The sequence below is a fragment of the Scleropages formosus genome, chromosome 1 (genome assembly GCF_900964775.1).
Source record: "Scleropages formosus chromosome 1, fSclFor1.1, whole genome shotgun sequence".
NCBI lineage: Eukaryota > Metazoa > Chordata > Actinopteri > Osteoglossiformes > Osteoglossidae > Scleropages > Scleropages formosus.
The window spans coordinates 51,181,706-51,325,884 of NC_041806.1; the positions used below are offsets into that span (position 1 = coordinate 51,181,706).

Sequence of the window (144,179 nt, forward strand, 5' to 3'; positions counted from 1 at the left end):
AAGGATTTGACCTTAATACTAATCACCATGAATACTCATTGTTTTTTCAAATTAGTCTTATTCAGTAATTGCGCAAAAAACTGCTGACCACCCACCTGCATTAATGTCCAACGAGTTACTCTATGCAGACAAGCACAAGTCATGCATAGAACTACATTTACCTTTATTCGTTTAGCTAAGCCAGATATGATATAGCATGGCTCTGCAAATGAATATTCTTCTGAGATCAGCTGTGCACAAAAGCAGCACAGATGTTTCTGATGAACACCACAAATCGACAGCCAAAACTACAGCCAAGCTAAGCTAAAACTAAGCTAAGGTAGCCAACTTAACCCAAACCATCCCATTATGACCCACACCTAACCCACCACCAGAAAATGTAATGTGCTGTCCTATCAATTGTAGCTTAACAGACCATGACTGCTCTAACTGTAAGCGTTTAGAAGGGACCGGAGGGCATTAATATTTGCAGTCTTTTTATTGCAACTTTTTTCTGCAGATCACAGACCTTCTTGGTTTGGGTTTAAGAGAAAACCAGAGACCAAGATTCAGTACCGGGTCCAACTTTCACTGCCAATTGCTAAAGCTCAGACGTCTGCTTTGCTCACCTTAAATTCTTGGTAACGCAGCCTGAATGGCACAACAGGTATGGGCAGAACAGCCAATTCTTAAGCAGAAAACAGACCCTAAATTGTTCATGTTTTGTGTGTAAACACTGAGTGAGGGACCCCATTTTCAGATATATCTCACCAAAATGGGATTTTGTTGTACAGTCATTCTGCCCAGTTTATATGCTTAATAGTGGAGGTGATCAGGCCAGAGCTTCTTGAGCAAACATTTCATGGAATGTCACAGTGGTATTGGCACCAACCCCACCCTACCCACCCTGAACTGCCCAGAGGAATTAAGAAAGATCACAGACGGTGGTCTCTAGGGATCAAAGAGGTCCCACTGACCCTGCTGTTCCAGTTGCTGGTTGAAGCTCTCTATTTCCTTGTTGGCCCTCTCCACATACTGGTCAATGAAGCGTTCCATCACTGCAGGAGCTCCATGTAAGGAAGAACCTCGGGGTCACTCCAGCATGGGATTACCTGCTCATGTACCTTATTCTGGTGGGTTCTCTGGGGATGGCACAGGTTGGTTTTAGCACTTAAGAAAAGGATACATGGGTGAAAGCTCATTTTTTCTCCAAAGTTCATAAACTGGTTGCCATTGTAGAAGTAGCCAGTTGACAGAGGATCCAGATGGTGCTCGACCTCAGACAGTACAGCAGAAGGGCCCAGTTAAGTCAACTATTTAACAACATATCAAGATACACTTCCCTGGTTTCTCTCCTTAATTTACAAAAGTATTTGTTTAGTCTTTTTCAAGGCTGCCTTTGCCATCACTCACATGGATCATTCTGATCTCTTGCAGGGTCAATGTCTTCTTTGTTTTCAATGCTTTCTTTGCAGGTTTCTGGGAACAATGAAGATTAAATATGACACGTTTGAAGAAGTAAAAATGAATAAGAATGATAAGGGATGTGAAAAACATCAAAGTTTAAACTGAATTTTGCTCCTTTGCATAACTGAAATCTGTGCTGACCATAGTTTACCATTTGTTCTTAGATGAAAGTTCTCTTAACCAATCTGCTTATCTGTAGCCCTTCAAGTGAAATATTACAGAACTGGATTCAGGAATGGATATAAAAATTAACTGTGGATACTAGGTCGCAAACCAACAAAAATGGACTTTGGTATCATACCCGCTGGGTGCACTGGCGCAGCCAGTCCTTAAGGCCCTCCTGGGTGAGGTCCACACCCTCAAACTGCAGAAAGCAGCTTTGGGTGGGATGCCTGGACACCTCCAATGCTGGGACCAAGCTCAACGTACCACTGAGTGTGCTGAAGTTCACCTCCATTGGCGTATCCAAATCTATAGGAGAGCAGTAGTTACCTGCAGCACCACCATGTTTTCCTGTCTAGATCCAGTAGATAGCGATGAGCAGAGCACCAACAGCAGTGTGTTACTGTTTAAAATGTTTTTTTTTTTGGACAGACTTGGATAAATTTCGTTACACCGATTTTTTTCTTTTTCATCAATCAAAAACTGGGAATCGAAAGCCAAGAGCCGTCATGCAGAAATTCTGGATAAATAGAGTTTGTAAACTGAGGGTTGCCTATATACATGTTACGTGTACATATAAAATTAGATGCGTATGAATGGAAATGCAATTTTAACAATAAAAATGTTTCATTAATAATAAAATTTCTATAATAGGGAACTGTCCTTACCCAACAGTCAGTTTAAATTCGGGGCATTAGGTACCTTAGTGGTTAGAGTGGCAGCTTTTGAATCCAAAGGTCACAGGTTCATACCCTACCTACCTACTTACCTACTGATTTAGTGCCCTTGAGCAAGGCACTTATCCTAAATTACTGCAGTAAAAATAGCTCAGCTGTATAAATTGTTGAATAATTTTAAGTTGTTTAAGAGAGAAGTATCAGCTAAACAAATACGTGTAAATTATTTAAAAAAAAGATTTATTACAGATACTCCGGTTTTCATGCATATTCATATGAAATCCCAAATTTCTCGTCACCACTACAGAACCTGGTCACTATATTAGGAACATTAGGAAACATCAGCAAATAGTAAATGCTCTCAAGGAACAGGCAATGTGTTTACCAGAAAATCTGACAGTTCCGAAGATGTAGTAGATATTTCCACTGAAAGGGTTAGGTTTCAAAGACGACTTTAGTTCTATGGAATAAGAGAGTAAGGTACACAAGTGCAACAAGAACGAACATTGTCACACTGCGGTGAAGAAACCCAGTAAACTGGGGACATGTGATGTGTAACAGAACGTCAGTGCCAGGGTCCTACCTTTGCATTTGGCTGCAAAGCAAAGTCGGTCCAGAGGTCGGTTGAAGGTCACACACTGATGGCTCATGATGGGAGACATGATGCCAGAGCAGAACTTACCCTCATTCCTGGCACGCACACACACACACACACACCAGTGAGCACAAACACTAGACTAGAGATCCTCAGTCACACATTAGACTTCTAAGAAGTTTCACTGAATCTGATGAACATGTTGTTAGAACAGCATAGTCTAAGTCAACATGAGTCAACCAAATTAGGTATGAAAATTTCTTGTAGCTTTCCATGTGTTGCAAGCCTGAAACTTTGGCCCCAGATACTTAATGACTCTTAGGTCGCTCATCTGAGTGCAAGAAAACGGTCGCAAGGCAACGCGACGGAATCACTAAACTCAGCGTTATTTCTCAGATGGATCGGAAAGCGGAGTTAAAGCAAGGCCAAGAAGATCATCTTTACAAGCGGAGTGGAGCAGATGTCTCCAATAAAGAAATCTTCTATGAGGCATCGAAGCAGTCGTAAAGGTAAGAAACAGGTAAACATAGAATTCATTTCTTAATCTCTTACTAGAAGTATCTTATGACTTTTGGCGTGAAGATACATACAATCCAGGGTACAGAAGGTAACGGACTCTCAGCATCTCGGGCTCAGAAAAACTGCTCTCGGACAGAATCCGCTCGATATCTTCGTTCCTACAGAAAGCGATGATTAACTTCGGCGTTTAAGAGAGGCAAGCGAATCACTTTTCTTCGGCTCGTTCAGGCTCAGCCGACGATGTGGAAACGGCTCACCTTGTGACGGCGCCCTTTTCGGCCAGAATGAAGGTGGCACCGGGGTTGGCAGCTCGTACCAGCTGCTGGAGCTGCACTAGGAGACGGTGTCTTGGCTCCTGGGTCAATCCTGTGAACACTACAGTGCTGACCAAGCCTGGGATACACAGAAGGGACCCGGGTTCACACGCAAACAACCAAAAGCTGTCCCACGAAGGCTCGTGTCCAGACAGGAAGAACCAAAACTGTACATGTCCCACATAAAACCTTCATAAATGTCATTTCGTCACACAAATAAGAGTTCAGCATGCAGACACACAGCAAATGGAAATGAGAAGAACTAAACAGCAGAGGCTCATAAACTGCATTAGATCACAGATCCATCCATCCGTGCAATAAGCACTTGCTCAATGCATGGTTGCAGGGGTTCAGAGCCCATTGAGGAGCTATGGTGTGACATACCCTGGACGGGACGCCACACACACACACACACACACACACACACACACACACACTATTGGGAAATTTAGAGTGACCGATTCAAGTAAAACACATGTCTGGATTGTGGGAGGAAACCAGAGTGCTCTAAAAAAAATCTACTCACACATCGGGGCAAGAGACAAACTCCACACAGACTGAGTTTGATTCAACCCCACATGCAGAGTCCAGCGTAACTTTCATTTGTTAAATGATTGTTGATTCCTGTGCTGCATTAATGTCTTGTTCGGTGCAAAACATTCCTGATCCGACTGCTGTTGGCTGATTGTTGTCGTGTGAACTGTAAGAATGTTTTGCCTTTTACAGACCCTATCCCTGATAGGATATACTGTAATATTAGTTCAACAAAGATGTCAGCTAAATAAATAATAATAATACTACTAATGCTTGTAATAATAGTTCAAAGTTTATCCTGACTTCCTTTGCTTCCAAGGATAGGCTCTGGACCACCGCAACCCTGAATCGGACAAGTTCTTCCTGATCGTAGATGGATATTTCACAATACCAGCAACATTTGGCCCACTAGACAGCATTGTTAAAGGATCTACTGGTAAAATAAGGGACAAAAGAGATAAAGTTTACCGTGGCTGCACTGCTCCAAGAGCTTGGGAAACAGGTATCTGCAGAGAAAGAAGCACCAACACATGTTCTCATTGGACTGGGAAGGTGTTTGAGGAGAGGTTCATGAGCTCCTCTTGCTAGGGGAATGAGGTTTACCGGATGCTACGGATCAGACATCACCTGATGGAGCGCGTAGAAAGCAGACCGACTACATCCAAGGCAGCAATAGATGGAAGAGTTCAGTTTTAATAGCAAAGACGTTGCCTGGAGCAAATGGTGCAACTGACCATGAACCATGAACTGCCCTCTGGAAGCCCCAAGTCAAACAGAAAAGGAAAAGTACTATCCAGTATTATCCAGCTTCCAAAACACTAACTGGAAAATACGGCTGATGTTTTGAGGGAGTACGGTAAATCCGCGATTTAACGGATTTCGGATTTAAGAGAGAAAATTCTACGAGTTCGTATGTCAGTACTTCAGCGTTACTTTCCGGCTGATATGTCGGTACTCGATTTGTTTCAGCCGCAACAGTCTGGTTGTGCTGTGAACGTAACACGTAACTAGCACACGGATTTGTTAGTATTCATTATTTTCTAACGCATGACATCATATATGTAGCGATACATAATGCACACTATAATAATCACGATAGATATAATGCATGATATGAAATACAGGCAGTCTCCGAATTACGAACGAGTTCCGTGTCCTCGGTTCATCTTGAAGTTGGATTTTAACGTAAATCGGAACGGTTCGGTATGGTGGGTATCTGACGTCAGTTTGTCAAATGCTTGTCTTAGTATATAGTATATCGCGTACCTTTCGGCAGTGTGAAATGACGAGTACACACATGAGTGGGGAAACACGGTAGGGTTTCAGCAGTTTCTCTGCATGACCCCAATGAAATAATTTCACCGATAAAGCGAGTGAGAAAAGAGCTCTCGGCTCGGCTCCTGACCTGTGCTCCATGTATGAGCTGAGGGGGTCGATGCAGGCTGTGACGGCTCCCACGCCGAAAGCTTCACGGGTCTCCGGGTCTGGATGGGTAAGAAGAGCCTGAACCACGTCTACCACGTCTGTGTACCTGAGCCAAAGCAGAAGATCAGTCTGAAACCGAACCAATGGGGGAAGCAGAGTTACACCTACACAAGAAAGTGTTCAGGTATGTTCCCTAACAGGGTTCCGTAAACCTGTTGTCCTACAGTCACAGTACTTGACCCAAGACAGACCATGATACAGTGCAATGGATCCTTGACTTACAAATATGATCAAACCTCTAAAGTCACTTTTTCCACTAATTCACAATCAATTAAAGCTCGATAATACTGACATCCCTCCATTTATTCACACTAAAGTGTTGAATGGTTGATGGTGTTAGTCTTATTTATATGATACCACATTTTGAAGTTTCTGGAAGCTAGTCATAATTTCCCCAAAAAATTTATGGCAATTTAGAATCCATCCATCCATCCATCCATCCACTTATAAATACAGGCCTATGAATTTGAGACCCCTTCTATCCACGAGAAAACTGGAGCACACAGTAGCACCCATTTAGATGTACAGTATTTGGTGAGGTATTGATGACCATCAGAGCCTGTTCAGAAATGCGTTTTGGGCTCAATAACCCCTCCTTGGTGGTGCTCCCTTACCCCGGAGTGATCACCAGTAACCGGGACACACAGTGCGACACAGTGGACTGGCGCACCCTGTTTCCCATCTGACTCTGCAAAACGGATGTTAGGTAGCGCTGAAAGTGCACATGGCAGAAGGACTCGCCACTCTCCAGGGTAGGGTGGTAAACCGCCCACCTGTGGATCACAGCAACACAACACTGACTAACACACTTCATGACAAAAAACTAAACACCATCACACTGGCACAGCTCAGGCCACATAGTCCTTAAACAAGTGTCATAACAAGAGCAAGAAAAAAATCCAAAGAAGAAGACTGCAGGTCCAAGCTCTTCTTCTGTAGGACTTCTTACCTTCTGTAGGACTTATTCTCGTTCTCAAGGAAGCTGCAGAGACCGTCCTTGGAGCTCCCAGGTATCCCAGTCAAAATGGTCATCACAATCTGTACATAACCACAGGGCAGATGACAGCATGGTGATTAAGAACACAGACTTGTTATGGGAAAGTTACTTCTAGGATACACACTTACAGGTATACAAATTGCTCCAGTGAAAGAATGAGGCATATGATTGCGTGAAATTGAAGGTCACTTTGGGTCCAGTCACATGATAAAATATTGCAAATTTACATATAAACATACAAGGGCTGACTGCAAAGTTTTGAGTGACTGATGCCATGTGTAGTTCGGGTTCTCAGTGGTTGGGGGAGTCAATGTCAAGGCCTTTTGCCCGTACACCAGTACTGGAACTGGTTTCTGTTGAGTCCCTCAGCTGTCGTACCCAATGATGTAGCTCCTATTTTGGGTTGGCGGTCGTGAGTGATGAACACTGAGCATATGGGACAGACACAATGAGCAGGGCAGCAGAATTGAGATGGTTGAAGCAGCATTTAGAAGGGTGTCATACAAGAGTGAGTGATGTCATTTGATGTTGGATACCAAGCATTGCTGTTAATGACCTGAGGAGGAGGTTAAAATAGCTATGGCCACTGCCTTGAAGTGATGTCAAAAAATTCACTGCTGCACATCTTTAAGATGTTTTTGGAGAGGTGTAAGACGTACAGGGTGGGAGCGAAGGTACAGTCATGTGCCGCTTAACAATGTTTCGGACAACAGCTGACTGCATATATGATGGTGGTCCCATAAGGTTATAATGGAGCTGAAAAATTCTTATTGACTAGTGATGCCGTAGAGCAACGTGTTACTTGTTCCTGGTGGTGCTGCTGCTGTAAACAAACCTACTGCGCTGAGAAGTCAGATAAAAGTACAGCACATACAATTATGTACAGTATGTAATACTTGATAATGATAATAAACACCTGTGGTACTGCTTTATGTATTTACTATACTGTACCTTTTATCATTATTTATTCTACGTGTAAAAGAAAGTTTACTGTAAAACAGTATGCCATGTTAAGTTGGCAGCAGCGTCATAAATATCGTGTTCACCACGTCTCTTGACTGCATTGAGGCTATACCATCTAGGTTCGTATAAGGACACTCTATGATCGAGGCTATACCACCTAGGGGTGTATAAGTACACTCTGCGATCAAGGCTATACCACTTAGGTGTGTATAAGTACACTCTATGATCAAGGCTATATCATCTATGTCTATAAGTACACTCTATGATCGAGGCTATACCATCTAGGTGTGTATAAGTACATTCTATGATGTTCGCACAACAACAAAATCGCCTAATGATGCATTTCTCAGAATGCATCCCTGTCGTTAAGCGACGCATGTCTGTACTTTGAAAAGCAAAGGGTCCCCGACCCCAAGGAATGTTCAGATGCAGAATGACAGGTATAGTCTCGTAACTTTTCAGCAGACCCTTGACGTTCCCACCTTCACTGATTCGAATTGTAACCCGGGCCAACCTGCTGCACAGCAAAACATACACACCTTATCTGCTTGGCTGTTATGAGGGCGGGCTGGCTCTTTCTGACCGAACAGAGCTTCCAGGTGTTTGCTCTGCACTGGCTTCTGGCCCATGCTGCTGAGGGCAAAGTGCTGTAGAAACCTGAGGGACGCAAACACGAGGAAGGAGTGAGCACAGGGTTGCAGCATGAAGTGAGTTTAGTAGCTGAGGCTATAACAGGAATGAACAAAGACCATGTGTGCAAAAACAAATCAACTACATCTATTACAGATACCTACTGAAGTGACAATGAGTGTGAAGGTGGTCCCCGATTTACAACGGTTCGACTTGCGATTTTTTCGATTTTACAATGGTGAGCTGCCGATAGACATGCAGTAGAAACCATACCTCAAATTTTGAATTTTGATTTTTTTCCGGAAAAGCGATATGTAGAGCGAAACTCTTTCGCGATGCTGGGCAACGACAGCGATCCGCATCTCCCATTCTGTCACGCAGAGGTGTGTATTAGGTGTATTAAATGCATTTTCGACTTACGATATTCTTGACTTATGATGGGTTTCGGGGAACGTAACCCCATCGTAAATCAGGGACCACCTGTATATACAGGCACCCTTCGATTTGTGAAATTAATCCATTCCTGAAAATGGTGCAAATACTGAAATTGCAGATACCAAAAACTTATTTCACATTCTCTGAAGTGGGGAAAAAATAATAATGCATTCCGGGCCCATCCAAAACCCCCAAATTTTCCAAAAATCACTAGAACACTGTACAATACCTATATAAGTATCAATTCACAATTTAAGTACAATATAAAACACTCAGAATTGCACACTTACCACTCCAGGGTAACACCCACTTTTCTTTTTAATTGATCAGTTCCCCACAGGATGAGCAATAAACCACGTAGGGATCCACTGAGGACGTCACGTTTATTGTGAACAACTTTGTATAACTGCACACTGGTGCTAAAATATGGATATATACCCAAAAACCATCAGACGAAGTTATTATTAATTGTTAATTGCTCTGGTGTCTCCACAGTCATTCGATCAAATAACACACCCAACATAGAGAAGTGACACACCAGTGGAATTTCACACACATTTACATTTATTCATTTAGCAGATGCTTTTGTCCAAAGCGATGTACATCTCAGCAAAAAAAACACACTTCCTATAATGCCCTGCTCTGATAAAGCGACCCTCTCACATTCCTAAATTGGGTATGAAAAGTCAAGATTCATTATGCTTAAATTTTTCGAGAAAGAGTTTGCAAATTGAAGGGTGCCTATACACAGCAGGCTGTGATTCAGGATGGTTGCTGCATAATGCACTTAAGCACTTAAGCTATTTTCGAAGGTTTCTTGCAAAGCAAAGAAACACAAAAATAAGGAAATGCATACAACCCACAAAACTGGATATTCACAGGGATATGTGAATTAGTGAGCGTGACAGTGCAGAGGAGGAAAGGCATTCCTCGCTGCCAGGGTGGGGTGTCTGTGATGGCTCTACACAAGGGAGCTACATACGTGTCAAGCTCAGGGACCACCGTTCTGATAGCCTTCAGGGGACCAGAATGCTCTGAGTCCAGGAGGGTGCGGCTCTCGCACAACCGGTTGAGCTGTGAGAGCCTGCGGCACAATAACACACCGTGACCACTATGTCCAGACACAATGCACCCCTTCAAAGCAATGTGCACATGCAAGACAAGATTAGCCTAAAGTTCCTTAAGCGCCGTGCGTCACTCACATGGTCTTCTCCTCTGGGGAGAGTTGCTCCTTGCCAACTGTCTGTAGAACGAGTCCAGATTCAAGGGTCTGCTGCTGCCATACCATCACCACCTGGAATACGGTCAGGGTCATTACACGCGTGTATAGACACACATACATACATACATACAACATGTAGACACAAATAGCGTCACTGTGGTCAATACATGCATCACTGGTCATTGAAACCAGTGACAAGGCACAGCCAGGGTCTGAAGGTACAAAGATACTGAAATGATGGTTCTAAACAAATAAAGACATCAGAAACATATCTATCTGATTGCTGCTGCTTACAGTAGTTACCCAGCTAGTCAAAGTCCCATTATAAGTATGACAGCAATGTAAAGAGCACTGGGATTGTTTCAGTATTGGTCCCCGTTGCAATTTTCTCTATTTTTGGCAACTTTTGGGCATTAAATTTGATCAGGTCTTTTTGTAAGTTCTGGTAACGTATGACTGGAGCGTGAGAGGAAAAATGAGACCAACATTGATTTTATATCATAAGATAATGAAATGTTATTTGCCGTCATCTTCAATCACTGGCCGAGTCACCTTTAGCAGCAACGACTGCAACTACACACTTCCTGTAGCTGCTGAGCAGGGTCTCGCGATATACTGATGACATTTAACATGACTGTGATTTTAGAAAAAAAAGTATCGAGAGAAACGGTCTCATGTTGTTCTGTAGCATCCCTACCTGTGAGCGGAAGGATCGGGGGGCCTTGGTCTTTGTCTGCAGGGCAAAAGCTAGAGTGGAGGAGGTGCTACGGAGCTGAAGCGGCAGGTGGGGAAGCAAGGAGCTCTTGTAATCCAGGAACAGAGTCGACACCGTATGAGAGGAGTCCTGTCGCAAACGCAAGGAACAGGACCGAAGCAGGCAGAAAAAAACGCCCTTTTGTATCACATTTATTAAAACTATGCCAGAAATAATTGCCAGAAACCAGCAGATTTCTGGAAATCACAATAAACTGCAACTGCCAAGAAGGCGCAGCGCTGTTCCCTAACTTAAACCAATAATACGCAATCTAAAAACAATATTAATCATAAATATGTCTTAAGGCTTTTTCTTAATCTTGGTCGTACCCACATCCCACCGTAGAAGAAAAGGCCATAAAACCGTTCGCACCCCTGCAATGGACTGTTTACTCCACTAACATCCGGTAGATGGTAGTGCGGCACACGGTCCAACGTGGCACGGCGCATAAACTGCGCGTTTCCTCGAGCCATCGCAATATTGAACAGTAAATCACAGTAAATCACTACTCAGAGAAAACATGAACTAACAGCATTACAGAAATAATTTACTTTGCTCGCATTTGCCACTTCTACTCAGATCACACGACACTCACATTTATTTATATTGCGTACATCTACTAACCACTATATCTGCACTCGGTGCCAAGGACCTCACATGATCTTATTTACCGCTAACTCAAACATCGGTGGCCGCTGCTCTCTTGTTCCCTTATGCGTTACCTATTTATTTCGATTTGTACTGTATATTTGTAGTACATGTCAGTGTTCGTATGCGTGAACTGTTTGCTGTGCGGCAATCGATCGATTTTTGTTGACTTATGCGCACTTGAACCCGCACAAGCCATATTTCATCCCATTGTACATCTGTGCATAGCGAAATGAGAGTAAAAAGAACTTGATCTACTGCGTGCTGCCACTAAGAATTTTAGGGAAGAAAAGTGATGCTGCAGCAAAAACAGGCCCTCGAAGCTTCGGATAAGAAAGCGCTCGAGGTCTCAAGGGAGGAGCTGTGGTTTGGCGCCCAAAGGTGCGACGCTGCCCTGAGAGGCCATGGGAGAGGGGCGGGAGCGCTATTGGTATTCACCGCGTTATTCCGCAGGCCTCTAGGGCCGCTGGCTCCTCAAAACAAGCTTTGTTGTTCGGCCCTTCGCTCCACAGAAAAGAGGCATGCAAAACAGCAGCTCGTTCCAGCCGCTCGGGAGGACACGGGAATCCCTGTCGCTCGGCGCAGGGGCCCAGAAGGAGCGTGAGCATCTGAGGGCTCGGAGGATCGCTCGTGTTTAAAGCACGCGCTCCAGATCTCGGACTGCAGCACTGCGACTAATCGTACGAAGCCTTCCACAGCCAGCAAACACTCCTGCCTTACACGCATTAATCCGGCAGCATCCCTACGGGGACAGCCGGTGGCGTCGTGGTTCGAGCCGCTGCCTTCGGACCCAAAAGTTGCACGTTCAATCCCCACCTCTAGCTGTAGCGCCCTTGAGCAAGGTACTTACCCTCAATTGTTCCAGTAACATTACCCAGGTGTATAAACGAGTAAATAATTGTAAATATCTTAACACTGGGGAAAAGCATCTGCTGAACAAATAAATGTGATCTCTGCCAGTGCAGAGGGTTTGTATAAATAGTTGCTGTGACACAGGGGTTTAATATAATCTCTATATTAATATATAATTTCTTATGGGGAAAAAGAGAAAAAAATGTCACCAGAAGTTGATCGGAATATATCAATAATTACATATAAATCATATAATATTTCTGAACTGCTTGTCCCATACGGGGTCGCGGGGAACCGGAGCCTAACCCGGCAACACAGGGGGGGACACACCCAGGACGGGACGCCGGTCCGTCGCAATGCACCCCAAGCGGGACTCGAACCCCAGACCCACTGGAGAGCAAGACCCGGTCCAACCCACCGCGCCACTGCGCCCCCATATTATAATATTTCTAACAAAAATGGTTGTTTCTACCTTGTTTTTGGAGTAGTTTTAGATTTTAATTAATTAATTTGTTCCAACAACCGCGTGTCCGATACAGGGTGGCAAATTTTTAATATAAAAGAATAATGTTCACAACGTCGGTACATTCTGCAAAGCACGCGGACACTATGTCATTAGACGCACACTGCTGCTCCCACAGTGGGGGGCGCAGCTGTTAAAGTTCTTGCTTTTGGACTCACAGGTTGTAGGGTCAAATCTCCCCGAGCTGTATGAACGGGTGGACGGTCAAAAGTAGCTGAACACTAGGAGCTGCTTTCGAGAAAAGTAAACGCACACACACACATTTTCAGAACCGCTCGTCCCATACGGGGTCGTGGGGAACCGGAGCCTACCCGGCAACACAGGGCGTAAGGCCGGAGGGGGAGGGGACACACCCAGGACGGGACACCAGTCCCTCGCAAGGCACCCCAAGCGGGACTCGAACCCCAGACCCACCGGAGAGCAGGACCCAGTCCAACCCACTGCGCCACCGCGCCCCCCCTAGAAAATTAAACGTTTCACACTAAATGATCTTCATTTGGGGGGTGCGGTGGCGCAGTGGGTTGGACCGCAGTCCTGCTCTCCGGTGGGTCTGGGGTTCGAGTCCCGCTTGGGGTGCCTTGCGAGGGACTGGTGTCCCGTCCTGGGTGTGTCCCCTCCCCCTCCGGCCTTACGCCCTGTGTTGCCGGGTAGGCTCCGGTTCCCCCGTGACCCCGTATGGGACAAGCGGTTCTGCAAATGTGTGTGCGTGTGTGTGTGATCTTCATTTGATGGCAGCATTGATGAAGATATTAATTGTCACTAAGAATATATTACATATTAATAATATGTATACATATTAATCTGCTTGATAATTCCAATGAATTCTGGAATATCTCGACATCCTTCTGGAAGTTATTAGGGATTTTGCGGTTTATGTGGTTTAAAGAGTTGAGTTAATATTACGCGGATATAGTTTATGTCCAAGATGTAGTTTTAAAGTAGACCGCAGGTTAGCAGCCCAGCTGCTGCTGCAGTACCCTGGACCATGGTACTTACTCTAAAGTGGGAGGTAGGTAGCCTGTTATGGACGAAGTGCGACTGCAGGAAAACGGCCAGAGTGACGCCACTGGGAGGGAAAAGCTTTGTGGCGCTGAGACTCCAAGTGTGTATCTCCAGCCCAGAATGTCCGATATGAGACATCGTACGGAATAAAGTGTCCATTTGGGTGTGAAGAGATCAGTTAATGGGAAATTTATTCCATGAGCAATTTATTTCACGAGTTTTTATTTTCACAACCATTGTAGTGTTTTTTGTTTCATGCTGTAGTGTGTGTGTGTGTGTGTGTGTGTGTGTGTGTGTGGTGCAAGAGGATATGGGTTCAATCACTGCTCAGTCAGTGTGCAGTTTGCAAGTTTCCCCTGTGTCTGCATGGGTTTCCTCTGGGTGCTCTGGTTTCTTCCCACAGTCCAAAGACATGCTGTTCAGGTTCCCCCATAGTGTGTGAGTGACAGAGAGAGTGTGTGTGTTTCACTGATGTATGGATGAGTGACCCAGTGTAAGTAGTGTATCTAGTAGTGTAAATTACCCTGGTGAATAAGGTGTGTGGGCTCATAACACTACAAAGAGTTCATCGGAAGTCGTTTTGGACAAAAGCGTCTGACAAAACAAATAAATGTAAATGTTGTATGTTTGTTTGTTCTCATATGGGACCCTCTTACAGTATATGAGGCCCGGGTGTATACAATAAGAGCGCCATCGTTTCTTCTGACTGCTCTGCGCCATAGACTGGAATGGTTGGCCTGTTCAAGGTTATTCTAAGATTACACGAGATAAAGACTAATAATTGAGGGCATAATAAAATGAAATCATCCAAATAAAACTGTGGAATAAGGAAGGGCCGGAAGAGCGAGACTCACCCCTTCGAAGTATCGCAGAGCTCTGATGTGGCGCCTCGGCAAAGTGACGCTGCCGCAGTGCGGATGGACGAAAAGAACGCCTTCGGAGAAGAAGCTGATTTTTCCTGGAATTAAGGATTAAAAATACGCTCTAAGTGAAATTAAATCATAATGGAAACATTTGAACAGGCCAAGTCCATGGAATGATGTCAGTACAGCGTCTTCTTACCTTTACATTTACTCATTGACGGTACATTTATTCATTTAGCCGGTGTTGGTCTCTGAAGACACATGTAAGTTAAGCTGTTTACAATGATTTACACATTTGTACTATTTTAGTTTTCCTTTAGAGTTTAACACTGATCCCTGGTAGAGATGTGAAGAACCTCACAATGAGTGTTCCAAAGGGCATATTTTTCCATTGTGCCAAAGGGGGGGGTGTGATTATGAGCGGAATGTGGGCGGAGCCTGGGCATCACCTTCCATGGCAGTAGAGAGGGGACCGCAGGACAAGACCAGCGTGGACTCGTCGGACAGCAGGGCCGTCCCTAGGAATGTGTCCACTTCCCCCTGCACGCACACACATACACACAATATTAGACTAATGTTGAAAATATTACTCAAAATAATAAGTGACATTTAATTTGCATGACAATTCCAATGAAATCTGGAATATCTGGACATCCTTCTGGAAGTTGTTAGAAAGTGTTGCATGATCACGCCTGTGATGTATCGTAACCTCTTGACCCTGAACCCTCACTCTACGTATGCGGACATATATGCTTGTTCTTGCTGTCCTGTCTCTATCTGTGTGCTGTTCTGACCGCTGTGCTGTTTATAAAACCAATAAAAACATTTTAAAAAAGATCAGTTACCGTTGCTTCCGCTCATCATAACAAAAGAATTTAAAATAGGGGAGCTGATGGCACAGGCCAAAGTCAAAGAGCAGCATTCGTACATGTATTCATTTAGCGGACACCAATCATTTAGACATTCATACAGGGTAAGTACTTCGCTCCAGGGTCTTACAGCAAGAGGTGAGACTCAAACCTGTGACCTTTGGGTGCAAAAAGCAGCAGCTCTAACTTCTAGACCACCAGCCACCCCGTAACTGTCACCTCAAAAAAGTGGCTCTCACCTTCAGCAACTGCTGAACCTCCTCAGAGAGTTTCACATCTGACTCCTCTGCCTGCAAAGGACACACACACACACACACACACACACACACACACACACACACACACACAAACATTACACTCCATAAAAAAGCTTCAAAAACTTGAAGGGGCATCATATTCTAAAGAACAATGAAATTCCCATATCAGAATGCTTAAGGTATCCCATAAATCAATGCAGTTAAATCATCATCATCATCATCGTCTCCTAAACCTTGATACACATGATCAATAGATGATGGTATCTACTGATGCACATAAATTACACCTGAAAACATATTGTCTGATGGAAAATATATATAAAAAAAAGCTACAAAGGCAACATGAGAAGAGTGAAATAATTTTGTATTTATTTAAGAGACACTTTTCTCCAAAGCGACTTCCAATGAACTCTATGTAGTGTTATCAGCCCACACACCTTATTCACCACGGTGATTTACACTGCTAGATGCACTACTTACACTGGATCACTCATCCATACATCAGTGGAACACACTCTCTCTCTGTCACTCACACACTATGGGGAAACCTGAACAGCATGTCTTTGGAGTGTGGGAGGAAACCAGAGCACCCGGAGGAAACACAAACAGACACGGGGAGAACATGTAAACTCCACAGAGACTGAGTGGAGATCGAACCCACGTTCTCTCGCACCACCCAGGCGCCGTGAGACAACAGCGCTACTCGCTGTTCCACCCCGATGATTTTTATCAAACTGGCTCATTTCAGTAAAATACGCTGTACACCATTTGACGAAAAAATGAGTAGTGAGCTTTACTGACTTTCTTATGCTTATTCATTTAGCCAAAACGTTCACAACCTTAAGATATTCATACAGCTGAGTGATTTTACTGGTGCAATTTAGGATAAAGACCTTGCTCCCGGGTACTAAGAGCTGGAGGTGGGATTCGAACCCGGGGCCTTTGGAGCCAAAGGCAGTGCCTCTAACTGCTAGAGCGCCTGCTGTCCCAGTTCCCTTTAGCCGAGACATTTCAAGGCGAATTATAACGTCAAGCTACTCGCACTATTGATACAGCTGGGTGGTTCGTGGTTTTTCTATTGCTGCACTTTTCAGGTAAGTCCATTGCTCAAGGCTTTATTTGAACCCGAGACTTTCGGACACCTTGGCGAGCTCTATGCTCCCTCTATGGGGGAGAAACAAAAAGGCACTGCTCCGTCCTGCCCCCCCCCGACCCCGCCTCTAAACATCAGTGAGCCGAAGTCAGTACAGTACCTACCAGCCAGGAGACGTAACGCGGGACAGTGGCGGTGAGGACGGTGAAACAGCTGTCGCAGGAAACGCCGTTGCCTGTAAGAGCGGAGGATGGAAACGGTCAGATGATGCGCTTGCAGGAGATGAAGACTTTACTGAGCGGTTGGAGTCAGCCACACCGTAGAGACGCATGAAGGAAATTACAAGCAATAACTTCATGTTTCAATCTAGTGAAATCACAGGCATCCCTCCATTTATGAACTCTTTCTTATAAATTTTCACATAACTGCTCTCCATATGCAATTTTTCAATTTTCATCCATCCATCGTCAACAACCGCTTGTCCCGAGCGGGATCACGGTGAGCCGGAACCTAACCCGGCAACACGGGGTGCAAGGGCGAAGAGGGGGAGGGGACACACCCAGGACGGGACACCAGTCCATCGCGGGGCACCCCAAGCAGGGTTCAAACCCCAGACTCCCCACCCAGGGGGTACCAGCTGAACCCACCGCACCACCATGATTTTTTTGATTTCCACCCAAAAATTAATTTTAATTTTTTAAAACCTTTTATTAACTCCAATTAAAAATAGAAAGACTATATAAAGACGGAATTTAACATCTGCAAATAAAACAACCACAACACCAACACTCAACTCAATATCCTCAAAAAGCAAGACCGTACTAACAAAGTTCAATGAATAATCAACAAAATAAACATTAAACACCAGTTAAAACATCAGACACCGATCATGAGAACTGTGCTTCGATGCATCGCAACCATCGTCCTACAGCGAAAAATTCCATAACTCAAACATTCAAAAACACAATTGCACAGTGCAGTAAATTCAGTACAAACCAGTTCACACCCTTTCCGCTGATGTGCCGATGCGGCGCGTTAACTGTTTCACTATTCGTCCTGTTATTGAACGAAAAATACACTTCTGTTACGCATTCTAATATGCATATCTCCCTTTTCTATTCTTTTTATTCTTTTACTTGTTCATTTGGCTGTTCTGTATCACCGGGGCAGCAGTTTCCTTTGGACTTGAAAGACCTGAAATTTGCCAGCTAAACGACACTGTAGAAAGTTCCAGAAACTTCAGAACAAAGCAGCCTTGTTCCACTGGCGAATGCTGGCTATATTTGATGATGATCTTTGAGGAATAAGACTGATGTGTTGGGGAGTGTCCACCTGAATTGTGCTGCTTTTCAAGTAGTTTGTGTGCAGAAGAGAACTGGATGGCTGCCTAGTAGGCAGTGGGGTCACTAGGGGGGTGCGGGGGGTGCGGGGGGTGCGGACTGCACCGGGTGACGCCATCATAGGGGGTGACACCAAAATGAGTGTCTATAAAATTTGTGTGCAGTGTTTCAGCAAAAATGTATTATTTTTTATAAAAATATCCCTGTAGCTATAAGAACAAAAATATAATGTTTCGTAATAAAGCCCAGTTTACATGTATCGATATTCCTACAAGGATAAAACTCTGAGCTCATTTACTTTTTGAACCTTCCAATGTGCTCCGCTCACAGCTCTCATTATTACCCAATTACAATTAAAATTGCAATTACGCTTCGAATCACGCGGTTTCATCTCCACGCGCTACAAACGGGCGCTCTTGTTTTCATCGCCGCTGCTGTTTTTATAGTCGCCGATTTTGTCACATTTTCTGGTGTTTCGGCTACAATATTGTGGTAATTAGTGTTTGTGAACCTTTATCAATAACATGAAAATAATCATAATTTTGATGTAGTTCTTAAACGTTTTTACTTTTCGAATTCTATTGTTTTCTTACCGAATTTTCACTTTAACCACATGTAAATGTAAAATACATGTAGGCTGTGTGTATGATACTGTAATTTTAATTTTGCTACTTCTTTATGTCACTGCTATTGCCATTACATTCAGTGATACAGGGGAATTACGATTTACGAGTAACATTAGTAGAAAAAGCATTACTAAGGATTCTGTACGTTCTGGTTTGGGAGGAGGTCCATGGGGGGAGGTGACACCATGAGTGACACCACTGCTAGTAGGCAACATCTAGGGAGGGTCTTTGGCGAACCAAATACCTTAAAGCTGTATTGTGCCTCATAATGGAGCCTCGAAAGAATGAGAAATAATGCAGAATGCAGAATAAAGGTCCCAAGTTCAAGAGGCTGTTCGGGCAGCATTCGGGTCTTGCCTTGTTTCTGCACATACAGTCTGGATTCCAGAAAGGACTCTGAGAACACCAAGGAACCCAACGGTTCTTCTCCACCCTGAGGGTCTGGAATGTCACAGACTTCCATGGAAGCCTGAGAGAAGAAAGGCGAAGAGGTGAAAAGATTACGAAGAACTGCTAACGCAACTCAAGTCAACTTTGACTCAACATCTCAATGCTCAACCGAACAAATCGACTGAAGGGGAACGGCAAGTGAATAACTGATCTACCATCGCCTCAGCCTTGTCTAACATCTACATCTAACCAGAACCCACACAAAATAAGAAAAATTAAAGTAGCTGATGTAACTGCCTTCAACCGTTGAGCTAGAAAATATTACTCTACACACAGATCTTTTGATAAATGTAATTTTTATGACATGCAATTATGTTTAAAATGTATCTCAGGTGAAATCGGAAAGTAGCTAGTGTACCAACACTTTAAACGTAATGTGCACAGAAGAAAAATCATGTACCGTAGGCCAACAAGAGTCACTTACAGTTTTCACCGAGAACCTGCTCTCCACACTTTCCACAGGGATTATTCTGCAAATATTGAAAATAGTAAGAGGTGAAAACAGACACAGCAGAGCTAAAATGAGCAGTTATGTCTTTACCTATAAGCGAAGGTAAAGAAGACACGTACACCTACAGCTCGGCCAACAAATACGCTCAGGATAATGGCAATAATTGCAAAAAAAACACTAAAGTAGTACTAACCGTCCTTCATTATTCACGGCTTGAATGTTGAAATTTGTTTTCGACCTGTGAACGAACACTCTGTACGTCAACATAAATCTTTAATGCATTATGAAACTGCAGAAACTCTTTGTACTTTCATGCAAAAATCTGTTTCTTGGAACTCGAGCTGCAGTGACCAGGAGCCAAACCTGGGAATCACAGGACAAGCTCTAAAACAGGTGACCTGAATGTCGATTAAATTTGAACCCAGACCCTGAAAACACTGAGGGTCCAATTCTACCCACCAAACTAACAAGGCAGCTGCTATGAAACGTAGGACTGACTTTAGTTTTGCAAAATAATCTATATAAATCTATAGAAATCAATATATCAGAGAATAATAATAATAATAATAATAATAATAATAATAATGGTTTCGATAAATGAACCATCCCCCCACTTTAATAAAATATTAGGCAAAATAGAGAAATACAAATACGTGGACATACTTGCATTATCTCAGTTATACATCTCGGTGCACTCTCTGTACCCGTATGTTGGTGTGACCCTGTGCTGTTCATAAATCCAATTTAAAAAATGTATTAGTAAACCAGAACATCCCGCTATTCAAATACACCCGTCCCGAATTACCCCAGCGAGAATCAAATTGGCGTTATTTTGTAACCGCAACCGGTGACGAGCGGTGTCAGGGTAAGTGGGCCTGTAATAATTTGCGTTTCTCCTTCTTTTAAACACCCCGGCACATTTTCGCCCGAGGGTCGATGGTTAAATGACTCGTGTTGCTCAATTAATTCAAGCATGATTGGAAACAGTGGAGAAAAGCAGCGACTCACAGAAGAGCGTTTTGGACCCGGTTCAGACACTGTGTGTCCAGGGAGAACCGAAAGGCCCGTTCTGCCGCATCCGTTGCCTGCACAACCAGCAAGACACGTTTATCAATCACTGCGACCCCCCCAGACCTGGAACAATTAGTCTCTTAATTAACTGATTAGCACTATCAATATGTATAAAAGCGATGGAGCCTCTAGCTGTGCCCTGCAGGCGTCTCTGCAGTACAGTACCATGGTACACATGAAGGCTGCGGTACTGCTGTGTCACCTTGGAGACGCTGGATGTGGAGCAGAAGCATTTTATTCCAGCAAGAACTGCTTGGACCGCAGCTTCATACACCTGAGTCAGGAACCTGCGGAACAAGGCGATCCCACTTAGATGCGTGCCGAGCCGTCGAACGCGAAGCGAAAGGGTGGGAGCCGCATAAATATTCGCAACGCATTTAAGAAGAATAAATAATGAATAAACCCTCTGAAACTGCAGCAATGTGCTTAAGCTGTGCTTCACACTCGTAGAAAATTCCAGAAAAGACGCAGCACTTACGTTACTTCTTTCTTGTGGGGTTTGCTGCCTGTTCCTGTGAGGTTCACGCAATGTGGGTAGAAATATGCAAATTAGAAGAAAGAAAGAGGTTTTTACTCTCGACCTTCCATCCACCCGTCACTCTCTTACGTTGTTTGTGGGTGTTGCGGGCCAGCGGGTGGTGTGGCGGCTAGACCGACACATCTCTCCATTCTTACCCTAAAAACTGTGTAGAAATAAAGTTGCCCAGATGTGTAAATGGGTAAATCATGGTACAGACAGGTTATAGACGAGGCATCGTACCTGCGCATGGAACGTGGGCGGTCCCAAAAAAGTAGGTCCGAGCACATGCCAGCGGGCCCTTTGGTGACACGCACTGTACCACCTGGGAGCAAGGAGGTGCAGTTATCAAAACACCTGACAGCATGGAAAAACACAGTAAAAGCACCAGGGTACAATACTCAGTCATCAATGTGCTGCATAATACACCTGCATATAAACAGAGTAAATCAAAGCATGCAAACCTGGTAAGAGAACATAGTAAAGAACGTCACGGTGTCACCTAAGCAAGGGCTGTCGGTGAATGTCACACAAAAATACGACAAGGACACAATAAAACTGATCTCCAACATCCATTGCGTTTACCGTGTTTCAGAGTATTTTACCATGTGTTTAGCTGTGGTCCCCAGGGGCCCGGTGTTCCGGACCTGGTGGTCCTCCGACGGGAAGGTGAAGCAGTAGCTGTTCAGGTCCTCCTTAGTGGAGTGGTTTCCAAATAGCACAAAGGGCTGCCGGCATTTACTATGGTAAGAACAGAAGGAAGTACAAACAATAATTAACACGGGCATTTTGTTCACCTGTTATCGCCAACATCAGAACACGGTAAACACCTTGATTGGGAACTTTTGACATTCCACCATACCCTCTGTTGTTGATTTGGCTGGAAATGAGTCCGTGGGAGAAATATGTACGGAATGGCTGCGAATATGAAAAGAAAAATTCCATAAATGAGCTGATTGACGAAACTGAGCGACATTCACGGTGGTCTAGCTATTAACTACTGGACTACTGGACTAGTGGACTTTTCAGAGTTTATCGGTGACATAAAAGAGCATCATATGGCTGTTTGGAAGCCTACAGAAATTTCCGGCAGTCCAGGTGCCATCAAAGTGCCCTAAACTGTGTTCCGAGGCCCAACGAAACTCAGATTAGTCTCCAATCATCTCTCTGCTCTTTTTATTAGCTGGAGCATAAAATTGTATAATTATTATCATCAATAATAATAATAATAATAATACTAATAATGATAGCGTGTTTAAGGTGCTCCGTCAGAGCAGTGTCTCCGTGCCAAACGGAGTTTACCTCTCCAGCCTGAGCTTCGGAAAGTTCCAGAATGGAGGCGTAGCTCTCGGTGTCAAAGTTGGAGAAGAAGCTGCTCCACTGTTTCTCAAAGGTCACCAGGTCCTGAAACAGAGCGGAGGGCTGAGAACGTGTCCTTACCGCGGTAGGCTTCCGGTCAAGAGGAAATTTTTTTATGTGACATAAAGTTTACGGTTCTTTTACTGACACTTTTCAGCAGGGTCATTTTTACCCAGTTTAGGGTTAGTACCTGGATCAAGGGTATTACAGCAGAAGCTGGCATTTAAATCTGTGCATTTCAAATGTAAGGTGGCAGCTTTAACCAGTGCGCCACCTGCTGCCCCAGGGTGACATTCATGTAATGTTCACATATCACAAAACCCCTCCGGTGGAATTTAAGGGGGGTATTTATTTGTTTTTTGTAACGTGGGACTGAAAATGTAGGTTTCCGCTAAAAGAGTTACTGCTTTACCGCGGTCAGCAGCATCTCCAGAGAAACGGGATCCACTGCGCCGTAGATCTGCCAGAGCTTCTCGCTCACGTCCGTCAGCTGAAGGAGAGAGAGGAGAGGAGGGGGAGCTGCATGTTCACGGGAACCACGGGTGGTACATCAAGTCTCCAGGCGGACTGAACTGCACACGCGCGTTCCGTGTCGCCGCGGGGGTGGGGGGGTCAAGGTCGGGGCGGCCGAGGCCTCGTGTCCGCGGACCGGCAGCGGGACCTTCACCCGTCGAGTCCTTCCATTGGAATTGGGCCACCGGGGATGTTCGAGAAAGACGTGCAACTTCTGCATCATCCTCTTACGATATTTCTGACAGAAGTTATTATTCCCAGCTTGTCTCATTACATTAATATTGTTGCATTAACTTGTTAGTGTAACAAGACAATATAACTTATCGCTATATAATTAAATGTATTGTTATGTTTTCATTCGTTCATTTATAACTGCATGCCCAACACGGGGTCGCTGGTGTGGTTCGTCAGTCAGACACACGTGGTGAAACGGAGTACGTAAAGTGTCCGAAATTTACACGACGACAAGAGCGCTAAAACTTTTGCGTTTTTCAAGATTCTCCCCATCATCCGTGGCAAAATCCACATTTCTCCGGCATTAATTAACAGGTTATTTAGCACTAACACCGCAGTACATTTGTGATCGGTTGCAGGGCAGTGATTTGTGGTAAGAGGGAGGTGTGGACATGTACCATGTAGGTGTTACATAACAGGTGGTACCTTGTGCTTCATGGTGAAAAAGCCTCCACCCCCAATGCCCTCCAGGGCAAAAGCCTGTATTATGGGCCACTTCTCCACCGCAAACATGTCAAATTTCTGAGCGTAACCTGAATCCCACAGAAATGCAGATTAGTGCATCGTAATGAAATAAAAACATCTCCAGACAAAAATATTTACAATCATCACTGTGTATAACAAATGACTTCATACTGAAGCTGTAATACGCTGGGTCTGATAATAAAATTATTTGTTACGACTTTTCAAAGAACATCTCCAATTTATTTATTCTAATTGCGTTTTCTTCATTATATTAGTTTGTAAAATTTCTGTTGCAGAGCAAGAGCCAGCTGCTCTTCCACGTCCAGCCGTTCGATGGCAGTAAAAGGCACTCAGGCAGAACGGAAAGGGACCTGTGGGACCACCTCCGTCTAACTTGCGGCCACAGCGTTTGCAGCTTCTCTGCTGTTCCTTAGCGTTCGAGATCAATAACAAATGAGGAATTTTGTGGGATGAATCCAAAATCGTCATTCAACAGAGATTTTTAGGGTCTGTATTTTTATTTTCAGTCGTTTTAGGTCCATTTTAATATGAAGTGCAGAATTTTTTTTTTAAATTATTACAGCTTTGTCTGAGATTATTATAGGACCTGCCCTATTAAGAGAGATTAAGTGTATTATTCATCTGTCCAATTTCAATTTTTCTCCCGAGTAGGGTCACGTTAATCCGGAGCCTATCCCCGAGTTATTGTGCACAAGGCTGGGGGGGGTGCACAATTCAACTTTTGTGAATTATGAATTCCTGTTAAAAGCGACTGAAGTTACGAACGAATCCAGTTATGAATTTCCTCTCCCGAACTGTGCAAGTTGAGCATCCAGTGAATTTAATGATGACATGTTTAATTATGTATGTAACTGAGTATGAAGCTCAGGAGAAATTATTATGTATGTTCGTCCGCACAGAACACGAGGTACACGTACCCTGGGGACTGTACGGGACCCCGATGTGGCTGCAGCCCTGCACCATGTTCACGAAGCTTGAGATCTTGAACTCTTCGGCAGCCTCCTCATCCTCATACTGCCGAAGTCACGAGAAAGTGAGTTTCACCATGGTAATTCCACACATGTAGCCATTACAGCGTACCACCTCACCAGCGTAAAGTAACATTTTACGTGTATTCATTTATCAGATGATTTTTTCCAAAGTGACGTACATCTCATAGAAAATACAACGTGTTCATTACATGAGCAGAAAGAGACACTTAGATGCAGACGTGTGATTCTTAAGTGCAGTTAGTTTGTTTCTTTCCACCACATGAACCGATGTTCATCACGCGAGTAGCTGCATAAAGCTTTATCACAATATTGATGATTCCTGATCACCTTCATAGTAATTTTTTTTTTGGTGGTACATATAAACATTATACATTATACCATAATTACATTATAGGAGCAGCTGTAAAGGTTTATCCGGCATCATCTTAAGGTTATGTTGCATGAACATTTACACCTTACATGAACTTAAGAGATGATGGGTGAAGTGAGTCTGGAACAGATGAGTTTTAAGACCCTTTTTAAATGTGGGTAGAGATTCAGCAGTTCTGAGTGAGAGGGGGAGGTCGTTCCACCACATTTTGCATGACTGCCATTGGAATGAGCACATTCCACATTTCCCTGCTGAACACTGATATACATTTTAAAAAATAACATTTCCTTGCACAGCAGCTTTATGACACCTGACACATTAGAACTATTTCTGTCCCTACTCGGTTGCTATGGTTACCTCCGCCTCGGTCAAGCAGTGGACATGCAGGTTCCTCCAGTGCGAGACGAAAGGCAGGACGCAGGTGTAATTGATGGGGTTACAGTAAAGGTGCACGCTGTCCGCTTTGATCAACAGAATCACATCTGCGAGAGACACATGTTACAGAACAGCTCTTACGAAACACACCACCGTTACAATTAGCAGGGTATCGGATGGAGTCATTCGCACCCAAGGCGACCTGGAGCACACACGCTTCACCACGACACGCTTCAAAACTGTGCCTTAAATAGTGGACTATTTTTACACCCACTGCTCACACAACATGGTTAATCTGTTCGACAATTTGAGTCCAGGCTCCGAATTAATATTATTTCTAAGGGAAAAAATGTTTGCACACAAAAAAAATTCAACCTAAAATCCCACAATAAAAGGTATTTTTACAGATGATGACAGTAACGCAATCTGAACGAGACATTTTCACGATTTGGATATTTATGATATAATTTCTTTATATTGTAAATATTCTTTGGGTTGGGCCGCAGTCCTGCTCTCCGGTGGGTCTGGGGTTCGAGTCCCGCTTGGGGTGCCTTGTGGCGGACTGGCGTCCCGTCCTGGGTGTGTCCCCTCCCCCTTCGGCCTTCCGCCCTGTGTTACCGGGTAGGCTCCGGTTCCCCGTGACCCCGTATGGGACAAGCGGTTCTGAAAATGTGTATTCTTTATACCAGATTGCATTTCTTATGAGGTAAGTGACCATGAAAGACCACATTTTCATTTGCATTAACCACTTGTCCTTGTCAGGGTCACAGGGGTCCGGAGCCAATCTTGGAAACACTGGGAAGTAGGATAGGAGGGGAACATGCTGGACAGGACCCGAGTCCACCAAAAAGTAGCCACACACACACACACACACACACACATGGGGGGGGGGCAATTTAGAGACACCAGTTAACCTGAAACACACGCTTGGACTGTGGGAGAAAACCTGAGCATCTGGAGGAAACCCTTGTGAACATGTTGAGAACATGCAAAGCATTTCACCGAACCACATTCTGTGCAATAGATAAAATATTAATAAATCAGCATGAAAATCAGTATCTGTGCACAAGGGGGGGACTCTTGCGGGACACCCGGTAACCGTTTTCACGTAACGGAAAGAAGCGCGTACCGTCGAGCAGCTCTTCCGGGAATTGAAAGTCTCGGTCCAGATGGTTCCGCGTGAAGAGGCCGAAGAACAGGTAGCCGGCCAGTTCGCAACAGCCCTGGTTGTACCGGCTGTCGATACCTGCAGACGGGAGGAACACGAAACGGAGTAAAACACGGGCCACGGTCAACACACCCACAACTCCTCTCCAGCCTCCCCAGGTCTCTCTCTTTATACTCAGACTTATAGCTCCCGCTGGCCACACCTGGTACTTGTTTTTTAAAAGAGCCACACCGTGGTGGGGGTGTCAGTCTGGGGAAGGGGATGGGCGTGGCTAAACTCCAACCCGCCACATTCATATTCAAGCGGGGTACAGCTGAACCGTTAAAGAACGACGAGAACCACATTTTACGGCAATTCTCAGAATGTATAACATTCAAATTATTATATAAAATCACGTTACGTTCGTGTAACATTATTTTATATGGAATTATGTAACATTTCAATTATTACTATATATATAATATATATATATGCAAAATTTGAATTATCAGCTGGACTCCACTTGCTTGTTTTCCAGCCGCTGTAAAGAAATAAAAGGGATTCAGTGATTTGGTCCGAGCGACATCTATATTTTTGGACACATTTCGGCAGCCGCGCCGAGCGCAGAGCGGCAGCAGCCGGGACTTGGCGCAGACCGACACGGCGGTTCCTCACACGGCGGGACATGGGTTCGCGGCTCACCGAGGGGGCAGAGGACCGCATCTGGAGAAGCAGCCGTGCCGCCGTCCCTCAGCAGGGCCTGGACGTGACGCAAGCGTGAAGAGCTGCAGAGGAATGGGAGCAGTGGGCGCACAAGTTACGAACACACTCTCCTTATGTGCGCGCGTAAGCGTGTGCGTATTACCATCTGCATCAATGCACGATTTGTTAAAACGGGCAGAACAAGCCTTTGTGTCGGAGACACTGGGACCTTTTGTCGGAGCGGAAACTCGACTTCTTCCCGAAACGCTCCGACGTCTCCGTATTTTCCGTCCCCGAATTACGGTGCGTCCCCATTATTGGGGCCTGAAGTTTTCCATTTGCACTTGATATGCGTACAGCTATGTCGACAGAGGCCCTTCGCTCCAGGTCCTGGTCTTTCCTGCTCGTTTCTCAGACTAATTTAATTTCTCCCAATGCAGTGAACAGAGGGAAGTGAACAAAACACTCATTTGATTCATACGGGAGCAGGAGGAAAAAGATTAGACGTTAAAATATGCCTTACAAAGGCAAGCGAATAAGAACTGCACACACAATGTGTTTAAAAATAGCCACATGATGTCAGCGCACGGGGGGCGTGGGGGTCTCAAGACCTCCAGGGCTCGTCTGCCGTTTTTCTGCCCCGGAGCTCCTCGGCGAGCCAAGAAGGTCTCCTATTACCAAGGCGCTGTGTGTGGAGTAAACAGCTGGGCAAGTGAGTGAGAGTGTGTGTGTGTGTGTGTTTCCACTGCCTTCCGGCAGGCTGCCTTGGGGGAAGACAAAAAAAAAAAAAAGTCCCAGAAGAAGCTCCAGCTCTCTAAGCGTGTTTTCACAAGAACTCTCAGAAAAACCAAACAAAATTATCACGACAAACTGCCCCGAAACATCCGCTCAGGAACTGCTCTTATACCCTAAATGTTCCGGAAAGTGCCGTGTAGGTTTACTGGTGATTATCTGCCCACTGATTCTCTTTATTGTTCACAGCTGGATCACTTGGTTTCTATGACATCAATAAGAAGAGAGAGAATGAATATTTCGCTTTTAATCTTGTCTTGCTTGCAAAATTTCATATTTGTAAGAATAAATCTGGTAGCAAGAGGAACTGACATTTAAGCTCAGCCAACAAGAACTCAGGTAGAATTATTTACCCTTTTATACAGGTGCCCAACTTTCCTTGAGCAATTTAAGGTAAGCACATTACTCAAGGGTAGTACAGCTGGAGCTGAGATTTGATGCCATGACCTTCAGATTCTAAGGTAGCAGTTTCAGCCACTACACCACCAGCTGCCCCAACTGCCTCCCTCTTTTCATAATGATGTAAAGCAGTATATCAGTGTCATCCTCACCTCTGGTAACTGAGAACTCGGAGAAAATGTGGAGCTATTTACACACACACACACACACACACACACACACACACTGTCTGAAACCACTCGTCCCAAGCGGGGTCGCAGCGAGCCGGAGCCTAACCCGGCAACACGGGGCGCAAGGCTGGAGGGGGAGGGGACACAACTTGGACGAGACACCAGCCTGCCGCAAGGCACCCCAAGCGGGACTTGAACCCAGACCTGCCTGGAGCTATGTAGTTTTTAATTTTATTTTTTACTCCCCTGGCATTTATATTATTTGTTTGTTTTGCATTGTGTTTCTCTTTGCCCTGTTTTTCTACTACTTGTTATAGTTAAGGACCTATTTTTTAGAGCCCCAGTCCTGTGTCTCCATGCAGCCCACGTGGCTCCACCCGCCCACAGGTCCACTGTTGTCCCTCCATCAGCAGCATCCTTCTACGCTCAACGGGGTTTAATCCAGACAGACCAGCTCAGATAATGACTTAATAAGTGCATATCACGTTGGGCTCCAAGTTCTAACATTTTCCAAAATGTCACTATTGAACTTAATTCTTTGAATCAGTTTCACAGTTTGGCACAGTAAAATAATAGTAATTTCATATGTCACATGATGATGACAGACAGAAATACCTGCACAGCAACAACTGTACATATTATACATCCGACAATGATATTTATGGAGTATAGTAGACACGTACACACACACACTGTCCAAAACCGCTCGTCCCAAGCAGGGTCGCGGCGAGCCACAGCCTAGCCCAGCAACACAAGGCGCAAGGCTGAAGGGGGAGGGAAAACACCCAGGACGGGATGCCAGTCGATCGCTAGGCACCCCAGGCAGGACTCGAACCCGAGACCCACCAGAGAGCAAGGCCTGGCCAAACGCACTGCACCACCACACCCCCCTACTCCTAAATAAATAAATGTAAATGTAAAACCAGGGAGTTTATATAGATGGTGTTCCTATAGTACTTACATAGTACATGATGAATGGCAGATGTTTGTACAGGATAGGTTATATAGTATACTTTTCATATATCAGACTTTAAGAAGTCTGGATACTATGAGTATGGATCATATACATGTGTAATAGGATATAAAAATATAATAAAACCCCACCAGGAGGCAGAGCTTCCCCCCGAGAAAGCTGCGGTCAAGCCGCAAACGGTCCAATGTTAGGTTCCTCATAAATCCCCGGTGCATCACTCTGATCAGAACCAAAGCCCGAGCAGGGATGGTAGTCAGCAGTAAAACAGTGTATTATACTGCGCGTGTGGGCTCACAAATGTGTTTGGAGACCAGGTGCTGAGCACAGAATCATTGCTCTAATGTGGACTCGTGTTTAAACATGATGAACTGAACGCACAGCAGCTCTCGGTAGAGAATAATTATAATAATATGACCAGTAATTTTTAAATTTTTTAAAAGAGAACTGGCGGCGGCACCCCGGCCGGACAAGCCGCGCGCGCTGTACTGCGTTAAACTTCCGTTCGCAACATCCATGATCCGTGCGAACGGCAGCAACTCGAAACGTCTCAGCGAGATCCTCGACGTTTTCTGGAGGGAAGAACAGAAGATGGGAGCGTGATCGCGCGGAAAAACCGCGTCAAAAAGCGCATTTTTCCGAGACAGCGGCGCCGGGCGGCGCGCCGCAGACACTCAGTCGGTATTCCTCTGGAAGCGGTACAGGGGAAATTTAATTACCTGCGCTGCCTGCTGCGGTAATATACATAAGCCTGGGGTAAATCGGTGTAAAAGAGAAGCTGAACGACCTCGGCTGAACGAATAGCGAAAACGAAATGAATGCCATCCATCCATGTCCACGATGATGATGTCGACGGAAAAGCAAGCCGAAGCCGGGCGAGTCGAGAGACGCGGACTCGGTTCCGACTCGCACCGGTCCGGACCGACCGGTACAGATTTACCTCACCGCGGGGCTCGCGCTCCTGTACTCGCCCTCCGTCCCCCGTATTCCTGCCATCTTTGTTGGTCAAAAATGGGAAAAAAAATTAACGTTTTGCACTTCGGGAGAGCGATGACAGGGGGCGGGGCCGCGGCGTCACCATGGCAACGGGCGACACCATCGGCCGCCTGCGGGGCGAGTCCTTAGTCTCGTGCGCGACATCCCCCTTCGTTTTAGCGCCGTCTCTCCTTTTAGGGGCCACGCTTTGAGCGCAGGACTCGTATTTACCTTCCCTCTCCATGCTTTAAATTCTCTGAGGAGTGAAGCGATGGTGTTTGAACCCCTGATGAACACTTACACCCCTAAAGTCCTCCGAGTCCGTGGTCCAGTTCAAGGCGGTTGAAGCAACCAGCTGCAATCCTGATGTGGCTGTAATCCAGATGTGTGACGAATTCTCACTCGGACCTGCCAGAGAATTCCCACGTATCTCCACTGCTGCTCTCCCTCCTTTTGGCTGCCTGTTGCTGCTCATGTCAGGTTCAACACTCTGCTTATGGCCTTCGAGACGGTCAAGGCATCTGCTCCCGGACCATCTACGGGATCTGATTGCTTGGCTTCTTGATGATCCCACTGAAAATGGGTCCAAAAGTCTGCTAGTTCTCAGTTTTGCCTCCAGTGTGGTCCCTCAGAGTTGCTGAATCCCCTTCAACATCTGAAAGGGCACTGAAACCCATCTCGCCCATTTCTCACCTGATTTCCTGACAGCTCAGTGATCATGTTACTGGTAATCATATCATCACTGAAGTTTTGTCGTCAGAGCAGGAGCTACAAAGTGATGTGCAGTTCCCAATGGTCTGATCTTCCACATATTTTGTCAAAATTCCAGGGGACTCCAAACTAAAATGTAAGTACACAAAACATTTCCACAATCCACAACTGGGGTGTAATACTATTAAATACTGAAAAATGATTGATTTGCCTGTGGAAATGTTTGTGAGCTATCTCATGATGCTGACTGTCACACACACACACACACATTTTCAGAACCGCTTGTCCCATACAGGGTCGCGGGGAACCAGAGCCTACCTGGTAACACAGGGCGTAAGGCCGGAGGGGGAGGGGACACACCCAGGACAGGATGCCAGTCCGTCGCAAGGCACCCCAAGTGGGACTTGAACCCCAGACCCACCGGAGAGCAGGACTGTGGCCCAACCCACTGCACCACCGCACCCCTTCTGACTGTCAACATCTCTTTTATACATGATACAGTACAATAACTATTGTTCAGCTTCTGCAGCAGACTTTTAGAATATTTGCTTTGTAGTTGGGGGCGCGGGGGTGCGGTGGCGCAGTGGGTTGGACCAGGTCCTCCTGTCTGGTGGGTCTGGGGTTCGAGTCCTGCTTGGGGTGCCTTGTGGCGGATTGGCGTCCTGTCCTGGGTGTGTCCTCTCCGGCCTTACGCCCTGAGTTGCTGGGTAGGCTCCAGTTCCCTGTGACCCCGTTTGGAACAAGTGGTTAGGAAAATGTGTGTGTGTGTGTGCGCGCGCGCGCTTTGCAGTTGCTTCAAAATTTAAGTCCTTTTCCATTACATACTTCTTAAATTTTGTCCACTCACTCTGTATTACTGGTTATAAAAACCTAGTTCTGCTTTGTAAGTTAGCACTGCAAAACAGGAAAAACAGCATCTCCTAGTATATAAACCTGGTTTGCAATATAAGCCATATTCTAAATAATAGCATGTACGGAATTATCTCACTGGGGAAAAAAAACACTTGAGTTCCATAAAAAATTTCAGGATTGTTAAAACACACTTTGTGGGAACAAAATCTAGAAGCCATAAGCAAGCTAGGTTTGCCTCTGAGTGTAGTAAAAAACAGTTATTTAAAAAATATATATATATATATTATATTTAAGAACTTCAACAGCGATGTGGGTTGTTTTGTGGTTTTCTGATCAGATAAAACTAAGACAGAGATTTTTTTAGCCAAAATTCGAAGTGCATTGTGTAGCACAAACTGTCATCCCAACAGTAAAATATGGTGGTGACAGCATCATGGTTTGGGGCTGCTTTTCATCAGCCGGGACTGGGTGTCTTGGTAAGCAAAATGAAGAACACACACACACACACACACACACACATTTTCTGAACCGCTAGTCCCATATGGGGTCACGGGGAACCGGAGCCTACCCGGTAACACAGGGCGTAAGGCCGGAGGGGGAGGGGACACACCCAGGACGGGACGCCAGGCCGTCGCAAGGCACCCCAAGCGGGACTCGAACCCCAGACCCACCAGAGAGGAGGACTGTGGTCCAACCCACTGCGCCACCGCACCCCCCAAAATGAAGAACAAATGAAGCTAAATACAATAGTAAATGTTGTAAGAGACCTTACTTCATTCTGCTAAAAAACTAAAGCTTGGGATAGAGTCCATTGGTTCCCCTTTCAGCAGAACAATGATACGAAGGCCAAAGCAACACTGGAATAGCTCAAGAGCACTACGGTGACTGTCCCGGAGTGATTCAATGCAAGACTTGATCTCGGTCCGATCGAGAATCTGTGGCAGAATTTGAAAACTGTGATTAGCAAACAACCTGAACAACCTAGAGCAAATCTGCCTATAGAAGAACGTTCAAATTCAATCCAAAGCAGTGTGCAATGCTAGTGTACATTTACACTAACTGACGAAGCAGTTATTGTAGCAAAAGGTGTCTGTTCAAAGCATTAAAGTGAACAATTTGAATACAAACAGCACATTTTGGGTTCTCATGTTTTTCTTTAAAAAATAATATTACCTTAAAACAAGACATTTAGAATTCCATTGTTTTGAAATAAAACACCACAGAGCATTAAATTTCAGTATTCCATTTGTTGTATAGAAAAATGAATTGGAGAATTGGTGTGCAAACTTTTGCAAGACACTGCATGTTTACCGTATAATCAAATATTCATATAGCTCACGAATTAAAAACAAATTTGAAGAAATCAAACTAGGATAATCTACCATTTCACTGGTGATCATTTATTTATCGTTTTACTTGTATTCACTTCTGCAGACACCACTCGACTCACATATAATAGACCGTTCATCAACCGATACATCAACCCCTCTATACAACTTGTGTACAGCGGAACGAAATGTCGTTTCTTCGGAGACCATGGTGCGACACAGAACATAGCAGAAGACAATAAATAAATACACAGGACAGGACGTGGACGCGGGTATGGCTGCGAGCTGTAGGCAGTAGTGTAGTGCTGAGATAAGTGTTCGACGGAGCCAGGTGAGCATTGGGAGGCAGCTGGGTGTCAAGTAGTCTGACTGCCTCAGGGAAGAAAGTGTTGCGGAGTCTGCTGGTGGTGGCGCGGATGCTCCGGTACCCCCTGCCAGATGGCAGCAGGGTGAAGAACGAAAGTAACAGATGTCAGATTCCCCCTCCTCCCCCACCATTCAACATCATGTGCTCCTCTATACATTCAGCATCCTTCACCATCGTATTTATAGTCGATACAGCTAAACCTGGTTCCCGCGCTATAGACCATAATCTTTGTCCACCTTCATACTTTCTTATTATTTTCAGTTTCATCTCCAAATCGATTGCTGAATGCTTGCGAGACGCTTCTCGCTTTCCTTAAAGCCCACGTTTACCACCAGGCATTGGGAATAATAAAAAAGGGTAAAAAATATGGGAAAAAAAGAACTACACTAATGCGAGGAGATGTGTTCACGGCTCAAAGCACGCGGGAACTGGGAAGATGCAGCTTCCTGCCCTGTCTGGCTACGTCGACTTGGGCTTATCGTATTCCAGATGTTTTGCGTACGCGCTATCCGTAAATAATGTGTATGCCAGGAATTTTTTCAGTAAATCCGGATTTACCTAAGTCAAATGTACGTAAGTATAGGGGTGTCTGTATGTTCAAAAATTTGCTAGAGGAAACATGACCTGCACTTCCAAGTGCAGCCATTAGTTGGCAGTAAAGAGCACACAAAGAGAGCGGCAGTGTTGGGCCTCACACTGTGTTTACACCCGTTTGGTGTTTGTAAGTGCTGGTGAGCAATGAAGAGACAGAAATGTACATATTTAGGTGATGAATCAGTGAACAATCAGCATTAAACAGGAATTTCTGGAGGCAACTTTCACATTTTCAAACATTTCAATTTTTTTTTCAATGTTTATTTTAGCTATATCCAAGACTTTTCCAGGACCTACCAGGAAAAAAATCAAGGTACATCTTCAGTATTATGCACTTATCATCTTTCTAATGAAGCAAAATAAAGTGAAAAGGCGACATGGTGACCAATACTGTACATGTTGGGGTACAGCTGGTAGCACAGTGGTTAGAGGCGCTAACTTTAAACCCAGAAGTCGCAAGTTCGGAGCTGTATAAATGGATAAATAATTATAAGTAGACTTTGGAGAAAAGAATCAGCTAAATGAACAAATGTGAATGCTGTTTCAGGTCAATAAAAATTCTGGATGGACCTGTGTGTGCTGTGTCCATTGCTACAGAGGTGATCGATTGGTAAAAACTGAGTGAAAAAAACTCTTAATTCGTTATATCTGAGGTTTTTGGACTCTATCCTGTGAATGAAGTCATCATGACATGGAGGGAGGTGTGCGATACTACGCTTTCATTGACCGTGACGTTCCAGCTGGATTTATGAACAAAACGAGTTACGAACACGCTGCCAACGCCATTGTGTTCGTACGTGGAGGAGGCAGCGCGCGAGACAAAGAGAACGAAAACCTGACCGCAGTCCTATTCCACACCGATCGCGAACCGCCCCTCACTCTCCCATCCCTTCCTTTCCCACGGCCCCGTATTTATATTTCAACGTCATTTCCGGGAGGGGACGGCGTGTTTGTAGCACGCTGCGTATACGTGCGCGTGCGCGCGCCTTCCGGGCTGATCGCTGATCGCTGAGCGTGGAGGCTTTGCCATGACTGCAAGGTGGCGAGCGCTGCGGACGCGTTCCCGTTTCACCAGCTGAGTCGTGGGCGAGCAGCGAAGGCGAAAACGGCCCAGTTGGTCGCCGAGAGCGGTTGGACGGAGCCGTTTGTGCTTCCCGCGGACCGGGTCACCGCACGGAAGAGGCTGCTACAGAGCGGCGCCCGCTTTTCCCTCACTGACTCTGCGCCCCGGAGCAAATAAAGCCAAGCGAAGCGGCGAGCTAGCGAGCCCATTCCCGCAGTCATGGACGGAGAGAGGCGGCGGGCCTGCGGGCGCCCCCGGAGCCACGGTGTTTCCCGCAGAGGGCTTGCCGTCGCCCCGTGGCTGTTGGCGGCCGCGCTCCTCGCCGGGCTCCCCTCCTGCCAGGCCAAGGAGTGCGACAAGCCGTGCCTGAACGGGCAGTGCAGTCCCTCCAGCGGCGCCTGCGTCTGCGAGGCCGGCTGGGTCGGGGACCAGTGCCAGCACTGCGGGGGCCGCTTCAGGTGGGGACTCGCCGGCGTGGGCGGAGGAGAGCGAGCGAGCGGGGTGGGTGGGAAGCGAGCGGGGTGGACGTGGCGGGGAATGATCGTGATGTGGCTTCCAGCAGCTGCCCCGGTCGGTGGGACGGAGAAAGGAGAAAGAGGCTCCGTCCGGCGTCGCTTCCGCAGAGACAGAGCGAGCGGCTGTCCGGCGCCCCGCCGCCTCGGGCCGCTGTCGCTCGGACCGGCTGCAGTCAGACGAGCCGCCGCCGCCACCGCCGCCGGCGGAGCGGCACAGACACCGCGGCGCGGTACCGACATGATACAGACAGATTCATATAGAGATGTGATTGTTGTTGGCGAGACTGACAGATCAACAGATATTGAGATATGATGATGGTTGTACAGTCAGTGAGTGAGTGAGTGTGTTGTTTGTAAGAACAGGTGAAGCTCCGTCTCCGCCGCCCCTCGGGCTCTCGAGTCGTGGCGTTTTTTCGCTGAATATATGAATCATATTTCGCGTTCATGTAACGGCCTTTTTTTCTCCCCTCCAGACGCGGACATGTTTGATCACGCTGCGTTTTTCCCTTCATTGCGCCGAGCTGTTTTGTATTGACGGAGCGGCGCGAGCCCGCGGTAAACAAGTAAACACACGTCGCGTGTCGCTCCGCTTCGTGGAGACTCGGGGAGAAGAAGCGGAATAGCGGCCGTGCGACTTTGAACTGTTACAAGTTGACGACTTTGAAGTGTTACAAGTTCACCCCGGACGCCGCGCGGTGAGGGAGTAGAAATTGTAATTTTGTTTTAAAACATGTCATGTCTGGGGAAAAATGTAACCATTTGCCAATTTGCAATGTCCGGCCCGCATTTTTTTTTTTTAATACACCTTTTGGAGTAAAAATGCATGGGCTCAGTTGGTGGAAATGAACGAAGTGCGTTCTGCAGGTTATGTCCTTCGCTTCGGTCGCAGTAATGAGGTAAAAGGTACTCTATTACGGTGTATTTGGCTCCAGTGTGTCGGATTTTTCCCGAGACTCTTCGTGTAACGGAAGAGTTATGAAGTTGAAATGGGAAAAAAAAAATCACAATGATGATGTGGCATCTGCTTCTCTAAGCCCAGGAAAACCACGACTTTTTTTAGATTGAATAAACTAATATTAATACTTGTTTGCAAATGGCATGAGTAGCTTTTAATGTTGAAATAACAAATAATGTGCTGCTAGGTTTTGGTTTTCAATCTGTTAATTTTTAAGGTTTGTAGGTAAAAAAGTGCCTATGCTGGATAATCATTCGACTGCTGTTCTACCTGCAGTCCGTTTTCGTTAGTGTTCAGTTAAACACCAGGTGGCATAGTGGTTAGTGGTACCGCCTTGACCTTAGGGCTTAAGTTTCAAATCCCACCTCCTGCTGCAGAACCTTTTATCCAAATATCCTGTACTGGTACTGTAAGAGTTACACAGCTGTATAAATCGGTAAATTGCTCTAAGTAGCTTAACATTATTATTTGCTTAAGGTATAAACATCAGATAAATGTGCATGTAGTGACCGTGTTTCCGCAGGTTAGCTGAGGTGCCGCTCCAGAAACACTCCTGTACCGATGTTTTTATGGTGTTACTGCGGCTCTTACTAGCAAGGTGTGCTCGCTGCACCTGAACGATGTTTGAGGGCGGCAGTCTGATCGCACACTCAGTGTGTCGGGAGTCAATCTGATGACATTTCTCCCACATTTGTGAAATATCTCCATTCGTCCTGTCCTCCAGGGTAACCTTCTCAGTGTTGTTCACCAATGATTTACTTATTTCCAAGCACAGAATCCTTTTGATTCCAAAATAGGTCTCGACAGTAGCAGCAAACCAGTGAGTTTAGATCTTTTCCTGCTGCTGTGTTCTTCTTACTGCGCTTTCTAGTAAATGTGGTGTAAATCTGAGCACTTTGACGTGAATCAAAAGTTCTGGTTTATGTTTTGCGGATTGAACGAATGTTGTTTTGGGCTGTGATCTTTCACCTTCTGGGTGTGTGAGGAGTGTGCCCTGTAGGGTTAGGGTGTGTAACTAAGGGAGCGCTGTTTCCAAAAGGCTGTGGTGGGGGGTCTATCCAGCTGTACTATAATATTAGCGCAATATGTAAAAGTCACTCTTAGTTTTGGATTACAGTAAATTGCAAATAACAGAACTGGTACATTAGGTAACATTTCGATAGCATATTGACATATTTTTCAACATATCAATTTACATTAATAAGCAAATTTTTTGATGTTCACTTGCAGGTCTGTTAGCGGTTAAAGCAGTTCAGAACAATAGGTTATGTGTTTAAAAGACTTTCTGTAATCATGACTTACTGTTAAAAAAATTAATAAATGGAGGAAACCTGGAGTCTTCTTCCTTTGCCTTAACCATCACTACTTTTTTTTTTAGTGACCCATATTTATTGTGTTTACATGAGTTGTGTGTGGTGTTGAGCGCAGCTGCGGGGTTTAATCATTGTACCACTCTTGCCACCTTTGCCCGAGAGGCCGCCGCCGCTCCGGCTCCGATTGGTTGGACGTGGATCGCATGACCAACGCGGCCTCCGCGCGGCTCCGTGTTTGCATCCCACCCGCTCTTCGGGCGAGGTTCTGGGATGCATCTGGTGCCGTCACGCATGTTCGCCGCACTCGGTGAGAGTGCAGATCTGCAGGCCGCTAACATGCAGGGCTTAGCGTGGGAAGGCAGCTTATCTCCAGGTCATGTGAGGGCGCAGCTCGCTGGCCCGTGATCCTTCACCCTCTCGGCAGTGTGCATGTGTGCTGGAGTGTGTTAGAGAGTGCGTGTGTGTGTGTGTCAGTGAGAGACCTTACTGCATGCATCACTGTGAACTTGTCTTTTCTGAGACGCATTTGTGTCAATCCGTGACTCTACAATCAGATCGCTTGTAAGAACTGCATGTCATGTTACGGTGCAGTAAATGTTACCGTGCTAATTAATAATTGGGTGAAGATGAAACTCAAGGTGATTTAGAGCTTTGAGGCAAGAAAGCAAACTTCTATTTTTTTAAAAAGAAGAATTAAATGTTCAGTCTCACTGGGAAGACTTTTTTTTTTTTAAGGATGATCTGTGCATATAGAGCGACAGCAGATGGCGCAGCAGTTAGAGCTGCTCCATTTGGACTGAGTGGGCTATGGTTCGAACCCCACCTTCTGCTGTATTACCCTTGATCAAGGTACTTTCCCTGAACTGATACTGTAGAATTAACCCTGCTCTCTAAATGGGTAGATCAGTGTAAGTAACCGAACATTGTAAGGTGCTTTGGAGAAAAGCTTCAGAAAAAAAGATGTAAAACATAAATGTGTGTCCAGCGTTCATAGTCCTACCGAAGCTTTTGATGGCTCTGTTTGTACTTCCCCGAAAAAGGAAGTAATAGTACTGAGAACAGTTAACTTTTGACATGTATTGATGTACAGTTGTTCTTAAGAGTAAAAGTATTAGTGTGTGTCCTTTTGTTTGTAATATTACAGTCAGGCATTAACACATTTTGGAGCCTTTTACATTTTCTCATTTAGCTGACGCTGATGGTGACAGATGGTGTGATGTGAGTTTTTGGAGCAGTTAGGAGATCAGGAGAAAAGAGGCTCTTAAAGAGATGGGTTTGAGACTCTTCATGAATGATGGAAGGGATTCAGCAGCTCTGAGGGACAGAGGGAGCTCATTGCACTACACTGTAGGTTCTCAGTTTTGGCCTCAACCCTTGGATTCTGGACCCGACTGGGTGGGACCACCAGGTGGACAGAGGTGGAGGAGCTCAGCGCTCTGCCTGATAGGCAGAGGACAGCGACACATCCTGGGAATACCTTTAAACGCACTAAGAAGCTACTCTACCAGTGGCGTGTCCAGCTACTCTACTCATGTCATGTACCCTGGTAAAACGGTGATGTCCGAAAAGTGACGCACATTTGTGTTAAAATTTAAGACCAAATCGCTTTGAAATGAAGTTTCTTCAGTAAACATTAGTTACTGTAACACGTTAAGGCTGTTCCCCTGCATTAATTACTCTAATACGGGACGTCTCTCCACCTGTGCTCGTCCAGCTCTTCTCTATGCCTGTGTGTGTGTGTCACACTGCTCTGTGGATGTGTGAGAGAGCCTATCTGGGAGTGTGACTGTAAAAGGACTGTAAAACTTGATAGGCTTTTGTTTCGATCGACCTTCTTGCCAACGACTGTACTCTAGTTTTTTTACACCTTTACTGTAAGTGGGATTAAGGGTAAAAATAGTTCCGTGTTACAGCCGCAGTGCAGCGCCGGGTTCAAGGTGCACAGGCCTGGTCAGCCGTGGGGGGGGGGGTTCCTTTGACTGCCCTCCCCACCCCCCACAGCTTTTTCCAGCCGCCCAGCAAGGAGAGCAGAGTTCCTTTGCAGGAAACCTGTTGCTATGGCGACAGGAGCCAAAGCAGGGGTACGAGCGGTTGCCGCAGAGGAAGCAGGCATGCGTCCTGGAGCTGCCGAGGAGCAGAAAGACTTCCGCTGAGCGCAAACAAAGTGGACGCCCGTCCAGAGCGAGAGCTCAATCTCCCGTCGTTTACTCGGCGCATGGATGCTGATGGGAGCACGGTGGCGCGGCGGGAGGAATGTGGGTTCAATCCCTGCTTAGTGTGTGGAGTTCACGTGTTCTCTTATCTGCTTGGGTTTTGTACAGTTACACACGGTTCAGGTGGACCCCAAAATCACCCATTGTGCACACGCGCGCGAGAAGAGAGACCTTGCACCGGCAGCCTGTCTGCGCCGAGGAGCCGCAGTCGTCTTCCTCTTATTCATTCTTCTTTTAGGTACATCCTGTTCCTGTGGCCGCTGAGCTCCCAGCCCCAGCGCTGTGCCGTCCCACACTGTTGTTCATCCTCAGTTTACATTTATTCCCTTTCCTCCAAAGCTGCTTACACTGATTTACCTGTTTGTACACTGGCTGATTTCTCGTGTCACTTCTATGCAAGTACCTTGACTAAGGGAACTGCAGCAGGAGGCAGGATCCAAACCTGGAGCCTTCAGATCCAAAGGCGACAACTCTAACCGCTACGCCCCCTGCTGGCAGGTCTGTGAGCTTTGCACGTCTACACATGGCATCTTTCTCAGCGCCAACGTACTGCCGCTCTGCTGCTGGACAACATCCTTGCAGAGTGCTTTTCGCATCTGGGTCCGGACCCTGGATCTTCGCAGCGCTGACCTTGTTTCCAAGGCGTCCCCTTGCAGTTTTGGGTCCATGTCCCGCAGCACTCGTCTTTGCCCTAAATGCATGTGTCCTCCTGGCCCGAAACAGACTCTCTGGCAGGATTTCTGCTGTGTGGCTCGGTCTCTTGTAGGGGAGTGAGGGGGGACTGTTCGCCCCTTTCCAGCTTTTGACCATAATTTTTTTTTTTTTTTTTTTTTTTTTTCCCCCCCTTTTCCCTAATTTTTGGGGGGGAAAAAAGATTTGAGCTGCATCACTGAGACAATGAACACTGAGAAGTTGCACTTACGTAGTAGGGCAGTAGGGGGCGTAGTGGTTGGAGGGACTGCATCTGGACTCAAAGGAAGGACCCAGTTCCGAACCCTTCCTCCTGCTGGAGTCCCTACCCTGGATCAGTACAGTAGAAAATGACACAGCTGTGTAAAAAAAAGGTAAATCATAAGTACACTAACATTGTGATAGTGCTGCTTTGGAGAAAGATGAGATGAATTAATAAATGTAGTTTAAATGTAAAACGGGCTGAAGGTCAAGTGTTCACACTATTTCACAGGTGTGATGATATAAAATAAGCTCCAGAATGTTTCTGAGCTGCTGCAGAACTCCTCTGAATGATCCACACCTCAAGTGTCCTCTAAACATGAGGATGAGCGAAGTGTTTAATCCCCCCCGCCCCCCAAAAAAGAGAAGCAGTAAGCGCAATCAGATGTTTTTTGTCATGGGTTTGAGACCGCTGCCGTGACCAAAGCCGCTCACTGGCGCCCCCTGAGGCCGGACCGTGGAGGTTCCCCTCATGCCATGTCTCCCTCACCGCGGTACAAGTTCTGCTTTCGGTTCTTCCAGTTGCTTATTTGACACCACGTGCAATATTATTGTCTCGGTGCAGCCCAACCCGTCCGTCTGGTTATTCTTCTCTTATCGTGGCGGTTAAAGTCTCAGGGTCACGTCTCGGCATTACACCTCAGGAGGCGTGGTTCCCGTGTGGGCCACGCTGGCGAAACTCTGCAGGAAGTGTAACGCTCAAGCCTGCCGTGTTGTATTTAAGTGCCAGCAGGGGGCGTAGTAGTTACAGCTGCCACCTTGAGAGCTGAAGGTTGCTGGTTTGAATCCCCCTTCTTGCTGTAGTACCGTTATCAAGGTACTTACCCTGGTCTGATACAGTAAAATTATACTGCTGTATAAATGGATCAATCAGTGTAAGTAGTTGAATATTGTGGGTCACTCAGTAGAAAGGTGTCTTTAATGAATGTATGTAAAGGTCAATTTTTATTTCTTTTCACTTTTCCAGTGGCCTCATGATATTAATGTAATATATTCCAATGTGTTTTGTCTTTGCTTTGTTGTATATCTGCTGCTGTAGCCTCATTCAGTTTTTTTTTTGGTCTTAATAAAGTTTTCGTAGTATTCTTTTACAGATTGAGTATGGCTGTGAAAACATTACTAAATAACTGAAATTGATTTGTCGTCAGTTTACTGAAAATGTCTTCTTTCGACCGAATAGCATTCTGTGCAGTGTTACTTGTTACACATTATTAGTGTACTGGGGGTGAGAGTTGTGACAAATGTTGAATAATACACCCCCCCCCCCCCCCCCCCCCCCCCCCCCACTCACGAGCAGGTGATGTACTGTAAAATGCAAAACAGAGCTATAATAATAAAATAAAAAAGCTCAAACCCTTCTGTCGGTGCCTTAGCCTGTCCAGTGTAAGGCTGGGCTCTCCGGCAGAGTCCCAAAGCTAAGGCTCTAGTAAATTACAATGCACCACTTTTTCTGCTTTTTTACTAACTTAGAACTACATTACAATTAAGTTTATTACTGAAAATAATGCCTGATCTCCTTTACCTCCCATTTCAAGTCACTTATGAACACGTTTGTCAGCCTCGGGCCACTTTCAGCTTTCTCTTTTATCTACACGGTGAATAAAGGGTTAGCGGAACAACGTCCCTCCATTTATTTGTGGTCAAGATCCTGTAGAAATCTTGGGTTTAACTCTTGTGGAAGAAGGTTAGATGTCATGAAGCCTCAGCAAGCAGTTTTTTTTTTTTTTATTTGCGCCGCAGCTACGGGGAGGTCAGTGGCACCCCGGAGTTTTCCGGAACTCCGCTGTGCTCTTACATGGTGTGAAATAAACAAAGAATGAGGATATTTCTTAACCACTTGTGCAGGATGAACAAGAGTTTTTACTTTTTTCCTTTCACAATGGCACTGGAACCTTGCTTTGTGAACAATGGACAAAAATGCATATCAATAAGTTCAGTTCCAACCCTGTAGTCTGTTAGTGTCTCTTCATCAGTTAAAGCTTACCGTGCTTTTTTTGGCACTGTGTGAATCCTATATCGATGGTCTTTATACTTGTATAAAATATTAAAATAAACTTATAAATTGGATAAATGACTGATTTACGGGGGCATGGTGGCGCTGCAGTTTTGACCGGGGCCTGCTCTCCAGCAGGTCTGGGGTTCGAGTCCCGCTTGGGGTGCCTTGTGACGCACTGGCACCCCGTCCTGGGTGCGTCCCCTCCCCCTCCAGCTTTAAGCTCTGTGATGCCAGGTTAGGCTCCGGCTTGCTGCGACCCCCCGTGGGACGAGCGGTTTCGGTCAATTTCTGTGTGTGACTATGATTTACACCCCTGACTCTACTTACCTACTTGGTTTAACCAGTGTAAGTTGGTTTCGCATTTTTGCACTTGCACTACTTGTGTGTTTCTACTACACACACGATTTCCTCCATAGTAATATATGGAATTGATCATTACACACCTGTTATGTCACATTATGACTGCATCTCATTAAATAACTGTTTTGTGGTAAAACTAAGGGACACAAGGGTTCACATACTTTCGAGCAGCACTGTGTATGGACATGGATTGTTGGGGAAATGCAGGAGCTCATTAATGCACTGCTGAGGGCTTCAAGAACATTCTACCCACCAATGAATTTACATACTTTATAACGGGACTCTTTTATATCTCAAGGTTTCCCATCAGAGTGACCGACCCCTGAACTCTGCCTAAGGACCGCAGCACCTTTTGATGACGATCTTCTTGCGGTCATGCGAGAGGAACCTAAACCTTAAGTTGAACGACGTTCAGCAGAACCCGTTCCCCGAATGGCCCCTTGTCCGAACACACGCAAAGCAGCGCGTTCTTCAAATAGCCCTCAGTCTAAGCGTGTTCAAGTCAGGACGTCCCCAGGTGTGCCCAGAGCGGTGAACACGGTGACAACTGCTGTATGTTGGCAGGCAGAAAAATACAGCTGTACTTTTCCACACTATAAAGTGCTGTGAGGATTTTCCTTATATTATTTTTATTAACTCTGGGCCGCGTGGATTTCCTTGCAGGCGTTAATAAAGTACTCGTCCTATTAAAATGAAAGCTGAAATAAGTGATAGTAGAAATACATGCTCTCCGCAGACCGCAGTACAGTGCACTTGGTGTACTTTGGCCCTCTTGGTTTGCAGAGGCGATGAAAGAAACATGCCGTGTTTATGGTGTGATGCGAAGCCTCCGGCTTTGCGCTCAGGGACCTGCGTCCGAATGCTGAAGCGCGTCGCATACGGGGATCCAGAGACCCCGCAACGTGTGTGTGCTCATCCTGGCGTCTAATAGTGCCTATGTCTGTCTGGTATCTCATATTTTTCTAGATATGTTACGTTTATCTCGTATCTGTCTAGCTGTCATACATTGAATTAGATATGGGGTAATTGTGTAGTCGTCATATATCTGTGTGTATCGCTACCTGTATGTCTAGGTATACATTCAGCTGTATATCTATCTAGCCATCATATTTCTAGTTGTATATCTGTCTAGCAATGATATATCTAGGTATTTAGTGATCTCTGTTTAGCTGTATATCTTTCCTTTGTGACCATCCCATTCTTTGGGGTTGAAAGGAGGCAGTTTTACACCAGTTGAGTCCAGCGTAAAACTGGTGTGTGCAGCTCTGTACCAGTGAGAAAATGCAGCACACACAGCTTTCATTTGTCATGTGACAGTTATTGTGTGTGTGAAGTTATACATGCGGTGTGTGTGTGTGTGTGTGTGTGTGTGTGTGTGTGTGTGTGTGTATTGTGATTCCCACTCATTTTCAGCAAGCTCCTGTTCTCTCGATCTTCCCTTCAGGTTGACGGGTCCATCGGGCTTCCTGACGGACGGACCGGGCAACTACAAGTACAAGACCAAGTGCACTTGGCTCATCGAAGGAGAGTAAGTGTGCCGCTCTGCACCGATGTGGTCGGGCCGCTCCCGGACTCGCAGAGACGGTTAAGGAACGGCGGGCGGTGCGTGAGCTTTGCCCGTGTGCTCGCCGTCCATCTGTGTAAGATCAGACGAACTGGATGTGGCCCATAGCCTGACGTACTGAGATCGGCTTGTTTCTGCACTTGGAGATTTGATTTTAGTATCTGACATTAATTAAAAAATCATGATGATGATGATGATGATGATAATCAATAGTAAAAGGGAATGATAAGCAGGCTGCAAAGGAGCAGGATGGCCAGAGGGCACCCTGGATAGTGGTGGCTTCTCTGATGTCCTCACACACTTAAAATGACACAAATAAGTTCCTTGAGATTTCATTTAAAAAAAAAATATATATATATATATTTCAGAGCATGAGTGGAGGAGAAAGCAGTTTCATTTCAAAATGTTTTTCATTGCTGAAACCAGATCTTAGCCCCAGAATGCAGAAACAAATTGGAGAAGAAACACACACACACACATTTTCAGAACCGCTTGTCCCATATGGAGTCACGGGGAACCGGAGCCTAACCCGGCAACACAGGGCGTAGGGCCGGAGGGGGAGGGGACACACCCAGGACGGGACGCCAGTCCGTCGCAAAACACCCCAAGCGGGACTCGAACCCCAGACCCACCGAAGAGCAGGACTGTGGTCTAACCCACTGCGCCACCGTACCCCCTCCGGAGAAGAAACAAAAAGTCAGATTATTTTCAATGCGCTCGTCATTTACAGCATTTTTTGTCCTTTTTTTTTTCTTTTTCCTGTTGACCACATTGTCGTTGGCATCACCTTAGGCATAGTCTCAGTGAACTGACTTGTGACCATGGGTCGAAATAAGTGTAGCGGCTATAAAATATTATTACCGTCTAACTGTGACCTATTACTGTTTTATTGTGTTAACGTCGAGAACACTCGGACCGTTTCAGCGGAGCGGAAGCATGACTTCTAATCTAATTGTCGAGCCGAGAAGAAGTCTGATTGTTCGCGCAATGTTGGCCTTAGAAGTTTCTGCCGATTTTGTTTTTTTATTTTTTAAAAAAAAAAAAAAAAACAAAAAAGCATAGCAGATAATGGAATAAAAAGTCACTGCCTTTCAATTATAATGTCTGACTTTTGCGGTCCTCCGTGGGTCCGAGGCACCCAGCCCCGGTGGGTGGGTGGGTGGGTGGGGGGGGGGGTCGTTGACTTCTGGGCGTGATGGGGTAAAACCTGGTGTCCGTCTCCTCCAGGCCCAACACCATCCTGAGGCTCCGCTTCAACCACTTTGCCACCGAGTGCAGCTGGGATCACCTGTACGTCTACGATGGAGACTCCATCTACGCCCCCTTGCTGGCCGCATTCAGGTATTTTACCACAAATAACCCGTTTGGGGGCGGGGTTATGAGCAAAATGAGCGTGTCTCATAAAGAATTGCATTTATTCATTCATTTTTCTTTTCTCCTTCGTTTCTTTGTCTGTTAATCAATAAAATAGTTTGTTTACGAGAGGACAGAGCCGCATGGGGTCACAGCCCCAGAGACAGGAAGATACGTGGAGAGACTGCAGATACACACACGTCATAGACGAGAAGGGTGAAAGAGCGCTAAGAATATTCCAGAATTAATTTGAATGATCATCCAGGTCCGGTGCTGAGTCTTATTTACATTTATTCATTTAGCTGACACTTTTCTCCAAAGCAACTTGCAATGTTAAGTTCACAATCATTACATGCTTACAATCATTTCCTCATTTATACAGCTGGATATTTTTTTTTTTTTTTTTTTTTTTACTGGAGCAGTTTAGGGTAAGTAACTTGCTCAAGGGTACTACAGCCAGAGGTGGGGATTGAACCTGTGACCTTTGGCTCCAAAGGCAGTAGCTCCAACCACTACGCTACCAGCTGTCCACCGTATACTTTACTGAAGGAGCCCGGTTGTGGGCGTAAAGTAGCAAAGTAAAATATCAATATATACCTCCTTGTCAAGTACGCAAGAGGAATCAGCTGATGTTCCATAAACCGATGAGACTTTTGACTTAAAAATAGTGTTGGTTGGGCGGTGGATGTGAAAGACTCCCCCACCCCCCAGCTCAATGAACACTGTTCCTTAATGGCTTTTTAATACCTGTTGTGCAACTTGTGTGTATATATGTGTCTGTGTCTCTTGTAGTTTGTGTTCTTTTTTCTTTTTTTTTTTTTTGTATGGCTACGTTGTTGGTACTGTGCGTGCGTGCGTGCGTGCGCGCGTACACAAGTCGGCTCACGTGTTCTTTGTAGTGACCTTTGGTGTGACTGCGATTGGCCATCAGGAGAACTGGCAACATAAACAGAAATTTCACTTTTCATACAAAAAGGTCTCAAAACACGGGGACGATTCAGTGCTTTTGCTTTTTTTTTTTTTTTTTTTTTTTTTTTTAACAAACTTAATTTCATTTCAGTATTTGGAGTGATTTTTGTGCATAAAACTCAGAAAATATTTTGATAGAATTATATCGGAATCTGTTCATTCCAAGTTTATTATGACTGGGAGTTTGCTCTATAGCTGTGTGTATTTTGTGCCTTTTTCATTACGTGACATCATGCTTTTGCTGCGTTTATTTCTTGTTTCACATGCACAGTTATTAATTTAGCAGAAACTTTTCTCCAAAGCGACGTACATCTCTGGGAACGGCACAAAAAGTGCATCACATCAACAGACGGAGAGGTTTGGGTTCGGACACGCGATTCTAGAGTACGGTCAATTTGTCACATACCACGGTATAAACCAGCGTACATCACACGAGTAGCTTCAGAAAGGTTTACGCATTATTAAAGAAATTATAAAAAATAATTGAACATGAACACTTAAATGTTTCTGATGCGCTTTGGAGATGAGCATGAGGGCTGTGCGCTTCTGGATCCGCTGGATTGTAATTACATTTTGCGGAAGACATATAAACAACATTTTTGGGGAGAAATAAATGGAGCTCTTTTCCTCGGGCCGTTTCTCGAGGAGAGCGGTGTGTGTCAATGAGCCTTTTGTGGCACCCTGCACCGCACACACACACACACACACACACACACTGTATACACTCTGTACACGCTTCGTGTTCATGCTCACCACATACCGCGGTAATTCAACGTGTGCACGTTTCCTTCTCCTTCACAAACATCAGGCACTTAGCATTTTCACCTGAAATAATGCGCAGAATGTTTTCCTTTCATAGTCAGAGACCACTGTGTGGGTGGGTGTGTGGGGGAGGAGGGGTCTAATTGACTCTGAGGACCAAACAGTGAGTAAAAATGAAGCTCCGAACTTTCACTTCCACAACTCGGAGTGGTCATCTGCATGTGGCCGGATGACCGACACACATCGGAGATTTACACTCCTCTCCCAGTGTGTTATATATGGAAATTCATGTGTGTCATTTATACATCATATTATATATATGTATATCTATATTTCTATATCTCGTATATCTATGTATATCTATATCAGTTCAGTTTTGATTTGGCTAGTGGACCAACCACTGGAGGACGATGACTAATGGTCACGATGCTGTGTGACGACACACCGTTTACATCACTTCCTTACCAAATCTGCGCCGAAAATAAATACTTTTTCTTGACTCCAAGTTTTGAAGCTATATTAATATTGTGATGCACAAGATTGCATTTCCAACGAGATTCTTTTGTTACTTTTTTGTTATCCTTTGACTTGTATGCTTGAAAAATTACATTAAATATTTAAATGATCCGGTAAATAGTTTTTTTTTCTTGGTTTTCATTTTACCAATTAGCCGGCCACTGTCGGGTAATTAATTGTGGTCATGATGCTGTTTTGGAAGGTGGTCTTTTCAGTATCGGCTCACCTGAGCGGCAGTCGCTCAGCGATTCAACTGCGTTGCTATTAGGTATTACACAATGTAACAAAAATGTTGTGTTTTTTTTTTTTTTTTGCATTTTCCTCTTACTTTTGACAGATTAATCATACTTTTGGCATTATATACTATATGTACTATATGTCAGTCTTTAGAAAAATATTCCAAATTCTTGGAATTGGCAAATTTTTGCGAATGGTTTTCGGAAACTGGAATTATGGGTACGTTTCCATGCTTCCGGAAGGCGCGGTGTTTCTAAAGAGCTTTTCTCGTGTTGCCCTGCAGCGGACTGATCGTGCCAGAGCGCTTCGCGAACGAAACGGTCCCCGAGGTGGTGTCCAGGTCTGGTTACGCCTTGCTGCACTTCTTCAGCGATGCGGCCTACAACCTCACTGGCTTCAACATATCCTACAGGTAAAGTCCCCTGACTCCCCGAAGACGTGCACCGCGTTGCTTATTTGAAATTGTTGGTATTTCGAGACTTTCTTGGCGCTAGATGTAAATACACGTGGTTTTCGAGTTACGATGGCCGTCCCGTCGACCTTCGAATGTTTGAATCACGACGTTGGTGTCTGAAGGCGACTGCTCCTTCTGCTGCACGATAACATTGATTTGCTGCATTTTTTTTTTTTTATTGGTTGGGTCTCATTCGTGAAAATGCAAAAAAAAGGTGTTCTGGTGATGTTGAAAAAGAGTGAAAAAAAATCTGCAGATGAAAGTAAAACTGTACCGCATTTATATGATTCTGTATTGGTGTTTTAACTCAAATAATGTGTGAAATTAGTTAAAAATGAACAAAGCCCATTGTACAAAGTAGCATGGGGATATTTGGAAGGGAACGCCGTCACAAGCCGAGAATCATCCGTACACTCAGCTCTTTAACTTGACCTTTCAGCACAGTCGAAGCGTGAACCGTTCATGTGGGTTCGGTGAGTGAACCGCACTGAAGTTCAACCAGCTTCTGCTTTTTTGGGCTGTTTAACCATTGACCTTCCAGCCGTCTGACGTCCACAGACAGCAGCTGTTCTGTCAGCGAAGGAGTTTTCATGTCACTGAGATCAGGTCCGGCGGTCGATGTTAACGATACTTTAAGATGAACTGAGAGCGCATGAATAACCGCGGTTGTGGGGATCGTACTGGATGTGCTCTGCCAGATGGTCACAGCAGATTGAGAGCTCATATGGTTGTTTACAGGACAGATTCTGAACCTGTCCAGTTTTGGAGCAGATGAGACAAAAATGAGATTTTACATTTAAAATATCTGCAAAAACTGTTCACAAAGCGAGGCACTCGGTATTGTGAAAGGAGGCGTATTTACAAAAATCCTGGAGCATAAAGAAATCACCCAAAGTGACAAATTATTAGGGCTGTTGCAGCTCATTTTACCAAACTTTGGGTGCTGTAAGAGACGAGGCAGGAGACAGGAGATGCAGTCGCCCGTTGCTGTGGGCTTTTATTTGCCCTTAGACAGGGGAGAAGGAAGGAGATGGGAAAGGGGGACCAGGGAACAGGTAGGGCGAGGCTACGTGCTGGTCAGGGGGGCTGGGAGAGTCGGGTCGGTCGGGACGCGGGCGTCGTCTCGGGGATCGGGTTCGGGTTCGCCTCGTTCTTCTCCTCGGTCTCTTCCCCCTACTGCTGGGCACCGGGGAAGAAATAGGGAGTGAAATCAGCCCCGGCTGTGGCTGCTTTGCCCCCGTCTCCGCCCCCTCCCCGGGCAGCCTCGGCGTGCTACGCGTACATTTTAGTCAGAACATATTTTTGAAATGAACATGCAGATGATGCGATGAGTGATCTCACATGGTTTCTTTAACGTGTCGACTGTCATCGTTTTAATTAATTCTCCGCTTGCATCAGAACGACTCCACCTGTCCTATTAGGAAAATTTTGACAAATGACCTGTTCCAGAGAGTCGCAAACACGGTAATGTGGACTGCTGAGGTTGAACGGTGCCAAACGGGTCACTTGGTGGACTTGAGCATGCTTCTAGGGCTGCGCCGCAGCGCTGATTCTGACCCGAAGCACGCTGGCCTCCGGAGGCACGTGCCCCTTTCTGTGACCATGAATTCGAGTTTGACGTTCTTAAACGAGGCCAGTGCGCACGGCAGAGTAACGGCGAAGGTTCTGCCTCGGGCTGGGAACACATTAAGTCAATGGACCCGTTAACTGGATATTCCAGACCTGTTCCCAAATGTGTTTCGGAATCCTAACCGTGAATCTGCAAATGAAGTACATTAGTTAGCAAGTTGTAAGTAAACAGAAAGTCTCTGGATAGTTAAATTTCGACTTGAGTGTGAAAAGTTTCTTTGTTGGCCATTTCAGTATGTTTGTACCTGTAAAAGGTATTCCTTCGGGTGCCAGATTTTTAAATTAGATTTTTTTACTAGAGCATTTGAGCTGCCAAACTTTCAGGTCTCTTTTGTTATCATAATTAACCACAGGATGTTGAGAACAACACCTTAGTAAGTACAAACAGTTGCCTGGGTAGATTTGTATAGCATATGTCCACCTTATTGGCAGATTTGCTCAGACTTTGTCAGGTTGCCTGGGGACTACACATAAAATGCTTTTTGCAATATTATAGAAATACAGGAAATAAGTATAGTGTTTTGATGCAAAATGTTGATTGAACATTGGAACAAAGAACGACATAGACTCTTCCTTTATTGAAGTCAATACGTGGTGCATAGTACTCTCTGAACATCTGTGCTTATGTCCAAGGCAGCAAGTTTCCTGGCAGTTTCCCCATAGCATGATGCTGCCCCCACCATACATGACATCTAGGACTGATGTTACCAAAGTCATGGGCTGTTAGGTTTGGCAAACATTATGTTTTGCTTTTAGGCTAAGGAGTTCAACTTTAGTCTCATCTGACCTCAGACTATTTCCAGAAGGGTTTATGTTCTGTCATATAGAAAAGGCTTAGTTTAGCCTTTCTCAGAAATGGCTTCCATCCAGCTACTTGTTCAGAGAGACCCAATCTGTGAAATACCAGACAAGTTCTTCAGTTGTGTTTCCCCTTTCAGAGAATCAACTCCAGCTCTACTGGTGTTATAGATCCCTTCTTCTTGGCTTTTTCACTGGCAGCTGACTATCTCAAAGGGTTTGCTACTTTTAGTAGGATGACCTGAACTGGAATCTTTCTGGAACTTTCTTTTGCTTATTTTTTCACTTGGGAATGTTCAAAGCTTTGAGAATTGTTTTAGAACCCTTTCCAGCTGCTTACCTTTTTAAAACATTATTTTGAATTGAACTGAACTGAACTGAATGAAACGTTATTAATCCCAGAGGGAAACTGTGTTTGGTTGCAGAAGCACCCAGTATCCTACATACATACAGACAAACATCGATGACTCTGTGATAAATAAATAGCTAGGTTATGTAAATGAATAACTTTGCTGGATAAACCCCCTCATCCCTTTAGTGTGATCATGTGACTGACCGCTCATTCTAGTGTGTCGTCGATGTCATTTTGAACAAATCATTTTCACGTGATGATGATGATGAGCTGCACTTTGCTGGAGCCCCAAGTAGCCCCAACAGTGAAGTAACCAGAAGAGCTTGGTTCTCTGGACCAGTGCCAGTCCTCCATTGTTCGGTGGGACCCCTCGGGGTGGATCTGAGGGGTGGGAGCCGTCACAAAGCCGTCCACTGTCAGTCGCAGCCCCTTAACCGCTTCGCAGCTTTGTTCGTGGGGTGTGCCCTGCTCAACTGTTGACTCCGAGCAGGGACCTTCCGCATGTCCCACCCTGCTGCCACGACTTTGAGCGGTCGAGTTGTTAACAGTTGGGTCTTTGTTCGCTCGGTGTTGGCCAGTAGCAGGAGAACTGAAGTCCTCAGCTTTCATCGCCCGGTGTCCTCTAGGGGCGTCTTTGTCCACCGATGAGTGACGCGTCTCTCACCTGTCACTGTCACTCTGTGGGGACGGCTTACCTCATACCTTCCGCTCGGAAAAAACATTGTGTTTGCTCTCCAATCATAATGTTACATGGTCTTTTTAGTGGGATGGCACTCTTTGTATTGCACCCGCTTTGCGCTGCAGTTCATGGTCATGTGACCAGACGGGGGGATGCAGTCATGCGATTGACTCCTCATTCCAATGTATCATGTATATGATGTTTTCAAAAATCATTTTTACATAATAGTAATCTTGTTGCACGTAAGCATATTTAAATTGACTAACAGTTTGTTTCCTTTTGCTGGTTATATATGCAAAAGAGAAATTTAATATACCATTATTATTATTACAAGAATTATTATTTTTATTACAGTTTATCCTTGCATGATCCGACAGATAGGAAGAGGGTCAGGTGACTTGCTAATTCCAATATTTTATATTTAATTAAAATGTTTAAACATTGGAGATCACGTTCAATATTTTAAGATTTTTCTAACTTTCTGGATTTCATTTTGCCAATTAATCACTGACTCAAAAAGCATTGCTAATGATCCAGATGTCATGTTGTGTTAATATGGTACGATGCTGAAGAATACTTTGTCACGTGCATTTATAATAAAATATTCACAAAAAGTTTCTTGAAAGCAGCTCACTTAAAATATTGAATAATTAAAACAAATGTGTTTCACTTTTGCTATTCATGTTTTATATTCTGGAAAATGTAAAAAAAAAAAAAAAAAAATAATAATAATAATTCAATTTAATAATATTATTTGTTGGACTGTCCAGTCATTCCGCGGTGGGGTCACCTGCGTATGAGCTGTAGATGTAGGAGTCTCTCCTGCACCGTCTGCCGTGTCTGAGAAACGTGTTGTGGACGTGTGGAGTGTGCGTCGTGCTGCAGGAGCACGTTCACTCCGAGTTGAGTAGCCCTTGTGTCTGCAGTCTCCGCCCTTCCTCAGAACTTCCTGCTCACCCCCTTTGCAGGATCAACACGTGCCCCAACAACTGCTCGAACCGCGGGGAGTGCCGCCCGGCGACCGCGAACGGGGGCGTGTACTGCGAGTGTGCCGAGGAGTGGACGGGCGAGGCGTGCGACATCCCCTACTGCCCGGGCCAGTGCGGCGCCCCCGAGCGCGGAGAGTGTCGGGACAACGGCACGTGGGGGTGTGTCTGCCACGCAAGCTGGCAAGGTGGGTGGGCGCTTCTAACGCCATCTCTGTGGATCATGGTGGTGTGCAGTGTGGGTGGAAACCAGAGCACATGGCAGAAACCCTCACCAGCACAGGGAGAACACGCACACTCCACGCGGTCTGGACCGGGTTCAGATCCATTTCCGCATGGACGGCCCGGGTGCCGTGAGGCACCAGTGCTACCCGCTGAGCTGCCGCGCCGCCCTTAGTTACTCCTTGCGGGCAGGTGTGGTTTTACGGTGAGATAAGACGTTTACCACAGTCCCACAGATTTTTACAAAGGACAATAAGTGTTTTCTGTGAATGTTGTTCTGAGGTCAAATTCCAAACATTGTTTACCAGGACTCGCACACACACTCACAGTAGCAGTGAGCTGTAGTATATTATTCAGAGCACAGATTCATGTTAATGTCTGTTAAAGAGACGGGCAGCAGGGGGCGTAATGGTTAGATCCAGTTTCTTTGCCCTCAAAGGAGCCATGTTTGAATCCCACCCCCTTACCCTGCTCTTACCCTGAACCGATACAGTAAAAATTACTCTGCTGTATAAATAGGTAAATCGGTGCAAGTATCTGAAGTGTCGGTCACCTCGGAGGAACGTGTCGGATAAATAAATAGAGCAGCCTTCAAAAGTTTGGAATCACCCAGAATTGTGTGTGTTTTTCAAGGAATTGGCGCTTTTTTAATCAATGTACCATTAAATTAGTTTAAAAATACAGCCAAGAAATCATTACTGATGGCTGTTACTGCTGGAAATGACTCAATTACCATTTATTACTCACAGATGAGTGCAAAGGCCCATTTCCAGCAGCACCGGTGTCCTCACGGTAAACTGGAATGGTCCTGACGGCGGAGAAACGTTTGTGACTGCGTACTGGGCTTCCTGAAGTTCATTTCTGAATGTGCTCCAGTGTTCAGCTTCCCGAATCGCTGCCTGTCAGCTCGGTAATTAACCTGCTGTCCGTGAGCTACGGCTTAGGGCAGCGGCTCAGCCTCGTGTCACATCCTGTCTTTTCTTCCAGGCCTCCGCGGCCGTTGGTCATGCAGCTTGCTCCGAACGGCCCTCGGTGTCTAAACGCCCCTCGTCTGTTCACTCCCGTAAATAGATCAGCACAACAGTAACGTTTAAACACAGGATGCCTTTTTCCTCTCGCACCCGTGTCCTTGGCCACATGCATAATGGCTGTGTCGGGGCACTCCGGGGCACTGGGGCCGGATCGGGTTGAACATTTATCCTTGACTTGTTCATAATGCCTGGAACGGGGGGGTTCACCTCACACTGGCCTTCCTGTGCAGCCCATTGTTTAGTGCCCATGTAGAGGAAGGGCTGAGAGTGAGTGCGCACACTAATGGTCTCTTTACTTTTGCTTTACTGTGTTTTATTTACATTTCTTTAAAATAACTCCCATGTATTTGTCCAAAGTGAGTTACTCTTGAACTTGCACTGATTTTCACTGTTATGCAGTTGAGTCATTTTTACTGAATTAGTTGAGAGTAAGAACCTTGGTCAGGGGTTCTGCAGTAGGAGGTGGGATTCGAACCTGGGCCCTTTTAGATGGTAAGTGGCAGCAGTTGCACTGTATTAAGGGTTTGTGGGATGGGGGACTTGCTGTTGACTCTGGATTACGGTGTCAACGCTGTGTAAAGTAGGTTGGAATTCCACCTCCTGCTGTAGTGCCCTTGATCCAGGTTCTCATCTTCAGTCGATACATTAGTTACCCACCTGTAGTGGGTAAATCATGGTTTGTGTTGGGTGGCACAGTGAGTAGCGCTGCTGTCTCACAGCTCCTGAGTGGTGTGAGAGGACATGGGTTCGATCCCCACTCAGTCTGTGTGGAGTTTGCATGTTTTCCCTGTGTCTGCGTGAGTTTCCTCCCACACTCCAAAGACATGCTGTTCAGGTTCCCCCATAGTGTGTGAGTGACAGAGAGTGTGTGTGTTCCACTGATGTATGGATGAGTGACCCAGTGTAAGTAGTGTATATAGCAGTGTAAGTTACCCTGGTGAATAATGTGTGTGGGCTGATAACACTGCATAGAGTTCATTGGAAGTTGCTTTGGAGAAAAGGGTCTGCTAAATAAATAAGTGTAAATGTAAAATGTAAATGAAAAAAGCATGAACTAAAAGGATGAATGTAAATGTTAAGCGTGCATTGTGTGTGCAGTGAAGATATGGAGTGAGTGTGGTGTGGTGTCTGTCCTTCTCCAGGACTCGACTGCTCCATCCCTGTTCCAGCCAATCGCTCCTACTGGAGCCATGAGGAGTACAGTGAGAGCAGCCTGGCACGTGCGTCCCACAAGGCTGTGGTCGACCAGGACATCATGTGGGTCATCGGTGGATATGTGTTCAACTACTCGGACTACGAGATGGTCAAAGCGTAAGTGAAGGCCTCCCGCTTGTTCTGCCCCACGACTTTGGATGTTTCACTCTGATGTCATGCTGTTTCCCGGAGATGAGTGTCATGTTGATGAAAACGCATGAAGTTTCACTCGCGGTCCATCTTGGAATGAACGGGCAGTACATCATATAAGATCCTTTATTTAAATGTAATTTCCAATTCTCAGAAAAAAAATCTGGGAAAAAATGGAACATAAATTGTTAAAAATCTGTTCATTTCAGTATTTCAAGTGATTTTTAATCATGTTACTCAAAATTTTTTGGAAATGCAGAATTGGAAGGAATTCTTTGCAGCATCCTCCTTCCTCTGAGTAACTTCTTGAGTAATTTTCTCTCTACTGGTAGAATATTGAGAGAAATTATTATTATTATTATTATTTGAAAAAAGAAAAACTTAATTTCAGTATCTCAAATGTTTGGCAAGCACACAACTTCAAGCACACAACAGACATTTTTAATAAATGCAGAATAGGTAAGGCACTGCTGAATATTCTGCACAAGGTGCTTTATGTGGTGGCACTCAATAGTACATAATTTTTCTGAGAGCACCCAATGATGTGTGATACACTTACAGTTACACCCTGTTCGGCCAGTCTTAGTAGGGTTAGTTAACGCTCCAGTGGTAGTAGTTGATAGGTGCAGTATAACCCCTGGCCACTGGGGGCGCTGTAGACACAGTTTAAAAAAAAAAAAAGAAAAAAAGGGACATTTATGATTTTCAGATGCTTCTTCCAAGCCACGCAGAGCCTTGCTCACTAACGGCTCCTAAGAGCCACAGATCTTTTCTTTGTGGTTGTAGCAGGTGAGCAGCATCACCCGCTTACCTCTTGGATCGACCGCTGAACTCAGTATGTCTGAACTCATAAATGTGTGCACTTACTCTGCTTTTGCCCTGCTGTACCCGCGCAGGCCGCTCTTCTCAGGTGAACGTAACCCGATGTTGTCACTTCCGCCTTCTTTCCCTCACAGATACAACGTGACCTCTAAGCTGTGGCTGCCGCTCAACCGCTCGGTGAACTCGGTCACTGCACGCTACGGTCATTCCCTGGCTCTGCATGAGGTGAGGCTCCCGTCCCGTTTGTGAACAACGTTTAGCACAGCGCCCCGCCTCGCCCTTATTATCCAAATTATTAAATCCTGTACTCTGATTTGTACGGTAGAGTGAATAGTTTTTGCACTCATTTTACAATAACTTTTGACTCGTACACCTCATTACGAGACAGTTTCGCCATTAACGTTATGAAAGCTGTTTATGCTAACTTTTCAATAGAGTTGATATTTGCAGGTTTATACAGTTTCTAGAAGTTTGTATTGTATCTGCTGTTTTAGATGTTAGATTTGCCAGTATCAGTGTTCTGATTGGTTGAGGCTGTCCATGTGGCAGGAAGTAGTTTTGTTATGGAATAAGCGAAGCTTAGGCATGCTTTGCAGAGGGAAACGTTCAGTAGGCAGTGAAAAACTTACCAGCTGTGTGTAAGTTCACTGCGTCACTGTTGCAGGAAACTTTTCATATATGTATTTTCATAAGGCATAGCAGTTTTTGTTGGAAAGGATCCCCATTATGTGTATTGTATTGGTTTTTCTCATGCTGTTCGTGATTTTCTCTGCTGAAGAAAGAAAACCTGTTGAGGTGTCACTTCTTTGTGTTTGCGGTCCTTGTGGAACTCCAGCACTCGATGGACCGTTAGCCTTTGTTTGCCGTTTGCTGCTGCTTCGGTTTTGTGCTGGCAGGCAGTCGCCCTCCATCACGCCGTCCTCTTCTCCTCTGCGTTCCTCCAGCATAAGATCTACATGTACGGGGGTAAAATCGACAACACGGGCAACATCACGAACCAGCTGTGGGTGTTCCACGTGAGCAACCAGTCGTGGGTGCCGGCGAGCCCGCGCGCGAAGGAGCAGTACGCCGTGGTGGGCCAGTCGGCGCACATCGTGCAGCTCGGCCCGGACAACATCGTCATGCTGGTCATCTTCGGCCACTGCCCGCTCTACGGCTACATCAGCAAGGTGCAGGAGTACAACATAAGTAAGTGCTGCCCGGGGAATTGGAACCTGGCTCTTCTAAAAGACGATACCTCTAACCGCCATGCCGCCCGTTGCACCCTTTGGGATGTGGGGGGAGCTGTGGGTGGCGCTCGGGCTCATCGCAGGCTCCCGTTTCTCTCAGGGACCAACACGTGGCGCATCCTGAAGACCAACGGCGCCCTCGTGCAGGGGGGCTACGGCCACAGCAGCGTGTACGACCCCAGGAGCCGCGCGATCTACATCCATGGCGGCTACAAGGCCTTCAGCGCCAACAAGTACGGCCTGGCGGACGACCTCTACAAGTACGAGGTGGACACAAAGATGTGGTGAGCGCAGCAGCCGGAGGACACGCAAGAGACACGCTGGATATACCATTGTTGTTATTACAGTCCATTGTTAATTCTGGTGTATCTTATGTGTGATTTTGAAAATCGTTTCGACGTAATAGTAGCCTTGTTATATGTATTTAAAATGTTTAATATTGGAAAATACTTTAGTGTCCCCCCCTTCACAGTTTTCCAATTAAGTGACCACTAAAGAGAGAAATGACTCATGATCATGATGCCATAAAGAAGACGGTGCTGCTTTAATGTCATTTCTTTTCCAAACCTCAGTTTACAGTAAAATGTTTTTTGGTATTATGGAACATATGCAAATACATACTGTATATAATAATAATAATAATAATATCAGACAATCACGCACTGGAGTGTCCTGTCAGTCAAGTATCATGTGACCTGAGATCTACTCGAGAGCGAGTGGATGAACTCTTGTTGTTGTTGTTTACTTCGCAGAGCCCTTACAGGGATACTTTCAAACAGACCAAACGGGGCTTCTGAGGTTGGAAAACCACTGCGCTCACAGCAGTCTGGGTGGGATGTTGTGTCGCAGCAAATATAAATTCAGTGACGTAGCTCAGTAAAGGAGAGAAGAGTAAAGAAATCCACAGAGTAAACGCGGTATTTTAATGACAGTTACTGTTACTGTGTGGCCCTGATGGCTGCTGCTGTTACTCGCCTGCGCCTTTTAACGGGTCAGCGTGCGTGGGTTCGGTGTGCGGGCCGTGGCCTTTGTCCTGCCCAAACTGGACGAAGACGACGCTGGTGGTGATGATGACGATGATGGCGATAAGAGAGGACGGTGCCACGTCTGGCTCCTCCTTTGCCCGGTAGAACTCGGAGCCTCAGTAAATCCTATAAGGCATAAAGGGTCCAGTGTGTGGAGGCGGTGCGTCCCGGTGTGACCTCCGCCAGGGTGTGTATCTGTCGCCGTCCTCATCACATGAACCTGGTCTTCGGGTCCACGTACAGTTCACGGTCGCCTGACCGCACTAATGCAGTGGGGGGGTGCGCTCACGCGGTTGACCGCTCATTCCGAAGTATCATGTGCACTCTTTTTAAAATCATTTTTGCATGATGTTGTCACACACAACAGTATTTTTGCTTTTCACTCAAACTTTAATTTTATATATGTTTTTAGATTTAACGGGGGCGATTCTGACAATTTACCGGCCGAGAAAACGGAGAGAAATTGCTGACGATGACGAAGCCACATTGGAAACTGGCCCCGTGTTTATGACTCTTCCCTACCTAATGTGCATTTCTAATAAAATATTTGTTGCGTGCAAAGTGATTTTTAACAATTAGTGTTCCGCTTTGCCAGTTTTTTCCTAATTGTTGTTTTTCCTTCCTGAAATGAAATGGTTTTAGTGACCGTGACCGGACCGCGCGCTCATTCCAGCATCCGGTCACTCGCGGTGCACACGTGTGGTGGTGAACTGCGCTTTACCGTGGTAACGAGCCATCTCGCGTTTGCGCTCTGATAGGGCTGCGACTTGGTCCTCAGCGGAGGAATACGAGACGCTACCGCCTTGTGTGTCCTATTTCTCATAGTCATATGCAGCTTTGCGTAGCGCTGTGCCGCACCACTGAACATCTCGCTTTTCTCCAGGACCATCCTCAAAGACAGCGGTTTCTTCCGCTACCTGCACACCGGCGTCATCGTGAGCGGCACCATGCTGGTGTTCGGCGGCAACACGCACAATGACACGTCCATGAGCCACGGGGCCAAGTGCTTCTCCTCGGACTTCCTGGCCTACGACCTGGGTGAGGAAGCAGAGCGGTTGGTGCTCTGCGCTTTACGATGAATAACTCACTTTCACATCTTTTCTGCAGGATTTTGCCCTGGTTTTTTTTTTTTTTGTTTTGTTTTGTTCTGGTCCAAATGTGTGTAGGAGCAGCTGCCCTTAGAGCTCACCCTGCATGTGTGTTTCTCACCACCTTGCGGCCTGTAGGGGGAGCCGTTGCAGTGAGAACAGAGCAGGAGCCAAACTGGGCCTGTTTGTGGCCCATCTAAGGACTCCACTGCATTGTGGAGGATCCCCTGGGTGCTTAACAGAGCTTAGTTACACTTAGTTAGTTGTACGTATAGAAAGTAATAATGGCTGGACTTCTGAAAATGCATACATGCACACACAAACATTGTCTGAACCGCTCGTCCCATACGGGGTCGCGGGGAGCCGGAGCCTAACCCGGCAACACAGGGCGGAAGGCTGGAGGAGGGGGGACGCACCCAGGACGGGACGCCAGTCCGTCGCAAGGCACCCCAAGCGGGACTCGAACCCCACGCCCAGCAGAATGCAACACAGGCGAAACCCGCTGCGCCCCCCCTTTAAATGTCCATGTAAATGGTTAAAGAAAAAAGAGATACCGCATTTATGTGATAAATTGTATGAATTGCATTTATTTGAAAAGCTCTTGCTGCAGTTTTTAATTTCCTGGGACCCCTCGTGGGACGGAGGTGTCAGTTCAGTTGCGTTGCTGTCATGTTCCTGGACAAAGGGCGTCATCTAGTGGGGATGCGGTGAATCGACGTCCCCTCCCCCAGCACCCCCAGGCCGAAGTTTCGGACCCTTCTGGGTTTGGGCCGCCATGTCCCTTAAGTGCTGAGGGGTAATTACTGAGGGCTGCATGACAGCGGACGGTGCGGACGGGGACACCCAGGGATCATCTTGGAAGAGAGGCGTGTATCGAGTTGGACAAAGGAGCTGCTCGGCCTCGGAGGGTGTCCAGGAGATGCTTCGCTGTCCGAGGAGCTCATTAGCAGTCTACTGTGCCCCCACCCAGGACACGTAAAGTAGTGAATACAGGACGCAGCGGGCGACAGCCTATGGACTCCACATCCTGTTCTAGTACCTGGAGCACGGTACTTTGCCGGAATTGCTGCGGTACAAGTGGGTAAACGGGTGTAGCGTTTTGGAGGACAGCGTGGTAAAATACGCGTGGGGGTCGGGGGTGTTGCAGGGTCGCCGCCGTCCTGCTCACTCTTCCCACCAGAGGGCAGCAGCAGCACATGCCTGGGCCCCGGGTTTGAGCTTCCGGTGAAACTATTCACACTTTGCTCCAAGCGGCTTGAAAAAGTAACATTCGGTTTTACAAAGAGTGACGTATTAAAGCATTAACACACCGCTGTAGGTACGATATTATCTTATATGGTTTTATTGCTTAATTCTTCTAACTCGTGATTCATCATTGAGTGACACTTAAGGCCACACGTGTTCCTCTGCATAATGGAATGTAGCGTATATAAAACACACACACACACACACACACACAGACCTTTCCTTTGGACCTGAGAGTGAACACTGTCAGAGCTTTTAATATTTTCATATTTTGTCCCTAGTTTTGAGCCAGATGTGAGCTTGGGTGACCGTTGTGTTCAAAGTTTGTTCTAGAATTTTCCAAAAAAGTTGAAGGAAAAAAAGAATAAGTGAAATAAAATGGAACAGTGGGAAAAAAATGAAGCTGTTTATTTGAAAACTTCCCAGTCTTCAATTCAAAAACAAAATAAACAAAACAACTGAGAGTAAGTACCTCGCTCAGGGGTGCTACAACAGGAGTGGGATTTGAACCTGTGTCCTTTGAGTACAGGGCAGCAGCTGTAACCGCTGCGCCCCCTTTTGGGCACTCGCGTTCCTCGGTGTTCTCTGCGGTCCTCTGGACCAGGGACTCGACGTGCCGTGTGCGGTACGAGCGTCGGATGAGCGTGTCCTGCTCTGCGTCGACGTGTCTGTGCGGGAGGGGTCGAGAGGGACGACACGGTGCTGCAGTCACTCTAATGTGTTTCCTGTTTCCTGTTTCCTGGGACCCCCCGCAGCCTGTGACGAGTGGTCGGTGCTGCCGCGACCGGAGCTCCATCATGACGTCAACCGCTTCGGGCACTCGGCGGTGTACAGTGACGGGTATGCGATCCTCTCTCCCTCCCATGCGCCGCAGAGACACACACACACACACACGCTCTACACGCTCACTGGTGCCTCTTCTCTCTCGTCTTTTCCACTAAATGAGATGAAACTGTCAATCTGCTGAACCTAAACAGCCACATTTGTTAGTGAGAAACATTTGGCGCTTTTGTTATTTTGTTACTTTTTAGAATTTGATACAGTTTGGTAGAAAAGGGTCATTTTTACTTTACCCTATTTTTTCCCCACTACTCACCATCTGACTGCTCTACTTAATTATATGGTCATATTTCTGTCACTTCGAGTAGTTTTCTCCCAGTAAGGTGTGTGTGTGCGCCTGCGTGTGTGTGCCTGCCTGCGTGCGTGTGTGTGTGTGTGCGTGCGCGCGCACCCACCCATGCCCACGCGTGCACTCATAGACCTGAAAGAACCTCTTGTGCTTTTGTTGGGGATCAGTTTCCGTCCGTCTGCGGACTGCGGTGTCCTGTTGTCCGCCGCTTAGCGACACAACGCAGCTTCTGCCCTTGTGCCGCAGTGTGTTTTCACTGGGTGCGTGAAAGGACACAGCGCGACTACAGTCAGCACAGCGCTCTCGCCGCTCGGGGACACACAGGCGTACAGCGGCACACGTGTCTTTTGCAGTGTGTGTTTTGACATACAGTAATACAGTCCAGTGTGTCGCACTGATGGTTCTAATGTCTCATCAAGTCACCAAGTTTGAGCCCAAATTGATGCAAAAAACTGTTAATTTTAGTGTTTGAAGTCACTTGTGCAGAACTTTCGATAATAACAGGCACTGCGTGTTTGCGTGATGTAGTCATGCTGTGCTGTTAAAACACTTCACTTATGTATGGTGACCGCAACCGTAACCCTGCGGTTGTCTGCTTACATAACATGGCCTGACCCCCCCATTATTCCCATCGTGAGCAGATGGAACTGTCAGTCTGAGCTTCCAGCGAGCAGTTTATGGTTTGGCGGCGACACGCCGACCCACGTGCTCCGGTGGCTGTAGCGCGTCGATTCCGCACGCAGGTATGTTTACCGCAGTGTTTACGGCGGGAGAGCTGAGCACCCGCAGCGGGTGGAGTGGTTCAGTTTTAATATTATAAGTGTGTGTGTGTGTGTGTGTGTGTGTGTGTGTGTGTGTGTGTGTAAGGGTGGGGAACTGTACTGTGACGTATGGCTCGGCGTGAGCAGAAGGGCGTTTCCAACATAGAGACACAATCGTACCACAGTCAGGGTGTCCAATACCACAGTACAGAGTAGCTGCATATAGAAGTGATAGGAAACACAGAGGTGATGGTCACAGATGTTGTGATGTGAGTTTATGGAGCAGTTAAGGGATCAGGAGAGAAGTGACTCTGAAAGAGTTGTTTGAGACTCTTCTTAAAGTGTTGACATGGATTCAGCAGCTCTGAGGGACAGAGGGAGCTCATTACACCACACTGGGGCCAAAACTGAGAACCTGCAGAGTTTCCATTTTTGATGTTACTTGTTCATCCCCTGCTTTCCGTCCACGGTGAGTACTAAGAGTCGGCGGCGGACTTGCCATCCTCACCACGCCCTGCTCCCGGGTGTGCGGTTTGAAGTCAGGGAGCTGTAATCCAGGGCTTTCACATCAGCAGATCGGTGCAGCACTGCGAGAACCCGTCCCACAACTCTGCGGGAAGCACTCTGACCCCCCCCGCCCCCCACCTTCTCCTCCAGCATCCTGGGGGGTGCGGTCCCTGCGGAGCCGTTAAACACCCGCAGCCTTTTGTAATCCCTTCAGGACGTGTTGAGGTTTTATGTTGGACCCTTGGAGACAGATCAGTGACCTCACGCCTACGGGGTTCCCTTCAGGCCTCTTTCCGAACTGTCGCCTCTCTGTGACCCCCGAATCCCCCAGCGAGCTTCTCCTCCCTCATCTCTCTCTCTCTCTCTCTCTCTCTGCCCCCCCCCCCAGGGTGATGTATGTGTTCGGAGGCTTCAACAGTCTGCTCCTGAGCGACGTGCTCATGTTCACCCCAGCAAGCTGCTCAGCCTTCTCCACCGAGTCGTCGTGTGCTTCCGCCGGCCCGGGGATGCGCTGCGTGTGGAACGCGACCGCGGGGACCTGCCTGCCCTGGGAGAGCGCCACCCCCCAGCAGGAGCGCGCAGCCCACACTTCCTGTCTCTGCAAAGCATGTACGCTACTTCTCATAGGAAGAAGTGTCTCCTGCCTGCACTGATTAAAAACACACTTGTTTCTTTCTCTCTCACACACACACAAAATTATCATTTAGTCATTAATATTAGACCACAAGTCAAATTTCAGTTCCACTCTGATTCGTTCAGATTCACATCCAGTGACATCCAGAGTAAGTTTGGCATATTTTATTCAAAGTTAATTAAAAGTACATCATTCAGACTTGCACGCAAGAATCTTAAATAATCGGTTATTTTTCCACTGCTATCAGTTTTTATCAGATTGGAAACTCCTGTTCTTGTTCGCACGTTGTGGAGAGTCGCCAGATGTGCTCTGAGATGAGCACTCTGTTGTTATGTGGTCAATTTGATGGGTTTAGTTCTGCTTACTTGTACTAAAAGGCCACATTTGTCGGTGTTAATCTTTATTTGCTGCTCGTTTCGTGTTCGGTGTCATAATTTGCACGCTGCACAGTGTCGAAGGGATCAGCTTTGTCACGCACTGTCGCTGCGTCCAAGGAAATGTCCAAACGCCACACGCAGTTAGTTCGGTTGGACTCGGACACACCTCACCTTCCCAGCAGAGTTTATGCTCCATTCATACATGACCGGACCAGTTTGGGGGAGGGGGCTTTGGTCATGCAAGGATGGAGTATAACGGTAATAATAAAGACCCACAATAATAACAGTGATAGTAAAACCGCCTCTTACGCAACCGACGACCCTTGGTGACCAAGCCCCCCCCACTAGTCCGGTCATGTGAAGATGACTTCTGCTTGCATTGCTGTCATTAGCAGCTGAGGGGTCACATAAGAGATTTATTCTCCACTTGACTGACACCAGTCCCCATTGGTCACCTTTACCGCTCATGTCATCTGGGTCTGATTAATCAAGTGTCTTCAGATGTGTTATTACAGTGTTTATTCTTATTTCTTTATTTTTTTTTAGATGCCTTAGTCCAAGGCGGCTCACAGGGCTAGTTTGTACGGGCCCCGTGTGCCGCTCGGTTCCTGTGCCCGGTCGCACATCTCTGCACAGGCACTTGCTCTGTTTGTGATTTGGCAGCATTTTCTCAGCAGCTGTTTTTGTTCCCGATGCTGCATGGTTTGGCAACTGAGCAGCTCTTAGTGCCCCTCTGTAGCTGCTCCGCGTGGCGATGTGTGAGAACGGGGCCTTCAGCCGCGTCTGTCTCCGCAGATGCAGACAACGAGAAATGCGACTCGTACGCGGACTGCTACAGCTGCACAGCCAACACCAACGGCTGCCAGTGGTGCGCCGACCAGTGCATCTCCCTGAACAGCAACTGCACCATGGTAACGGTAAGTCGCCTCACTTTCCGAGGCTTCACCCGCTTTCGTTTGCGGTGGGAAGCAAGTTTTTCCCGGGCTGTACGTGAAACTATAGCAAAGCTCTCTTATACAACGTAGCGCTCGTACGCGGTAATTGTCCCTCCTGGTTTGTTTATTGCGGTATGGGGAAGGGGGGTGCGGATCAAGACAAAGTCGATGTATTCTGAGGATGTCGGGATAGAACCCGGGATCCCCTGTGGTCGGTGACGTGACTCCCGGACTTTGGAAACATACCGAAAGAGAAAGTTGAAATGGGTCGTGCGTCGGAGAGCGGAAGAAGAGCGTCGCGTTCGTAGGAGAAGGAAACGAGTAGGTTCAGCCAGTGCAGCTGCTGAGCGATGACCACCGACGCAAGTCAAGCGCGAATGAGACACGTTGGCCTTCCGCTCTCATCCTCATGCAGGTGTCATCTTAATGCAGCTACTCGGGCCTGTATTGATCAAAGGTGGTGAGCGCTTTCGGAGGTCTGCTCGTCTCTCTTTTTTCCCCCTTGACAAAAGTCAGCGAGCTGGAAAGTCTATTCACAGCATGTTTGCTTGCGAAGGGTAACGAGTGAACCTTTGCTCAACCCAAAGACACGCCCGGCCAACCCTCAGCCCGCATTGGCAAAATGCAGCGGTTACGAAATCTGTTCCCGTGGTGATGGTTAGTTAGCTAGCTAAGGTTGTTTTCCGTACATCAGGTATTTTCCAACTGGTGTGTAATGTTTTACCCCTCTACAGGGGCTGGTGTCCAGAAGCATCACCCTGTTCAAATTTGCTCTAGCCCTTCCAACTGGGTCTAAGGGCATCAGAAACGGAAACGTTGAGGGCAAACAGGCTTTCTGTTGGAACTCTAGCCTTTTCGTTTAGAAGGCACCGGTCTTTTTGCTGTGTATCACTTGCTCTCGACAGTTCGCGGTACCATGACAGTGTGGATGTTGGCAGGGTGATGGCGCCCAGCATAGCTTCCCTTTCGGGTCAAAGAGCTTGAACTTGAATCTTCTTCCAGAAGGTCTCCAGATCTCTCACAGAGCTTGTGACAAACTTTGGTCTCTGTGTTGGCCTGACAAGCAGCTCCATGTCGCCACTCTCCCAAAACTACGTGCAGTTCATCTGCATGAGACCAGATAGTCCAGTGCATTACTGTTTTTTTCAATATATTTTACAGAGTTTAAAAGAAAATGAGCAAAGTGGAACATAAGATGTTAAACAGGAATTTACCTACATTTATTTAGCAGACGCTTTTCTCCAATGTAGTGTTACGAGCCCACACACCTTATTCACCGCAGTGACTTACACTGCTAGATACCCTACTTACACTGGGTCACTCATCTATACATCAGTGGAACACACACACTCTCTCTCTCTGTGTGTCACTCACACACTATGGGTGAACCTGAATAGACAGCAGCAATACTCACTGTGCCACCATGCTGCCCGTAAGAATTTAAATAGTATTATAAAGCACAGATTACTGGGAATACAGGTTTAACAACAAAGTGTCGTAAATGTTGTGGCATCTTCCAGCACGGCATCACAGTTGTAATTTTTTTTTTCCCCCTCCCCTTGAGTTGTTTACGAATTGGCAAAATGAAAGTGATTTCCAGGCATACCACTCAAACACATGAAATAAAACATTTCTACACAATTTCTACAAGATTACTATCATGTTAATATGTCGTTAATGTCACGTACACTCGCAGAAATCTTGAAATTTTGTTTTTACAGACAAGTCAATTATACCGATATTTTGAGTTTCTAGTTTCCATGTCACATTCTCGCTTTTGCAGAGATCACCCTCCGAATTCGGTTATGTCTGTGTTATTGTTTATGATTCCCGTTGTCGCGAAGAGGGACATCTTTTCCTCAGGCTGTATTTCACTCCTGATAAACTCTTCCTTTGACTTGACTTTGGGAATGATGTGTCGATGACGGACATCCTTGTGGACACTTTATATTCAGTCTTACGGTGCGCTACAGATGGAACCAGTCACCATCGATCATTTTATGTGCAATTTCGCCAGAATGTTGTTTTTTCTTTAAGAAAGATGGACTTTTTGAATGAGCCTCCGAATTGCTCCGGTAAGAATACCTTACTGTGTAAATGAAAGGTGGTAAATAAATGTTATGTCAGGTTTTGATTTTATTCCTTTCATTATTTTTTGAAAAGAAAACTGCTTTGGCACAGGATTCTGTTCAGATTAATGGAAATTGTGAATGATTTATATTTTTTCTGCCGTACATAGCAGCTTCAAAGAACAAATTACCTTTGTAAACTAAGGAATGGGTGTGAGCCAAATAGAGGTCGACAAAATAAAGAACAAAAATACTAAAAACGATACCTGTACTCTTTCAGTCTTGTAAAAACCTGGTCATGTCTATAACTCTCAGTTCTGGTGATTTTACTGCCTTTTTTGCTTAATTGGAGAGTTTTTGGTTTTTCCATATTGTTTCAATTATTTGTTGTAATTGCACCAGATTGCACAGATCAAATGCTTTTTCATACTCTGTTTTTGAAGTACATTTTCAGCGGAATAAATCTTTTGTAAGTTTTTCAATTTGCAGTACTAGTTACTTTGTTCTGTGTCATACGCAATTGCATGATGAACAAGCTCATTCCAGTCTGCTTTCAGTATTGATTGGTGTAGTAATTTACTGCTGTAATTGTCCTTCAAAAGTCTACACACTCTCAGTGAAATCTCAGCTTTTGTTCATATAATGACTTAAATCAAGACAAATTGGCAGGCTTTTTTTTCCCCCCTCTAATAAGATATTGTAACCAATAAAAAATTAAGTGGAGAAGAAATCCATCATTATTATTGTGCAACATTTAGTGTGTTGCTTAGAGGCATTGCCTTGCACTTGAAAGACCCAGGTTCAGATTTCCCCCCTGCTGTAGTGCCCTTAAGCAAAGGACTTGCCCTTATTTGCTCCAGCAAAATTGCCCAAATCATACATTGAAATATATACATGAGCTGTGTTGTTCATGTATGTGTGTGTATACGTAATATATATATTTTAGCCATATTTCCAAAATTCCTTCATAACACCACATTCTCTCAAGCATGGTGGTGGCAGCATCATGTTGTTGGGGTGGCTTCTCTTCGGTGGGGGAATGGATTTGGGTTGTGGTAGACCAAATCACATACAAATTATTAAAGACTGCACATTTAAGCAACCAAGGCATAGAAGTTTTAAATTATGAGTCCTAAAAATGGTCTGCTTGGTTTTCAAATATATTTTGTTGGCTACAAGGTAGGTTTTAAAGGTCACACAAGGTCTGACACTATTTGTCCTGATTTGCAGCTGAAACTTCAGCAAGGAACTGTAGACTAATGATATTCACTGTACATAGTTGTGTGGGTAAACAAGCACCTGGTATTCTTTGCTGTTGGCTTCAGGGGGCGATAGCTGAATATGAGATGTGTCCCAAGGATAACCCCGAGTATGTGTGCAACAAGAAGACGAGCTGCAAGAGCTGTGCCATGGACCAGAACTGCCAGTGGGAGCCACGGAACCAGGAGTGCATCGCCTTGCCTGGTAGCCGCACGTCCGTCTCCCGCTTGCTGATCGCTACCCCCACAGCCCTGTTCCATCGCATCCCTATTGCCTTATTCACTCTGCTTTGGGACTGAGCTCGTGAAATGATTTTTTAGAACAGTGGCCTTCCAATGGACTTGGGTTTGAATGCCTGCTCCTACTGTAGTACCCTTGAGCGAGGTACTAATCCTGAAATACTTGAGTAAAAAGTCCCCAGCTCTATGAATGGGGAAATTATTATAAGTAGCTTGGTGTACAGACCCAAACCTTATAAGCTGCTGCAGAGAAGCGCTTCAGCTTATTGAAAATGAGCTCACAAATTTATTGCTTTTAAAATTAAAAATGCACATGGCATCTTTGTCAACTCACCGCACAGACTCTGCATTAACCATGCTTAATGCAGAATGTACAGCCCTCCCTCTTCCTCACTTCATATCGGCTCGTACCCACGTGTTGGCTGATACGTTCTGGCTTTTTAACGTAACATAGCATGCGGAGTTTGCTAAATGAGCAAACGACTGGCGATGAGCGTGCGACTTTCTATACATTTCGCTCAGTGAATGAAACTGGGATGTTTCGCTGCCCCGATTCAGAGAACATCTGTGGAGAGAGCTGGCACTTGGTGGGCAACTCGTGCCTAAAGTTCATCACGGCGAAGGACTCGTACGACAACGCCAAGCTGACCTGCCGCAGCCACAATGCCGTGCTGGCGTCCCTCACCACGCAGAAGAAGGTGGAGTTCGTCCTGAAGGAGCTGCAGATCATGACTGTGCTGGTGAGTCCAACAGCGAGGGGCTCTGAGCAGTTACGTATGTGTGTACGTGTGTGTATGAGAAAGACGCTGAGATTGGGACCTAGCAGATGGAGAGTAAATTATTATTTATCCAGCTGTTTGCATGTGTCTGGCCTGAACTCTTAAGTGCGGTTTCAGTACGGTTGCTTGGTCGTCCCGTGCGTGACCTGGGCATTCCAGCCGGAGAAGAGGCGCTGCGGTCCGAGCCAGGACCCCCGTCTGCAGAACTTGACGGAGGCAATCATTTCTTTCAGAAAAAGCACGGCGCTAGGCAAAGAGAAAGCCATTAGCGGCCTGGCGGGAGCGAGCCGTGCAGCTGCTGCGCGTTCCACGCGAGAGCCTGTTAAGCGATTCTTGGGACAATGGCTCACGGTGCGCGTGCTCTCGGTCGGCGCCCGTCACCAGGTGTGTCATTGCTGGTGTGCCGGGACACCGCTGCCTCGGGCGCGCTCCCGCAGAGAGGGGCGAGAGGCGGAGCCGTTGGATGGAGTGGCGCGCGGCCATCTCCGAGCGTCGGTTTTCGCCCGACCGTTCGCGTGCGGATCCGCGTGTTACTCCAAACGCGTTGAAAAATGTTCAGGTTCATCTGTGAAAGAAAATCTCTCCTGTGTTCATTTTTCACTTCTTTCCCCCTTTCTTACTTCCCAGTCAATCAGATGTAGTCCTCTCTCAAGGAGCCGGGACCGCGGCAGCGGTTGTTTGTCGTCGTGCCGGAGGGGGAGGTCAGACGTGTAACAGCAGCACTGAGGGGAAGCTTCTCATTCACATGGGTTCCTTTATCGAACCTCTGACTTATGACCTATGGCAGGAAGTTCAGCGACACGGCGCTCACCTTTTTATGTAAATTGCCACGGACGGGAGGTCAAATCACCGTTATTTCTTTTATAGTTAAATCTTGCGCAGTATTTTCTTTATCTTCAAAAATCGTGTAAGTAGTAGACGTATCTGAAGCAGTGCTTGGAGTGAAATATTTCAGCTTTTCACTACATTTAATGCACTTAATCATTTCCAGCTTGTCTTTGGTTTTATGTTGTTCCTTCTCAGTTTGTCCTGTGACTTAGCAGCCTTTTCGAAGACTTGTCATCACGTCACACAAAGCGCCATTGTGCTGAATAACAAGGCTGCTATGTGATTGTTTGAAAGGAGGGTAGATCTTGCACATTTCCGAATTCCCGTTGCGGCGGTATTTTGTGGTACCGAACCCTGTTAGAGGGGCGTACACGCATTGTCATTTCTTTGCAGTCCTTGCTGTGGGACGTTCAGGGCTGCGTTTGGTTGCCTTCAGTTGGCTGTTCTATGCTTCTTGCTGAGCGTGCTGTACAGTATCTCTCTCTCTCGCTCTCTCACTCTCACACGCACACAATAACACGCGGCGCCTTCCCTCGTCGTTGCAGTACAAGGCCACGGTGACGCCCTGGGTCGGTCTGAGGAAGATCAACGTCTCGTACTGGTGCTGGGAAGACATGTCCCCGTTCACCAACACCTCCCTGCAGTGGCTGCCTGGGGAGCCCAGCGACGCCGGATTCTGCGGCTACCTGGCGGAACCGGCCTCCAGCGGCTTAAAAGCTGCCACCTGCGTTAACTCGGTCAACGGCAGCCTGTGCGAGCGCCCGGGTGAGCATCGCACGTCCTCCTTCGCACCTCATCGAGGAAGAGGGCGTCAGCTGCGGGGTTTCAGTCTCTCAAGTCCTGTAATGCTCTTAATAGTGAGAAATTATGGGAAATTCACCGTAGTGGCATCCTGTTTACCTGTAAGCGAGCGATGACCATGGTGAAAACAATGGACTGTTATATAGCGTTACGATATAAACTATGAAATCATGTTCACCTGGGATTTGATCATGGACTGGTTTCCTGTAAAGGTGTGGTTTTTAGTAACTATACCTTTTTCAGACGAAGAGATACGCTACAGTCTGCAATGTGCTGTTCCAAAATTTGCACATCAGTTCCACAATTTGGAGTTCTCCCAGTTTAAAAAAAAAAAAAAAAAAAAAAAAAAGTTGTAATTGTTGATATAGTTTTGTCACAGATGCTTGTTACCGCTCAGTCCATGGCCCACCACCGCTTTCCACCTTAATTTTTTTTTTCCTCCCTCCTTTGTGGCGGCCGTGACCTCCGCTGTTCTGCCCCCGACAGCAAATCACAGCGCCAAGCAGTGCCGCACGCCCTGCGCCCTGCGCGCCACCTGCAGCGAGTGCACGAGCAGCAGCTCCGAGTGCATGTGGTGCAGCAACATGAAGCAGTGCGTGGACTCCAACGCCTACGTGGCCTCCTTCCCCTTCGGCCAGTGCATGGAGTGGTACACCATGAACAGCTGCCCACGTAAGCGCTCCCCGACCGTACGAGGCTCTGCCTTTTCCCCCCCCAGGAAATTTTGTAGGTGCTGTCTAAGTATAGCGAGTTTTCAACTTACAAACAAAATTGGGACCTGAAGTCTAATTGTAACTTGTTTGGGTCATAAATCCAAAAATTACATCACGGTCAATCGAAGATTAATACTGCATTTACATTTATTCAGTCCTACTCCCGTCCCTTGTTTTGTTCATAAGTAATGTTTTGTAAAAACCTCAGGGAAAGCTGTATTTAGTTAACAATGCATCATTCTTTTCCGTAACCGTACAGGTTCACTTTCTGGGCCTAATCTGAAAACACGGGGTGTGTGACAGGGTACTTTGGGGACAGGACACTGGACCATTTTTTTAACCTTCTTCTGTCAATTTGAAGCAACATTGGAATTAAATTGAAATTATAGTGATAGTACTTCAAATCAAAATGAAGGAGTGTTATAATGGACATGTTCCTCTTTTCACTGGGTAGGTTTCGTAAAAGTCTGGGATATAGCTATTATACGTAAATAAAACACTTTAAATAATTATAATAATAATATAAAAATAATAGGGGGTGCGGTGGCGCAGTGGGTTGGACCGGGTCCTGCTCTCCAGTGGGTCTGGGGTTCGAGTCCCGCTTGGAGTGCCTTGCGATGGACTGGCGTCCCGTCCTGGGTGTGTCCCCTCCCCCTCCGGCCTTATGCCCTGAGTTGCCGGGTGGGCTCCGGTTCCCCGTTACCCCGTATGGGACAAGCGGTTCTGAAAGTGTGTGTGTGTGTGTGTGTGTGTGTGTGTGTGTGTGTGTGTGTGTGTGTGTGTGTGTGTGTGTGTGTGTGTAAAAATAATACACTTCAAGATTTTCTATAATGTTTTTTATTAGCTTCAAGCTTCATACTACCTGGCTCTGCAATGGCCTGAATTTTTTTTCTAAGTACTTCTGTATCGTTTACTTATTTAAGTACTCGAGCGTTGTTTTTTAAAGGCTGAAACCAAGTGTAAATGTTAGAGAACACTTTGGGTGTCTTTACTTTATTCTTTTTTAATTTATACGCAGCTTTCGAGAAGCACCAGCACAGACATGCTGTGAATGGTGGTAAATAAATTGAGCGTTGACTACTGTGAAGGTGGTGCGCTCCTCTCTTCCGTGTGGCCTGTGTGCAGCGCTCACGATTTTACTCGCCTCCATTTCAGCGGAGAACTGCTCTGGCTACCGAACCTGCGGCCAGTGCCTGGACCAGCCCGGCTGCGGGTGGTGTACCGACCCCAGCAACACGGGCCGAGGCCAGTGCATCGAGGGCTCCTACCGAGGGCCCTTCCAGGCCCCCGGTCCCGGTTCGTATCAAGAGCCCGCCCTGAACCTCACCATGTGCCCTCATGAGAGCAAGTTTAACTGGTCCTTCATCCACTGCCCAGGTAAGAGTTACACTGAGTACAAACGGGAGTTCATCCTCATCGGAACGGGGGCGAGTGTGTGACCGGTTATCCCGATATATCGTGTACTTTTTTAAATTTGTTTTTTTTATTATGCACGTGATGGAAAAGAGAAAATGTCAGTGTGTTAGGTGTCCTTCACTGTGTGCACGGCGGTTTACCAGTTCAGCGTGACATAGTAGTAGTCCTCTTATGTATTAAATGTTTTAACAAATTTTTAACCAATTTTACAATATCTTTTGTGTCCTATATTCAGAATTTTATGGTGGCAGATGATTTGAAATATTGAGTTATTTTTTAATGAACCACCTTTCATTTCGTTCCAATTTCGCACCGCTGGTGTGAAAAATGACTTTGGTGATGGGCGGAGGGAGCTGCTGCAAAGTACACGACGACTCTGACCAGTTCCACATTTCCCAAAAAATTGTTTTTGCGTTGAGGTGTATTGAAAATCACTGTAAATATTTAAAGTAGTTTTTCTTTTTATTTTTAAATTTGGGTTTTGTTTGAGCAGTTGGCAAACCCCTGGAGAAAAATCGCTAATGGTCATGATTCCACATTGGAAGGCAGAGCATCATTTGTATTTTTATTAAAAGTTTTATGTGGATAAATCAATGGGGATATTTTGTAATTTGACCTCTACTTTGCTGATTTTTCTTCTCCAATTTTTTTCCCCAACTGTGGTCACCCGAGGTGCGATCATATGCAGGTGAACTGTAATTTAATTACAGGTGGAATAATCCCCCCTATTTGCAGTGTATTATGAACAGTTAAAATGGTCCATTACAGGACCTGCAATGAAACACCAGAAAGCGGTTGATCGTGACGAGACTCATTTTGTACGACTGGTCATGAACGCTGTGAAATTGAAACCAGTTATACATCAGTACAGTTTAGATTTGCATGCAACCAGATCTTTACTGTGGGCAGCCGGACTCGGTTAAATGAGATGAATCTGCAGTGTGTGTGTGTGTGTGTGTGTGTGTGTGTGTGTGTGTGTGTGTGTGTCACTGTTGTGTGGGCTCTGTCCACAGTCTTTGTAACATTGTCACATCAGTGTAAGCGCGTCCCCTTCTGAATTGTCCTGGTGTAACATCCCCCCCCCAATTCAGCGTGCCAGTGCAACGGCCACAGCAAGTGTATCAACGAGAGCGTGTGTGAGAAATGCGAGAACCTCACTACGGGAAAGCACTGCGAGAGCTGCATCGCTGGTTACTATGGCGACCCCACCAACGGCGGCACCTGCCAGCGTGAGTTGCCTGCATAGCTGTCATGTCCAGGAAACACACACCTAGCTCCCATGCGGCACCTCCACCCGTCCACATTTCCCAACGCTGCCCTCTCATATCATAAGAACATAAATTTCTGTATTTATTCATGTAGCTGACACTTTCCTCCGAAGCGACATGCAGTGTTAAGCTACCTACAGAATATACACCTACGTGTGTTGGGAGTTCCAGAGAGGTTACTGTTGCGTATCTAGAGCTAAATCATCAGGAGACACACACACATTAGATGTGGTCACTAAGGTAGAGATTCCGTTTGTTTGTGTACGTTTGCCTGTCTTACTGTTTATTGTACACACAGTCTGTGTGAACTAATGAGTACGGTGTGTTTGCGATTGTGTGTATCTTCCCATTCCAGCCTGCAAATGTAACGGACATGCCAGCATGTGTAACCCTAGCAACGGGAAGTGTTTCTGCACAACTAAAGGCATCAAAGGAGACCGCTGCCATCTGTGAGTCCCGCCTGTCCCATGACCGACTTCGATGCTCCGTCCTAATAGCCGTCGACATTCCTAGTCGTACGGAGCCTCGGCTCAGCATGACGTGCGTCGCGCAACTTGTGTAGGATGGGGGGGGATCATCAGTCAGAGCTGGTGTTCTGCGATGTCTCTACGTGTGCGTGGTGCTCTGCATCCTTTGCAGACGCGCATTCGTCTGCAAAGCACCTGCTTTCTTCCACATGGAGTCGCGTGTCTCATCGGTGAAGTCATTCCTCTTTGTGTTCTTTCCTCAGGTGTGAAGTAGAGAACCGTTACCAGGGCAACCCTTTGAAAGGAACATGCTACTGTGAGTACAGGCACCATCGTAAATATATTCCAGTGACAAAGCACTGAGAGACACCATCAGGCTCAGAACGCGGAGACGTCGTGATAAAAATTTGATTTTTATTTCGCCAACACTTCTCTCCAAAGCAAACTTACACTGACTTACCAGCTCATCCCCCGGGTTGTTTTTACTGTATCCATTCAGGGTAAGTACCTTGATCAAGGGTACTACAGCAAGATGTGTGATTCAAACCTGGGAGCTTCAAGTCCAAAAGTGGCAGCTCCAACCACTACGCCCCCTAGTGCCCTTGGCCCTTGGCCCTTGTATGGTCCTTGTAATGGAAAGAAGATGGTTTAGCAGAAGTGTTTCTCTTCTCCTCTCTCCCTCAATCCCCCCCCCCCAAAGGGGAAGATACAGGTCGTGACACAGAACTGGCTTTCTGGCACACCTGTAGAAATACACATTTTTTATGTGAATTCACCACCACTTTGTTTGCAGACAAATTTTTTTAATTGTTTTTTTTTTTTTTTTGTTAGATCAATGAAAATGAATGAAAATGCTTTCCTCTCTTAAGAATGTATTTCATTCATGATGTGATATAATGAAGTTACTTAGTGACCACAGTGCGAATGAAGGTCGCTAACAACCCGAATGACACCCAAGGGTGCCTGACAAAGTGGGCGTGGCTGACTGTGGGTGTGGCTTTATCATTGGGCAGACACCTTGCTGATTGACTACCAGTTCACCTTCAGCCTGTCGCAGGACGATGACCGGTACTACATGGCCATCAACTTTGTGGCCACACCCGAGGAGGTAAGGCCGCCGCTGTCGTATTCTTAAGTTACTGTGAATTACTGTGTTACTTATTCACATCACCCTATCATTCTGTTTTGTTTCTTAATTGTGGTGTCCCATATTAAATTATATTTCACAAAATTAAGATATGTTAGGTTCTTTCATTTTATTTGCATATTTATTTTTTAGTTTCTTTTTTCGTATAATACTAGCACATATAGATGTGTTTATGGGCTTAAAGATCTGTACTATGGTACAGTTAATCTGTCCATTGCCAGAGTCAGGTGACTGGATATCGGAATGTCTGGGCCATCAGGTGCATTGCAATGTTTTAAAAATACATTGTAAAAAAAGAAAAAAAGCTTAAAAACAGAAAAGTTGAATGCAAATTGTTAAAAAACAAAACAAAAAAAAAACTAGTTTAATATTTGAAGTGAGTTCTTTGTATAAAACCTTTAATAGTATATTTATTCATTTCAATTCATTTTCATAGAGCGCTCTTCTCGTGCAATGACACAGATCACTTTAACATAGGCATAAGGGAAGAAAAACAAACATCAGATAAGAAACAAAGAAGACAGTTGACTACTGACTATCATAACATAATGCGTTTATAGAGCTACGGTATGAGTATGTCTACTGGCCACAGCGGAAAGGAACAAAACTTAGAACCGAAAATCGAGGGAGAAAAAACCTCTGGCGGTCAAAGAGCCGGTGGTTGTCCCCCCACCCCTCCTGGGGATTCTAGATTAAGCAACAATTCTAAGCCAGTTTACAAGTAATAATGATATTGCTGCTATGTGGTATCTTGAGTCCACAGCTCAGCAAGGTATGTCTCGTCCATTGTGGCATGGGGTGCGTCTGTGACCGCCGACCGGCCTCCTCGGCTCTTATTATAGGGAGACAATCCTCAACAAGAAGAAATAGTTAGTAATTTGTAACTTAAACAAGTCAATTTAATATGCATTGGTATAGAGGTGGGAAAAACAGACACAGCCAAGTGGAATTACATTTCGAGGTGGAATTCCTGAGTAAACATGTAAGTCTTTAGTCTGGATTTAAAGACGGAGACAGATGGGTCATTTCTGACAGTAACTGGCAAAGCATTTCACAGTTTAGGTGCTCTATAGCTAAAGGCATGACCTCCTACTGAGGTCTTATTGATCACAGGTACTTCAAGGTAATCTGCATCTAATGAAAGAAGATATCGTCCTGGGATATAAGAATCAATAATGTCACAAAGGTAAGCCGGAGCAATGCCATGTACTGCCTTATAGGTCAAAAGAAAGATTTTATAGTCAACTCTAAATCCAATGTAATGATTCAGGTACCAGTGTTATATGGTCAAACTTCCTATTTCTCGTGAAAATTCTCGCAGCAGCATTTTGTACCAACTGTAGCCTGGATACAGTCTGGTATGGACAACCTGACAATAAAGCATGACAATAGTCCAGCCTGCTTGAAACAAAAGCAAGAACCAGTTTCTCAGCATCCCGTCTACATAGGAATTGCCGTAATTTAGCTGTTTCTTAACTGAAGGAAGCACGACTTGGTCAAAGCATTTACATGAGACACAAATGACAGCTTCCAATCCAACAGGACAGCCAAACCCTCGACGCAATCCGTACGCTTGAAGCTAATACCATTGGTTGTAAAGATTGGCGTGATTATGTCCAGAGCTTTGTCATCACCACCCACCACAAGTACATCTGTTTTACTGGCATTTAGAGAGAAACTTTTATTCATCCATAATTTTATATCGGTAAAACAATTAGCTAAAGACACCACATGTGATGGATCATCAGGCTTAAACGATACACAAAGCTGTGTGTTGTCAGCATACGAATGGAAATTCACATTGCGTTTGCGACTAATGTCACCCAATGGTAACATATAGAGTGAGATGTATTATTATTATTCTAAAAAAATTTTGCTCACAATGCAGAACATTGCATTGTGAGTGTTAGTACCGTTTTCCTCAGCAGTTGGTTAATCGACAAAATGAAACTTGAATGGCTAAAAATTTCGTAGAATTTTTTACCGTTGTTCTTAAGCCCGAAACATTTAACACTTTCTGACTAAAGTACGTTATTTACGTATAGCACTACAATCATGTTGAAATGATTTTAACAAATCAGAAATCATCTCACTTTGCCTGTTGTCTTTTTTTGTGTTTTTCCAGCAAAACAGGGACCTGGACATGTTCATCAATGCCTCCAAGAACTTTAACCTGAACATCACCTGGGCTACCAGTTTTGCAGGTGAAGACACCTTTGCCAGTTTCATCTGTGGCACGTTTTAACACAAATGTGTGAAAGGCACCTCAGCAGCACAGCTTATCTGCACATGACCGCACCTCTGGTGACCAGGTAGCAGAATGACCGGGCAGTCCACTGCATTACCATTGTATTTCTTAATATATTTTCCAGATTTTTCAAAAACACACACACACACACACATTTTCAGAACCGCTTGTCCCATACGGGGTCACGGGGAACCGGAGCCTAACCCGGCAACTCAAGGCGTAAGGCTGGAGGGGGAGGGGACACACCCAGGACGGGACGCCAGTCCGTCGCAAGGCACCCCAAGCGGGACTCGAACCCCAGACCCACCGGAGAGCAGGACTGTGGTCCAACCCACTGCGCCACCGCACCCCCTAAACAAAAAAAAAAAAAGAGATTAAAATGGTTGGCTAATTGGTAGAATGAAACCCAAATTCTTAATTTAGATAAAGTGACTTTCAATTCATACACACACGCACACACGCATTGTCTGAAACCGCTTGTCCTATACGGGGTCGCGGGGAACCGGAGCCTAACCCGGCAACACAGGGCGTAAGGCCGGAGGGCGAGGGGATACACCCAGGAAGGGACGCCAGGCCGTCACAAGGCACCCCAAGTGGGACTCGAATCCCCGACCCACCAGGGAGCAGGACCCGGTCAATGACCGGGCAAATTCATACAGTTCAGTGCAAAAACAAAAAAACAAACAATATTTTGTAAATGCAGAATTGGATGGAACTACCTTGTTCTTTACTGCAGCCTCCTTCCTCTCATGATGGTCATTGGTTATTTTCCTCTCTAGTGGTGGGATATTTGACAAAATAAAAAAACACACACACACATTTTCAGAACCGCTTGTCCCATACGGGGTCGCGGGGAACCGGAGCCTAACCCGGCAACACAGGGCGTAGGGCCGGAGGGGGAGGGGACGCACCCAGGACGGGACGCCAGTCCGTCGCAAAGCACCCCAAGCGGGACTCGAACCCTAGACCCACCGAAGAGCAGGACTGTGGTCCAACCCACTGCGCCACCGCACCCCCCAATAAAAAAACAAATAACTTTATTTCAAGTGATTTGCAGGTATAAAACTTTAAATATCCAACACAAAATGATTACGTTTAAAATATTTTATTTATGTAAAAAAAAAAAAAAAAAAAAAATTGTATTTGACACTTTGGAATGAGCGGTCAGTGACACGGCTGGACACCCTCATCCCCCATTAGTGCGGTCATGCAGGATTAACTGTAGTTAAAAATCTGCCCTGCTGCCAATAGATTCTCTACCCCAGTATGTTTGTCTGTTCACTTCTGACCACATTTTCTCCTTTCCTGTGAACATTTCACTATGTCCACGTTGTTCGTTCCCTCAATCCCCCCCCCCCCCCCCCCCCCACAGCGGGTACCCAGGCCGGAGAGGAGATCCCCATTGTGTCCAGGAGTAACATCAAAGAGTTCAAGGACAGCTTCTCCAACGAGAAGTTTGACTTCCGCAACAACCCGAACATTACGTTCTTGGTGTACGTCAGCAACTTCACTTGGCCCATAAAGATACAGGTGAGACGGGCGAACCTCCATCGCACGGCAGCTAAGCCTCTGCATAGTTTTTTTCACCACTTTAGCCCATAGCTACCGTGACTCACACTTACTGTTTGTTAGGTGCGTTTCTCTAGTGCAGTGTACAAATCGCCGGCGGAGGAGGAGTCACACACGCCAGCCTCACACTTGATTAATGCAAATGAGCTTGGAATAATCTCGGCGGGTTAGAGAGATCCAACGAGAGTTTTGTCTGGAGACCAGAGGACTGTTTCAACATGGCACCTCGTTTTATTTTTACTCCTTTGCCAGGCTTCCTTCTACGGCTCTTGAGATGCCCTTGAATACTTGAATATTGATGTTTGCGGTGGATCTTCTCACAGCCACAGTTCCCGCACGGTCCCATCGCAGCTCGGGAAGCCTCACCCAGTTCCCTTTGCCCGTGTTTTACACTAATAGCCTGTAAAACTCATTCATAATTTAAAGTGCTGTATACGCTACCCAGCCATTAAACAGTAGTCATCTTGGTTATGAGATCCACTCTCACGGTATCACAGTGCTTGTGTTCAAGTAGCCCTTATTTTGCTTATGATAATGTCTTGGTGTCAAATTTATAAATTAAACTTTATCATAGGTACGTATAGTATGTAGTGTTCGTTACTACCTGCGGTTTCAGGCATCCGCTGGGAGGCTTGGAACCCGTCCCCCACGGATATGGGGCTCTTATACTTAGATTTATTCATTTAACTTATCTCCAAAGTGCCTTACAGTGTTGAGTTACTTAGTTATTGACCCATTTATACAGCTGGGTCGTTTTACTGGAGCAGTTTAGGGTAAGTACCTTGTTCAACGGTACTGCACCAGGAGGTGAGATTCAAACCTGTGACCTTCGGATCCAAAAAGAGCAGCACTAATCACTTCACTACCAGCTGTGCATGTGTGGCACTGGTGCTTCATATGATGGATGGTTCGAGAGCTTCGTAGTGTGGGAGGCAGTAAAAGAGGGTATTGATTGGGTGCATAAAAGATGGGTGAGAAAATTAGTTCCTGGAGCTGAACTTATCCTACGGAAATTTGAAAGGCGAATCCTTTAATAGCAGTAAATTACACCCTTCCATTGTACGATGGGGTCCAGTGCACTGAAAAACCGCAACGCCTTATGAAAATGTGTACCGTTTTTCATTCGGTGGCCTTATAATTCAGTGCAATGACATTTTTACCCTAATTTTATGTCTAGAGCAGGTGTTTTATTCACTGCTCTGTGTTTTACTCTGAAAAGCACAGACATTATTCTTCCGTAACAAAACTACTGTATGCGTTTCCTGTTTTCTGCTGCCTACTTCCTGTCACATGGACAGTCTCGACCAATCGCAGCGCTCGGTATGGAAAATCAAATTCATAACTGATACGTTGGGTTCCGTACCGACGTCCCCGTTACCTGTTTGTAAACAGTGTTTCTCTTGCGGTATATGAGTGACGCTGCAAAATGATTCGCTCTCCTGCACAATTCACGGTACCACTCACAATAATTTGGATAACAAATATTAAGCAATTTGTTAAAAATATTATGAAATATATTAACGCTGTTTTCATGCATAGAAAATACAATTTCCTTTCCTTAATTTGTAATTTTAGTGGTGTATTTCGGCTCAGAACACAACACGCATGGAATACACCCTTGTGTAGGAATAAATTATTCCAAATCACATCTGTTTTGATTGCCGTAACCAGCGAGCGCTTGCGCTGACACCAGACACCAGACCTTGATGTGGGTAACGGAGCTGCGGGTCCATGGGTGGGAGGGGGAGCCCAGTGCCACGCGCTACGTGTGGGACCTGCTGTAGGACCCGCTGTGGAACCCGCGGCTCGTTCGTCTGGCCTCGTCCGGTAACGCTGTTTGTGTGGCGTTTCGAAACTAAAGCGGCGCAAGCGCGTCTTCTGGGCCCCGCTCGGCGCGCGAGCCCCCGTCTGCTCCCTGGCTGTCCCTCGCATCTGGCCCTCGCGCCTCGCTCTGCCTTCCCCCCCAGCCCCCCGTCCCTCCTCCCGTCCTCCCCGGAGCAAGGGCTCAAGCCCAAAGACTCTGAATCTCGCCTCCATCTACGGAGCTCTCCCGCAGCAGGCTTCCGGGAATTTCCGCACAGCCCTTTTTGCTTTTTAAAGTTCTCAGGCGGCTTTATAAAACTTATTTGCAGCTCCGTGTCGGTGGCCTCGGGCGCCCGTGACGGTTTGGCGTTCCCGACAAGGTAACGTGCGCATGCGATCCGGCCTCCTCGGCTGCCGCGGTCTGGCCTCCTCGGGGTGTGATGTGGTGGTGAAAAGCAGCGGGAGATCGGCGAAGGGACTGTAAACCACGGCTGCCGAGAACAGGATCTCGAGTGTCCGTCGGGTGGGCTGTGTTTCCTGAGAGCCGGACGAGGGGAGCGGGAGCGCTTGCATGAGCACACCGCTCGCTTTTACATTCGTGAATTTGGCAGAATGAGAAGGGAAATAAGTAGATTTAAAAAAAAAAAAAAAATAGCAAGTGGAGAAGGACTACGTTACGATTGACGACTAGGTTACAGTCGGTGCAAAGTGGATCGGTCATTCGTGGTATTTTGTGTGAGCAGATTAATGGCGGAACATCCATGTGCCACTCTGGAAGTGGAGAGTTTCCTCGAAGAACAAAGGGGCCTTTTATGAAAATTTTGGACTTACTGTATTGGTACAGTGAAATCGACACGACTGTCAACTCGCAAGAAATAACTAAAGCAATTTCGATAGAAACTGCGTGTTGGTGGCGTCGAGCACCGCGCACAGGGAGCTGCCTCAACTGCCAGACGTTTGTGCTGTAACCTTGTTGACCCTCCATCGTCTATAATAATAATTGCCATTAATACAAAAAAAAAAAAGAACCGTGCTACAAAAAGCCTGAAAAACTTTCCTGAAACTGGAAGTGGAAAAAACTCAGATTTCTCTTGAAAGGCAATATCATTACGAATGGTTTTGTGTGAGTTAATTCATGAATGTCTCGGTAGAGGGGGGGCTCACAGGTGTTACGAGTGATTTCAACAATTACAAGAGTTTCCTTTCCTTGTAAACAGGAATAATTATAATAATCTTTATTTTGTACATATTTATAAGCTTTTATACACAGCTTCTTAAAGCACGTGTTTCTCTCTTTCTCCAGATTGCCTCTGTGTTTATAGAAGGTAAAAACATCTTTCCACCAGCCCGCTGCTCTGATTGGCTGTCTGCTCAACACTCATTTTCACGTTGTATATCCGCTCCATATGATGCTGTATAGAAAACAGATAAATGCTGGATAAGAACACGCATGCGTTTCCATGTATTTCTTGTCGTTTTCTCTGTTGCATAATAGATGGTGTTTTATCTTCTCAGTATTTTAGGTGTGAAATTAAATTTTTTTAAATAAAAAGAAAAATCTAAAGTTGCAGTACTTTTCACTTTCAGTTGCATTTTTCAAAGTGAAATCTGGTCAGAAATTGTAGTGAGTGGTACAGTAATGTTTTTTTTTTTTTTAAAGGTATGTTGATGCATACTCTTTTACCCTTTTGGTGTATGCCCTTTTACTGTGTTGGTGTATTCCCTTTACTAATCAAAATATGTACACACAACTGTACTAATGATCCCAAGCCTGCTCTTCAGTTTTAAGGTGGTTAAAATGATTGCTTTTATGAGAGACTTGATTATGCCCTCCCACCCCTCACCCCCCACCCCCTCTTCACACTCATAAGTTGTGGCGGTTCTAGTCTGATGTCAGATGTTTGGAAAGGAGCAGCAGCTCAGCTAATTCAAACCAGACTCCTCCAGTCGGCCTCAGGCGAAAGCAGCGTGTTGAATGCTGCCGTCTCAACATCTTGGCGCTGACTGAAGCGATGAGCCGCCGCCTCGTAGCGACGAGTAGCTGAGTCTTTGAAAAGGTCCGCCTGCGATTTGTACGCACGCTCCTTTTCAATCCGCAAACGTCCCTTTTCTCGAGCTCGTTCATCGTCCCGGCTTGTGGAACTTTTCTCTGGTAGAACTACTGGTCTCGCGCTCCTTCCTCCGCCTTTCGCTCCTGGCACCGGGTGGCGTAGTGGTTACAGCTCCCACCTTGGACCCGAACAACACCGGTTCGAACCCCACCTCCTGCTGTGGTACGCTTCAACAGGGTTACTTCACCCTGAAACAATAAAATTACCCTGCTGTATAAATGGGTAAATCACCGTAAGTAGCTCAGTGTCTTCAACTAAAACTGGAAGAAGTTTTGGAGAAAAGTCTCAGATAAATGAATATATAATGATAAAAGTACAGGTCTCTCATTAGTGCCGACTGGACAGAAGGAGATTCTTGAAAGGCCCTGAATAAACTAAACAAATACTTCTATTTGGGTAACTTTTTTTTTTTTACGGGGAATACCGTGTTAAATCTAACGGACATATGCATTCATGCATGATCCAAACAAATGTGTCCGATACTTTTTAAACCAAACAAACACAGTTGTAATTATGTATGGATTCCAGTGGAATAAGGTGCACTTTTTCTCATGTGGCTTATTGTTTTATGGCATAAAAGCTTTGCCGATACTTGCTGCATGGAATATTAAGACCGAACATGACCTGGAAACGCAACCGTTTTAAGCTACAGTGCAGAATTTGTTTCTTTGATGTATCACCACGTTTGTGTGCGTTATCAAAGTAGACGATTAAATTGCTAAAAGTGCACATTTGCATGATTAGATTCAAGTGCAGAAGTGTTTAAATATCTGTAGAGGATTTGCAGCTTTGCTTATTCCCTTCATAGCCGTGTCTCCGTTTTTATGATTCTTCTCAGCAGTTTGATTTAATTAACTTTTTAAATAAAAATGCAATAAAAAGTGCTTAATGTCTCATGCCTACCGCAGGCTATGGATATTCTGCCTTTGTGGAAATGTAAATATCCCTTCTTTTCGTGTATTGTCGTTATCGTATTGTTAGTATTTACCCAGTGGCCTCGGTCGTTTTTCAGTCACAGTTCACCGAGTGTTTTATTTTCAGTGTCAGCAATTTATTTTCAATTATTTCGATTTTTATACTCTTTGTTTTTGAATTGTATGCCTCGATCTTTCTCATTCCAGATATTGGGTTGCATTTAAAAAGTAATTTTCTGTTTATGCAAAATGTAAAAAGGAATAATAAAAAATGTATGATGAAGTCATACATGTAGAACTTTACTGTGCAAGTACAGGTATTGAAGGTGTAAGTCTGGTAAACTGGTTGACAGGAGGACACTGATCTCTAGAGCTTTGTCAAAGAGGCCGTGGTAGAGTATTGCAACGCGTGTGAGCAGAGTGCACCTCAACAGCTGGAGCTCAGTAGCAGGAAGCCTCATAAAATCAGTAGAGGAGGAAGAAAACGCAGCCAAATGGATCCGAAGCAGAGCGTGATGATGGACCCGTTCTTCTCCCTCAGTTGATCTCCACTGGCATTGTGACATGGCACAAAACGGTGCCACAGCATGTAGCGCTGGTGCCTAGTGGCCCCTCGGCTTTGGGTTCGGGCATCGGTTTGAATCCCGCTCAGCCGCTTTCCACGCTCTTCCTGTGTTTGTGTACCTTTCTTTCCCACAGTGCAAAGGGGTGTGTTTCAGGTGAACTGGTGACTCCGAATTGCCTTTAGTTTAAATTTACATTTATTTATTTAGCAGACGCTTGTCTCCAAAACGACTTCCAATGAACTCTATGTATTGTTATCAGCCCACAACACCTTATTCACCGCGGTGATTTACACTGCTAGATACACTACTTACACCGGGTCACTCATCCATACATCAGTGGAACACATTCTCTCTTTCACTCACACACTATGGGGGAACCTGAACAGCATGTCCTTGGACTGTAGGAGGAAACCCACAAAGACACAGGGAGAACATGCAAACTCCACACAGACTGAGTGGGGATCGAACCCACGTCCTCTCTCATCACCCAGGTGCTGTGAGGCCGCAGTGCTATTTCCTGTACCACCGTGTCGCCCCTTAGCGTATGTTCGTGTGTGTATTTGTGACGCTGCTCTGCTGTGTAGACGTCTAAATGACCGTAGCCGGTTTACTGTAGTGTTCCCAACACTGTGCGCCGCCTTGAATGCAGGTATCGGCTGAATACCAGTTAAGTACCACTTATGTGTCTAGTTAATTCCTTTCTAAATTAAATGCAAACTTTTTGAAAAAAGTCATGTTTAGTATTTATTCTGTAATAGCTTTTACCTGACTAATTTGCAAGTTCACACTAGTTTCTGTGTGCTGTCATAAGAAATAGTCACGGAACTACATGTTTATAGGATCATATTTCGCAGGTATTTGCATTAGCAGAGGAAAAAGTTCTTATTTTCTCTTTGGACCTCTGTTTTGATGTTTCAGAGCTGCTCACCGTCTGCCGTTTTGAAATAAAATCATCGGTGGTACAGTTGAGAAATGAAGCCCGCGATTCAAGCTTTCGCACAAGCGGCCCTTGTGCGTTTGAGCCGACGTGCGCGTTCGAACGCGGAGCGGTGCGCGTTGAAGTCGCCGCTGCGCTCCGAGAGCACGGCCAACACTGGCGTGGCTCCTCGGTGGGCAGCTGGTCCTCTTCGTGGCATCTGTTTCCCGGCACGGGCCATCTGTTCGCTGTCGACTTGTCAGGGTTTTAGGAGCCTCCTCCGGGCATTGGAAGAACATGGTCCGAGCTTTTAAAACTTGGACTTCAGTCAGGCCATCCGCACCGTGAGAGCGCAGTCTGCGGAGAAGGTTTTGTTTTGCGCTAACCGCGTTTCCACTGCGTGCTAGTGGCGCGCTGCTTCGGAAAGTCCTAAAAGTTTACGTTTCGATTCTTGGCAGACACGTTTTATCGAAAGCAGAGAACAGCTCACAGTAAACAAAAGAGCTTCAGCAAAAGAGAGAAGCTCTAAATACAAACACGCAAATGTTGAAACAGTTTATTTGTCCGATACGGCTGTTGTCATAGCGGACTTCTAGTCCGGAAGCTATTGGTTGGAACGACATACGAGTAGGAAAATGGGTAGATATGAAGATGCTGGAGCCAAAGGATTTACATACAAGGGTCTTGGGACCTTGGAGGGAAATGAAACGGACAATTTTTAGACACTTTTTTAATTCTTGAAGGGATTCAGCAGCCCTGAGGGGAAGAAGGAGCTCATACCGACCCAGAGGGCCCAACATCGAGAACCTACTGGCCTTAGATTTCGGACCCCTTGTGAGGAGGCCAAGGAGGCATTTATTGACTAGATCTACTTTTTAGATCCCTCAGTGACATCTTTTAAAATCACAAAAACATAGTGCTTTGAAAAAAAATTTCCAGTTTTCTCTTTTTGCAGCTTTTTGATCGTAAAATTCATCTGATCTTTTTTGTCAGTTCTAGTTTGATGTGACTGGAGCCTGAGAGAGCAAAAGTGACACCAGTATTGTCTTCGTCACTTCATTGGTGTGGAAGATAAAACGGAAACTGGGCACGGCTGGTGCCGTAGTTGGTTAGAGCTGCTGCCTTTGTACCTGAAGCTTGTAGGTTCGAGTCCCACGTCCAGCTGTAGTGTTCTTGAGCAAGGTACTTACCCTGAATTGCTACAGTAATAATTACCCAGCGGTGTAAATAAGTGTAAGTAGTTTAACATTGTAAGTTGCTTTGGAGAAAAGCGTCAGATAAATGTGAAATTGGAGTGGGGTGCAAATCCTTTTTCCACTGCATTTTCACGTTCCTCTTCGTCCCGACTCCCTGAACGATGTTTAGATCTGTGGTTGTGAGGATACAGATGAATCCCCTCAGCATGGTACAGCACTGCTTGTCTTTACTGTGAAATACCTTCTCCAACGAAAGTGCTTCAGGTGGACACGGTTGCAAAGGTTGCGCTTTTTGGGTTCCGAGCTGTAATGCCGTTGATATGTAAATTTTATTGATGGAACTGGTTTATTTACTGTGGTGCTGTCACTGATTACTGGACATTACTACCATGGTTTACTCTGCATACACACATTGACAGATGGTTGATGGATGGGCCAATGTTAGGATGTCCAGCATTTTTAAAATAACTGTGTGTATTTTTTATAATTCAGTACTTTATTGATCCTACAAGAAATTGAACATTGTGTGAACTTTAATACTGCTTCATCATGACCTTTTATCTATCATATTGTCAGTGTCATTTACAATGGTCTCTTGGGTACAAATGAACCTCAGTGAACTGTTCTTAAATGTGGGTTTCACTGTGGTTCACCATCACTAACAGGGGTTCCTTCTTTCTCTGCTTCCCTTTAACAGATTGCTTTCTCCCAGCACAGTAACTTCATGGATCTGGTCCAGTTCTTTGTCACTTTTTTCAGGTAAGCTTCCTTGTGGCTTTGGATGAAGACATGCAAAGCCTATAAAGCACACAAAGGGCATGTGACACCCCACTGGACGGCACTTTGAGCTCACAGTCTCTAAGCACCTTGGCCCTCAGCTTACGAACACACTGGGGACCGGAAGTCTGTAGCCTAATTTGATTTGTTCGTAAACCCAACCACAGTATTGCAGTCTATTTAAAGGTTAATACTAAGACACCCCTTGATTTATTTATGGGGGAAAACCCTCAGATAAAGCACTGAATGAAAAATTCTCTGTTAATTTTTTTGATTTTTTTCAACCTCGTACATATTATACTGGAAACGTAGGGAGAGAGGGAAGTGCACCATGCGTGGTTTATTTTATTACCTTTAAGTAGCTTTAAAAATTAAAATTAGGCCTGCTTTAAAATGGCCAAAAATATAATTTTAATTTCTATGTCCAGTATTTCTATTGTCCAACATTTATACGTCCATGGCACGCGCCTTGATTTATTTGCTGGGTGAGTTGTTTGAGTCTCAGGTATGGCCATAATAAAAAGGAAATACACCTTTGTTCAAGCCACATTAACTTTAAACTACTGTAGTTTAAAATGAGTGCAAATAAAAATGTCTCCACAAACTCATATTCAGTACTCATTATTTTATGATTCATCCCATGATCAAGTGACGTTTGTCATGTTTTGATGAGTAGTGCCGAGGAACACGAGACCTGAGCCGCGGAAGGCAGCTGAACTCGTGGCCTTGCACTACTATTCCGCTTCGGTGCTCTTTACTGCCAACTAATTTCTGAACATAGAAATGCAGTTGGTGTTGGCACTACAAAAAAAAAAAAGACTGAAAAATGCAGAGAATTAAATTAAAAATAAATGTTTGTATCTTCGAAAATTTGTAACTGGAATGTCCGTAACACAAGGACTCGGTGAAATGTTGGAGGCACTCAAGGATTAACTCCCATCAGCATAACCTCCATCCCCAGCGAAGTTTTCTCCCCAGTCCTGCAGCGGCTGAGTGAGCCATATGGTTTTTCATTGCGTCTTTGTGTTGCTAGCTGATGATGTGATTTGCATTTCACCTCAAACCCTTGCGTACCGACACGTGTTTCAAATGCTTGTCGTTCACCTGGAGATTCAATGCAGGTACGTGCACAAGAGTAGGAGCTATGGAGAACACTCCGGACAGAAATATTGATCGTGTTGGGAGTCTTCACTGAGACACAGAGCACTTGGGTTGAGGTTGGGATTGTGCATGATGTTTGTGGTAACAGATTTCTGGCAATATCAATGACACATATGCAGTTAGTATTGATTGTTAAGAAGCAGTTTAGGGCGTTGTGGACTTTAGAGTCTTCCAGCACAACTTGACAGCAAGAAGAAGGGCACTGACATGTTTTACACAGTGCTTCTTTATTCAGTGGATGAAGGTTCTTTTGAGGAACAGCTAGTCATCCCACCAAGTTGTTGCCGAGGGGTTATGGATGGTAACTTGCTTTGGGCCGACCGGAATTGCGGTAATGAGTTATTGATCCAGGAACTGGGAAGGCTGGAGAGGGGGCGGTAAATCGGGGCCCCGGGACAACGCCATCTCCTCGGCTCTTCCCTCCATTTACGCTCATGTTGGCTGTTGGAAAGAAACATGCCGAGGCCCTGCGAGAGGGACGCTTCTTGAACTAATTCCACTTCTTGCGAAGAGCAAGAACTCGGAGTCAGTTCATCCTTTGCTTAGATACAAGATCCTAACTGTGATGTTAACCTGCCCTCACAATCAATAAATCCTAACTCTGTCTCTTGAAATGAATTTAATGAAGTTGTTAGTTCATTACCTGTCTTTTGCTAGATCTCTATTAGGTATTTTCTGGCAGCTTCTCAAGTAAAGGGCAGAGCACAGAGGGGCGGAGCCTGTGTGGCTGAAACAGAAAAAAGCTTCTGTAATAACAAAGGTCATTATCTTGTTCTTTTTCCAAAGCTGCTTACAGTGATTTAGCCCTTTACACAGCAGGGTAATGTTTACTGTATCAATTCAGGGTATACACTTTAAAGGTACTGAAGTAACAGGTGGGATTTGAGGTCTGAGATTCAAATAGCTGGTGGTACTTTATTTGTATTAATATATTTGAAAAAAAATTGTCACTAAAACCTTTTTGGGTGGGAGGGGGACATTTTGGGTACTTTTAAGTCGGAAAATAGCCAAATAGAAACTGTTTAATAGTATGCAAATATATTTAAAGAGACAGGATTTATGCCTTTTTATCCATGTAATTTTCCAACATGCAGAGAGTTCTTTTTTGTTCCAGGGATAGAGGAAAATGGACCACACAAAATATGTTTTTCGTACTTCTGAAGATATAGAAAATGTTTAATATAAAGGGTTCTGTCTTCGGTCCCAGACCTGAATAATATGCAAAGGTAATTCTCGCAGGCTCTAGGCAAACGAGTGAGGCTAACATGGGGGGTTTAGGTTCCTGGAGCTAAATTCTCGTTGTTGGACACAGTGAGAACACAAGATAACTCTCACAGGATGATAAGATAACAAGATAAGTATGTTTGGGCAGAATTTGAAGACAGGAATTTGATTGACCCGGTGGTTCTCGTTGTGTCACATTTAACACAAGAGAACAGGAACTGCACAACATTCAGGTAATAAAGTGAGAAAATTTGCACTGAACACATTGTATGTAGGCTATTAGAGCATTGACAGCTGTTGGACCAAACATCAGTCTTATTCTCCGTTCCAGAGTGGGTACGGATTATAACGTGCACCTCAGAGGTTGATGAGCGCTGGATCAGTTCCCAGAAGGGAGGGCTTGGAACCTGCGATGGCCTTGGCGGGAAGAGTCGGCCGTGATCTTTATTGCACGTTTTCTGCTCCTTGAGCCGTAGAGGTCCTGTAGAGTTGATGCGGCTCACCGGCAGCGATCCTTCGCTGACCTGATAATGCATTGAATCCGTCCGCATCAATTCCAACTTTTGAGCGCTCCTCGACCTGCCAGGGCGTACAAATAGAGCTTCCATCTGGCACGGGTGTAAACTTCAGCAGAGCCCGTAATGCACACAGTCCTCGTCCAGCCCGGTGGGCTTTAACTGCCGATTGATTCTTCTCGTCTTTGAGCGACACTGATAGAATTTGTTTATTCAGGACCATCGACTGGCAAAATCCATTGCTTTTGTTAACGCGATTACTGCAAAATCTTGTTCAAGGACTTGCGAGAAGTTTACTTTTTGAAATGACTTTGTTGTCAAATGCTGCGACTTCAGATGGAGGGAAAATCTGGTACCTTGTGCTCTTGTACAGTTGCTATTATACATTGATCTTTCTGAACATAAAGTGCTTTCTCTCCTCTCGTTTTTTTCCCCCCTAAAGCGTTTGTATGTTAAGTGTTTCATTGTTAGCATTTCTTTGGAGGGGCCGTCTTATCCGATCGTGTTTGTCTGGTTATCTTAGTCCGTAATCAAGCACATTCTTTTTTCTGTATTTATTTTTAATTCTTCTTTGATTTCTTTGTGGGTTGGATGTTTTGTATTCTATCTACTCAGGCATTTAATTTTATGCTTGACTTGCACATTGGAGTTTTTCTGCACCACGGTGGGCTTATAGAAGTGAATACATTATCATCCTGGGTACATTATTTCAAATTGGTTCAGGCAGGTCAGCTTCATGACTAAAGGTCTTTTACACAAGGAAACTGGTTCTGTGAGCAATAACTGAAATAATGGGATGGCGCAGATTCGGCCCATCTAATTCCTTCTGATGTACCCCCAGCTACCGCCGTCTCTGTCGTCTACAGTGATTTCCATTTTGCCGACTCAAACTGATACATTTCAGGATGATTGCGGTTATCTTTTCTGATGGCTGCCGAACCACGTTAAGCGTCCTTTTGTATGAAAGCGTGCTAAATCAGCTCGGTGAATGTCACTATCAGGGCCTCGAACGGGCGGACGGCTCACAGCTCGCTTTATTCTGTAAACCACAACGTCATTGATTCCCCCCCCCGGCCACTAAATTGTCAGTGTTTGATGTGTATGTTCATAAACAGCTTGTGAAAGGAATTACACAGCAACCAGTCGTAATTAGCCTTTAATTGTACGGAGATCGTTTGGACTGGCTTTTCATAAAGTTGTTAATTTTTTTATCTTGGTGGAAAAGCATGGAAACGGTTTTGCTTCGGACTCTGTTATGCAAGCGAACGGCAAATTAGTTCATATTGTTGCATCACCTTACATTTCATTGCATCACTTTTTGATTGTCTTGAAGTGTACCATAATTTAGTTAAAGGCTTTTTGAGTTAGAAAATGAGTCAAGCTGTCAGATATTTAATACAAGTTTTCCACACATTGTTTCCAATTGCTTTGCAATAGTCTCCTAATGGAAAACAATGGGAAAAGTGTAAATTAATTATCGACTTCTTTATAAGGATCGCACTTCAGTAAGATGTGTGGAGAATGTCTATATGGGACCTTGTGAAAGTATTCAGACCCTTGACTTATTTTACTTTTACCGAATCACAGATGCACTGAAATTTTTCTGTTTGTGAGACTTTTTTGGTCTTAAGGCATTCCAGTGTGGCTTTGGCCTCGTGCTGTGAGGGTCATTGTTTTCATGAAAAGTGAACTTTGTTGCAAGCTTCTTTAAAGCAGGTTCTTTTTACTGCAGTAAACAGTATTTCCCTGTATTTTGGTCCTTTCATTTAACAAGATGACCTGCCCCTTGCTGATGGGAAGCATGATGCTGCCACCACCACCACCACCACCACCCTACTTTACTGTAGGGGATGGTGCTTCTTGAGCCTGGAACAGTGGTAGATTTGAATATCGGAGGGTGGCACAAGGGAAGCCATATCCCAGAAAGCAGCATTTTAAAGCATATTGGAGTTTGCGTGACATTATGACCCAGCTGTGATATGGGAAACATTTTGTGGTGAAATGACACCAAAATGGAGTTTTTTACCTAGGAATTAAAGCTCTGTATGTGGAACAAATCTCTGAAGGTACTTGAAAATTGCGACCCACAACCCGAACAAGCTGGATCAAATTGGTGTCGAACAAATCGCCAGAATCGCTCCTGAACAGCATGCAAAGGTGGTGCTTACGTTAGCTCACATGTAAAGTCCGTTATTGCAGCAAATGGTGGCTCTATCAAGTAGTAATGTGTGCGGTTCCAAGACTTATGCTAACAGCATATTTCAGTTTTTCTTAATGTTTTCCCAGAAAGTCACTTCAAAGTAGTTTTGAAATAAAATATTACAGAGGACTAAATTTCAGTGTACAATTTGCGATTCGGTAGAATATAGAAGAATTGGTCAGGGGTTTGAATACTTTCTGAAAGAACTGCGGATGTACAAATCAAAAAGGTTTGTGAAGCATCTTCGGGCTGATTGGAGGCTGGGGATTATGGTCGATGCCAAGTGTTTGTAACTGAAACCGTGCGTGATTTTCTCATAAGATTATCGTTTCCGCAGACTCTCCACAATCAGCAGTCAGACTGTGGATGCCAAGTTTAATAATAATAATTTTAACTTCACTCTGTTTTGTGATGTATTATTCTGTGTAATGGGAGCGAGATATGTTACACTAATATTGCAGCCGTCTACAGGGGAAGATTTTCCCTGTCTTCCTACACCCTCATTTTCCACATTATTGCTTTGTACCGCATCAGTTTAGATAAGTGGTTACATCTTTAACCTTCTCCTCCACTCTAATTAGCACCGAGTAAAAAATAGAGGCGGAGACGCACTGGAACATAAAACATTAAAACCCAGCACTGCCCCAGACTAGTCCAACACCCCCAATTCCGAGAACAATTTGCGGTCTCGTGCGGGTGAACCTCTGCATGTAATGTGTTAATCCAGGCATGTTTTGTAATACAAACACACATTTATACAGGAACATTTCTGATGATCGATGCCACGTTGGAAGATGGTGCAACTCTTATACCAGCACCTTACCAAATCTGCATTTCTACTAAATTTTAGTTTTTACTTATGATATTCCCCCATTGCTTGATGTACTAAGCTTAAACTTCCTCCATCATGCCAGTGTACTGAACATTAAATATGAAAATATATGGAAGCCAAACACTCAGAAGTCTGGTTACGTGAGAGAAATTCAGACAATAATTGTGCTGAACACATTTGGGTTTTATGTGTCATGAATATAACTCATTGTCGGCCTCCATTACTCTGGAATAATCCAGGACAACGTAGATAGTATTACTGCTGAAAATAAGAAGCCATCCAGAGCCCTGCAGCAGGCAGTTCAAATAGACCTTGATCCCCCCATTAAGATTTATATTCACTGAATGACAGATAAGTAGGAAGCAATATAATATGGGTCCTGCAAGTCCTCTCACTGCAATCCAGTGGGTGATATTGGATTTACTCACCTGTACTTAAGCAAACTGTACATAGGTGGACCGCAGGTGGCGTCGTGGTTAGAGCTGTCGCCTTAAAATTGAGAGACCCAGGTTCAAAACATCCTCGCGGTCAAGGTATTAACCCTACATTGATACAGTAAAAATTACCCAGCTGTACTATTTATAATCATTTAACCATTTTACATGTCAGATTACTAAATATGCATAAATGTAAATGCGAGTAAATGCAGATATAGCACTTTGATAGGATACAGCCTGGCCACGCCCATTCTGCAAGAATAGCAGCTGCACTTGGGAGCAGCAGCTTAACAGGGTAACGAACACCAGGTGCAGCCAATCACCCTATTGATTGGCTGCACCTGGTGTTCATCCCATCAGCATTTTCATGGGGGGGGGGGGACAAGCACCAGGTGTGGCCAATCATCCAGTAAAGAACAGGGTTTAGAGTTCAAACTCAGAGCCTCAGACAAAGAGAAAGGAGGTGAGAACACTCAGGGTCTCCTAAATTTACTGTAGTTAGAATTTCTTTTTTGCGTTCTGCAGGGAGTGGGTTTTTTTTTTTTTTTTTTTGTGGCCTTTTGTAAGTCAAGGGAAAGAGGAATGAAAAGAGTCTGAAGTTCATCTACCACCGCTCCTCACCTGGTCCCTTTTTGAACCCAACACACTAAATGTGTAACAGAGATGTTGATCGGCATCTCGTTAACTGCAAATTGCGTTTTCCCCAGAAGTTGCAGTACAATTATTACGTATTTTCGATTAATAACTAGTTTACATTTTTTTAAAAGCATTCCCCCCCATATTTCTATTTTGTGCAATTTTAGGAGGTTGTAAAAACAGCTGAACTGAAGCAATGAGCAAAGCGAGAGGTGATGAGGAGCGGCTGCCGTTACAGAACCGTGCAAAGAGCTACAATGAGGAGCTGGACGGCTCAAAAAAAAAAAAAAAAAGCTGCACTGCTCCTTAACATGAACTAGTTCTGCTTTTTTGTGGAATTATGTTAATTTTTTTAATTTTTTTTTTTTATACTGCTGATTTTGTGATGATTCTAAATAACACTAATAGAAAATATTTTACAGTGTAGGTGGTCCATGGGAAATGTCAGACTCTAAAGACCAGGACCATTCCATACGGGGTCTGTACCATAACCCTGCTTTGGCTCACGGTCTTCGAGAGCCATCGCCCTCTGGCATATATGAAGATGACCTTACTGTGCTCTATGGCAGCGGTCCACAACGGTTCTGATTGTGCACTTGTTGCACCAGTTCAAAATTTGTGCAAAAGGCTGCGTGACGTGTTTTAAGATTCTCCCCGCAAACAATTTAAAATATATAAAAAAAAAAAAAAAAAAAAAAAACGCCCTGACTGTCTGGTCGCTTCAGCACCTGGTCAGCTGAGATCCAGCCTAGGATGAACTGCATTTTTCACCGTTCAGCTCTTTCGTTATCTTTGTTCCGTATGTTTATTTGCTCGGTTGCTTTTTTTTTTCTTTTTCTTGCCGTTGTTCCGGTGGTCAGCTACCTTCAGAGGCCCGACAGCATTTTCCGGGCAAATTTGTCGTCCCGACCTCGCTACGTTCAACCGCTTTGTCCCGTGTCCTCACTCACTCCCTTCTTACTCATTGGCATTTCGTGCAATTTCTCCTGATCGGCCCTGGAAGACACGTGACCGTGACCTTCCGCGGCCCACAGACGCAACAGAAGCTTTTCTTTTTTAACAAGCCACGAGACCTAAAATAGACCTCCTTTAAGGCTGACTGCTTTCAGAAGCCCGAGGGAGAAAATTGGCCGTGTTAGTCGGTAATTGAGCCGTGTTCGGGTCTGGTAAGGATGCTGGGTGCTTTGCGCATCGTTTAGAGCTCTAAGGAAGGTTGTTAAGCGCGACTTTGCGCCGCTGCGGATTTCGAATTCCGTAGCTTTACCGAGAGCCGAGGTGAGTTGGCGATTCTGAATCCTCAACGCTGCTCTTCTGGGTTTTGGATTATTCATTCATTTGAGAACTTGAAATGCTTTGAAAATTCACCATCTAAGCATTCTGTGTTTTTTTTTGGGGGGGGGGTGTTCACTTACGTGAGGGCGGTCTTGTGCATAAATGTTTCATCGTAAATTTTAAGTGTTTTGGGGTGCATATAGAGTTCTGTGTGTGCAGATCATTCAAAATGGTGAAATTTTGAGGGCAAATGTTTCTTATCGACTAAAACGTCCTACAGCTATAAAGAAAAATCGTGATCTTAATGAGGGACAAGGCTGCTGGGAAAAAATAATTCCTTCCAGTTCTGCATTTAATTTTTTTTTTTTTTTAAACATAATGAATTATGTACCTGAATCACTTGAAGGGATTTGAACAATTTCTGTTCTACTTTGCCATTTTATGGAACTTTTTGTAATTCTGGAAAACATCTTAATATCGTGATACGTAGGACTGTCAGGTCACCTGAGGTTTCCGAAAAACTGTAACCGACAGTCAGCCACTGTGTGTGTGTGGGGGGTGGGGGGGGTCTTCCAAGTAGTTGACCCTTGTCTCCTCTCTGCAGCTGCTTCTTGTCCTTACTGTTGGTGGCCGCCGTGGTGTGGAAGATCAAGCAGAGCTGCTGGGCATCACGGCGCAGGGAGGTGAGCGTTCTCGTGGGGGACGTGCCCCCCCCCCACCCCGAAGGCTGTACGCAGCCAACCGTCAGCTCTGTCCACAGTGCTGCTGAAAGATGTTCTCTACGGAGCTGCCGGGAAGAGGCCCTCGTACTCAGGGCCACGGGGTAAACCTGCTTCAAGTGGCTTCCTTCACTGCCACATACAGTGTTCTTTGTCTGACGCTTTCTTCCAAAGTCACTTTCACCGTGAATCTACTTTAATCTGCACTGATTTACCCTTTTATACATGAGGCTATTTGAGTAAGTATTCTTATCCCCCATTTTTTAGTCCACTGATGTCTATTTTGTCATTTATCTGGTCTGAGATCATTAATATCATTTACCATTAATCAGTCCAACTTGAGATTTATCCGGTCTGTAGCTGCAACGTCCGGTGCGGTAAACTGAGTGTGTTACAAAATATCTTCGATGCTCTCGACAACCCCCTCCTTCCAAATGAGCAAAATGTCCACCGATGGCTCACTGGTACCCTGTAGGCCCAGAATGCTACTCATGAGCAGCGGTGCAGGAACCAAAAAAGAAAAACTTCAGCTATACAATTAGCTCAGTATATATTTAATTTTAAATTGGAGAAGTGAAATGGAATATAATGAAATTACAAGAAAATCCATTGTTACGTCTGTTCTGAATGTGCGCTTTGCTCGGCGAGTGAGGGGGAAGCCCGCACACAGTTCTGAAAAGCCTTGCAGAAACGCACAATTCAAAGGAAAGAAGGGAATCAAAAAAGTTGTTTTCTGGGAATAATGGGCAAAAAGATGAAAATGCGTAAAATTATACTTTTTATGACATGGGCCACCGCTTAGGGTGATTGTGGCGTGAATTTGGGATGGGCTTGGAGCAAATTAAAGTTGCACCTTTTTTTAAAAAAAAAAAAAATTGGGGACAAGTGATTTCATTAGTGGATAACAGGGGATAAGTGTACCTCGATCAAGGGTACTACAGCAGGACAGGAAGGGGGCAGCTCTAACCACTACGCCACCTGCTGCCCTGTGTGTGACTGCGGAAGCTGAAGAGCGAGTTAAAGCATCAGTGTCATGCTGCTTGAGGAAATTGCTCGGCAGCAGTAATGATTTTAATTGACGGCAGCATCAATTATCTGTGCTCTCGGCCGCTTTTATGTGCTCCTCACATCCGCAGTCTTCCTCTCCAGAGCTGCACCGAAGTCGTCTTTTAATGCCGCTTCACCTTTGGAGTTGAAACAAACCGGGAGGAGGCGCGGCGCGAGGCGGAGGCGTACTCTGCTCCTGCACACCGCTCTCCCTCGGGGACGGGAGCCCGTCGGCCAAAGAGGCTCATCGCTCGCGGATGGATGCCGTCATGGCAACCCGTCTCTTAAAGCAGCACTCGGCGGCAGGTTTTTACTTCTACAAAAAAAAAGTGCCTTTTTAAATTTTTTTTTTTCCCCCACCCGAAGCAGGCGGGGTAACCCAGTTCACTCGCAAACGTGACACCCAGCCTAGTTTCCGTTTCACTGCGAGAAAAGTGGGACGGAAGCGATGCTCATTTTTCACACCTAATGGATGACGGCTAGACAGATAGATGGAGATAAAGATGGTTCGAGAGACAGGTGGATGGACAGATAGGCGGATGGATAGCTAGATACAGGTCCGTGTTGATACATATAGGTGCAGATGATGGATTTGTGGAATGGTAGATGGTTAGATAATTGGGTACGTAGATAAATTGAATTAATCTCAGATGAAATTGCACAGGGTTACACAAACCTACATACAACAGTCAGTGAGAGACACACGTGTAGTGACATGGGGGGGGGGGTGGGGGAGATAAACAAATGAATAAAGCAGTCGGTGGATAAAGCCAGAAACGGAAAGCAATGAAAAGAGTAAAGACGGTAAAAGAAATATTACCGTCAGTCCGGTACCACTCTGGAAATAACAGGACTCTTGAGCACGGTGCTTACCCTGGACCCGTTAAGTAAAAATTACTCTGGTACAAACCCAAGACTATGAGTCACCTTGGAGAAAAGCATCAGGTAAATGAATAAATCCTAGTGATCAGTGCGGGGCTTTGGGGGGGGGGGGGGGGGGTAGAGTAGAGTAGAGTAGTGCTATGGGGAATTTCACCAGCAGGCGGTGCTTGTCAGTCGTCAAACCGTTGTCATGTCTGTCTTCATTGAGCTGGAATGTGTGTGTGTGTGTGTGTGTGTGTGTGTGTGTGTGTGAGAGAGAGAGAGAGAGAGAGAGTGAGAGAGCGAGAGGCACAGCTCTGTTTTGGCGAAGGCGCTAGTTGGTGTTCTTGGTGTCATCAGACCCAAATGCCGACAGTACTGTAGGCTGTGATGAGAAGTGAGCACCGCAGCACGTGTACCTGAAGGTTTCTCTCAGGGTTTAGGCAGCACCCGTTGGACCACTGCTGGACATAGTGGACCCTCTCGCTCAAGGTCTGTAGCAGAATTGCTGATGTTTTTATATACCGCTAGGTCGCTCCATAAAGCTCCGTGACAGTGCCGGGGGGGCTGAAGAAAGTAGGGTACAATGCTTGGGGGGGGAGGGGGTCATCACCTGTAGCTTTGACTTTTTCTCTGAAAAGAAAAATAGCAGCAGCAAAAGCGGGGGGATCAGCAGTAACAAAGTGTGTGACTGAACCTTGGTGACCAGACCTTCGGATTGATCTCCAGCCCAGGCGTCGGTGTTCTTTTTTCATATTTTTCAAAAAGGTACATAGTTTGAAGGAGAAAAAAAAAAAAAAAACTCAGCATTCCATACACTAGCAGGAGCTGCCTGCTGTTTGTCCTTATCCCCCACCCCCATTAGTGTGAGGATTTCTCCCCCAAGTCCACTCTCTGGCTCTTCAGTTGCTTATAGTATTTTTTTTTTTATTTAATATTTCTATACTGCCAGAGAATTGAAATCAACTTTTGTTGTTAAAAATATAAATTTAGAACAAAAAGAAATATTATACAAACAGAACTGGGGAACAAAAACACAGACTATACAAAGACTCTACAAACAGCGTGAAGTATGTACACGGTTAAGATGTCCGTAAAGGTTTAAAACGAAGGTGCTTCTCAGTTTCGGGCCCACTATGCTGTAATGAGCTCCCTCTGTCCCTCACACCTGCTGAATCCCTCGACATCCAAGAAGAATCTCAAACCCATCTCTTCCTGATCCTCTAACTGCTCGATAAACTCTCCTCATGCCATCTGTCATCATCACCTCTGTGTTTCCCATCACTTCTATTTACAGCTACTCTGTACTGTGGTACGATAACCTGTCTGTGTCTATAGATCTTCATTTGCTCATGCACGGCATTATCTGTTGAAAATAAAGAGAAAAGGTCTCAGCCAGTTGGATATGCAGCTACTCGTGTGGTGGCAGTGCTACTGGATGGGGGGACTGTAATGAAACGCACTTTGTTTTCCGAGTCGTAAGTTGCTTTGGAGGAAAGCAGCAGCTACAAGAATGAATGGAAGAGTAAATGTGTGATGTGTATGAGACGGAGAGCTGATGTGTTTGGAAGCCTTCCTCTCGTGCGGTTTGCCTCTCCAGCTTATCGCCTTCTGCTCATCTGTCTTTGGGTGTTTTATGCAAAACCGATTAAACTATATTTTTCGTTTCCAAAGTGCCGCCTCCTCACATAATCACGCAGATACGCACTGAGAAGCACGTCGGCTTGTCGTGATTTCTGTAACTCGATCTCAAAGGGCCACGTAGACGGCGAAAATGTAAAAGTACTGCATTTGTGCACTTGCGTAATTTCCAGCTCCGCTTTTCGGAATCGGAGTAAAGACGTTGGTGTGTCGAGATGCGTTACCGGGGCGCGCACCCACTCGCGGCCCGTACAGCGTTCGCTCCGCGTGTTCTGTAGCCGCTCGCAGCACGTGCTCCGGGCGATCGGTGGGTCTGTACCGGCTCGTCGTACACGCTCGAGGAAGCGTGGAGCGAGTCGGATAGGAGCTGCTGCAGACGTCCCTCTTTGAGAAGCTGCTTAATGATCCGTCTCCTCACCATCCGGCTTCTCGCCGCTGTGTGTGGAGAGGGACTCGAATGGGCCTGAGGTTCTTCCATAGCTACAACGTGAGCGTGACCATCTACCATAAAATGGGCCAATGGCATCCAGAGCAGGAGACCCCCCGCTCAAGCTGCGAAGGGTCGGTCTGCTCGGAATGCCACCTCCCACTGTAGTGCCCTTGAAAAAATGGGGTAGATGAGTGTAAGTAACTTAATGTTGTAAGTCACTTTGGAGAAGTCGGTTGAAAAAATACAAGTGCAAGTAGTGGGCGGAGTTTTTATATCGGGCTGTATCGCTTCTGACGTCATTGTCTCTAATGACCCTCCGCTTCCTTGCAGCAACTTCTGCGTGAGATGCAGCAGATGGCGAGCAGACCCTTCGCCACCATCAACGTGGCCTTGGAAACGGAAGAAGAGCCGCCAGACCTCATCGGAGGCAGCATTAAGGTGTGTTGTGTTTGCTGCGGGTGTGTTACCTCTCTCTGCGTCACTCCCAGTCCCGAACAGCCGTCTTCACCGGTGTGTTACGTTTACTCGGTTCCAGCTGCAGGTATTGAAGGACAACTGTACGGAGTCATCTTGGGTCCCTTTCGTTGCGAGGACAAGCGTTCGTTGTCAAAGCGGAGTTGTAAACACTCGGCGACAGTAAGCAGATCGTGGTTGGGAAGCTGTCAGTGTGTGTACAGCTGCTGGGTGTTCAGCTCTTACTCTGCTTATAGCTTGGAGACTCTGTCACCTGCTGTCATGTGGGGTCAAGTATGTGGCGAAACTGCGTTGCATCAGAAATGATCATCCTTGTGTACGAAGGACTCATGATGCACACGGTACCAGACACATCCTGGAACACCTGTGTGGCAAAGCATAGTAAAAATGGCAGCGTACTGTACTTTACCTTCTGAACGCAGCTGGGACTGAGTTCATGTAATGTGTAATGTCTGGGCACAGATTAGCAGTTAAGCCTCCCCACACACACACTACCAGCATTCTGTTTCCCGGGCAAGAGGGACTCGCATACAGCCATTGAAGAGAACATCATGGTTAGGAGGCCGGAGCACCAAAACCCACCACACTTCTTGGACCTGTGAGGTTCTGTTCTGACCCTGTTTCAGTTCATTGATGGCTTATGTAGTCATTTTAGCATTGAGCTGTTGGGGGGGAAAAAAGCAAAATGCACATTAAATGTAAGTACAAGAGCTGCAAAAATTAAAAAAAAAAAAACCTAAAATAATCGTGGTCCACAGCAGGGCGGCCGCGCACACGTCCTGGATTGTCGGCCTCAGGTGCGACCGTAGTAAGTAGTGGGCTGACGGGGGACAGTTTGTTTTGGGGTTTGTGTGTTTGCGGAACCTGCGTGCGTTTGGAATAAAACACCCAAGTGCACCCGGCGTGAAACGGTATTTAAGACAATTTGTAATTTATCCTTCTCCGGGATGTCACGTGATGCAGAACATGCACAACAAACTTTATCAAATAACAATGTACAACACATGTATGTATTTTACTCTTGATTTCACTGCACTCTCGTTTCCCCCCCAACAAAAACAGAGAATCCTGGAAAGGTCAATAATTGTAAGATGCTTTGGAGAAGGGCATCTTTACCTTCATTTAAAGTACGGTATATTAACAGCATGTTTTTCATCTTTATTTGCGAGTAATGAACATTTATATTTATTCATCATACGCTTGTAAACAAGGTGCGCGTACACACTAGCTGTACCACCCGCTCGGAGCCCGGTATTATTTCCACCACGGATACTGCTAGAGTGCCGTCTCCAGAGCGAGCATTAACGAAGAGGGTCCGTGAACGACTCGCTTGTCAAAGAGCTCCACCCTTGACCGCGTGCGGCATTAACCGGCCGATGACTTGAGCTTAATTCTAAAGTATTTAGAATCTCTTTTCAGGATCTAGCGCCTCCTGCATCTCTGCCCGGAGAAGTTCCAGCCACATAAAGGAACAGCGCAACGGTCAAGGTTATGTGCGAAAGTATAAAACGGCACCGGCGGTGCCCTGCGGCGTACGGAATGTTCGGTGACTTGCAGAAGGTGCAATTGTGCACGTTACCCTAACGGTGCCGTCACGCAGGCAGAGCCGACACCATCCAGCAGCAGCTTCTCCGGCATGAACGTCGCAGGTCTTCCGGAGCGGCGGGTGTCGCCTGCGCTCAGCACCTTTAGAATGGGCGTGTCGTTGGCGGGGGGAGCGGCGATCGGTCCGTCTAAACGTGGAGCTCAAGGTCCCACGCAGTTCAGTCTCTAAGGATTTGCGTGATTGTTGAAGGCAGGCTGGAGGATCTCAGGAAAACTGTCATTGTCTGACCTTTACTTTTCATTTAGCGTTCATGGGAAAGAGAGTAATTCGAAAGCGGGAAGCGGCCTGCGCGCGTGTCGAGTGCGCGTCTAGTCGACGGGCGTTACGGGGATGGCCAACGGATGCCTGTGCGTGCTAAATGAAAAATTTGTGCCTTTTAGCGGAATTTTGCGGCTCGCACATCCGTATATTGTGAATGTCAAATTGCGAATCGTTTCGTGAATATGCTACGAATACAAATGTGTCCAGTGTTAGAGGCGTCGTCAGTCTGTTAGTGGCTAATTAGTCGAGGAACGCTGGACTTCAGGGGGGTCTCGAAGAACCTCCCATGTACCTTAAGGCCACGTTCACTTTATAGTCAAAACTGTTGTACGACACTTTCGCTTCCCGTGGTTTTTTGAAACAAAAATTTTGATCGATCCAGCGACGTCGGCCGACTGACGTGCGACACGGTGACTAGCAGTAGCTAATTTGTGAATGATAAGATCGCAATTATTTGTGATGGCCTGTATGCCATATATTTTATTAGACTTTTGTCAGTTTAATTGTATCTTAATTAGGTCCATAAAGTAACGTAAGCTGTATCTCGGCTGCCGTTCCTTATTAACGTAGAGGCGCGCGGGCCATCATTTGCACGGACGTGACATCGAGCTCGAGCTCTGCCCAGGTTTGCAGGAGGAGCCGACGTCCCTGCGCCCCGTTTCCTACGCGACGAGGCGCCTGAGGCAGCGAGAAGACTCTGCACTTTGAATTGAAGTCAGCCTGAAAGGATTTAATTATCTCCGCCTGTAGTGATTGACTCACGGCTGTGAAAAATGGGATGCGGAGACCAGCGGTTATTCCAGCGCTGGACTTATCTAGCATCATTTGAACATCCCCAAGGCCAGATAATTTATCGTATGTTTGGGGACCTTGTTTGTAGCTGTTCAGCCATGAGTAAAGCAGCTTAATTGGCCTATATTTAAATTGTAAAATTACCATATTAATCCATGGCAGTCGTTTGCATAGGACTGACTTCAGCAGGAACGTGCTACGGTTGAGTCAGGGCAGCGCTGATAATATTTTCTATCCGCTATGTGTCATTGTGCAGAATTGTTTGGGTTGAACTGATCTTAAAAAAAAAAAAAAAAATGCCATGACGACAAGCTCACTTTCACTTAAGCATCAGCAGTTGCTGTCAGTTTTCACTGCTGTGTAAAACAGGCCACAGCTCAATGACTGCTGAGAAAAGAGCGACAATGGTGGTTTTGATACAATTATGTTTTAAAGTGCAAAGCCTGAAACATCCCAGTTCTGGCTCCAATGCGGTGGAATGGGCTCCCTCTGTCCCTCGGAGCTACTGAATCCCTTTAGGAAAGTCCTCAAAACGCATCTCTTTCGGAGCCACTTCTCCTCGCAGCTCCGTAAACTTTCACCACATGGTGTTTATAAAAAAAAAAAGACTATCGGTTCTCTGTGCAGCTACTTGTGACGTGTACCAGCAAGAAGTCAGTGAATGCACTTTGAGAATGGCGTTTGATATTCCACAATCTCTTGGTGAAATGCACCTTTTTTCTCTGAGCTGAAAATGAACAAATGCAAATGTAGGTACAGTGAGGAAATGAGTGAGCGTATTTTTAGTGCTCCCTCTCCTCCTGGTATCCGTAGGCGGGGCTTCCGAAAGAGGCTCACGGGTTTTTAGCACGTTTACCTTATTAGGGATGTTCGGATTCAGCTGCATAATACCAGACAGTACAAAAGAAGCCTGTTAGAGAGGCCATATGTTCTTTTATCAAAATGCATACATGTGTCACCTGAATCTAAGCTTCTAGTTTTTTTTATGGTTATTAAAGGAAATTAAAATGTGCTTTCCAGCATTTTCACTGAAGCAATACAATAAGAATTATCCAGCTGTATATATGGGTAACTAAAAGTTGCGAAATGTACAAACGTTTTTGCTCACCTTGGTCAAATATTGGCGTAATTGATGATGGAGAAACGATATAGGTACTGTTAAGCAGTATAGATTTGGTCGCTCCGGTTTTCTTTTCCTTGGACTCTGATCTTCAGCAAGTTCTGATCATATTTGAGTCATCTTGCATAAAGATTGTAGCTGAATTCACTGTGAGCCCTTGGTTTGCACTCAGAGGTGGAGAAGGTCGCAGCGGAGTGCCGAAGTGCTCTCCAGCGCCACCGAGGGCCGCGGGCGGTCGAGTGTTTTAATCGGTGTACGCGCCAGAGGTGGACCAGAACCCGAGTTACAGTTCGTCTTCTCGTCGCCGGACTGATGGGGGAGGTGGTCCGGTTAGGAGTTTGAGGGGGACCGCAATGAGTCGTCACAGTTAAACATCAATAAAAATGAACAAAACCCAGCATGACAACATGAGACAATGAAACTGACATGCAGTGACACTTCCTCCTCACATCTGCTTTGACAACGAAGTGCTTTAGGTTTTATGCAAATAAATAATCGCAGTGGGTTGGACCGCAGTCCTACTCTCCGGTGGGTCTGGGGTTCGAGTCCCGCTTGGGGTGCCTTGTGACGGACTGGCGTCCCGTCCTGGGTGTGTCCCCTTCCCCCTCCGGCCTTACGCCCTGTGTTGCCGGGTAGGCTCCGGTTCCCCGTGACCCCGTATGGGACAAGCAGTTCTGACAATGTGTGTGTGTGTGTGTGTGTGTGTGTGTGTGTGTGTGTGTGTGTGTGTGTGAACTATTAAAATTGAGTAGTTGCTAACACCCAAACTCGTGACACCTGTGTCGATGTCCCCCCTCGAGGCTGAGCGCAGGCCGTTTTACCACGTTTCGTCAATTGGAAGGCCTTGAAGCACGAGGGCCGTGTGGGACTCGCTTCGAATTTTCCGTCGGTTCTCAACCCGATCCGCGGAGCCGCCGCTAGCTGCGGACGCGCAGCGGGGGGTCCGTCCGTCGGAATCTCGCGCCTCGCCGAGCAAAGACTTGGCCGCGGTCGCTTGGACGGAGATGTGAGGAATTAATTAGCGGAGCAGGTGCTGTGCTGTGAGATCGCTGCGATTTACCATGTTATTAACCACCTGTTTTTCTGACACGTTTTGTTGCGCGAATTGAGGAGATCGAGAAACGTGTCCCCGGGGAGTCGCCATCATCTCGGGGACGCAACTGCAGGTATCCGGCCGTTACAGAAAGCGCGCGGTATTGGCTTCAAAATCCAAATGTGCGACAGTGCCACGCCAGGGACATTTTCAGGGCACCGTAAATCGAGCGCAAGAAATGGGAGCGCGACGTTGGTGCAACTTTCACCGTTGAGCTACTTAGGCATTTCCTCATTTGTGCAGCTGGGTAACTTTTACTGTATCAATTTCGGCGAAATAACTTAATCAAGGCTACCGCAGCAGCAGTGGGGTTTCAGCCCTGGGCCGTTGGAGGCCAAAGGTGGCCGTTCTAACCACTACGCCGTCCGCTGCCCCGGCGTGAGACTTCTTGCAGTTATTGTAGCACCGCGATCATCGTTGTTGCCGAAATGTTATTCGCCGGACCGAAGACGCCTCGGCCGTTTACGCAATAATCCAGACGAGCTCCGCCGCATCGGGGAGAAGTGCGATGAGTCACCGAGTGTGTGTTTCTCTTGGGGAATTAATAGACTCCTCTTTGTTTGTTTATTATTTGTTTCCTTGTTTAAAGACGTGCGGCAGTGACAGCCGAGCTGATTAGATGAGGGTCGAGGCTGCCGTAGCCATGCGTTGTCATGGAAACGGAGGAGACTGCTGGACGGCGCAGCGGCGGAGCGTTCCCCGCAGCGTGCCGCGGACGCTTCCGTGAGCCGATGGCTTTTACGGACGCTCCTCGCTTAATACGCAAATGAAGCGCGGAATGCGTTTTGGTTCTCGTCGTCTTCGGCACGTGATGGAGACGGCGAATTGAACGATGGTTCCCCCGTCCTCTTTAGGCGTCGTATCGTTCGGCTGACTTTCGTGCGGCACGTTGTGCCGAGTGCCTCCAAAGTCGGAAGACGCTTGTTTGAAAGACCGCTCCTATACGTGTCAAACTCGGCATAGCTATATTTTATTTATTACTTATTGCTGGGGAGGCTTTCTCCGGCAGCGTGAGATACAAAAATGTTTCTTTCCTCACCTGCGCTCGCAGGGACTCGTGCATTTCGTGACATGACACCTGGGTTTGTTTTCCTTCAAATCCACCAATTTATAGTTTATATTACCTGTTTTTGGTTCATTTAAAGCACTTGTGCTGATCTTTATCCATTAAGTCACCTTTTCAGAAGGTGTTGAGCAGCGTTCGGCAGCGCAGCTGGAGCAGTGTTTTCTGTGTAAATACATTTTTTATTTTTATTTTTTATAGCTGACATTCTCGAGAGCATCTTAGTATTTTTTTTTTTTTTTTTTCTCCCCCCCCCACCCCCCACCCATTTATACAGCTGGATAATTTTACAACCTGAGCAGTTTAGGGTAAGTACCTTGCTCAAGGATACTACAGCTGGAGGTGGGATTTGAACCTGCAACATCTGGGTTCAAAAGCAGTAGCTCCGAACCACTACACTATCAGCTGCCTTGTTTCACTGGTGCTTTGTTTTCCCAGAGTAACTTGCAGTGTTTAATTTTGAACTGTAGTGTCTATTAGTGTTTAATTGACGTTTGGAGGTACATAGACTATACCACGGTACTCAGTGATTTACTCATTTACACAGCAATGGAACGCACATTAACACAGACTCTACGTGCAATTTACATTCACTAATTAAGCTGAAAAACAGTCTTGGAGTGTTTGAAGAAACGAGAGGAAACTCGAACCCGCGTCTAAACCTGCATCCCGTGAGCTGCGCGGCTTCAGCGTTACTCGGTGAGCCACACTGCAGCTCCAAATTTAATTAAATCCTCCTAATCCTGTTTTCTTTTTCCCCATTTTTACTTTTTGGATACATTTTGGAAATCAGACAGGTGTTTGTAACAACAAGTTTTTTTTTAATGTATTTTTTTTTTTTGGCTGTAATGGGAAATTCAGCCTGGCGGTGAAAACTCAGCAGAGCAGTATTAACGGATCAAAGACACAGTATGTAATTCCCAGTGTATCCGGGGAAAAAATAGTGAGGATAAAGCCAGCGAAGCCTAGTCTCCAATAATAGCTGCTCTCTGAAGAGCTGGCAAGGTCTCCGTGTGGTTAAAAACACCATGGTTACCTACCTGTGATAAACACTGCTACTCCTGTAAGGGATTTGTCCAGGAAGAAGGTGGCAGGTTAGGGTTATTGTTACGGTTGTGTCTCTCGGACGTCCCTGTCGTTTGTCAACCCGACTTGAATGAGAATTCGGTTTTTCGGCCCAATTGTACCAACTCTGCTTGATGAAATACCCAGCAGGTGGAAGGAAACATTAGCGTAACCTTGGGTAGAGCGATTTTTTTTTTTTTTGCACGCTGAATGTCGCGACTCTGCGGTTCGAGCGAACGTCGTGGACCTTTGCGAAACCCTGTCAACCCGTGCTGTTCGCTCAAAAGTCATCTGATTAGATTTGGCTTTTGGCTCAAAATATTGAGACGTTCCCGCGACGCTGATTAGTTGGGGAAGCTCGTCAACCAAATGCCAGCCTTTTCACTGCAGTAATGAGCTGATGTGTTGATGTAAATTGCTCTCTGAATATTATTAATGCGTGATGAAACTGCTTATTGCGTTTATTCCTGTTTGAGCTGCTAAGTCCGCTGCGGTTAAAATAGTGGGTGGCCACTTTATTGGGTACACTGGCCTAATGGAAGGTAGGTCCCCTTTTTGTGTCCAGAACAGCCTGAACTCTTGGAAGCAACGATTCGACAAGGTGCTTGTGGATTTTGGCCCACGCTGACCTGAAAGAACCCCACAGTTGCTGTAGGTTTTCCACCCACATGTTTATGATGTGAACTCTCCCGTTCCAGCTCATCTCAAAGGTTCTTGACCCAAGTGCGGCACTGGAGTAAACTCAGCTCGCCTTGATCGTCCTGGAACCACCTAGAGATGATGGGTGCTTTGTGACGCATTGCATTATGGTGCAAGAATATACCATTTAACACTCCGTCATACATTTTTATCCCTTTGTCCAACAGTAATTGACACCCCCCACCATTTTCTTCCTACTTCTTACTGTATATATATATATATATATAGAGAGTTGCAGACATGTGGTTCACTGTTTAATAAGCAGGTGTCCCTAATAAAGTGGCCACTGTGTTTACAGAATTTGCAGACTTTTTTTTTTCCCTCTTAACTGAAAATGTTTTTGTTTTTTGGTGTTTATGGGTTTTATAGATTGTAGAATTTAAACCTCAACTAAAAATATGCATAGTATTGAATTATTTACACTTATTTAGCACATGTTTTTCTCCAAAGCGACTTCCAGTGAACTACTTTTACTGATCCACTGATTTGTATGTGCATGTATGTACTTTGCATGCATATCAAGTACACTGAGCTGTTTCCAAACGAAATTGCTTGGAGAAGTAGTAAGAATACTAATCCAGATACTCACTGGCTGCTACTCACCCAAGTAAGTTTACCTGAATCCCACAAATGGAACCATGTACTTCTGGTACTGCAGCTCTTTCCCTCTAATACACATTCTGCAGTTCTGTTATTCTACTGTTATTTATCATCTGTTTTATTCTCATTTTTCTTTCCGTTTGTATTTTGCCCTCATTTATATTGAGCGTTTGTATGTTGCGTTTCACTCATTGAATTTCGCTGTACTTGCGAGTAACAAAGAGGAATTGAACGGAACTGAGACGAACTTGCGTCCCTTCTGGTCCCACGTACCTTTACTCCGCAGACGGTGCCGAAGCCCATAGCCTTGGAGCCGTGCTTCGGGAACAAGGCAGCTGTGCTCTCCATCTTTGTGCGGCTGCCCAGGGGCTCGGGCGGCATCCCGCCACCGGGACAGTCGGGTGAGTTGTGGTGTCCCCTACTTCCTGTACCTTCCCGTTACCTGTTGCCTTTTCACACATTTACCCTGGAGCTCCTGCACAGGTACCTTCCCTTTGGATGGTACAGATGGTACGCCAGCAGCCATATGACTGCTGTCCTGCGTCCTGCTTCTGTCCATCATCCCTGAGACTAGGCTCCAGTGCATTGTTTGTGATTGTTTTATGTAGCGCAAAACATGGTAAATTTAGGGCAATGTTTTACGCATCGTGCCTCTTCACACCCATTGATACGTTTATTCTCGGAGTGCGATGAATACAAGGTTGCTGGAGAGACACTCATTTAACCCCTCAAAAGACCTTTTATTATAAAGCTTCGCTTGTCCCTCTCGGTTCACACCGAGTTACTCTGGTAACTGTCGTAGACTCAAGTTGTACTGTACGTGCGAGGGATGACTTGAAAGATCTCTGACAGGTCAGGTCGTGTTTTTGGATCTTACAAGATGCTGTATGACCCCACCGCTGCTATATACTGTAATCCCTTGGGTTTGTTATGTACCTCTATGGATTTGCATTTAGTTAGTATATAGATTCTGTTTTGTTGCTAATTAAAAAAAATATGCATGGGGGTTTCAAGGACCGATAAAGAAGTAAATGTGACTCGGGGAGGGAGGGAGGGACACACATTAATGCGGCCTTTGTGGGGCTGCTGGAACGTACATGCTTCCAGAGAAGCTCACATGGCCTCTGCAACGCCAGCAATAACAATGATAAGAATTGAGGCCGTCGGTCAGTCTTTTCACGCTTGTCCTGAGAGGATCACGGTGTGATAATTATCTTAACACAACCGTATATAGGAGCAATAATGAGGCTTTATGCAGTAGCTTTGTAATTGCTGTTTGATAGTTCAGGCCATTACATGGAAATTATACCTTAACCGAGCAGCACATAAGCCAAGTGAACAGAAGAGTAAATGTCAGAACAGTTTGCAGGGTTTTTTTTCCCCCCGGTAAACAAAGGAAATGTACAGGAGGCTTCATGTTTCTAGCAGCTGAACGTTTGCCGAGAGCATCAAACCGGAGTGAAAAGCAGCAGTTAGTCGGTTCTTCCTTGAGCCGATGGTGTGGAGCTGCTGCTGAGGAAGTGCGCCAGCAGGATGTCAGCTCTAGATACATCTATATACATATATATGTGTGTGTGTATATAGATATATTCAACGCCCCATTGATTTGTCCCGATTGTGTTCCTGAAACCAACCGAATATTGAAAAATTACAAAAAATTATATTCCAGTATAAAAGCTTCCAATATAAAATGGTTTATTTAATGTGTGTTACGGGCTCTGTGCTTGGAAACCACTTCAAATACTTTGATTTTAACAATTAGGGTTTCACCCCCCCCAACCAAGTGCTGCAGAGAGAAATTACTGAATGGTCTTGATGCCAAGTTGATAGGAGCTGCAGAACTTGACTCTTCCTCATGAAATCAGCATCTGTTTTTGTTGTTGTTCAAAGTTTAATTCAAGTAAATTACTTCAAATATTGAAAGTGATTTTTTTTAAACAATTTTTGTTCCCCAGCCTTTTTTAAATTCTGAGATGTGTCTATATGTACTGTACTGTGCAGAAATTTTAGGCACTTGAGGGGGAAAAAGCTGTAAAGTGAGAACGCTTTCAAAAATAATGCTTTTAATAAACTTCCTACAAAGTTTAATAACATTCATCATCAACCGCTTGTCCCAAGTGGGGTCGCAGTGGGTCTGGGATTCGAGGCCTGCTTGGGGTTTCTTGCAGTGGACCGTTGTCCCCTCCTGGGTCTGTACTTTTTTTAACGCCATGCAAAACCCTTACTGTAATACTGTAACTGTTTTGCGAAAGGAGTGCTTGGAAATATAAAATATGCTCTTTCCCATTGACACTAATGCAGAAGACATTAAATAACCGTCTGAAACAAATATTTTTGTGAAACATCTGAGTGCCTGAGACTTTTGTACAGTACTGTATGTGTGTGTATATATATGAAAATAATATTGTGCTGCACCAGACTGCCAGGTGTGGCCCATGCGAGCTGTTTTTCCACAGTCCTTCTTGCAGATAGTTCCACGTGTTTGTCGCCGCGGCGAATCTCACCTCCGCATGTCCCCTCTTCCCATGATCCTCTGCACCAGGTCTGGCCGTTGCGAGCGCCCTGGTTGACGTGTCCCAGCAGATGTGCGTAACCTACAAGGAGAAGTCGGCCGGCGTGAGGAATCGCAAGCACCAGCCTCCCGCGCAGCCAGCGACCTGCATCTGATGGCCGGCGCCGCCAACGTCACGAGCCGAGGAGAGCGAAGAGGCCTGGGATTCGTAGGGGAAAGTCACACACCCCGGGGGGAGGACTTGTACGAGGGGCTCAGCTCGGGTGGATCTCCCGAACCCCTCAATTCTGGCAATAACCGACCCCAGATGGGCACCTGTGACTTCACCCCTAGCCGCCGGACCACTTTAATGCTCAGTTAGGAGAAAAGGCGCGTTGAACGAGATGGAATGGAGGTGCTGTGGGACCTTGGTCATACGTGGAGTGTGGAGGACGCCCGGCTCGGCCGCGTGCCGGTTCAACCGGCCTGCCCTTTTCAGCCCTCGCCCCGGAGCCCTTTCGTGTCCTCTCAGCTTTTATTTACCTTCCGTATTCTTATTAGAAACAACACGTTCAGTTTCCATGTCATGATTCGCGATGACCCGTGATGCTCATACTTGAGAAATAAACAGCGTAGGCTGTCGCCTTCTTTCTGGATGGTCGTATGGAGAGTAGAGTGTTGGCTGCTATTCCTGCCTGTTCTTCTGCAGGTGTAACTCCCCCCGCGTTTTACCACACTTTAGGCCAGTGAATACTAATTAATGTGGGCTCCAATCTGCTTAAGAATGAGAAGAATAGCCCTCGGCTGCAGCGGTTGTTCTGAGACACAACTGCACGTTGCCCATCTCCTGCTTCGGAAATCAGGTTCCGAATAGGGATCAGAAGTGGCGAGCGCTCCTTTCCTAAGTCCTCGTCACACGATGACGTCTTACCGTTGAAGATTGACTGCGTCTCCAGAGCTCATACAAATTCGAACGTCTCCGTTCGTCAATACCTTATTTTGTAGCGCCGTTACTTATAATAGTCTCGTCGAGGAGTGTACAAGTGCTGAGGAACATCGAGAGTAGATGAATGGAGACGTTAATTGCCGTTCCTTCGCTGCTGATACTCTTCTCGGTGGTGAGTAATTCGGAAGCTTTTGTTTCTTTGAAAGGAAGACGGGAGCGGTTATTGACACTGCTGCTGATTCACTCTTCTGTTCCATGATATCTCCTTTGTTGTGCTGGAGATTTGAACGACTTATGGGTTTGCAACAGAGGCCACAGTGGAACGTAAACACCGAGGATGAAGGAGAGGCTCAAACAAAGTAAAGCAGACAGGAAGAAAGTAGAGAATTCATACGCATGCTGCTATTTTTTGCCCGTATCGTCTAATATTTTAGCTGCGCTCAACGCAAAATTGTAACCCAACCCTGAATTAAAATCTGCCATCTCCTGTAGCTTGATACAGCGTTGTCCAGTGACATAGAGCCTCCTGCCCCCCCCAAAACCCATGAGATGTTATCAGTTTAAGGCCCACGCCTAGGACTAACTGGAAATGAATGAACATTTGAGTGTTTGCGTCTCTAATAGTCGGCGAAGAGAAGAGAACTTGTTTAACCCCAGTTCAGCGTATTAAAAAATACTGCTCTTCTCTGCCTGTGAACCGGAGGGATCGGAGGCCTCGTCGCCGGGAGCTGCCGTGCAGATACACCTGAGGATACGCTTCCTGCTCCGGGTGCCGCGCTCCCTCCGTCAGCATCCGCGGTCCAGGGGTCTGGGGACCGATTCGCATGGAGGCGCCGCGCGCGTTCGCCAGCGAGCTCTTTTATCGGCGCGCGCGGCTGTCATCCCCTAATCGGAAATCACAGCCCATTCGTGCGTTTTTACCTCGGTCGCTCCCTGCAGAAGAATAGCGCGGGGAAAAGGCTTTCAGAGAATAAAAGGAAAAACATATCAATTGTACATTTTGAGGAGTCTGTTGTTAGTTTTCAGAGTTTTAAATGTCAGCTGCAATTTTGCAGCAGAGGAAAATTGAGACCACAGAGTACAGAAGTGTTTTGTTTGGTTCCTTTTCAGCGGCTTCTAACACACTCTTTGTTCCATTGACTACAGATCTTGTCCAGGCTTCTTTTTTTGGTTGTTTTTCCAGCAGAGATTGTTTTAACTTGTCGCTTTCGTTGTGCCGACTTTTCTATCTCATCGAAAGTTTTATTAAAAGTATTGAGTTTCTGCGTAGACACACACATACGTGTGTAGCTTACAGTGAAGCAGGCCTGGTCCTTGTGTGCCCCCCACACACACGTTGTAGTGGACCTACTGCTAAAGAACATCAGCGAAGCCCCTTGTGAGCAATAACTTGCCCTGACGTGTGAGTGAAGTGGCTGTGAAATACCGCGTTCCGCTCGTGACTTTGTTTTTCCCTGAGAGAAATCCTCTCGTAACTGAATGAATGTAAAAATAAAAGAAATTGTTCAATAACTGGACGTAATCTTCAGAATGAATGTTCCAGTGAGTTCGCTGACACCGGTCACCACGCTTTCAGTTCCGGATACCATAGTATAGCTGAGGGAATACCTACCGGGACCCGGATCACCCAGACCGAACTAGCTAGGCGCGTTCGGCCTCGAACCGCGTGCCGTGCGTTAGGCTGCAAGCTATAGCACGTGCCTCTCCGCAGCCTGAGGTCACGCACCACACATCCAGTCCGACGCCGGTCGGGTCGAACGTTAAACAGGGACGGTCAGCACTTGAGATGCATGTTTTAGATAAATTAAAATGCGTAAATCCAATGCCTGTATGTTAGTCGGCGCTGTGTGTTTTATCTCGGCAGCCCAAATTCACGATATAATCGTAACCTTTTGCGAGAAATGGATGAGAAATGGGATTTCCCCTCCTGCAAAGCCCCTCCCTGGGGAGGCGGGGGGACTCAAACCTGCGACGTTTGGTCCGCCTCGGCCCTCCGCCGGACTTCGGTTGTGAAACGCACCTCCTCTCGTCCTTCCCTGTGAAGTGCCGTTGTACACATGGAAGAAGTAGTTTGTCGAAACGTACGATTTAGCGTTGATTGCACTCCTCTTTCTTGTAAATATTGAGAAAGTATTGTACACTTTTTCGTTGCCATGGGGAAATTTTGCTGAGAAAATGACTCGGAGGAATGCCAGTTTGGTCCAAAATTGAGTCGAGAACATTTTTGTATTGTAAAATAACTTATTTAAACGAGAGCCTAGCTATGGATGACACTTATTGTATAAGAATGGTTTGTCAAAGACCATGTAACTACTTGTAAATTAAGAATGTTATAGAATTTTTGGTCTGTAATAAACTGATTAAAATCCAAGTTTTACCTGTGATTTTTGTGGTTCTTGTCTTACAGGGTTGGTCTCTTGAAGTTGTCAGTCGATATTGCATATTGACGTAGAGGCCGTGCAACCCACCCTTCGTGGGAGGTACTTCGGGAGGCCTCTTCCAAGCGGCACTCATTCCCCGTGTCTCCAGAGCGACATTCATGTCCACATTTCCTTCATGAAATGCAACTTGTTCAATCTTGGTGTCTTCACTTATTTAGCAAACTCTTTTCTCCAAAGCGACTTCCAACGGACTCTGTGTAGTGTTACCGTCAGCCCACACACCTTATTCACCGCAGTGACTTACATTGCTAGATACCCTACTTGCAATGAGTCACTCATCCATACATCAGTGGAACACACACACACTGTCACTCACGCTATGGGTGAACCTGAGCAGCATGTCTTTGGAGTGCGAGAGGAAACCCGCGCAGACACACGGCGAACGTGCAAACTCCACACAGACTGAGCGGGGATCAAACCTACATCCTGTCGCCTCACCCAGCCGCTGTGAGATGACAGCGCTACCAGCTGTGCCACCCAGGTGTTGCACTTCGTCAGGGGACAAAGCCCTTTTCTGCTCTTTGTTGTATTCACGGCCCTTGAAGGATGTCCCAGTTGGAGATACCAGGGTTTCTTCAGTCCTGTCTGCAGATGATGTGCTCCTTGTACCCTCATTAGAACGTGATCATCATCCTCTAGGGTGGCCTCCTGCTGAGTGTAATGCAGTGGGGTTGAAGGTCAACACCTCCAAGTCTGGGGTGATGGTTTTTAAAATGGATAAAGGTATGTCGGGATGCTGTCCAATCACCATTTGGGGAAAAACCTTTATGATTTTGCTGTAGAATTTAAGTTTTGGCCTAAACTAACCTCTACTAACACTAGCAATTAATAACATGGTTGAAGAGGATCATATTCCTCATTCCTGGAACACAGCTTCAATTAAGGTCATTTGGAAGAAGGATGATGACTGACGATAACGATCCCCCTTTCGGCCAATTAGTTTGCTAAGCGTGGATTTTAAGATTGTAACCAAAGCATCGGTTGTAAACCGGAATCCCGTTGAATCCGATCGGACTGGATTTGTTAAAGCTAGCTTTAGCTCCAGTAATGCGCGCTGTGTTTTAAGTATACGGTTTATCGATCGGGGGGGAGTGTGTCTTGGTTATTTTGTTTTATGCAGTGTGTAATTAGCAGAAGGATCACGTGCCACATCATCGCTATCATCAAAACTATTTGTCCACACCTCAGTCACACACTTGAAGGGTGATTTAGAGTCGCCGGTTAAGACACTGGGAGGAAATCGGAGCTCCTGGAGGAAACACGGAAGATTCGAACTCCACGCGACCCGAACCGGATTCAAATCCACGATCAGAACCGCAGCCCGGGAGCTCTGAGGTTCTGGTGCTACCAGGTGAATTATGCGCACAAAAGCAAGGCATATTTTTACTAATAACGAGATGGGAAGTTACTGTCGTGCTGCAACTTTATTAGTTCTATGGCCAAGTTCCGGTGTGTGGCGTCTGTATATTTGTGAAGACGAATTAGCTTCTCCACCAAGGAAAATCTCCTTTCTTTTCTTTGATGACTTGGACAAAGTTCCGGGTTTTTTGTTCAATTAAAAAAAAACTTCTGGAGGATTATTTTCAGGTTAGGACACGTTTTCTAAAGTATTGATTGTCCTCCTCCTATGCTGTCTTTTACTGGAAAAACATGAGTTCTCTGTAAGAAAGTACTAATTTATTTAGCGAAGGCTTTTCCCCAAAGTGACTTGCACTGATTTACCCATTTATACAGCAGGGTAATTTTTACTGTATCGATTCAGAGTAAGTGCCGTGATTAAGGGTAGCGCAGCCGGAGGTGGGGTTCAAACCCAGGTCTTTGGAGGCCAAACCAGGGCCCTGACCACCACGCAGCACCACATCTGTTGCAGAGCTCCAGTAGGAGGAAGGCGGCTGCGCCGTGGGGGTCTCTTCTCTAAACCGTACCGCGATGTCCTGCTTTATCCGCAGGGGTCGCGGTGCTGCTGCAGGGGCGACAGGAGACGCCTCCAGCCGACAGCCCTTGTGATGAATGCGAGATGGATTTACTGTCGTATCTTTGATTCTATATACACAGGAGGTGAGTATGACAGCAGTGCAGTTTCCCCCAGGCCTCCCCGTGCGCCACTGGAAAGATGGTCGGCAGCCAGTTCTTACCTTCCTTGTGCCAGTTGGCTCTTTCACCGCGTTTCTCGCCTGTCTTTGAAAGCACATCTAGTTCCAAACTGCTGAAAAACGATGCCGAGTGATGCCGATCCCCATGAAGAGAGTTCTAGCAAAAAATTATATTCCATTCTTTGGAAAATATGTACCTTGACATGAGCTGTTTGGGCGGTGTGTTTGTATGTGTTTGTTCGTGTGATGACCCATTAATAGGCACACCCCCCCCCCCATAATTATATGGAAACATAGTTACTCTTTCTGAATTCAGGAGCAGTAGCTTGAAAATGAGCCTTAATAATTCCGAGTTTTTAATTCTAACAGATCATCCCACGGTAATACACCGTTTTCTCGTCCTCACCTGCATATCCATGTATCATATTATGTGGAAAATTATACGGATGCAGACGTGTCTCGGGTCGTCTTTCAAGCGCGTCCTTTTCCATTCGTGAAAAGTTGTTTCTTTTGTGCTTAAGCAGCTATTTGACATCAAGTGTAGAAAGTTTGCTGAAGGGAGAATTTTACCTTCAGTCCATATCTGAAGGAAGCAGGAGGTGTTGAGCGAGTGTGCGTTCGCTCCATGTGCTTCTATTTTCGTTCTCAAGCTGCTCTAAGCTGCAGTTCGCAGCCGTGTTTTTTATAGCCCCATGTGCCAGAAGAATGATAAATTAATAATAAAAAAAAATTGCATTTACTTTTGATGACACTTTTCTCCAAAGCAGCTTACAGTGTTGAGCAACTTAGTTATTTACCCATTTTAGCAACTAGGTCATTTTTACAGCATCAGTTCAGGGTAAGTACCTTGATCAGAGGTATTGCAGAGTAAGTTCTGCTAATAAACCAACGTTACTCAATTATAAGATGTTTCCCTCAACCATTATGCCACCTGCTGCCCATTAGTGTGGTGCTTTATACATCTGCTTATTGCAGGTATTATTATTATTATTATTGTTGCTATTATTGATTATACACCTGCACTGAATGCTAAACTGTTTTTTTAAAAAAAAATAAATAAATAAATAAATAAAAAAGCTGGTGCCTTTGAACCCATCAGCTGCAGGTTCAAATCCTGCCTTTAGCTGTAGTACCATTGAACAAGGTACTTACCCCCAATTGCTCTGGTAAAAATTACCCAGCTGTATAAACGGATGAATAATTGTAGGTAGCTTGAATATTGTAAGTCGCTTTGACGAAGATCGTGAGATAAATGAAAAATTGGGCGGTGTAGTTAGAAATTGGGTGGGCGGATGAAACGACGTCCTTTGCCGAGAACCGCAAGGTGGTCGACCTTTGGGGATTCGTGTGCCTGCGAGAGGCAAATTAATACAAAAAGGATCTTCCTAACATGAAGCAGTAATTACTGTGGGAACTTTGCAGCATTTAACTGAAGAATCCGTTTGATGCCGGACATTTACACCGGTACGGGATAATGGAAAGTGTGACTCATGAAAAACGGCTTCGGGGCTCTTCTTCATCTGCAGCTCCCATTTACACCTGTTCTCGAGGTTTTTTTTCCCCCAGCACTTGTTGTTACAAATATGCAGATGAGCTTCAGCCTCCACTCTCAGCAGCCGTCACAACTTGTAATTTTCTCACTTATTAGCACTTAAAGAAATCACAGCTCATACCCACACTCGTACTATACCTCTCCGCTCCATTCGGGTAATTTGTGTTTAAGGGCGTGGTAGTGAAAAGCTCTTGGGTGTTCTTTGTCCTCCTCTGTCCTCCTTTGTCCTGCTTTGTCCTCCTCTGTCCTGCTTTGTCCTCCTTTGTCCTCCTCTGTCTTCCTCTGTCCTGCTTTGTCCTCCTTTGTCGTCCTCTTTCCTTCTTTGTCCTCCTCTGTCCTGTTTTGTCCTCCTCTGTCCTGCTTTGTCCTCATTTGTCCTCCTCTGTCCTGCTTTGTCCTCCTTTGTCATCCTCTGTCCTGCTTTGTCCTCCTCTGTCCTGCTTTGTCCTCCTTTGTCATCCTCTGTCCTGCTTTGTCCTCCTCTGTCCTCCTTTGTCATCCTCTGTCCTCCTCTGTCCTGTTTTGTCCTCCTTTGTCCTCCTCTGTCCTGCTTTGTCCTCCTCTGTCCTGCTTTGTCCTCCTTTGTTCTTCTAAGCATGATTTCTCTTTTAAAAGTCAAATATATAACGCTGCCTGTTTGATGGCTCTCCGCGTTCAAAGCTGCACTGTATTTAGAGCCATGTTGTGGTGACGCTGCATTCTCTTTCTATCCATTGTCCCCCCAGAACAGGTGCAGTTCTAATGTGGCTTTCAGCCTTCAAGCCACATTCCATGATGGACATCAGAGCCGTAGGACTGATCTCAAGAGAAGGAATCTGCCCATTAAGTTACATTAGAGCAGTCGTTCCCGGTCCAAGTCATCGCGTACCCCTGCATGAGCTCCCTTTTCTTCCAAATCATGGTAATCGTGGTATAATGAACTAAATTAGTCACATAAATATAAAAAAATAAATATGTATTCGAAGGTCCTTAGTTCTGGCTCCTTCGTGGTGGAACGACCTCCCCCTCAAACCCTCAGAACTGCTGAATCTCTGTCGCATTTAGAAAGGGTCTTAAAATTCATCTCTTCCAGACTCACTTTGCCCATCATCTCCTAAGTTCATGTAGCTGCTAGTGTAGTGGTTGGAACTACTGCCTGTGGAACCGAAGGGTGCTGGTTTGATCCCCACCTGTGGCTGTAGTACCCTTGAGCAAGGTACTTATCCTAAAATTGCTCTAGTAAAACATCCCAGCTGTAGAAAGGGATAAACAATTGTAGGTAGGCTAACATTGTAAGTTGCTTTGGAGAAAAGCATCAGCTAAATGAATCGATGTTCATGCACTCTAACTTTACGATGATGTCCGGATAAACCTTTACACACACACCCACCCACTGCCTGAAATCGCTTGTCCCAAGCGGGGTCACAGCGGACCGGAATCTAACCCAGCAACACGGGGCGCAAGGCTGGAGGGGGAGGGGTCACACCCAGGTGATTCGGAAATGTCGATATTGGGATAAAGTTTTATGCGGCTACTCGTGTGATGAGCACTGGTTCATATGGTAGAAAGAAACTAACTGTACTTAAGAATGAGATGTACGTCGCTTTGGAGAAACGTGTCTGATACATGAATACACGTAAACGTATTCGGGAATGTATTGCATCAGGAATAAGAACTATGAACAGCCCCCACTGTTGCAGTGCACGACCAAACCCTCCCCGCTCAGAGGAACGGCCCGGCTAAGTGCCGTTAGTGCTTCATTAAATCTCGGGTCGTGAACCCATGGAGGGAGAAGTGGCAACACACACACAATCTTAATGCAATATGGTAATGCTGTGTCATGTATAAGCAAGTACCTGACTCCTTCACGGGGTTGTCTGACAGCGGAAAAAAACGTGATATAATTGGTGCTCTCATGCTGGAGAGATCAAAACTGAAACCAGTAGGTTCTTGGTTTTGGCTCCGGTGTGGTGGAATGAGCTCCCTCTGTCCCTCAGAGCGCCTGAATCCCTTTCGACAGTCAAGAAGAAGAGTCTCAAAGCAATCTCTTTCAAAGTCACTTGTCTCCTGATCTCCTAACTGCTCCGTAAACCCACGATGCACCATCTGTCACCACCACCTCTGTGTTTCCTTCACTTCTATATACATCAGTTCCGTATCTATAGCCGAGTTGTGTATCTACTTTGGAGACAAGCATATGCGAAATGAATAAATGTAAATTTTCATGTAAATCTGAAGGTAAATACGGTCCCTGAGCAGGAGTGTTTGTCACAGTTTGAAGACTGGTCCATGGGGAATGATCCCAGAACGAAGAATTTGCAGGGGGTGTTTTGTTGGCAGCGGTAGGAAGCCCTTGTGTTCCTTGTTTATATATTTAGTCTCCCTAATTATTCCGTTTGTGTAATATTTCATATGTCTTTTCCCAGATGATAAGCTACCTACTGTCTGGTATAGACTCCCAGACCCCCAGGGCTCCCACAAGCTTTGCAGCAGCTCCAGGCCGTTCCACGTCTCTCAGGTATGACAGCCAACCGCCTCGCCGACATCTGTAAGGTCGAGCGGCAGCGTAGAGATCGTTCATGCTAATTTGGGCAGAACCGGCCCAGAGGGAATCGCGACTCCATATGAGAAAGAAAAGGTCGCTGAGCAAATGATGATTCTTGTCAATGATGATAATGGTGTCCAACCTCGATGACCCTTAATTACAATTAGTGCGTTCTCTCATGGTTCGAGTGACTAATTCTATTTTGTGCGCGTCCACTGGGACCCGGTCCTCAGCTCTTTGTTTCTGTGTCGGTTGCCCTTGGTGTCTGTAATTGCGAGGTGCTCGCCAAAAAGCATTGGAATGCAAATGACCGGCCCTCTTTGTTTCCGGAACAAAAGCGGCGATTTAGTACCTGGGCGGCGTTCGCCCCGCCCCCCTCTCCAGGACGTCGTGTAAGGGCCGCGTTCCTGCACCGATCTGTCAAACACGGTGACGGGGACTGGACTTGATGTTTACATCCTTCGTTTTTTAAGTCCCGTTTTCTGTGCTTATTTGCAGTGCGCTCTAGGAAATGTCTACAGTCAAGGGCTCAGTGTTCGCTGGAGAATCGCAAAAATAATAAGTACAGGTGTACAAGTAGGACTAATGCAATTTTCAACAAAAATGATTTTAATTATAAAAGAGATTTAATCCTCTGATTCTATGGAGAGTTTCGACGGCGTTCTTTTCCATTCATTGTGAAGCGCGATGACATTCTGGAGCGCAGTCGTGGCAACAGCCTTCACACCCGCAGCCTGATGGATCCAGCGTTTTATCCAGGACTGCTCTCACGCACAGAGTGTAGAGAAACCATTGAGGGAACCGTTTTACCGCAAAGTCCTGAACCCCTCAGTGGTTAAGGCAACCTGTCAGATACAAAGCCTGACATTTAAATTATTTATAGTCAATTATTATTGTGCAGTCAGTACAGTCAGTACAATAAAACAGGCAAAATGGGCTCTGGCTCAAATAAAATCCCAGTAGGTAAATGTAGCGTGTTGTTGATTTTACAGTTATGGTGGAAAATGTTTAATTTTTAAGCCACGCAACCGAGTGGAGTTGGAGTTTCGGGACACTCTGAGCAGGTCGTGTTTCCGTCTGTTCTTCGAGTGGAAGTTCTAAACGATGGGGAAAAACATAGTCTGGTAAAAACACTCACCCCAAAAAAAGTACTTACATTTAGAAAGAAAGGAAAAAAATCAAGTCGAAGAATTGATGTTACTTTCATGCGTCGGTGAAATGAAGCTTTTTCGTATTCTGAACGATCATATTGCCTTAACTCATAGGAAAATATATATCTATCAAAATACACACACGCATTTTCTGAACCGCTCATCCCATACGGGGTCATGGTGAGCCGGAGCCTAACCCGGCAACACAGGGCGTAAGGCCGGAGGGGAAGGGGACGCACCCAGGACGGGACGCCAGTCCGTCGCAAGGCATTCCAAGCGGGACTCGAACCCCAGACCCACCGGAGAGCAGGACCCGGTCCAACCCACTGCGCCACCGCGCCCCCTTTCTTTATTGAAATATTTTTTCCATAAATTAAATCTGTTGTGCCAATAAAATCTAATTTTGCCAATTAAACTAATCAAATTATTACAGGCAAAATAAAAGACCGCAGTCTTGTGACTATTATAACTCCAGCTGCTGGTCCCACGCAAATCCGAGGTGGTCTGGGACAAGAAACATAATCACAAGTGCATCTCCTGAAACTGTACATGCTACCACACTGAGCCCTAATGCACATTTCAGAGAGCAATCCATGCTTTTAAATGATACCGTGTTTTACGGGGTTTTATACCATGTTTCTATGGGGTTCGGCTTGGACAAGTCCCTAGACATCCTAAAATGTAGCCAAACGCCTTTTTTGCTTGGTCTCGAGATGATAAAAGGGCGTTAAAGGTGTCATCTAAGCAGACTACACTGATGGAGTTAATCTGGTCACTTGGGCAGTGTAATCGCAGGTAGAAGTAACACTACAGTTGGTTTTGCAGTGGAGTTGCAGCTTCCACAGGTATGGAGTAAAGGTGACGTTTCAAGCGCTCGGCCTTTTGCTCGCTCCTCTAGTGCGAAACGAGTGGACGTTTTTCTCTCTCCACCTTGAACATCACAGTGCCTCACGGGTTATAAATGTGCGGTAGCGGCACCCTTGATATTTGAAGAAGTTATTCTAGCAAACCGGCTGCGTTTTCTTACAAGAAATCAGTGCAATCATTGTGAATGCATACGAGATAAGCTCAGCGTTGGATCCCTCCGACACACGAGAGCGTAACCGCCACACGATGGGCCGGGGGCCGTTCTTCATTCGCAAGGCGGAGCCCAACGTCTTTGCTGATTGATTGTAGACACACGGCAAACTTGTGTTTAACCGGGGAGACCACGACTCTCTGTGGACCAGCTGAAAGTCACGGGGAGAGAACACTGCTATCGCCTCCTCGGTAAAGCTGTCTGATGTGTTTTTAATGCCAGCGAACCACTGTGCATATACATTCCTTAACACTATATATATATTGCTGTGTAGCACAGACAACGCCAGAGACCGCAGGTGCGTTGCTCTCGTGCTCCGCTTTATTCAATTGTCACGAGCGACCGACGTGATCCTCGATTACGAGGAAGGGAGGGGAGGAAAAGGGGGTACAGGGAACGGGTACTGGGGGGGTTCTCCGGGGTCGTTCGGGAAGGGGCCGGGGGTCGTTGTCTCGTGCTGTGTTCTCGTGGTGGGCTTCTCCATCTCTCTCTCTCCGTCTCTTTCTCCATCTCTCCCTCTGTCTCCTCTCTTCACTGTCGACCACAGGGGAGAAACAGGATTCTTAATTAGCCTCAGCTGCGGCAACCCCGTCCCTGTCTCCACGCTTTGGCATGCCACATACTGTTATGATTTCTTCTTGAAATTGAAAAATCGAAGGAAAAGGAACAACAAAGCGACAGCAGCTACTTGTAAAGGGTACCATCACCCCAAGCTTAATAACTATCAAACCTCCATAGCACTAAACTAAACTGTGGATTTACACTAATTTTTTCATTATCCGGCGGGTGCGGTGGCGCAGCGGGTTTGACCGGGTCCTGCTCTCTGGCGGGTCTCGGGTTCGAGTCCCACTTGGGGTGCCTTGTGATGGACTGGCGTCCCGTCCTGGCTGTGTCCCCTCCCCCTCCAGCCTTGCGCCCTTTGTCGCCGGGTTAGGCTCCGGCTTGCTGCGTCCCCGCTTGGGACAAGCGGCTTCAGACAATGTTTTCACTATCAATGTGTTCCTCAACATAATGCAGTGTAATGGGTTTTTTACATCTTTTACAAGTCTGAAAAGCACATACAGACTGGAGTAATGTATTTCCATGCGCTGTCAAAACAAATTGCTAAGGAGAAATGCTATATCATGGCATAAACTTTGCCTGAGAGGCTGAGGAATGTGATCCCCTGAAGTTAGAATACATGCTCTGGTCCCCTTCTTTAAATACAAGGACACCACCCTAGTTGGTCTATCCAGAGGTACCTTTTCTGCCTTCCACGGAACGCTGAAAAGGTGAATGTGTCACGCAACCCCGACACTGTGCAGTGCTTTGAACACCTCCAGGAAAACCTCATCCACCCCTACAGCCTTGCTATTACAGAGGCCTTACACTACCATGGTAACTTTGAAAACAGCAATGGATCCTCAAAGAGTCCCTTCCACTACTGAAAAATGTCCCCAGGAGTGGTTGGCACTTCGTCACCCTTGCTTAGCGCCACCTGTGCAGGACCACTCCTTCCCCACCTTCTTCAGCTCATCAGTTTCCCTCACTGCTGGTGCTTATTAGGAGATCCTAGAGTTGCCAGCATGAATTTCACTAGCTGTGCTCAGAGCAGCACGTCCAGCAGCTCTGTCCATGAGTGACATGTTAAACACAGTCCATTCTGACTCAATGTCGCAGTCATCACTTGGGACAAGGGAGAAGTTCTCTTAGAGATGGCAGTTAAACTGATCTCTGAACTCTGACCTGATCTTCAGTCATTCCCAGAAAAGCCTCTCAGAGCTTTTGGGTCTCCCAGGTCTCCCAGCCGGTGCCCCGTATGTTGAGTCCACCTCAGCACCATATGGTCGTCTGTTGATACCTCTGTCCCCTCTTCAACCGAGTGTCCAGAACATATGGCCTCCAGTTGGATGACATGACCACAAAGTTGATTACTGACCACAAAGTTGAGCATCATTTTGGCCCCAGGTGCTCTGGTACAAGGTCAACTGATGAGCCTCCTTGTGTGTAGCAAACCTTTATTCCCAATCACACCCCTCCAAGTACTGCCAGCATCCCCACTGTGAGCGCTGAAGTCCTCCAGTAGGACTATTGAGTCCGTAGGCGACACCCTCTCGAGTACATCACCAACCTTCTCTAATAAGGCTGCATAATTTCATCAGTTCTTTGGCACGTACAACAGTTTTCATCTCATTCCTTTCTCTACTCGGAAGAAGTGTATCTGCACAGCCCTCCGCCTGGGGCTTGTCAGTATCCCTATCCCTATACCCACCTGTGTTCACAAGGATGAACTCCAGAGGAGGACTGAGACCACCCCGATGGAGAACTTAGGTTCCAAAGCCCATGCTATGTGAGGAATGGACACCAGTTACATCGAGCCAGTACTTTTCCACCTCCCAGTCTCCATTACCAGTTCACCTTGTAGGTGGTGAGCCCATAATATGACCATGATGTCCATGAAGAGCAGGTCTGAAAACCAGCACAGTGTGACTGCTCTCAGAGAGCAAGCTAGATGTCCTTGTAATGACAGAACTGCTCAGCAAGATATTACGATAGGATATTACACTTTTCTCATATCAAAAAAATCTCACATGAAAGGCTCTTTCTTGAGATTTTCTCCACCTGGATTTATTGAAACTTTTAAATCGTATTACTTTTTACATTTTAATTAGATCACTGTATCACTTCCTCCTTGAGTTCTCACTGCAATGGTTTAGGAAAGTCTTCACAGGCAGTGTCTGTAATGAAACTTTCCGAACCATTGCCACGAAAACATTTCCGCAGTTGTAACAGAAGTGACGTTACCGCAACTGTGATGTCGGGTCCAGTTCTCGAATGTTGTCCGACAGTCGATCACGAGGTTGGAACCTAGCGTAGCATCGCAACGAAAACTCATTTGCTTATGTCTGGACCCGTCCTTTAAAGGAAAACACATTTCATTGTCAAACCAGAACAATCCACAGAGAGTACCAAGAAGTGCTCACCTCCCACTCCTGAACAGAACAAGAAACATCAGGCTTTTCTTTCATCTGACAGCTTTTATTTGCAGCAAGTACATGTATGTTGCTGTAAGAAAGCCACAGTCCATGTGTGCGATGGGGCACGTCCTCAGCTGCAAACCCCGGGTGCTAAGCCCCAACCGCCCTGCCCCTTCACCCCCTCGGCATCGCCCTCCCACCAGCCCCCCTGCAACACAGGTTGTGTGGCACTGTACAAGATGAGACAAGGACACGGTCACTCCATGGCTTGGTCGTGAGTGTCACAGGGGTCTTGGGAAGGAGAAATAAACGTATGGGGGCTTCCCGTTTGGTGGGTAATGGGACTGGTGAGGGTGACTGCTCCGCATTTCGGACCGTCAGGGGGACATGTGAACACTATGTTGGCACACCGCACTGGGGATAGCTATTTCACATTGGTCCGGACTCGCTCGGCCACTCCAGAGTCCCCGGTGAGTCGCGGCCAGCGGAGCAGCAGCGAGACGCGTCCCGGCAAGATTGACCCAACAGGCATCATACAAAATAACGAATAAAAAGTATCTGAGCTCAGAACTGCGCGCGCTCCTCCGTCCGATCGCACGCATCGGCGTTGGTTCGGATACCGGAACACTTCGTTTGCAATGACCGAGAATGGCGTGAATCACAACACGGACGCCCGAGGACGCTTCTGGATGGCAGTGCCTGAAAGAAATCTTCTCGACAAATGGAGACGTGTTGGAATGTCCTCTTCGGAAAGAGTGAAATATACAAGACAATAAAATGCAAGGCCGACCCACGAGAAGGGGCTTGCGGGCCACTCCCTCCCCTAACCTCCTCCCAGTTGAACTGTACATGGTGGGACGTGTCTGTGGGAATGGGTGTGCCCCTTGAAACCCCTGTCGCCATCAAGGACTTTCAATAGCAACTCGACCTCGAAAGATTAAAGATAACAAAAGAGATTACTGTAAGTAGTGAGCGGGGAGGGCGGTGGCCCTCGCTTCCCCTATACACCAAATTATCGCCCTCCACCGCCCAGCCCCTCGTGGTTCCAAGAGTGGTGGCACCCTCTAGTGAACAGAGCCGAGCAGTCCGACGAGCAGGAGGCAGGTCCAGGCACCCAGGGGTGTAACAGCGCTGCCCCGGCTGGAGAGCCCATGGGACGGGACCGTGGAGTCTTGCCATAGCTTGTCCTTTTCGGTAGCCTGGAGCGAATGGAGACAGACGTGTGAGATCTGCAAACGGCTGCTTTTTCATGCGCAGCCCATCGTTGCCCCACGGTGTTCCCTTCCAACTGGCAGCGAAACAGAAAGAAAGACAGTTTCACCACAGTTGTCTGAAAACCCACCGGCTGCGTTGCTGGAGTTGAGAAACGCGACTGCGGTCGGGATCCCTGGGCTGACGACGCATCTCGTGAGAACCGATGCTCACCCTTGTGCTCTCAGATTAGTCTTATTTGTTCAATAAAGACAGTGAAACTTGCAGGCGGAGCTCTAAAAGTTTCTGGGCTGAGAAATTCCCCCCGTTATCTAGCGTGATCCGGGTTACCTTCCAAGTGCAGTAAAATGGATGTGACCCTGACTGTCCGATGGGTTTCCTCGCTTCATGCAACGCGTTGCAGAATGAATCACGAACCAGCGACTGTATGAGTTCCCTCTTTATGACCTGCAGCCCTACGTCTTCGGCTGGCAGCACCTACATCTGTATTTCTTCGTTCAAATGATGCACGATGATTATTAACCGGTATTTATCTGACACCTTTATCCAGTGCGGTTTACAGCGTTAGATACACTACGGTAAACTGCTTACAGTCACATTCATACATTTCTACAACGTAACACACACACGCACACAGACACACTACACGTACTTTGGCTTCCCCAGTTCACCCGAAACCTGTCTTTTGAGTGTAGGAGGAAACCAGAGCACCTGGAACTTTATATTTGGGAACAGCTGCATGCAGGAACCCATGTACCTGTGAGGGTATCAGAATGCTGAGGAGGTTCTGCTCTGTCTCCATGACAAGAGGCGGAGTGGTGGCTGGGTCCTCGCTGTCTGTTACCGGGTTCGGTTGTCCCAGCTGGTTCGGAGTGGAGTTCAGGTCCGTCCCATTTCCAAAGGCCAGAATCGCATTTTCTGTGTTGGAAACGAAGTCGCGTTTTAATTGTGCTCAACAGCCTTCGGGTTCATAGAAGCCAAAACGAAGTGTTTATGTTTGCTCTGTGACCAAACCTGGGGTGACCTCATGTCGGAATGACCGGAGAGCCCAGCGCATTACGATATTTTTTCCAAATAAATTTTCCAGAAAAAAAAGGAAAAAAATCAACAAAGTGGAACGCTGATTGTTTCATACATAGATTTTCTTTCAATATTTTGAAGTGATATACTGGCAAAAAAACTTGATTTGAGTTCAGATTTGGTAAGAAAGTGTAAATGTTGCGCCTTCTTCCAACATGGCTCTATGATGATTAGTAATTTCTCTCTTAAATAGCTGGTTAATATGCAAAAAGAAACCAAAATTGCTTTTTAAAAAAAAATCACTTAATTTCAGTATTTGAAGTGATTTCCAAGCTAACAACTCTCATCTCACAAAATTTTTTTTTGGAAATGCAGAACTAGAAGGACCTGTAATATCCTTTGCGTCGGCCTCTTCCCTCGCATTAGGATCATCTTTTTAAAAAGTCACGTAGATGACATGTATGTGACGCAGCAATGAGGGGTCAAGGTCAACCCTCATTAGTATTTCAGTGGTGAAAAGGGAAAAAAAGACACCAATAGTATGTGAACTGGTCAAAGCACAGGCATAAATACGGAACGGCGGAATATGTGAAATATCTGCTCTTTCACCCTGGTTGTGATGCACTTTGTGAAGAACAAAATAAGCGCTCTGATAACATATCATCTGACAGATTGTTAGGAATGATAATTAGGTACTTATCTTTCGTAACTTCAGTAATCATGTAGTAAAGATGAGTGTTTTTTTTTCCATATTGCGTGCTGCAGACTTGGGTCCTGCAGGCGCCGGAAAAGACCATCGATCCAACGGCACTCGGTGCAAAGCAGCAGTTAGACATCGATTCTGTGCGACGCTTTGAAAAGTACAGAAAATCACATTGTTTACTACACTGCTGGGAGGGTGAGAAGGGACCCCGGGAGGGTGATGGTGAAGGTTCTTGATGATGGAGCGGGAGGTGGATAGTTACGTTTATTTGTCTGATGCCTTTCTCCAAAGCCACTTCGTGTTAAGCTACTTACACCGATTTACCCATTTATACAAGTACTTTGATCAAGGGCCCTAGGGCAGGAGGTGGGATTCAAACACGGGTCGCTTGAGTGTGAGGGCAGCGACTTTAACCACAGCACTGCTCTGCTGCCCCCGGTGGCCGGGATGTGTCGGCGAAGGCGGATCGCGCTTTGTTTCCATAAATGAGAGGAACGTGCGAAGCGGCTGTATGATACACACTCAATATCTGAACGCTGAAAGTCACTTTGGAGAAAAAAAACATCCGGTAAACAAGTGAGTTGTTATAAATGTCAGTACACTGTCGCATGGCTGCTGGAGCAGAGGGACCGCACGGTCCTCCGCCATGGTCTGTTTACCCTCATGCTCCCTTGGTGTCAGTCATCCCCTGCAGTGCTCTGCTGAGGTTGGGTGCTTCGCTCCTTGGGGATGGGGCGGGGGGGTTCAACACAAAAACACTTTCTGTGTGACGGCAAAAACAAGAGTTTGACAACACAGTGAGTTCACAAGGGTCACCTCACGGGCTCCTCTGAGGGTCAGAGCAACGCAGCACCGATCTGTCATGAGGATGACTTCAGGACTTCACCCTTCGTCTCATCTTCACACGATGAGATTCAGAAAAAAAAGTGGCGGTCAACAAGAATGAAGTGTGCGTTAAGCAGAAGGAGCGTCTAGAATTAAAAGTGCTCGTGCAGCACGTCAGTAGCGCTCCGGGTCGGCGAAGTTCTGCCGTTCCCAAGGTAACGCTCGCTGTAAATTTTCACAGCTTTCGCCTCCAGCACCGGTTGTGAATCTGACACACAGTGTCTTAGAAAAGTGCTCCTGGGATCCTGCACTTATACACAGTCGAGCTTTATGTGTTTTAAGTGTTCGTTAAAGACGTATACTCTGGGTACCCGTGTATATGTTCTCGCTCTCTTCCGACACCTGCACTTCTCTCAAAACCGTTATTTTCAAAGCCGAAATAAAGTACAGCCGGGTTTCTGCCTCTGGAAGTGCTCTGTGCTCACACCCCGTCCGTTGATGGGACTTTCATATCATTGCAAGTTAGTATACAAATTATAAATACATACAATCATTCGCACGCACTGTGTGAAACTGCTTATCCGGAGCGGGGTCGCGGTGAACCGGAGCCTAACCCGGTGACACAGGGCGTAGGGCTGGAGGGGGAGGGGACACAACCAGGATGGGATGCCAGTCTGTCGCAGGGCACCCCAAGCGGGACTCGACCCCCAGACCCACCAGAGAGCGGGACCCGGCCAAACCCTTCGTGCCACCGCCATACAATTACAATACAGATGGCCCCCGATTTACGATGGGGTTATGTTCCGATAAACCCATCGTAACTCGAAAATGCACTTAATAGACCTAACCTATCGAACATCATCGCTTCTTATCCTTTAAGACGGTCGAGGTCGGCGATTGCGAAAGTCCAAGTTCAGGTGCGATGGCCATTACGGGCTTGTCGCCATCATGCTGGGCAATTATCTTGAGTTTCTCCTCAACAGTAATTCCCTTCCTCCTCTTCTTCCCACGAGTAGCGGGAGACACAGATGGGCGTTTCGTAGACGTGATGGATTCACGGAACACAATGTAGACGCACGGGGGTATCTATATAGAAACTGCGTGACAGACCGGGAGATGCCGATCGCTGCCGCCGCCCAGCATCAAGAGAGTATCGTACCGCATATCGCTTGCCTGGGAAAAATTCAAAATTCAAAGTACGGTTTCTACTGAATGCGTATCGCTATCGCACCATCGTAATGTCGAAAAATCGTAAGTCGGATCATCGGAACTCGGGGACCGTCTCTATTATAACATTATAAGATGTTACGAAGGTAAGTAAACGCTGTTTTACAGTATTATAATGATTATAATGATTCATACAATAGTACTATTACATTATCAGTACTGCAGATGCAGAATATTCTCATCTGTGCCTTTTCTTTACGGTGGGTCTTTCGTGACGTCAGACTCGAGGGAGACGGAAAGTGTCTGTGGCTGCTGTATGCAAATGAAATAACGTTCCATTTGATATCCAATAACGCGCCGCTCGATGTTCGTCTCGCCGTTCTCCACTGAAACTGCGCGCTGGCGGTACTCATCGCCACTTTGATGGATTCATAAATGTTAAAAATTAATGCTGAGAAAATATATGGGTGGATTGAAAGTCATAAGTGATGCTGCCGAGCGTTCCGGCGCCCACGCGTCCCACGCGCCCCACACGGCCCACACGGCCCACACGGCCCACACGGCCCACACCTCATCACCTGCGCTGGACTGAAGTGCCCAGAGTGGCCCTCGCTGAACACCGCTTTTACCACATCAGCTGCCCTTCCCTTCCCTCCGGGCGACTTTGCTTTGTTTCCAGACGCCCTTCTTACTCCATCCTTCCTGTTTGCCCCATTAAGTTTTGCAGCAAATTAAATTACCCTCAATTATGAAGTCCTTGAAGACCACTTGAACCCGTGTATCAGCAAATGAGCCGTGGACACATTTAACAGTTCGGAAAGACAAACTTTAGGGCAGAAACGGCCGTTGAGTACCTGTCGGCACCGTCGCCTGAGCACGAGCGCATTTCGGGGGCCGACCGCAACCGGGACCCTCATTCTCTCTCATTTTATATTCATGGAATGATAGATATGCTGTGGTGTGTCAAAGTATATGAACCCTACAGGGATGGTCATTATTCTTGCATGAAATATTCAAATAAACTTCTGAAATGAATAATTGACTATGATTTACACATGTGACTCTACTTACCTACTTGGTTGAACCAGTACAACTTGGGTTCACTTATTTTTACAGCTGCACTACTTGTGCGTTTCTACCACACACGATTTCCTCTGAAGAAAACATGGAATTGATCATTACACACCTGTTATGTCAAGTGAGAAACACTGATTCTCATTAAATCCCCATTTCGTGGTAAAACGAAGGGACACGAGGGCTCCCGCACTTTCAAGCACCAGTGTATTATGGAATTCTACCGAACGACAGAGGTCCATATTTGATGTCTCCCCCCCAGGGGTCATTCAGTTCTGCATCGGATAAGAATGACGTGTTGATACTAGATGATAATTCACATATTCCTTGAAACCCTCATAATCACTGACAGGAAGACACCGATTTCTTTATGCTCCATCGAACGGTCCGTTTTCTCTCTTCTAAATGTTTTCACGAAATGGAATGACTTTCCATTCCAATGTATCAATAAATCAGTTCCGATGTATCAATATGTCAAATCCAATATATCATCTTTCTATCTTGTCGAGCATCGTTTCCCCATGATGTCGGCACTCCATGTTGACGGAAGCCGATGACCGATGACTGTGCCATGGTGGACGTGACATGACCACGTGAACTGGAACGTCAACTTATTAGCGTTTAGTGACAATGTTATAAGGGTTACAGTTAACCGTACGGCAAAATTTTGAAGAAATAGAAACATTTTTGCCGATTCCCCCCCCAACCCCCCTGTTTTTTCTTTTTTTTTTTTTTGAAAATCCTGGAAAATATATTAATGAAGATAATATTGTGATGCACCGGACTGTCCGGTCACTCCAGCATCTGGTCACCTGCAATCCCGATCAAGCGAACGTGCTGTGGATTCTTCTCCAGGTCCGGTTGCTTCTCAGAATCTCAGGGCATCGGATGTGCCTTTCGGAAGCTCAGCCACCAACGGGGCCTCCTGGGGCCTCCTGGGGCCTCCCGGGTCAACTCACTCAGGCAGACGTTGTCCGTGAAGTAGTTAAGGAACTCGACGCACTGCTCTCGCTGGTTGCCGCTGGCGGAGCAGGAGCACCAGGGGGACACGCTGGACGTGGAGTTGTCCACATAGTTTGGGGTGATGGTGCTGCCTGCAGAGACGCGTCACACAGGTGAAAGTCGCCAAGTGTCACGTACAGGGAGTCGCTGCCTGTCTCACTCTTTCTTAACACCTTCCTTCCATTGCCACCTGTCTGACAGCCCCCCCGTTCAGCCACAGCTACCCTGTTTTTCACCTTTTACCCTCAGTCACGCGCAGCATCACACTCAGTGTCTTTAACAGCCCTTCTGCCCGTCTGTGTCTCGTGCTCCCCAGGAACGGACGAGAGCGGCAGACAGATAGAAAGAAGAGCAGATCAGCGACGCCTCGCCGATGCACTCGTGATGTGTGAACACGTCGGCCTCCTGCCCCACCCATCTTCATCCCACCCCCCTTTTTTATGCGCACTTTAATGGGGACACTTCCTATAATCCTGCAAGCGTGTACCTGTGTGGGCGGTTAAGGGAGGAAAGCCGATTTACCCATGTGCACAGCTTGAGCTGCCAGTGTGTGTGGAGTGGTGCTCGCACGTCACCGCTTTCCCCCTTTGTCTCTCACACACACACACACACACACACACACACACGCACACACACTCACCGATGAGACCGGTGTAGGCCAGCAGACAGGCTCCGTAGCTGTCCTGTTTGCAGCCGCTGGCCGTCTGCTCCGAGGGTTGGCAGTCGTACTGGAACTGAGCCAGGCGTGACCTGGTGAGCAGTAGCCTGTTAGCTGTCGCTCGGTGGCACTTTGCCAGAACCCCCCCCCGCGCCCAACCTAACCCTCATCAGGGCCTGGGGATAGGACTGCGCCTGGGAGTGTGCCCACACCTGGAGAGTCTATGTTACAGCATATCACCCCCCTGCACACTTTGCAGACAAGTCATTCATCCCCAATCCATGATGGCCAGCAGGTGGCAGAGTAGTGAGAGCCGCTGCCTTTAGACTTGAAAGACAATTTTGAATCCCAATTTCTACTGAAATACCCTCAGTCAAGATACTTACCCTGAACTGACACAAGTATTTTTATGTTGTACACTGAGTGTCTTACACCTGAAAATCACTTCAGATATCACACACACACGCACACGCACACACTGACTGGCGAGCCAGAGCCTAACCCTGCAACACAGGGCGCAAGGCCGGAGGGGGAGGGGACACACCCAGGACAGGATGCCAGTCCATCACAAGGCACCCCAAGCGGGACTCGAACTCCAGACCCGCCGGAGAGCGAGACCCGGCCAAGCCCACTGCGCCACTACACCCTCCTCACTTCAGATATTTCAATTAATATTCAATTAGTAGGGGTGCGATGGCGCAGTGGGTTGGACCGGGTCCTGCTCTCCATTGGGTCTGGGGTTCGACTCCTGCTTGGGGTGCCTTGCGATGGACTGGCGTCCCGTCCTGGGTGTGTCCCCTCCCCCTCCGGCCTTACGCCCTGTGTTACTGGGTTAGGCTCCGGTTCCCCGCGACCCCATATGGGACAAGCAGTTCAGAAAGTGTGTGTGTGTGTGTGTGTGTGTATTCAATTACTTTAACCATTTGGAAGTCATTCTGCTGATTCACTAAGCACTTTTTTTTACATTTACATGTGTTCATTTAGCAGACGCTTTTCTCCAAAACAACGTACATCACATAGAAGAAACAAATGAGCAAATAATTTTTTTCAGATTTTTTTTTTGAAAATTCTGAAAAATATAGAATATTTTGATGCACCAGACCATATTTAAATTAAGCTTTTAAAAAAAAATGTCTTCCATTTTGCAGATTGACATTTTTAATTTTTTCTTTCTTTTTTAAAATTCCGGAATATATTGAAAAAGTAAAATTTTGATGTACCGGACGCTCCGGTCATTCCAATATTCGATTAGCTCAGGTCTGGCCATGCGCAGAGAAATCATGGTCATATACTGTGTTATAAAATACCAGCAAAAAAACTGAACAAATGAAAGTGAAGCAAAATAACTTGTATAAACTGCTGTTGCTTTACTGTGTTAAAAGTCCCACTTAAGTTTAACAGAAATATGTGTATAACATGGAAAAAAATAAAAAACGTTAAAAACTAAGAGTACGCCACCTACGACCTCCCAGAACTGATAACAAGACAACAAATACACTGAGTCCGTTGAAGGCAGAGGTGGAATAGCGAGCTCCTCCAACTGTATTTGTGCTTTTATGTAAATAAATGTAAATATGTTCTCTCGGGAGCTCGAAGTAATTTACAGTGGAGAATAATCTCTGTAGTGCTGTGATAGCTAACCTGCATCCTGGCAACAGACAAGACGGTGAAGGCTTTTCTTCCAGCCTTCATCTAGAAGTCAGTTGAACTTAATTAAACACATAATTGTCCTGCGTAAAACGCACAAAGAAAAACGTCAATTTGCATCAAAGCCAATTTAAAAGTTTACACACACGAGAACTAATTTCAGCCAGAAAGGGGTGAAAAAACCTGTTGCACCTGAATGGAAGAAGTCAGAATAAACCCTTAGTTTCGGTGCTGGTGGTGTGGACAGGGTGGACGACGGCGGCTTTTGTGTGTCCTGGAGTCTCCTGTGGAGCGTGTGCTCTGTTATGGATGCCGCACTATATATTTTGCGTAACATTTTAAATTGGGTTCTCGTGACACAAACATCCAAGTTACTGCATTTTTTATTGTTCTGTTTTCTAAAATTTCCATGCGAGCGAAAATAGCCTGCATTTCCCCAAACCGCCATTAGTTGGCAGCAAAATGCCCTCAGAATACAAACGGCAGCGACGCTTAGGACCACGTTCGTTCAAATCACTTTCACAGTGTTCACAGCTTGTGTCTGGTCTTCACGAATGTCAGTGATCAATAACAAGACGAGAAATGTCATGTTAAATTACTTTTGATCTAGCTGTAGCTGAAAATTTTTTATTCACTATATATATTTTACAACTCACCGTAAATAAATCAAGGCTCATCTATTTTTCACTGATTGTGTAGATAATAAAGAGAGTTCAAAGTAGAACATGACAAACATTCTGCATGCTTACGGGATGAATCGGCCAACAGATTTAAAATGAGGTTTTGTGAAGATGTGGGGCATTTTAACTTTAAGTAATTTTAAATGACTTTTAATTTAAATGTAGTTGAAGCTAACAAAAATCCTCATAAAAATGTTTCACTGCAATGCACTAGTGTCATGTCCAACGATACAGCAGGCCACTGTAACCAAACACCGGACAAGTGGTTATGTACAGTGTTACAAAACATTTTAATATATATTTTTAAATGTTTAAATAAAATATTTTTAATTTAATATAGCTTTGTCTGAGTTTTACTCAACCTTAATAATTGGAACGAAGGATGTCTTATTCAGCTTTTATTGATTCTATTGTGACTTTTTCTATTGTGACTATTTTATTGACTGAATGTGATTTTGTGGTAAAAGTTACTTTGGAGTTACAAACAGACTTTCGGTCCCAGTTGTGTCTGGAAATTGAGGACCCAGCGTACATTGCTCTGGAATGGACTCGTTCCCTGGACAAGACGCTTTGGAGGATACAGCATGGTACCGTAACGTCATCTGTTGTTTTGAACGACTGTAGCTGTACTACGCCGTTTTCTTGGTTTCCAGATCTACAGAGGTTCTCGGAGTCTCTGACACGCGACAGTCACGGCTGTAGGCGACTCACCTGCACACGTAGTCGGCCTTACACGTGCGCAGCTGCGCCAGGCAGTTCGGCTTCTCCTTGTCCTCGTAGGAGCAGGCGGGCACCACGGTCTGCCGGCGGCGCTCCGCACACGCCGTGTCCGTGCAGGGGCAGAAGAGCAGCTCGTGGGTGTACTCGGGGGGCACGCGGTCGAAGAACTTGCGCAGTGCCTTGTGGCACTTGGGTCGGTTGCAGGTTCCGGCCCGGGCCGAGGGCTTGATGCACGCAGACACGTATTCCGTCCGCAGTTTCTGGCACGTCTCGTCCACGTTGCACGCCTTGGCCGCATCCAGGCACCGGTTCACCGTGGACACACCGACCTCCGAACCTGGGAGGGTGCAGACGTTGGACCGAGTCAAGCATCACGCACCAGCACTCTTGTCACACACCCAGCCTGTACATGGACTCTAATCCCAGACATTTCACATAATTAATCACAGTTTCAGTGCCAAAATATGAGTTTGACCTTGAATCAAAACTATCCCAAACCCTAATGTTAAATATTACTCTAACCCTAACCCTTATAATCCTCGCCCTAACCGTAACCCTAACCTTAACCCTAACCCTACCTCAAACCCTAACCCTAATCCTAATTCTTGACCGTAACCTTTACTCTAACCCCTAATCATAATCCTAACCCTGACACTAACACTAGCTCTGACCTTAAACTTGAGTCACAACTAACCATAACCCTAATATAATTAATGGAAGCTGACGTGGAGGGTGGGGAATACAGCTTCAGATGGGACGAGCTTCACCCTTAAGTGTTTCCTGAGGGAGTGTTAAAGGTGGGCACTGAACCTGCCACCTCCTGTGGTCCTGCAGATAAGTGCAGCGCTGCGTCCTGTGGAAGGGCCACATTGTGTCACTTTATTTCCACTCCATCATTAGGAAAGTTCCCATCGAGCAGTTCGGATCAATAGTCCAATCACGCGCCTTCGCTGCGCTCCTGCTGCCGCCGGCTATCTGCACCGGGGCGAGCCCCATGGGCCAAGCTCCGGCACCCGCCGTACGGGGCTGGTTCTGATCCGTCCCACAGGAGCCAATGACAGCTCTCTGAGACAAGGTCATCCAACTCAGAACCACCTTTGCCGGGACACTCGGGACCAGGATGACTGCACAGTGACCATAATCAGACCGCAAGCACATACTGAGCCTTGAGTTTGGCATAAGATAAACTGTTTCTTTTTGGGTTTACAGTAGTACTGCATCACGGAAGTGGTGACCTCATGACCAAGGTGAACCTTTAGCAAATCCAGGCATGAAATGCAATAGAACCGATAGAATGATAGATGGATAGATAGATAGATAGATAGATAGATAGATAGATAGATAGATAGATAGTGGAGGAAATTGCACAATACCCATGAAAGAGTGTAAGGGTCGACACATCTGTCCTTGGGAGAAAAACATCACGGACAGTAAGCAGAGAAATGCTGAGAGGCTCTGGGAACCCGAGAAGATCATCACCCAATGCCTTTGTTCTGGTGTCAGCTGTCTGGCCCTGTCTCCGCATGATGTTCACCTCACCTTTGATCGTTGCCCAACTTGCACAGTCGGAGCAGCCTGTTCAAGGTCTGTGGTTGCTCTCCATACAGACAAGAGTGTGGAAACACACTCGGGAAAGTCACTCTTGTATGCAGCTTAATATTGTAAGTTGCTTTTGAGAAAATTTAAACGGGGCAGTAGGGGGCATTGTGATTAGAGTTCTTGCTTCTGGACTCGGGGGTCATAGGTTCGAATTCCTGCTCCTGCTGTAGTATCCATGATTGTGCTAATAATCCTGAATTGCTCGAATAAGAATGATCTTGGTGTATAAATGAGTAAATCAGTGTAAGCATCTTAACATCATAAATGTCAGGTAGATGAACAAATACCAATGTATGTGCAAATGTGTCTCGGAAACATGAGATAGTTATGACTGTCCATAGTAGGGAAATCACACACACACACACACACACACACACACACACACACACACACAGGTGCTGAGGGCAATTTAGAGTCACCAGTTTACTTGAACCACAGTCCAAGGACTATGGGATGAAATCAGAGCGCCTCTATTTGGCCTTTTCCCTTATCCTTTTTATTGTATATAAAACCTACCACTTAGTTCAACAGACCGACCAATATCATTCCATGGGAATAATCGGAACTGTCGCTATTTATTATTATATTTTTTGCTACATTTTTTCAATAATTAATGGATTCCTCATTTATTTTTATACAGGGCAGCAGGTGGCATAGTGGTTAGAGCTGCTGCCTTGAACTCAAAGGACCCAGGTCGGAACTCTCCCCTTGCTGTCCTTCAGTAAAAAAATTACCTTGCTGTATAAATGAGTAAATAACTGTTAGCAAATTCAAGCTGTAAGTTGCTTTGGAGGAAGTGTCAGCTAAGTAAATAAATAGTACACGAACAGTAAATAAATGACTGAAAAGGTCCTATTCATACTCCACGGAAACCCTGCCGAAAGCACGTAGGTACATTTCTTCCCAGGTTCGCTCTCGGCTGCACGGCACAACCTCAGAGACTTGAGTTACGACTATTTTTTATTGTTTCTAGTTCCAAGTTGGTCAGACGTGTCCATATTTGAATTATTATTAATATTAGTATTAATCTTCTCAGGTCCCCTGCCACACCTCTGTGTTCACTGTTTGTAACTTTACTTACGTGTCACATTTACCAGTATTTACAACCGGTGACTACAAACTTATTATTTGGACTGGTTTCTATGTGCCCAGTAAGCAAAACAGTATATTTTAGTATTTGAGTTAATTGACACAAACACGTTTCTAATTTTTAACTATTTTTCAGAGTTAGAAACCAATACCGAAGTTAATGGAGCAAATGTATAATTGGCCATAATGGAATTTAATGCTTTATTAATTACATTAGTTGCCAGAGAAATATAAAATAAAGGAAAAACTAAGCAATTCGCACTTGTCAAGACATATTAACTAAAATAAACAGCTCACTTTGGCCAAGTTAATGAAAAGCAAAGCTGTACAACACCACTAATGTACGGGTGATGCAAACGCCTCTGGTTCAGGTGTTATGGTAAGAACGAGAAATGAGGGCTAGACTCACCAGCTGCGATGGAGGCGAGACGAACATAGTCGTAGTCCTTCTCCACCGCCTCATACGGGAAGTTCTCCACCAAGTTCAGTCCTGACACAACAGGTTGCATATGGTTAAGGAGGAGCGTGAGTACATGTCATTGGCCTCAGTCTCATGTTGCAGACTCTTGGTGGCCACATACACATATCCCGCATTATGTGGTCCTGATCTGTTCCTGAAAATGGACTGAAAAATTGAAAAATTAAATGATTTATTCCACTACCTGTTATGGGAAAAAAATCCAATACATTCTCAGCCCATCCAAAATTCACCCCAAAATCAGCCTAAATGAAGCGTAATACCATAAGGGAAAAGTTACACAGCACAGTAAAATATAATGAATAACAATTAATGACATTACAGCATAGATACCATAAATAAGGAATAGATTTCATAAAGAAAACTTACTGTGATACTCTGTGTGACCTGACTTAGGGAAGAAGGGTCAGTTTTAAATAAATTAATAATTGCAAAATTAAAGCAAAACAGAGGAAGCAAACACAAATATTTGAGTACCGAAAACCAGCTGAGAGCGTGGGTACACAGTTCCCACAATGCAGTGCATGTGGTCAAGTAGTTCTAAGTAGTTCCAAAAGGGTCACAAAATCATCCGAAATTCCCTTGAATTGCGATGCAGCTCAAACTTTTTGCGGCAGCTTTTTAAGGATAATAAACATGCGTTCCATGTCGTCATCAAAAGCAACATTTGGTGCTTTAACAGGAAAATAGAGGGCGGCTGAACTCAAACACCTTTCAATGATCTTCTGAACGATCTTTACATTCTGCATTTTATCACAGTCGCCACAACCCAAGGCTTTGCCCTCAGTCAGTGGAACACACGTAGACCTCCTTTTGGTCCCTTCCACCTTTTTTAACTATATTTTGCGCAACTCCCATGATGCTTTGTTCTCCATCCCTTTCCGAATCCTCCTGGTACTTTGGGCGATTCTCAGTTTCTGCCTGGTTTATGAAATACGGGAAATTTTGCGATCGTTTGCACATTGTTGCTTTGCCTTTCCTCGGTCCTGGAATGTTATCGAACTTACACTAAATAACTCCAGTAAACTTACCCGGCCCTATAAATGAGTAAAGAATTGTAAGTAGTTTCACGCTGCAAGTCAATTTGGAGAAAAACATCAACTAAATGAATAAATGTGACTGGAAACTGACTGTTTCCAGTCTGTTGGCCATTCTGATGTTTCCTAAATTTGTTGGCATAAACTAGGGAATGTCTTGACTCACTCATTCTTGGTGTGCTGTGAACTTCTGCGGCAATCCCACCTGTTCCAGTGGTTTTTCTTCTTACCAGTGTCTTCAACACTCATCTTACATCATGGCAGATGATCAAGGGTCCTTCTTCAAAGTCAGTGTTTTATAATGTGTTTGGGATTTTGATATCTCTGCTGCTCAAGTCTTCAGCGTATTTTCTCCATCCTTCCTTGATCTTCACTGCATCGCTTATTATCTGTCCATCTGCATTGTTGAGCGTTCCAAGTCATGGGTGGAACTTCTCGATTTTTCTGGAAGCCCTCCTGTGCTCTTCCACATCTGTTTCCATCTCCAGTTCCTTGGCAGATGTTATTATTGACCTGCTCTCTTCTGGTAGCTCTTTCAAAACCTCAGTGAAATTC

General features: G+C 45.8%; 3 protein-coding genes across 4 annotated transcripts in view; 1 reads left to right on the top strand and 2 right to left on the bottom strand.

Moving 5' to 3' along the window:
- Nucleotides 1-385: 385 nt before the first annotated feature.
- Nucleotides 386-30,834, bottom strand: dnaaf9 (dynein axonemal assembly factor 9). The gene is made up of 37 exons (XM_018728667.2): nucleotides 30,745-30,834; nucleotides 27,474-27,556; nucleotides 26,754-26,870; nucleotides 25,607-25,731; nucleotides 24,805-24,901; nucleotides 23,828-23,934; nucleotides 23,067-23,144; nucleotides 22,598-22,699; nucleotides 22,158-22,213; nucleotides 21,901-22,036; nucleotides 21,539-21,620; nucleotides 21,257-21,290; nucleotides 20,981-21,065; nucleotides 20,716-20,792; nucleotides 19,901-19,945; nucleotides 19,681-19,726; nucleotides 19,164-19,275; nucleotides 17,005-17,075; nucleotides 15,730-15,780; nucleotides 15,071-15,161; nucleotides 14,613-14,716; nucleotides 10,677-10,823; nucleotides 9,960-10,051; nucleotides 9,740-9,841; nucleotides 8,232-8,349; nucleotides 6,682-6,770; nucleotides 6,347-6,505; nucleotides 5,653-5,778; nucleotides 4,716-4,753; nucleotides 3,657-3,792; nucleotides 3,471-3,557; nucleotides 2,869-2,975; nucleotides 2,671-2,745; nucleotides 1,748-1,917; nucleotides 1,393-1,458; nucleotides 1,166-1,256; nucleotides 386-1,037 (listed from the first exon to the last, which is right to left on the bottom strand). Exons 1-37 carry the CDS (start codon nucleotides 30,798-30,800, stop codon nucleotides 931-933), a joined length of 3,465 nt encoding a protein of 1,154 aa, XP_018584183.1. The 5' UTR covers nucleotides 30,801-30,834; the 3' UTR covers nucleotides 386-930.
- Nucleotides 30,835-35,610: 4,776 nt separating this feature from the next.
- On the top strand, nucleotides 35,611-117,264 carry atrn (attractin). 2 transcript variants are annotated; one of them, XM_029254240.1, is made up of 29 exons: nucleotides 35,611-36,152; nucleotides 45,442-45,525; nucleotides 46,789-46,902; nucleotides 49,682-49,810; nucleotides 54,279-54,484; nucleotides 56,692-56,860; nucleotides 57,850-57,940; nucleotides 58,660-58,903; nucleotides 59,045-59,228; nucleotides 60,853-61,007; nucleotides 63,058-63,142; nucleotides 65,088-65,308; nucleotides 66,506-66,627; nucleotides 70,040-70,178; nucleotides 70,772-70,953; nucleotides 72,366-72,585; nucleotides 73,108-73,293; nucleotides 74,490-74,711; nucleotides 75,842-75,979; nucleotides 76,374-76,467; nucleotides 76,749-76,801; nucleotides 77,499-77,593; nucleotides 79,758-79,836; nucleotides 81,253-81,410; nucleotides 89,653-89,714; nucleotides 98,614-98,692; nucleotides 103,038-103,145; nucleotides 111,767-111,881; nucleotides 114,023-117,264. In XM_029254240.1, exons 1-29 carry the CDS (start codon nucleotides 35,914-35,916, stop codon nucleotides 114,145-114,147), a joined length of 4,098 nt encoding a protein of 1,365 aa, XP_029110073.1. In that variant the 5' UTR covers nucleotides 35,611-35,913; the 3' UTR covers nucleotides 114,148-117,264. The 2 variants fall into 2 exon arrangements, with proteins under 2 accessions (XP_029110073.1, XP_029110075.1); XM_029254242.1 differs by lacking the exon at nucleotides 111,767-111,881 and having other exon boundaries at nucleotides 114,023-114,158.
- Nucleotides 117,265-128,809: 11,545 nt separating this feature from the next.
- The window catches only part of LOC108920571 (GDNF family receptor alpha-4-like), a 16,538-nt gene continuing 1,168 nt past the window's right edge, over nucleotides 128,810-144,179 (bottom strand). The window contains exons 2-7 of the mRNA XM_018729428.2: nucleotides 142,519-142,599; nucleotides 139,413-139,758; nucleotides 136,357-136,466; nucleotides 135,674-135,808; nucleotides 130,683-130,843; nucleotides 128,810-129,912 (exon numbers count right to left, since the gene is read on the bottom strand). Coding sequence (XP_018584944.2) covers nucleotides 129,778-129,912; nucleotides 130,683-130,843; nucleotides 135,674-135,808; nucleotides 136,357-136,466; nucleotides 139,413-139,758; nucleotides 142,519-142,599 — 968 coding nt within the window. The 3' untranslated portion in view covers nucleotides 128,810-129,777. The remainder of the gene's footprint in view (nucleotides 129,913-130,682; nucleotides 130,844-135,673; nucleotides 135,809-136,356; nucleotides 136,467-139,412; nucleotides 139,759-142,518; nucleotides 142,600-144,179) is intronic.

Bases quoted from the DNA above. Each gene is read 5' to 3' on its own strand.
- dnaaf9 (XM_018728667.2), bottom strand. From the start codon at position 30,800: ATGGCAGGAATACGGGGGACGGAGGGCGAGTACAGGAGCGCGAGCCCC. The intron at 5,779-6,346 runs GTAAGGGAGCAC...GCTTTGGCTCAG, and splicing joins TTACTGGTGATCACTCCGGG to GTACACAGACGTGGTAGACG. The intron at 2,746-2,868 runs GTAGGACCCTGG...CTTATTCCATAG, and splicing joins CTTTGCAGCCAAATGCAAAG to AACTAAAGTCGTCTTTGAAA.
- atrn (XM_029254240.1), top strand. From the start codon at position 35,914: ATGGACGGAGAGAGGCGGCGGGCCTGCGGGCGCCCCCGGAGCCACGGT. The intron at 59,229-60,852 runs GTGAGCGCAGCA...GCTTTTCTCCAG, and splicing joins GAGGTGGACACAAAGATGTG to GACCATCCTCAAAGACAGCG. The intron at 98,693-103,037 runs GTGAGCGTTCTC...GCTTCCTTGCAG, and splicing joins GGGCATCACGGCGCAGGGAG to CAACTTCTGCGTGAGATGCA.